Source organism: Chenopodium album, chromosome 7 (genome assembly GCF_948465745.1).
Source record: "Chenopodium album chromosome 7, dcCheAlbu1.1, whole genome shotgun sequence".
NCBI lineage: Eukaryota > Viridiplantae > Streptophyta > Magnoliopsida > Caryophyllales > Amaranthaceae > Chenopodium > Chenopodium album.
In genome coordinates this window covers 67053356-67197162 of record NC_137840.1, presented here as the reverse complement: position 1 = coordinate 67197162, position 143807 = coordinate 67053356, and the positions used below count along the sequence as shown (strand labels likewise).

Genomic DNA, 143807 nt, shown 5'->3' with positions numbered 1-143807 from the left:
CTGGAACATAATGAGACTTATTGTGGCTCGTGTTATGGTGCTGAAGCGGTATGGCTTTTTGTGTCAACTTTTAGGCTATAACACAGCCTCACACACACACGCGCTATTTATGTTTATTCTCTGTCATTTATGTTGGAAAATGTTACCTAAGATTACAAGAATGTTTGATTAGTTTGATGACAGGCTTCATTTCTCCTAAGCCATTAGACTTTAGAAGTTTGGATTTGGGATTAAAGGCCGGGGTTGGGTAGAATACCATGTAACTGTAGTTTTGCGGCATCATCAGCTTGTGTGAGTTATTAATTTATTGTAGTCTTATAATTGGAATCTTTTCAGGTGTTTTCTCAGCACATGTATTTTAGGCCCTTAGCAGCCATTGTGACTTATGAGTAGTGAGGCAGACAATTTTCTCACTCATAGTAGTCACATGACAATATATATCCATATTTTGTTATTGATAATACTTCTGCCGTTATTGCACAATTTGGGTTGGGCACAAAAATTAGGAAAGGAATTAAATAACAAAAATGCCCATGTGGCTACAACAAACAAAGGAAAGAGAGTAAAAGTGAGGGAATTTGGGTAAATATCATGTTTGATTGAGGGTGGGTGGGTATCTGGTATGTGAACACAAATGAAAAGTATATGAATGCATACCCAAAATAGAAATGGTGCAATTAATATGCAACTTCCTAAAATGGAAAAATGGAGCAATTTGGGGGGGGGGGGGGGGGGGGGAAGCATCAATTAGTGATAGACTTTGTTTGGATACACTGAAGTGCATATCTTATAAATAAACCACTTGTTTCTTCTTTTCTAAAAGCATTGAAACTTCTGGGTTGTGGGAACCCCACCATTTCCGTGCTAATGAAAACAGCTCAGGCTTGAGGTTTTCCCATTTCTAGAACTCGAGTCATTTCGTGCAACTTAGCTTTTCTTTGGGAGACTTTGTTGGAAGCTAGGTTTATCAAACTGAGTTATATTAGCTTCAAAGGATCATTTGAAAGGTGGCATTATTGAGTTCTCTGTTTATGCCAGGGTATTGGTTTGACTCATTATATCATTTGAAAGCCTCTTGGAAGTAGCCTAGGTTTTGTAGCTTTACATTGTGATCTACTATCTATTTTGTTGCATGGAAACTAACTCCAGAGGCCAATTATCCGATTCTGAAACAAACTCTTCCAAAACAAATGGCTTAAATGTTGTTCCAAAATGCTGTGAAATGTTTCTAGAGAGAAAAATATTTCATGATAATTTATGCTTCAGAAAATGCTAGAGAAATGGAAATCTTAGGTACGCACATGTTTCTTTTTCCCTGCACAAAAAGAAATTAATAATTACATACACGTTAATGATAGGCTGAAAGCTCCCAGATCTATGATACTGCTAATCAAGTTCCCATAGATTTCTCATGTCTGTGTCTTTGGAAGTAACATATGCTGAATTAAAAAAGACGGTGGAAGGCAATTGAAATTTGGCACAACTTACGAAATGTTTGATTCTGAAACTTGATTCTGTTGTTTTGTGTTGTATATAGTATAGCAAAAAAAAAAAAGGATGAACAGAGTCTAGTATCTCAGATTGGGGATTAGTGGAGAAAAGAAGTTAAGTGAGTGGAGGCCAAGTTCACAGATTTATTATTTGTTGGGTTTGACACGTGAAAGCTAGGAGAGAAGGAATGAAGAACACAGATTGAGATAATGATTTATAAAGGTTATAACAATTGGCTGTTTGAGGACATCAATTTGCTTAATTGTTTTGACATTGCATGTTGTCCATCAGTGTTATTCCTTTTTTGCATTTCCTATGTATCCTTTTTTTCATAAACATGTAGTTTCTCCATTTCCATGTTTTTATGCAATCCTATGCCCCTAGTCATATTGCAGGTGCAAACCATTTATAAGGCGGTTTTGGGTAAAGTAGATTTGTAATGGAGTTGATTGTCTTAAATTATAATCAGAACAAGCTAAGCTTTAAAATTAATAAAGCTCGAGCTTCCTCAAGCTTAACCAACCTTTTAGTTTGCTTGGTCAAACTTTGGATTTGTATAACATTGGGTTGTTCAAGCTATAGCCGAGCACAACTCAAATCAGACTATATTTGGAGTAATGAGCTTCATACGTGTTCTCCGTGGAATCCTTCTATTAAAAAAAATGAATTATATCCTCTAAAAGTGTACTCCATTTCACATCAAATAGCATAGAGAAAATGATCTTGGCCAAACTTTATTAACAGTCCGTTTTTATTTGTTACTCCGTAAAATGTAAGAAAAGCGGTCATGTGGGATCTTGATAGTTTGGTTTCAATGTATTCTTTGAATTATATGCTTTCAATAAATTATATAAATACTTGAGTATAGGTATCAATAGTCAAAGGTGTGCCGGTGCTAGGTCATTTTTCTGTAAAGAGGCGAAATTTCATTCTCAACCTGGTTGATAAAGTAAAATAGATCAATCTGTCCATTGAGTAAAGTAGCATTGGATTAGTGTACGTGATACTCTGACATTCAATATTATTTTTGAAGATTCGGTACTTATGAAAGATTTATCTGTCAGGGTTTATCTCTTTCTTAGTTGAAGGTTTAAGTATTTGATTATATCCTTGCAGTCTTTCTTTATGATATAATTGTCTTTTATCTCTGTGTGTGTTTATTTGGGGTGGAGGGAGGGGTTGAGAATGTGGTGTTGCCAGTTCTTTTGGCCACTCAGATCTCTTAACTAAATGGGTTGTGCGACTTTTGGCTATGAGGGGGTAGATGAATAGGTTGGTTTAAGTCTTTTTTAGATATGAACCGAGGTGGTTGGACTTGGACCTGTCTTTATGACCTACTATGCAAAAGTGGAAGGAAAGGTCCACTTGAACCATAAGTTGAAATTTAGTTAAATTTTGGCAACAATTGTAGCAAGCAAACCCTTCTGGTGCGCTATGTACTAGTGTAGCTTGTTTAATTAGCTTGTTTAATTGAAGTCTTTTCTGTAGTGAGGGTAAGAGAGGGGGAACCATTGTGGACATATCAGTATGTAATGCCTTGCCCTTAAACTTTTGAGGTTAGAGAAGTATGGAATTAAAAGTAGGTCATGTCATACATAAAGGCCATTCTTTATTGGATTTTGAACTTGCGGTTGAGAAAAGTTTGTTGGTGGATGAATGTGGGCGGCAATTGCAGAATTAATCCTGCCGAAAAAGGTATGTTGCAATAAACTAGGGACATCTGCTAAAGGCCATTGGCCAGGAGCATTATAATTATACTCTATAAAGAAAGGACAATCTTAAAGATTGCAGGGTACATCTTTTATACTTGAATTCTAAAAGGTAATGTGCGCTGCTAATGATGTCCCAATAAATATCAGAAATGCTAGCAGCTAGCTAGAAGCATTTGAGTAGAGTTGACTACAAGCCTGAGGTAGTGAAACTATAGGGCACTTCTATTATCCTTATTGTCTCTTCACTTAGCAAATGCAAGTTTCAGAATCAATGCCTGCAACAATGTATACTCTATTCTTTTTCTTTTTTAAAATTAATTCTTGTCCATTTCCTAGTTTGTGATGTTGGCCTCTTATATTACGTATGATTATTGATGTAAACTTGGAAGTATCGCATAATTGCTCTGCTTTCCAGTTTTTAGGGTTTTTAGCCCATCACTAACTATAAAAGTTTGTGAGAATATATATTTCTTGGGATGATATGTTTACTTTGTTCACTGTTTATGATAACATCTTTCTTTTCCTGAATGTGAGCAAATATTTTGTAATTTTGCAGGCAGATGATGATTGTTGCAATAATTGTGAAGAAGTTCGTGAAGCATATAGGAAGAAGGGCTGGGCAGTTTCAAACCCTGATCTAATTGACCAGGTTTGTTAGTTAAGTGTATTGTCATTTATAGCGTTGTATGTTTGAAATATTGTTGGAGGCCATTCTGCAATATAACTAGAACTTATTATGGAAGGTAAGGAGCGCTTTAACCACATTGATATCCACTGATGTTATACTGCTGAGTATACATCCATTAGTGGATGCAGTTGAAAGTTTTAATAGAAAGGACTGATGCCAATGTGTTTTTCAATGCGGGAGCAGCATTTGTCTTGGTTTTTTGGGGACTTGTATGAAATTATCCTTGTTAAATTATATTTATAACATGCTGTCAATTGAATTACATTAGTTATTTGCAATATATCCTAGGGAACGATGTTGAGTATACTGGAAATTTTTTGTATCATATTTCGCTTTTTAACTTTTTGTAAATGTCAACAGTTTAAACCAATATTATATTTCTTAGAATGCATTATTCTGTAAAATATTTGTGATTTTTGATACGGTGCCTGCCAATCTTCAATGTATGTCCTGTTAACATTATCTTCTTTTCCTGTGACATCCAGTGTAAAAGGGAAGGTTTTCTACAAAAAGTTAAGGATGAAGAAGGTGAAGGATGTAATATTTATGGATTTTTGGAAGTCAACAAGGTTGCCGGAAATTTTCATTTTGCACCTGGAAAAAGCTTTCAACAGTCAGGAGTTCATGTCCATGATTTATTGGCATTCCAAAAGGATAGTTTCAATGTAAGTCATATTGGTGCTGCTATCTTGTTTCTTTGAAACATTCTGTCGTTCCGTAATTGCTTTTCTGAAAACATATTGCTGTACTTTCATTCTTTTTGCTCTTATCATTTTGAGGATTTTTAATGGGCGGCAGATGTTTTCTTTTGCAGATAAGTCACAAAATCAATAGATTGACGTTTGGTGACTATTTTCCTGGTGTTGTAAACCCCCTTGATGGGTATGCCTCCACTTCCCTGTCTTTCTGTACTCAGTGTATTTGAGTATTTGAGTGAAATTAAAGCATTTTAATTAGTCCACAATCAATTAATTTGTTTGATTTTAATTTAGTGTGACCTGGACACACAACACACCAAATGGGATGTACCAATACTTTCTCAAGGTTAGTCTGCTGTCTTGTGTACTGTTCTTTCTCTTTTTTTACAGTTCAGCTCATTCATTGGGGTGGGGGGGGGGGGGTATATGTAGATATGTTTACACTTGTCTATAGGGCTTCTGAAATCCAGTTTTTAATTTTAATACTACCATTGTATAGCCAACAGACAATGGGTATTGTTACTCGGTGTTATTTTCATCTACAAGTTATAGCTTTTCCATTTCAGGAGTGGGCCTGTTGTTTGATGCTTAATCGAACTTCATTTGTTTTACAGGTAGTACCTACCGTATACACAGACGTAAATGGGCATGCTATTAATTCAAATCAGGTATAATTTGGTTTCAATTTATTAACATGAAGCTGTTCAGTTTAGCAATATGGTGACAGTAACTTACCTTGTTCCTTGTAGTTTTCTGTCACTGAGCACTTTAAGAGTGCTAGTGCTGGCCACTTTTCAACTCTGCCTGGAGTCTTCTTTTTTTATGATCTATCTCCAATTAAGGTGAGCTCATATTTACAGGCTGAAAGATATGTCCTGTTTTACTAGTAAACATTTGGAACTTATGTGGCAAATGTGTATCCTACGTTTCAATTTCGAAGAGATTGTTTGGTAACTAAATCTGATTCAGTGCATTATCTTCTGGATTTGTTGTTTGGATTTCAGAAAATTATCAAAGAAAACTAGCATAATTATTCTAATAATTCCGTGTTTTATGCTTAGGTGACTTTTAAAGAGGAACACATTTCCTTTTTACACTTCTTGACAAATGTTTGTGCAATAGTTGGAGGTAACATCCTTTCTCACAGTTGCATTTGCAGTTCAAAGCTCTCACCCCATTTCTACCCTAATCGCTTGACTATCTTTCCTCATTAGCAGTTTCCTTTGGCATTTTGACTCTCTTATGTAGTGTATGTAATTTTGGCTTGTTGATTCAGGTGTTTTCACTGTCTCGGGGATTCTAGACTCCTTTGTGTATCATGGGCAAAAGGCAATCAAGAAGAAGATGGAAATTGGCAAATTTAGTTAAGGGAAATTTAGCTAGCAGCACTAGGGGCAATTGTCGAAGTTTCACAAGCTTCCTGATTCATGTCTGTACGCAGAAGGGAAACAATATTCAGCTGCAATGCAGTCCCAGATAGTCTGATCATACAAGAACAATTTTGTCATAACTTAAGGATAGATTTTCTTTCAATATTTATTAAATTATTCAGGAATTCTAGATCTTTTCTTTTTTATGTATCTCTAATGCTTTCTTGCTGCACCACAATTGTAAATTTTATTCACAAATGAGAGCACATCATTTTCTCACTGTGGATGCCAATTCGTAGTTGTCCTAGACCTCTGGTACACAGATAACTTGAGACCAAAATAACATTCTAACACTCCCTCCGAGCTATCAGTCTTGCAAATCTATTCCTCTTTGGAAATCAGCTAACAATTAGAAAGTTTTGTCTGCTTTATCTTAGTGGTCATCGCGTAATTTCAAGGTTAATCTATAACTGTCAGTCTGTCACTAGGTTGTGCAAATTCTGCTGGGCGGCACAAGTTGATACTCGCAATTGTATCATGCACGAGCCACCTGGGCGTCTGTTGGGGCAATTATTGGTTGCGTTATAAAAGCTATTGTTCAGTTTGAGTACCAAATCTGAAGTGACTCATTTCAAAATGAAGTGGAAACATCAACATCTAGCAGTAACCCATCGTTACCTTGAGCTTTAAATTGAAGGTTCATATTCCTCGATATAGCACGTTTTTGTCGTACTTTATCTTTTCGCGATACCTACCTTCAAACAAACATTAAACAAATATCAGTACATAACACCTACCTTCTTTAAGACTGATATAAATCACATATCACCACCAAAAATAGTTGGAGTAAACAAAACGATACGATACGTTCCAATTTTAGTAGTTGTAGAATATTTTCCCGAGTTTTTAAAGAACCAGAATCAAGAATAATCTTGATAGCCTGCCTGCCTACCGATAAAATTTTCTGCAGTTTCCACTAGGTAACTTTTTATGTATGAACGTTAGAAGTCAAAACTCACTCACTCTCCAAAAAGAAGGGAGAATAAGAATCAAGAATAGTGATGATAAGGTGGCCTGCCCTCCACTACACTAGATAGATTGTGTGTGTTTGTATGTGAAAAGAGATGATTGTAATCTAATGTTAGTGGTGCTGAATTTAGTGGAGAAAATGACGTCGTTAAAAGCATGGTACGAGTTTATCGGAATATAATGTCTATATTCTAGTATTGTCCAATCCACATACTCTTATCGATTTTTATGTCTTTAAGTGTGGACGTTGTACCAATGGCCAAGCTTGCAAGGATTCTAGTCCATTTGTCTTGGCGCATTTTGTTTAGCAACAATATTTATGCGATAGCGTTATCTAATGCTCCCTTCGTCTTTAAAAGATTGTCCGATTTTTCTATTTGGTTCATCTATAAAATACAGTAATTAACGTAGTCCTTATAATTTCTCTCTACTTTATTAATGCCCTACATACTAAACAATAAAACTACCTACTCACTCAATACAACTCTTAATAAAGTAAAAACTGACGATGGACAAAACTTAACAGATAGGAAGAGTAACAACTATTCCCGTACTCCGTACTTCATTTGTATACTCTATTCGTCTCAAAATATTTATTACATTGCTCCATATATTGATTTTTTTTCCTCCATTGACAAAAGGTCTTCAACTTGGTTGTATTAGGTGTGTCCTGAGACTGAAAATTTTGATTATTGATTGACCATAGACTGAGAAGTAAGTAATTTATAATTAATAATTTAATACTCGTAATTTATTAGAGAAAAAGGCGATTCAAGCTTACAAGGTTGTCCCAAGCAACGACCTTGTTGAAGTCAAGATTGTTCTGTTATGCTGAATATTAGAGGCTACAAGTTTGAAATTGCAGGTAAAAATGGGGACCATATGATTTAATTCAATCCCTTAAAGATTGTGTTACTTGAGATTAAGGAAATTAAGGGCAGATTTTGACCAACTATTATATGCTACATTTGAAATTAAGGTGCACATTATGATTTTAATTACATATGAATATAATTTGTAAAGGTATATGTTAGATGTGTATGATAGATTGATAGTTCACGGGTTCAAATCTCTCTATCACATGTATAATTTCTGATACTTTTTTTTTTTTTTTTTGTGTTTAGAGAGCCACAAAAAGGGAGTGAGAATCGATCCTAAAATTTCAAAGCTCTAACCACTTAGAAATATCTCTTACTCTCTGTGATACTTTCATGAGTATTTACTCATTTAGACTAAAAAAAAATGTTCATATCCTTAAATACAACGTAAAGGCTACACATACAATTGTTGTATGTGGTCCCTACATACAATATTACTTTGTCATGTTTTTATTGGCTACAATAATGGGTCCATGTTCCATTAAAATTCAATTTATATTTAACTCCTAATTTTCTCCTTTTTATTGATGATGTGTCAAAATTCTAGTGGTATTGTATGTAGGGATAACATTAATTACCATTGCGTGAACATTAATGTCTCTCCAAGAACTCCAATCACATTAATCTCTTTCATTAGTTTAACCCAAAAAAACGCAATGTTCAATGACATTTTGTTTTGGCTTTCGTGGAGGCAACAATAATTTTCCAATTCAAGAAACTTTTTTCCTGAATTTTGCTTTCGATCGAGGAAGTCACGGAGACAAATTATTGAAGTGAACATGATGAAGCTTCTTGGAAAGAGGCCATTTATGATGTACGGTTTTTTTCATTTATTGATATCACTTGTTTTCAGGTAGATGATAGCCAGATACAGTGTATCCAACTAACTCTACTCCCAAGTCAATACCCTCTTATATGTGTAATTGTCTAATTGAGCAAAATTTGTAACTCAACTTCTTTATCTTATACTTTGTATGGTGTACGTAACTTAGTTTTGATTTTCGATTAAATTAGAATGAAAAAATCAGATGAATAAAACGTACTTTAAGACTGATATATATAAATTTTATTTGACAACAAAAAAAGTTGTTACTTGTTACAGAGTAGTTGTTTGTATGAGTTGGCTTAGAGTTTCTAGTTTTATATTCTTATTATAAGTTAGATCTATATTAGTTTTCGAATAAAAGAAAACTAATATTGATTTTTGTTCTGAATACTTGCACGCACTTATGCATGTGACTTAAGCGAAAATCTGGTTATTGCTTGATTGAGGGTGACACAATATCACATGCATGTTGAGCTGATTCACAAAAATGTTGTTTAGTAAGACATGAATCTCTTATATCGCATAACCTATAATTATTTTAAGAAAGGCGATGAACTTCATCACATGTGCTATGAGATCATCAATTCATCGCATAATAAAGGTTTTCCTTATTAACATAAAATTAAAAGCTTAGACAAAGTATATTATCTACAAACAAAACGTACATACTTGTAATTATCATAAATTATGAGAAACATGATTCACATAATTATAATTAAATTGTATGGATACCCTTCAATTTTCTTTATTTAATCCCAACCAAGACTCCAAGAGTAGTACTTGTATATAGTAACAAAATTTGTATTTAAGCTAGATTTTATAGTATAATTACATAAAGACAGTATTACATCGCTTTAAGAGTGACGTTAGAAAATTGTATGCATTAACGTTTCACAGCTAATATATGCCGTTTGATTCCAAAGTAAGCGTGAAAATGTACACTCTCTTGCCCCTTTTTTCCTCTATGGCTTTTCTTTTACTCAAAGGATATCCAATAATCCACATTTTCCAACCACCCAAAAATTCAATATTCTTTCCTACTTGTTTTTATTTCACATTTCACACATATTCATGATTATTGACCGCAATAACGGCTGCCCTTCATTGGCCTTTTCAGTTGAATTGGTTGTTACTAGTTTGAAATTCTTAGTGATCTTCATCTCTTCCACTTTTTGCAATCCATAATATTAATGGAGCGGTTATTTTGTGGTCCAAAATGTTATGTTATCAGTAGTCTCGATCAATAGTAAGATGGCAATCATGTCATGCTAGAGCTTCTAATAATCTTGTTAACTACGGAGTATAAAATTTTTTAGCGTAAAGACATAAATTTGGTTGAAGAAAAAAAATTGGATTTTCACTAAAAAAAAATTGTATCAACAAACAAGTGTAAAATAAACAATTGTTTGAACTCATTTATAACCTAGCTTAGATGTATTGACTAATACAATCTCCATGCTTTACTTATCATACGTTCATTTTTATTATGGACTCATCGATTAGACTTAGAGCGTTAGGCCATGTTCTGATACGATTATTTTCAATTCAGCTCTAATAAGTTCAGTTCAACTCCTAATTTTCTTCTCTTATAAAATATTCAGTTCAATTCAGCTCTAATCAGTTCAGTTCAGTTTAGTTAAGCTCTAATAAGTTCAGTTCAGTTTGTTTCAGCTCAGCTCAATTCAGTCAATGAGAACAGGCCCTTAATAAAGTACTTGTATAATGTGTGGTGCATACCTTCCATAAGAATATTAATTAGGGCATGTTTTCTTATCTTATTTTCAGTTCAGCTCCAATAAGTTCAGTTCTTATCTTAATTTCCTTCTCTCATAAAATATTCAGTTCAGCTCCAATAAATTCAGCTTAGTTCAGTTTAGCTAAGTTTAGTCAATGAGAACTCATTTATAACCTAGCTTAGATTTATTGACTAATACAACAATCTCCATGCTTTCCTTATCATACGTTCATTTTTGTTATGGACTCATCAACTAGACTTGATAATAAAGTACTTGTATAATGTGTGGTTGCATGTCTTCCATAAGAATATGAATTAGTGGTAAAGATGATAACAAGATTGAAAATTTTTACATGATCTATAAAAATCTATAATTCAAACATTAAATAAAAAAATAAAATAAAAACATTTGAATACAACCATTTTTTAGCATAGATAATTCAATTTCTTCATAATCAAGCTGATTCCCTTAGACAAGTACAAAATTTTACTAATGTATACTTCGTATTACATTATTACTGTACTAAATAGTTGCATACTTTTAAGAAAGACATTAATTTAAATAGTTTGTTAGCTACCCAAATTCCGACATTGAGATTTTGTAGTTAATCTTTACACTCAAGAATGAGAAGGTGACAAATTTAAAATAGCGAGAGCTGAACGTATAATTACAACTTAATTAATGATTAAAACAATAATTACCGTGTTTATAAAACACTCTAGAACTCTCTTATATCTTCACCATTAACAAAGTTGGAATTTTTCCCTGAACAAGTAGGCATACGTCCTCTTCACCAAAATAAAAGAGATGGGTTCAAATTCAATTTTTTTTTTTTTTTTCTTTTTTTTTTTTTTGTGAAACATGCTCAATCATACACTTGAATTAAATTGCTACGGTCTGTTTTCAAAAAAAAAAAAAAAATTTGCTACCGTCTACATAACTAACAAATGCTTAAATTTAAAAGGAAAAAAAAACTTGGTTTTGCCGTACATATGATATGAATGATGGTTAATGTTATATGTAGCCTTAAGGACTGCATATTAGCATTTAATATACTTCTTTTTTGGCAAAAGCTGACGAATATTTTGGGGGCGTTGGATAAGCTAGCTAAAAATAGAAAAATTAAATTAAAATTAACATTAATTACATCGATTGACGCTTAATTTTGTCATGCTTTTCCAAATTAATACCATTTTAAGTAATATTTTGAATGCTTATCCAACATACCGGGGGCATTCGTTAGCAAGATCCTTATCGACAATTGACTTTTTTAGTGTTAAAATGGGAATTTTTCGACGATTCACGAGTAAATCGGTGTAATAAATGTTTATTTATTTTCATTTTATCTTTTGCCATGAATTATACTCCGTAAATAATTAATCCAAATTAGATGTTCCGATATTAAAGGCCAAAATATAATCAGATTATGAGAGACTATGTCCTAATCAACATTCACCTACAATACAATGACTTGGACTAGATTTTATAACGTAGAGTCTAAGTACTGTTTGTTGACTATTGACTAAACATTGAACATACAACTATACAACTTAAATACTTAATACAAGTAGTTTGATACAAATGGTACTCCGTAATTTAAAACAAACTACTATGTAAGACTGTAACATACTAACATGTGGTTGTCTCTTAAATTCACATGAATATGTAAATGTACAATTTAATGTTAATATTCTTAAATCTTAACAATAAGGTGATGAACATGGCTAAAAAACTGTGCTTTTAATTCTTGAACATTACTTGTTGTAAAGTTGTAACTTGTAAGTACGTTATGAATTTATGATCTGAGCATTTTGTAAGCATAAACAGTTCACCAAACTTTGTGGTAAAATTCAATTCAGATTTCAGAGTTCAGACGGATATCAATCCAATTAAATTCCTTTCAACCCCACTCCATTATTTTACTTGACTATAACCTTATCAGTCCAGTGCATGCCAGCACCATTTGACAATAACTTCTCATTTCAAATACATCTACTATTTCTTCAATTATTTTTATCAAAATATCTCACTTTTATCATATTATTTTAATCAACATCTCACAATTTTTAGGCAAATAATAGAAATAATAATACAAAATTTGAATGATAAATACAATCACACAAAATTATAATAAAAATAATAATAATAATACTTCACTAAAAATGATCATCAAATTACAATCCTAATTTTCTACTATAAACATAAAAAAAAAACAATAAGAAAAAAAACTACCCTTCATTTGATCAAAGGCAAGATCAAAAAAACACTTGCCTCATCAAAGAAGATTGGAGTCTCTACAATTTCCAAAAACTTCATTGTAGAGATCACTCCTCCCCTGAAACTACCCACTAACAACCTACTAATTTAATTTAAGATAAAAAAAAGAAAAAAATTTACACAAAACATTACATGACTTTTTATGATGACACATTTTAACTCCTAACTTAATAATAACCCATACTTAGACAAATTTAATTCATTCTTAAGATGATGATGATAATATAGCATCCCAATCGATCTCATTAGATGGGTAAGACGCCAACAAGAAGTTTTCCGATCCCATGTCTTCATTATCTCCGAATGTCAAATCCGACAACGGCGATGATCCACCGGAACCCACCTCGCTATCGGAGGTGCTCTCGGCTTTAACATCACCGTGTTGCAACATCGATTGCTGTGAAGTTTGCTGCTGATGCTGTTGCGATGCTGCTTCGTTGGAAGCAGCAGCCGCGACTGTGGTACAGCAGCTCGACGATGATGAAGAGCATGAAGTAACAACATCTTTATCTTTCTTCTTCGACTTTCCAGATTTCCCCTGTTTCTCATTCCCCTGTTTAGCTAAACTCTCACAAATAGCCTCAAGTTTAGCGTTAACAGAGGAGTGAAGGGGTTTGTACTCGCCGAATTCGCCACCGATGTGGGACCCTTCATGGCGGAGGTTAGGAAAATTGAGCCTAGCAAAGTCCCCTCTTAGCTTATAAGCCGCCTTGTCGTAAGCCAAGGCGGCTTCTTCAGCCGTATCAAAGGTACCCAACCAAAGCCGGGTCCGGTTCTTAGGCAAACGGATCTCAGCGACCCATTTACCCCAGTGACGCTGCCTCACGCCCCGGTAAAGCTTAGTCGGCTTCGAGGCAACACCGTTAGATTTCATGGTAACGGGTTTAGGAGACAGAAAATTATTGATATTACTAGATTGGTAAGAAGGAAGTGGTGGTGGAAATGAATAGCTCATTTGTTGGGGTTGGGCTTGTGGATAACTAAATTGGGCCTGGGAGAAATGGGTTAGCCCATAAGTAGTTGATGGATCTGGATGGGTAAGCCCATAAAAGGGGGCCTGCTCTGAATAGCAACCATCCTGAAACAAAGAGGTGGTGGTGGAAGCGGAGGTGGTGGTGGTGGTGGGATCTAGACTGTAAGAAGAAGGTGAGGCTAGACAAAATGAAGACGCCGAAGCCGGCGCCGGAAAAGAATAACATGAGGTGGTTGAGGCGGAAGAAGGTGGAAGAGTTGTCGATTTCATGAAAGGTGAGAGTGCTTCCATTAGTTCATTCCCAAATGGGTCTGAACTAATTTGTGCATTACTATTACTAAACATCATATCCATTGCTGTTGCTGCCATTTATAACCTGCAAAATGAGAATTTTTTTTTTTTTTTTTTTTGGAGATTTAAACAAGATAAGATAAAGTAAAATAAAAATAATCAACCTGTTACTTAGTAAAATTCAAGAACAGGTTAGTCCAAAAATATTAACACTAAATCAAAATAAAAATAAAAATTTGAGAAGTAGAAACAAATAGAATTCTCTTCTCTTTTCTTCTAATTTAATAAAAAAAAAAAAACCAACTTTCGAGGGAGTAAAAATTTACCCTCGTAGCTGAAAACCCAAAAGATTTCGATTCGATTCGATTTTAAACAAAAATTAAAAAAATCGGAATCACGATTCTGTAAAAATAAACACCTATCCTTCCTTTAAAATCAAAAGCTTGATATCTTGGTTTCGAAATAAATTCTATAAAAACTCACTTTTATAAGATATAATTAACCTTCCAAAACATCAAACCATTAAATTTTTCCAAAAAAGACAGATGAATTATCAACAGAAAGGGAATCCAAGAAGCGGGGAATTACAGAAATTAGGGGGAAAATTAAGAGAATTATCAGATCTGAAGAACTCTGAAGGCTCACTCAATTTTTGTGAAAATGGGTTGAAGAAAAAAAAGGGGAAAGAAAAACTCTCAGCCTTACTTTTTTTTGAGCAAATTGTTGTGTTTTTGGGTTGCCTCACTGCAATGGTGAGAGGCCAATTATATAAGCAGCCAAATTACCCTCACATTTCATTTTTTAATTTAGTATTTTTTATAATTGGGTTTATTTTGAGGATACTTTCGTCTTTTTAGTGTAATACTGCTTTTTTTTCTTCATCCTTCCGAACTCCCGGTAAACGGTTTTTTAATGATGTAAGTGTATCTAATCAGGGGTTTTTTGTCCAATTGAGAGTTGACACGTAGGTATGTTATCGCCAGGTGTCAGTTATTTTGCCACGTGTCAGTTTTGAAAGTTTGGGTCTAGTTTGTTTTTCGGTGTTGACCGGGTTGCAGCGTTCACACGCCCACAGCCCACAGTTGTAATACAGCTTTCTAAAAAAATTATTTATTATTTAATTTTTTTTTTTTTTTTTTTTTTTGTAAAAATTTATTATTTAATTTATATGTCATTTCAACGTATTTTAATGTTTTTTTTTTATTATTATTATAAAATTAAAATATTTTCTTTCTTGAAATGTCAGAAATAAGATTCGAAAAAAGAACAAAAAGATAAAAGACAATTTGAGCTAATAAGACGAGCTAAGACATTGATTGTTGCCAAAACTTAAGTAATTTGATCCTAATCAATTCACGGAATATGAACCCCATTATACCAAGAAAAGTTGTGGATTGGAAAAAAGGCCAAAAATTATTCCATTATTTTTCCTTTTTATTCACGCAGGTTTTTTACTCCCCTAGTGCTTTGCTTCTTTTAGTTTTCTGAAATGTAAATGAAAAGATTCTTAAGAATCGCAATTAGTTTTCCGTGTGGATGTTAGCTTGCTTATTTAGCTACGTACTGCCTTGCAAGTGGTATATTAGAATCAAATTTCGTATACATTATTTATTTTCTTTTGTCTATATAATCTTGTCTGTAATAAAAATTTAAAACGATAATACCAATAATAATAGATCAATGTGAATCATAGGAGCTTAATTTTTTTTTAGCACAACATAGTTCCAATGTAATTTTGTGCAAATTAATTTTGTGCAAATTAAGTTTATATATAATCATGTTAAATATAAGAACCCTAGCTTAGATGACGACTTTAAGGGTCTGTTCCGATTTACTAAAACAACTGAACTTATTGGAGCTAAATTGAATTGTTTATGAGAAAAGAAAATTATAAACTGAACTTAATTGATTGGAGCGGAGCTAAACTGAACTTAACTAAAATTAAGTTGAACGGGACAGGTCCTAAATTAGCATCAGTTTAGAAAAGGTCACTCCATTTCATAGAGTTTAGAAATTCTTTTTATTTACTAATGATGTGATCGATTGTTTAACTTGACCGTCTTTAATAATTTTATGTTAGGGGAAAAGCATAATATTTGTGAAATCTTGATAGGTTTTTTTTATGGTGAATTTGCATATTACTTGTATCAAATAAGCCACTCCTTATTTTTCTAATTATTGCATAAAATGAACTACATATACTAGTAGTTAAATATATACATTCACAACCGCGGAGTTAAAATGGAAAATATTTCATTAAAAAATAAAGTACTCCAACAATTACTCCTTTATTTTATCTTGTTTCATATTACTTTTTACATAATTTCAATTATCATATTTTAATTTGAGTTGAAAAATGCAATACAAATATATTATATATAGAAAAATTTGTATATTAAAACTACGATAAGAATCCATTTGAATTTGTATTTTAACCCTTAATTTTATGGAAAATAATTTTAATATATATAGTCATTATGATCTACTTGATTTCACTAAAAAAATGATCTATTTGAAGCGAATATTTAACTAGGACAAATAAATAAAATGAAACAAGATGAATGATATGGAATTGAGTCATGCATCATGCAGTTTACTACTAGTACTATGCCATGCCGGTAAAAAATAATCATGATTTATCCCTTATAGTCAAACCAATTTGGTTTCTCTAAAGTCCAATAATCATTCATTCCACTCAATTATCAAGGAATAGCTAGCTTAATAGGGTGGGGGAGGTGAGTAATTTCTTAATACTCCGTATGTCATAACTATAATATTGACTTTTTAATATCACAAATTTGCTTGTAATTTGAAGTCTTTAAATCTAAAGATAAAGCAGAGAGGAAAAATGTCTAATCGTTGCACATAATATGTAACGGAGGTAGTATTAAACTTATAGTTTGTATTAATTCTGTATAATTAACTTTTATATGTGTTTATAATTAAAATTAATTTTGATTTAACTGACTAGTACTCCGTACTAAAGTATTTGTCAAACTATCCTTAACTTGAACTTGACATTGAAAAAAAAAATGATGTTATTTCATTGGCTGCAAGGTTATGTAGTGGTAGAGCATCAACCAAAAGAATGAAGACATACTATAATAACAAGATTACATAATAATAATACTCTAATTATGGTTGAAATTAAAGTGTTTTTGGAGTAGATTGATAAGGTTTATAACATAAACAAACTATGACTGCATTTTAATTAATGAATTTCAACTTAGTTAAGGCCTATGACATGCATTAACATCTTAAATAATTAGGTCATGATAATATAATCTTCTCTTGTGGCACATTATAGACCACTAAAAACAAAAATTAATTTTATACTTTAGGATGAGATATGATCAAAATAAACATCGCAAAAATTAAATTAATAAAAATGAAAATTAAGCATTTGTAATCATGCGAAAAAGACACCCACGAAAAGAACACTCTAGAAAGTAAAAAAAGATAATGTATAAAAACGTGTTGAAGTTGTTTAAAGTGGAATTATTTGATGAAAATTTAATTAAAATTTTCTCTCTCTTGGACTTTCAGAATTTGCTGCAACAATTAGGAAAAGGAGTGTTTTAATTGGACAGCATGATATTAATTGATGATTAGATTAAGACGTAAGGGTGTGACAACGTACAAATCACCGTTGGATTTTGGTAGTATAACAACGTCATTTATGAGTATTAGGTGAATTTCTAACTAATGTTGATCATATTATTGCAGCTTCCATCATTTTTTTACCCAATATAAAGTTTGGTTTTATGTTTTAACCTTGTAATTTACTCCAATTTTAATACGGTGTAATTATTTACTTTATTACGGAGTAGCTTTTACTTAGCTTAATTATCGCAAAACTATATTGGTTATTTAGTTTACAACTTTAAACAAGATAATTCATACTCTAAATAGCAACGAGAATAATGTCGATATATACGGAGTACAACTTATTAAAACACGTATACAAGTTGTGTGAAACTAGCTTATAGGTGATTGCACATTATATATATGATTGTTTTTATGTATGTTACGTGTGCTATATCATACTTGTACATGGCTAAAATTGAATGTAATATGTCAAATCAATTTTTATAACAAATTTTAACTACTAGAAGTATTTGGGATTTTTTGGTAACCATAGCTTCTCGACTTATCCTTTTTGCTTAGCGAGTTCTTACTTAACTATGTGTGGGTAATTAGTATGTATTAATGATTTTATTGAGATTGTTCTTACTTAATTAAAAAATTAGTTTGGCGAATTCTTACTTAATTGCAAATGTCAAATTGATTTCGTTGAAATTGCTCTCTTTTTACTCGTAGGATTTTCAATTTTGAAAGGTAACTTGTGCTTTTATAATTTGCAATTTGACAAATATTCATAATTATAAGCTATCTATAAATAAACAAATTTAAATTGTGGATTGCTAAATACCGCCAGCTTTTTTTATCAAACCGCCAACAAAAGTGAAGAATGGACAAAATTACCCTTACTCATCCTCACTTTGCTTTCTCTCTCCTAAGGCATCAATCAAGCCTCAAACTCAAACTCAACCACCACAAAAGCAACCACCATTGCCACCCACCACTCACGCCACCACGACCACCGCCCATACCACTACAACCACCGCCCATACCACTACAACCACTGCACCAAGGCACCAAATTGTTTTTGAGGCCGAAATCCCGAAAGAACCAACAACAATCATCAACCATCGGACCAACAACAATCATCAGCCATCGGATAAACAACCCACCACCTTCCCACGTCGGCGGGAGGGTGGTGATTTTCTTTTAAATCCGGCGACCAGCACAACCGACGCCCAAAACCGGTCACCCAGAACGGTAACCGGTTTCCAGCGTCGGTTGACCATGGTAACCGACGCTGGAAACCGGTTACCGTCCCGGGTGACCGGTTTTGGGTGCCGATTGACCACGGTAGACCGACATCTAAAACCAGTTACCGCCTCGGGTGACCGATTTTGCACGCCGATTGACCATGGTGAGCGCCGGAGATTATTAAAAACAAGAACTGAGCAAAGTGACGAACTGGTTTTTCAATTTTGACCACCGTGATGCCGGTTCATCACCTCCAATCCTCACCGTTGTTGTCCTTCCACGTCCGGCCACCACTTCTCTTCACCTCTGATGTACAACCTCTATTTGAGGTTGATGGTGGTTTGGATGTGGTATTGTGATGAGAGAGAAAAAAAATAAAAGAGGAAGATGGGGTGGGGGTATAGTAAGGGTATTGATGTCCATTCACCTTAAATGTTGGCGATTTTGATAAAAATTGTTGGCGGTATTTAACACCCCCTTTAAATTTAGCATAATTTTACATCTAAAATAAGCCATCCATTCTAAAGTATCTGTGGTTTTGAAATCTTACAAGATACGGAAAAAATGTCAAATTATAAAAAACATTTAAGAACAAAAGGAGTACATAAATTAGCAAAATATGGATCTCAATCCGTCATAATTATTAAATATTTCATATCTTAATTATAATAATAAAACTATAATGGAGTGTCACAGTTTGGTCGTATAGCATTGAGTAATTAATGATCAATCAAATAATCCTACGTGATATAATTAGTATAAAACTAATGTAAGCACTCTAAAAAAATTATTTATGTAGCAAGTTCTAACAGTCAACCTTTTATTCTCTCCCGTTTTTATAGCCCAGGCTATTCTTCTAGTCAACTTTAAGGCTGCTATTTTCTTATAATTTTCTTTTTTTTTTTCGTAAATTTGAGCAACTAATTTATTTTTTTAATTGAAAAAAAATACATATCATGAGCAACTCTTGAAGTGATCAAAAGTCACAAAACCCTTTCGATCTAAACATTAAAATAAATCACAATATCCTCGTCGAAAAAAAAAGTCGTTGATCATGGTTAGGTTCTTAGGTAGTCCAACTGTAGACTTGTTAAACTTAAAAATAAATAATTTAATTTTAGAAGAAAAAAAATTACTCCCTCATTGTGTATTGCTTCTTTTGTACTACGTATAAGATTATTTTTTAAAAATCATAGTCAATTAATTGACTGTGAATTTATATTACTAAGTAATACATATACTAATATGGTTAACTAATAAATTATTAGATTCGTTCTAATGTTTATGTTAAAAAAATAAATACTAACATGTATGAAGTACAATTATTTTTAAAATACCAATAGTTTATACTTTTGAATATTCTCTATGTTTCTTTTTTTTTTTTTTTTTTCTTTTATCTCATTAATTGCATACTTCTTAATGTACAATCTTAATGCATAGTAACATTTTATATTTGAAAACTATACGAGTACCTTGTAGTTTGTATATTGTACTTATCAAACGATATTTCATCGGACTATTTATTTTCTTATAGAATTTCTAATTATTCTTTTTTTTTTTTTTTTTTTTTTTTGACAATAGCAAAACATACATCAAAACTAAATTACTCATAATTCGAAAGGGTCATACGACACTTCCTAGCTATGAAATCCGCCCTTCTCACTTGGTCCCTTTGGACTTTAAGAATTGTACACCTTTGGAATGATGCACCCACTTTCTTAATTTCCTTTATCATCCAAGCAATTGAGACGTCCTTACCTACACCATCTTGTAGATTGTTGATAAGCACAATTGAGTCCGAAACAATGAGAATCCCTTGCTTACCTTCCTTCTTTGCCCATTTCATAGATTCTAAGCAAGCCCATGCTTCACAATGAAGGGCCGACGCCGCCACTCCAAATTTACCCCCTTCACTAGCTTCATTTCCTTGGTTACCCTTTATGACTGCCCAACCAATCCCAGCTTTTGTAGTTTTCTTGTCCCACGACCCATCCACACTTACGATGAAACTGTCATACCCACTCCTTTCCTTCCCCAACTGAACTGAGTGGAATCCTGGGGGTAGGCGAGGATCATATCTTGACTCAATTGTTGCATCATTAATATAACTCTCATTTTGGCAGAAAATTTGATGGTCTTGAATCGCCAAATTGATGTATTCGGTGGCAAGGCTAGTTCCCCCGTTTGCCTCATTGAAGCACCTTGCATTCCTTGCTTTCCATAGTCCCCACAAAGTAGCAATAAAAATAATGCTACGGGTACTATACTTACCATCCTCGCTATAAAACAGCAGGATATAGTGCTGAATCCACATTCGAAGTGAATTGAATCCAGTCAAGTCAGAGCAAATCGCCAGGGATCCATTTTCCCAGACCTCCTTTGCTAGAGTACACTGTCTAAACAGATGTTGGCTGTCCTCCTTATCCATTCCACAAAAATCACAAGACTCCTCAATTTGTAACCCCCTTCTTACCAGATTTCCTTTTACTGCAATACTATCATGAAAAAGCTTCCACAAAAAAATCTTCCATTTAGGTTGTATATGCATTCTCCAAATGAGCTTAAAAAATCTTTCCTCCTCACCTGAAAGAGCCATATGCCCCTCTCCTTGTTCCTTTGCCAGGAAGTAATAGCCAGTCTTAACCGTAAATCTTCCTGACGGGTGGTGTTTCCAGTATAGGAAGTCATCCTCCATGGCGCAGGGGAGCTCCATGGCCAAAATCGATCTCGCACTATCCCATTCAAAACATTCTCTAACTTTCCCCACTTTCCACGCAGCTGACTCCGTGTCAATGAAATCACTGACCTTCCATCCCAAGGACCTTTCTAGCGTTTGGCTTGAATTTGCAACTGGGATATCACCATTTACCCAAGGCATGCTAATAGCCTTAATTTTTTCCCCATTTCCAACTTTCCAGGCAAACCCCTTCTTGAATGACTCAGTCACTTTTTGCAAACTAGATCTTCCCATTGACGGGTAACCTCTTCTCTCATAAGAACTAGCCAAATTGCATATCCCACAAGGTTGAAACCCTCTGTGAACTCTAGAGAGGAGAAGCTGTGGGTGTAAATGCATTCTCGTTGCTTGTTTAAATAAGAGTGCGTTGTTAAGAGTTGAAGTACCTCGAATGCCAAGACCTCCCATGCTCTTAGGCAATTGAATAGTCGTTCTGTTCACCCAGTGCATACCCTTATCTCCATTGTTAGACCACCAGAACCTTGTGATAAGAGAGTCAATTTTGTCTGCCACACTTTGTGGGAATTTCATACATTTCATTACATGTGCTGAGATACTTACTAAGACTGTGTTGATTAAACTGAGTTTGGCAGGCTGGGAGATACGTAAGGAGGCCCAAGAAATAATCTTTTCTGACACCTTGTCCACCAAATATTGAAAGGACCTGCTTTTTTTCCCCTGAATATCAATTGGAGCTCCTAGGTGAGTCCCCATATTGCTGGTCTCGGCCATGGACAGAATCCTTTTTAAGGATTCCCGAGTGTTGACATCAAAACCTGGAGCAAACTTGACAAATGATTTTTGTAAATTCAATTGTTGACCAGAAGCACTACCAAACCTGTGAAGGATGTCCTTGATGTGATTGCAAGAATCCTCAGTTGCCTTAAAGAAAATCATGGCATCATCCGCAAAGAATAAATGTGAAATCGAAGGGGATCTTCTTGACACCTTTAACCCCTTAAATTGATTGATTTCCTCTGCCAAGTTCAGCATTCTTGAGAGGATATCCATACAGAAGATGAATAGATATGGAGATAACGGATCCCCTTGACGTAGCCCACAATTAGGGTGGAAATGATCCGTGGCCTTCCTATTAATGACAACCTTGAAACTTACCGTTGAGACACACTGAGAAATCATTCTGATCCAGTGGTTAGAGAACCCATATGCTTGCAGGACTTTGAGAAGGAAAGTCCAGTCAACCCTGTCATAAGCTTTTGACATGTCAATCTTGACTGCAGCGTAGTTCGAACCTTTTCTCGAGTTTATCAGATGCATAAGCTCGTGGCTTAGCAGAACATTATCCTCCATGTATCTCCCTGGAACAAAAGCATGCTGATTTTCAGTTATCAGTTTTGGAAGGATTACCTTAATCCTGTTGACCAGACATTTTGAGATACACTTATACACTGTGTTGCATAGACTGATTGGCCTGAATTGACTAGCTTCTTCTGGGACTTTAACTTTTGGAATTAGCACCAGAAGGGATTGATTCCACTCTTTCAGCATGTTCCCCGATTTCAGAAATTGGTGAACACTATCTATTACCAATTGCCCTACCTCTTTCCAGTATAAATGGAAAAACTCAGCTGTGAACCCGTCTGGCCCCGGAGACTTAGATTTATGCATGTTGAACATAACATTCTTGATTTCTATATCAGTGAAGGGCCTGTCAAGCCAAAGTCTGTCCTCCAAAGAAATCACCGGGATATCCATTTCCCTTAACAGGAGGTCAATTTCTTCCCCATGGTTATCTGTGATAACCGGATTATAAACCATCCTGATGGAAGAAAGGACTACATCCTCCACTTCTTTTTGCCCTTCAACCCAAATATCATTCCCATCTTTCAGAGTTAAAATTTTATTTTTCAGTTCCCTTTGCTTCACTCTCCTATACATTAGGGGAGTAGGGCAATCACCCAATTTAACCCAGCTTTCTTTCATTCTTTGTTTCCAAAAATCAAAGCTAAGTTGATTCTCTGAAATTCTTTGGTTTATCTGAAGTGTATAATCATCTCCTTCTTGGACCGAGTTGATGCTTAATCCCGTATTTCGAAGATCTCTAGTCGTTCTTCTCCAATTAATACCCCAAATTTTTTTATTTTCTAAGCACCAATATTGAAGTTTAGTTCTTACCATTCTTAGCTTCCTAGCAAGTTGATACATATTCGATCCATTAATTCCAATCTTCCAAGTTGCCTCCACCAACTCTCTAATTTCTGGAAATTTGAGACACCAACTTTCAATTTGATACGGCCTATTTGAAGTAGGAGCATCCAATTGAGAGTGATAAGTAATTGCTGCATGGTCTGAGCAAATTATTGGTTCATGAATTAATTTCCCATCCGGAGAGTGTTGGAACCATTCCTCCGTAATATAAGCCCTATCCAACCTCTCAAGGATTAGCCCATTTCCTTCCCTTTTATTGCTCCAAGTAAACCTCGGTCCGGCGAAAGGAACTTCCGTAGCATTGCTACTAAACCGCCAATCAAGGAATGCATCAATTCCTCTGATTATAGTAGAACCACCCAATTTATCGCTCCCACTTTCCACTTGGTTGAAGTCCCCTATTACTAGTACATTTTTTAACTCTTCCAAAAACCATTGGAGTTGTTCCCACACAATTCTTCTATGTTCTACTTGAGGCTCGCCATAAAAGAACAAAACATACTTAACACTTCCATTAGATTCATTGATCTTACAAAGGATAAAATTTTTTGAGGAGTACAAGCATTCTACTACATCACTTGACCAAACTAAAACTAAAAGCCCTCCACTACTTCCTTTCGAATTCCAACCAAAAATCGAAGTAGGGTGCAAATTATCTAACTTACATGCCGCATTAATAAAATTCATTTTAGTTTCCGAAAAGAACATAAACATAGGTAGTTTAGATCGAAAGAGCCACACTATATAGGGAATTGCAAGAGAGTGTGGGTCATTAAAGCCTCTACAATTCCACGCCACGACCTTCATGGCTCTTTAGGGGGTTGGCTTGAGCTAGCCATCTCACCCCCGGAAGAAATCCTCATCGAATCAAGCAACACCATTTGCAGATCAATATCCATATCATCCCTAATTTCACGAAAAGCCGATGTTACTTCTTCACTCTTTTGTCTCTTGAAAGATGACTCCGATGAAGAAGAGGAATTTTGTTGATGCCTTTTGTTTTTTCCCTTTTTCTTGAGATCATCATCTATCTCTACCCCAAACTCACGAGCCATGTCCGGATCCGAGATAGCCTTAGAAGCAAACTTCTTTTCCCCTTTCTTGCTCCTTATCAATATAGCAAAACCTCCTTTTTCCGACCATCTATGTAACCGCTTGAACCTTTTCCTTTCAAACCAATCATCATCGGACTCACTATAACGGATCGAATCACCACCACAAGAGTGTGGATAGTTGCCAATTGCCTCCCTTATCCTTTTCCTAGTATTAGCACTATCATCATAATTAAACAAGTCAGTGAAATTAAAAGAGCTAAAAGGCGATACCGGGGAACTAGGTGGATCAAATTCCGTCAAAGGGAGATTCGGCAAGCCTGCCAAATCCTCATTCGAAAGCTGTAAGAAAGGGCCCGAGTTACCCCTGGCAATTCGGTGTAATTCCCGAATTTCATCCCGCCTTGCTTCTCTAATTCCCAGAGTTAAAGTAGTGCTAGCCTCAATGATTCGAGCTGATGAGAATTTCTAATTATTCAATGTAATGAAATTTACAAAGATTTAAATTAATAAAATACTTGTTTATATATAAAAGTAGACCAATTAAGAGTTGTTTCACATGGTAAAAACTTACCATACCTTAAATCCTAAGGTCTAAGTTTCCAATCATACTCTATCCGTATGTAACTATTTGTCCCATAAAAATAAATATTCACTTTATTAAGTTTTGGTACTACGTATTTGGAGATAGGGATTCGCTTACCTTACCCTACTTCTAAATATCTATTCCGTAGCTCGTAAAAATTAAGAAAAAAAATAATAAAAAATCTTGAGGGTTCAAAGAAAAAAACCGCATAATATTACTCTGTAATTCTGTTTGTAGTAAATATTACTGTATCAGTATGCACTCAAATGTTTCTTAGAGTAATTGTAAAAAAAACTTGACAAAACGCAGAAGTTACGGCACAAAACGAGAAAATAGCACATTCAACAAAACAACATATCACGTGGTCAACCACGTGATTCTCCTCCATATTTGCGGCGCCACCTTGCTTACTCTTCCCAACTTCATGGGCTTAAGACCCGCGCGTGATCTCGCACATGACTTCATCTATCCACGTGGCATCAAATTAAAGCACGTGATCTCCACGCTTCAAAAGCTCACGTCATCTAAAATTTCAATTGCTTAAGATCCAAATTAACGGCTATTAATGATGTGAAGTTAAGTCAGGAGAAATATTTTTGAGGTTTCACATTATTAGTGCTTCAATTCTATTAGTTGACTATCACAAAATTATTGCTTAGCTAAGATTTTGAATCATTATTCTTTATTAAAGCTAAGATTTTGTTTCATTATTATTTTTTTAAATGCATGTTGAGGGTTTGATTAAGTTGATATTACACTTTGAGAACATTTGGTTGTTGAGTTTAATTAAAGGTCACTTTGAGACCATTGCTAGCACTATCCACTTATTTTAAGTGGGTCGTTGATAATAGATAACTTCAATTTTGTTAATGATGTGAGTAATTTGGTGTTTGTTTGTTATTTGCATCATAAAATTAGTTTATTACGATTTGGAGTTTGGAGTTTATAGGTTTAATAGTGCAAGAATAATACATTTTTAGATATTAGCACTTACCAAATAAAAACTTATTAGCATATGATTTTAACTAATATTTTTTGGGTAATGTTATATATAGCTCTTATTAGGGTTACAAAAAATTATTAAATATCTTTCCTTATTTGATATCGGTTTAGGAATGCATGACAAAATCCCGCAGTCAATGTAATTAATGAATATATTTCATAATACTTAGCTTTCCTCTTACTTTTAACTTCTTACACATAGCCCTGCAGGTTATGTATAACATTTTTCGATTTATTTTAACCATATAAATGTATATACTAAAGTTATTTAATCTATCTCCTTATCTCTCTCCTCCCTATAAAACCTTAACCTTCATCGTTAAATTTTGGAGGGGCTTTCATCATCAGATTTTTTGTTTGTGAAAACCTTAATAATCTTTGTTTCTTGTGTGATTCTTTATATGCTTTTGTTTAATTTGTTAATTTTTAGATATAATAACTCTTACTCATCCTCAAAAGACGGAGTCTTATTACTTTTCTTCTCTAGAAGGATATTTCTCATTCGAAAGACAAGATTTGATGAATCAGATGAAAATTAAATCATCCTCTCGTTTACAACTAATCATTAGCTAGATTGTCCCACACAAGAAGTTGTGCATTCCACCAATGTGAGCGGGAGGCGTTTTTTAAGTGCAAGATATACTCAATGTTAACGATCGATTATATGAAAATAAGTTCTTTATTTATTTCAATACGTAGTTTTTGTAAATGTCATATGACTTTTTATTAATAAATTGATTTTTCTATTGATTTTTTTTTTTTTTTTTTTTTTTTTTTTTTTTTTTTTTTTTTTTTGTAAAATTTAATATATTTATTTGAAATTTATAAATTGTACTGAGTAAATTGAACTTGAATAAACCCTTTAATATTTTTTTTAAAATATACTTGTTATTATTTACTCTATTTTTCTTGTACTAATTTGAACTAAAAGAACTTAGCTTGTTTTCATTAATTTATTTTAGTCAACATTGGCTTATTATTTTGGGATGAAGACATACTAGTTATGCTGAATTAATACTTTAACTATCATACTACTCCATATCATACATGGGATTATGTATATATTATTGCTTCATTATTGTGTTACAATAAATTAGAATTATGAATTAGAATTAATTATCTAATTATGATTAAAATGATGATTTTCATTTCATTGATTGGTTATTAATACTTCACTAAGTGCGTGCATGATGAGTTGTACAAACTTATATACTCCGTAGCTAAGTGGGAATGTAATTAATCCACATAATTTTTGTGCTTAATTATGTTGGTTGACTATTTCGAGATAATTGCTTAGGAGAGATTTGTTGAATGATCTTTGGAGCATGTTTGGTGGGAGTACATTGATTTCCATAACTATTTCTTCCCAATTGGCAATAAGAAATATGTACAATTAATAAAATTCAAGTGATATTAGTGCTTGATTATTGCTTGAACAAACATTAATTATTTGATATTCAATTTACAGTTGGCATCTCACTTTACCATTGACAAATTGTCCCTTGCATTTTGGATTACGCAGTCTAAATGTCCAATTAACAAGCTTAAGGAATGAGCATAGTGTTTCCTTCAAGAATGGTATTCGTGTTAGCTAGGTTGTTCTCCCCTTTTTTGAGCCAATCCTCCAATTTCCCATACAAATTTATTCTCAATACAATATACAATGGTCGAATGTTCGTGATAGTAAAATAAAAACACGCGGTCTTTTGAGACCTTTTTGACTAGCTTGCATATGAAGATACACTGGAGATGATTTTGATCAAAATTATTATGCTTTTTTCCCATTTATTTATAAAATTCGCTACTATCACTTATTTAAATACATGCCATGATTCGATTTTATGTACCATCCACAGGTTAAGGCCCCATTCTTTCGAGTTGAACTCTACTGAATTGAGTTGAACTAAATTATTAATTAATTAATTAATTAGTGATATAATAATAATAATAATAATTGTATGAGTAATGGTAATAATAACAATAATAATGATAATAATAATAGTAATAATTACTAATATTAATTTAAAATAATAAGTAATACAGAGTATAATACTTCATAATAATAATTAATTATATTAATTAATATTAAATTTTTAAATAATAATATAATATGATATGAACTAAACTAAACTAAATCGAGCATATCGAAAATAAACTACATAAAAGTTTAAAAGAACAAGGTCTTAGTTTTCATGCAAATATTAATATCTACTAATATAAAAATGTTATTATGTAAAATGTTTTCATATTAGTCTCAACTCTCAAGGACTTTCAATATATGTCCAACATATCCATTTTTTACAAAACTAATATATCCTTAGAGATATTGATGACCAAAGTTTAATACTAACAAGCATTAAAGGCAAATTGTTATATGTATTGTAAAATAGAAGAAATACACACCAATTTTTATTTTTATTTTTTTATTTTTTTTATTTATTATTATTTATATATATATATATTTTATTTTTGTGGTAAGGTTTTAGGGTAGGGATTTCGTCCTTACCATCCCATACTCCTAAGTGGTCCACTTCAAGATCAGACGGATTAGAATGTTGTACTTGCTTTGTGTTAGATTGAATTGGATTATTCATCTTAGCTACCTAAAAACTACGCTCAAAATCATTTGAACAGGTCTTGCTAGCTCAAGCAACACATCGATCTATAGCAACATATCATAGTGGAGATGAACATACCTTCTAGCCTCCTAGGTAGGGTTGAAATGGTCACACACAAATACAATTAATCTTATGTTATGACATTTAGTGGGAAGCTAAGCAAATCTTGGACCAAAGATTAAGGGTCAACCTCTTTGGTCTTTATTCTAAATTCAATTACTTCAACATCAATCCACAACCATTCATTTGCATACTTATGATAAGTTGATAACATATCTTTATACTGGCTTCATTTTAGAATAATTATAAATATGAGTAGGGACCGTAAGATAGTTTTTGAGTTTTTCTATACTCCTCTTGATGTTCTTTTTACTTTAACTAAATACATTTTTTTATGTAACAATTAAATCATAATATCTATAGTTGCATATTAGTAAAATAAAAAGATATAATAGTTAAATGCTACTCCGTATCACCGTATGTATTAATTAATTAAGTACCCATTGATATGAATCAAATACGCCTCAACATGATTATGTTATGTTTATATATTGTGAGAAATTTAGAAAATTCTCTCAACTACTTATTAATAGTTCCTAGATTCCAAATAGAATGTACAAAAAGAACAGGAGATGTTAGTAAGCCATGGTAGCTTAGGTGAGGTAAATACATTTTAATAACTGCGCCATCTCTTTCCAAATATACTAGTGTGTTCATTATTTTGAAATGGGTATAAGAGCTAGAAACGTGTCGTCAATTATTTCGAAATGGATGAAGTATCTCACCACAACCCAGAATAAGAAATAGTTATAGTGCATAAATAGTCAAACTTTTGATTTAATGACTTACTTAGGCCCTATTCTTTTGAGTTGTGTTGAACATAATTGAAGTAGAATAATGATTTAAAATGAGTTGATCTGAACAAAATTGAATTTAATTGATCTAGAAATCCATCTAATAAAAACAGGGCTTTACATTAAAGCAGTAAAACATTATCATTATATAAATATCACACCACATAATACACGGAGTATTAACTACTTTTAATTCTGGACAGTTTTTGACATATAATTTGGCTTCAACCAATTATACGAGTGACAAATTGCAAGGAAAAGTCCCCATCGAGTCATGGTCCCTGTAATGAATGAGTATTAAATAGGTAGTTTAAAAGCGAAAGTGGTGTAAAAAATATTAGATCAAGCTACACTAGCATAACTCTGCTTTATAAACCGACCCAAAAAAAATAGAAGTATACACTTGTGGATGATCTTTTGGCATAGTTAAACTTTAGTTTAGGTACAAACTACACTTCGGGATGATCTTTTGGGATAATTAAACATTTGTTTTGGTGCAAAATACACTTATGGATAATCTTTTTGGATAGTTAAAATTTTGGATTAGGTACAAAAATTGAATGTAAAACAAATAGCTAGGCAGTTGTAATGGCTTTTAGAAAGGAAGGTTAGAACTTAAATGACGGGCTAACCTAACCTAAATTTAGACTATGGTGGGGCACAAAGTCACTACAACATGGCCTACATCCTACAAATTAGTAAAATAAAGGGACCAAAAAACTAAAAGGAGTTTCATGTGCGAGTAGTCAAAAACGCGTTTTTGCAATGGCCCATACTCAACAAACCTTCACAATTTCTCATGCTCTTCCTTTGTCATCATAACTCCCTTTGCTCCGACACTTTTTCTCAATCCCTCTATACCCGTTGCTAATTGCTATGCGCTAAGAAACCGTTTCAATTACTTCCTTTTAAACTATTGAAAAAGAAACGGTTTCTAATTTTCTATTCCATGCTTACAACCTTATGATGATGAATATGGACTTGTGTGGTAGTTGTGGATGATGAATGTATGATCATTGTGTTGATTGTTGGGGATAATGTTCTAAACGGGGTTTAAGTTGCGCGGTCCAAAATATTTTATGGCGTCCTGTGATGATTATTAATATTAAGTTTTTAAAATTAAGAAGTACTTGGATTACCTTTGTCAAAGATAATTGCAATATAAGAACAAAATATTTACGAGAATTTAGGAATTTAAGGTGTTTAAGTAATAACAAGCCGAGAAATAAAGTAAACATGATAGTTAAATGGAGTATTGTTGCAATTGTATTGAAAACATGAATGTTGTAATTATTATAGAGCATGAAATCTTTTTCATACGAAACATTATATTTGTATATATAGACAAGAGGTTTCTTTTTAATTAAAGGAAAATGTTATACATAGCCCTTAGGACTACATATAAGCATTAAATTTATACTTGAAAATCGTAAAAAGTTAAAAAAAATCATTAAAATATAGACACTAATAAGGGCCTGTTTTCTTACGTTGAAATTCAGTTAAGTTCAGTTAAGTTAAGTTCAGTTCAGTTCAGTTAAGTTCAGTTTAGTTCAGTTCAGCTCCTAATTTTCTTCTCTTATAATATATTCATTTCAGTTCAGTTCAGTTCAGTTTAGCTTATTTCATTTCATTTCAGTTCAGTTCAGCTGAGTTCAGTCAAAGAGAACAGGTCCTTATTCCCTAACATTGATTTACGCGTGTTTTTATCATGAAATCCTAATTTTATACAGTTCCAAGAGTATATTTAATGCTTATAAGCCCTTAGGGCTACTTATAACATTACCCAATATAGGGAAGAAAATTTATGAAAAGTGGGTATGATTATTGGAATTTGGCCTTTGCTTTAATTTGTTGTAGTACAGGGCTAATAATATAGTTGAGGAATTTATTTTTCTTACAATAATTAATGGACTTAAATGAAGGAAAATAAATTACATAATAATATTCGGGCCTAGTGCTATGGGGATCTTGTACATGCCAATGGAAACAACCTTTATTGAACCTAAGAATTTGAACACTTGTAAGTTTTAAGTGAGCTAATATTCAACCTTCAACTTAAAATTGATTGATAATAGAAGTAACTTCTTAATAAGATGTACACAATGATGATCACTTTGATTTATGTCTTTAATACAAGTATATGAGAAAAACTAAGTTGCACATCATGTGTATGCCTTCATTCTCTTCCTAGCATTTATCAATGCTAACATTGACGGTTTCTCACATTTAAGATGCAATCTCAATAATTATGTAAATTAATTGTGTACTTTATATAATCAGGAGTATGCACAACTAATTAGAATTAGAATTTGGAACTTTATTTTACAGAATGGACTAGAATCAAACCAATTATTTATACAATCTTCAGCTCTATAAAATTATTGCTTTTAAGAAGGTTTCTGTTAGAAATATGAGATGTCATCGATATGGACAATATCGAAAAATATGTGTCATATCTTTAACAGTTTCGAATTTTCAATTATTGCTTCAAATCTTTATACTCGATCATCTGATTGTGTAATTTGAAATTTCATATTAAACATATCGCATGGTATATGTCACCCTTTGATTTTTTTTTTTTAAGAAATAGAAAAAATTAAAGTTTGAGATAATTATATATACTTGTACTTAGGCTTAGTTCAACTTAATTTTACTTATTTTTGAAAAAATAAGTTCAAATCAGTTCAGATAAGGAAAAAAAAGTTCAGATTAGGTCATCATTTTATACGTGATTTATCATCACTAGATATTTTTAATTTCGCAATGAAAAAAATTATGAAATTTACATTTTAATAAAAGACACATTATTACGTATCTAACAATACCACACTTGATATATTTTTTCTTTATAGATTATCATACACATAAAGTCAAAGTTTAGTCAAATCAGACAATCAAATCAGATAAAACTAGCTCATATCAGACTCGATCAGATCAGATTAGGTTAGACCAGATAAGATTAGATAAGCAAAAATAAGGTGAAATAAACGAGCTATTAATATTTTAAAGTACTTGGTAATCTTGTAGTCGGAAGAAACATTGTGTATAGTATAGTATCCAAAGTTTGAATTTTAAACATGCTAATTGCAGATTTGTTGTAATATGTGAATTTGATTTCATGATTTGGATTGTAGATTAGCTAGGGATTGGTGGGACTGGGACATAATGAAAGTGAGTTTTTTGTAATTAGGCCATGGATTTTGGAGAGCTAGCTGCGTTTTTCTTTAAAAATAATATTTCGTGTACAATTTTCCTTCTATTTCTATGTACTCTATAATAATTTAGAATGTTTTAGTTGCATGATTATAATTTCATAAGGGATTGAGGGGTTTAAACCCTCACGACTTTATTTTTATAAACATTTGTTATTATTAAAACGATCTTGCTAACAAGCGTCCCGAGTCGTTAGATAAGGATAATTATATTGGTTGAAATGGTATTAAGTTAGGAATTTATGACAAAATCACGCGTCGTTCGGTGTAATTAATGTTAATATTACTCTAATATTTGCACTTTAATTCTCTTATCTAACGCCCCCGGGGCGCTCATTAGCTTTTGCCTTATTAAAAGATTGCAATACGACTATTCTAACAGATTTTGAAAGCGGATGAATATCGTCAATTCGTCACTTATATAACATATATGGATTCCATAATTGTAGTTGTAGGTTTTGCGGCTTAAACATGCGAATCTAAACTGAAAGAGATGCTTTGAACCTGGCATTAAAGCCACAAAATTAGACTCTGCAGCCATCAAATCCTCGTATCTAGCAAAGTTTAATAGATTAACTCAAATATTAACACAGGACATATTTCTGCTTAATGCAGTACTTGGCATCTAATCTAATCTAATGTAAAGTTGTAAACTATTTAATTTAATTTGTGTCATAATAAAAACTCCTGCCACTTTTCCCTTTCCCTTTGTTTTCTTCCTTTGTTGTACTCTTTGTATATGCATATTACTTTATCTTGTAGCCAGTTTAGTACTCTTTCCTGTTATGTACAACTATACAAGTATACTTCATATTGTGTTACTCCGTTGTCCGTACCTTTTCTGTATTAAAATAAGGGTTACTAGATCAAATATACACGGAGTGTTTTCATGTTAATGAGAAATGGTACAGCTACTCTTAGGAATGAAATGGTCCACTTTATTTTTTGCTTCATTAAAATCAGAGTGATTATTGACTTTATTTTCCGGCATTGACTAAAGACAAGTAGGTCAAGTATTATTGTTAATCCATAACCTTTTATCAAGTATTGCTAGAGGACTAGAGGGAAGGTTTTAGTGAACTTGTGTATGTGTTGATTCTTGCAAATTGCAATTAATACTTGCTAATGAAATTCACTTAAGTTCGAGAACTAAACTATCTTAAAAACTTATTCATGAATGATCACGAGACTTTGACTAAGGTTATAACATGACAAATTTGTTCGCAAGTAATTCCTAAATTGTATTTTTTTTTTGGTAAGATACGGGGGGTGCCCCTCCTGTGGATCAAATCCGGGTCACTCCTGAGGGGAGATGGAGGGATAAATCGTCCCTCAACTCCATGATCTTCATTCCTAAATAGTAAATACATCCACACAAAGTCTTATTTATAAATTGTCGGTAGAAAGTTCTTAAGAAAAAAAATCATAGCATAGTTACATACATTACATGAGTTTCAAATTAAGGTGGACTTGAAAGGTTAAACAACAATGTTCCCCTTTGACTCGCAAAGTGTAAGATACATAATTTAATGAAGTATTTAGAAGGCTAGCTAAGCTAGAAAAGTATAGAAGGAAGCTTGACAAATTATTGTTCAAAATGAAATCGAGTAGAGGGGCCTAGAGTTTTGACGAAAAGTGTTGGTCGTTTCCTTATCACTATACCTCAAGATTTGTTTGCTTGATTTGGTAGGCCATGTCTCTCTAATAAGGCAAATCTTTATATTTCAAGCCATGAGCAATGCTTTTCATACATACCAATACGAATTGGCTTTTGTGTAAAGGAGAACTCATACTTGAATTGAGGTGTGACTAGTTAATGTATATGAATGCAACTTGAAATGATACTCCTAATCTTTGAAAAGAATTAACTTGAAATGTCACTTAAGAATGATATTATTGATTTTATATACAATTGTTTTGTATATGAAGTTTTATTTATGATATAGATAGGATAAATAAAGAATTTTTTTTTTATAATTATGTATACCGATAAAAATTTTGCTCTATGATGAAGCACCTCTTATTTTTCTAAACCAGAAACCTTGGGAAACTGCTACAATTAGAGATGAATGTGAGCTAGGTTGACACGACAGCCAATTAGGCACAACATGCCCGACTAGGCACGAGTTTGTCATAAGCCCAACATGGCACAAGTGCACGTTAATGAGCCATGTGCAGATTTTATAAAATTGTCGGGAGCCCAATACCAGCATGACATCATGCCAATATCCGGATGCCGATCTACTTATTGGCACAACATGACTAGGCATGGGACAATGTGTGAAACTCTGCATGGACTCTGTTTATGAAAGACTAGCATGAGTCCGACACAACACAACTATTTTTTGGCCCATTATAGGTACGACCCTCTTAAGCACGAGGCACATTGTCATGGCACATGAGCCTACTATTCAAGGTTCATGCCCATCTTTAGCTACAAAGCCTACAATCGACATTCTATTTGCATCAGCTACGGGTGCAACTCTAATGTTACAAATTGTTGGGGTGAAGTAGGAACATGTTCTTCTTTTCCCCACGAGGTTTAGATAAATTTGAGATTGTAAGGTTTCGGTTCACAATTTTTTATTTTATATAATTAAAATCTAATACTTTCAGGTCAATTACAAATTAGATTTTTAATCTGATCGATATTTCATAAGTCTAATTGTAGATAATGAATTTAAAGAAAAAAGGATACCAGGCTACCAGCTTAGACACTTCTCTAGTGTCTAAACTGAGATCCTTCACAAGCAATTGGCATTTGCCATTTTATTAAGTGTTACTTGTCAATAATTCTTATCTTAGTTTGGGCTTTCTCATAAATGCATTATTTTGGTCCGACATTGGAATTGGTTTTGTGGTAACAATAGCCTGCCAAGATTTTTACGTTAAGAAAAAGAGCATAAAGAAAATATTTCAAAACATTAAAGGAGGTTTATTTTGTGCAATGAGCAATCAAAAGATAACATGTTTACTCTGTAATGTTCTAAATAATCTATCAATTAAAACTAATAGAATATGCTGACATCACCACTTTCCACGTGTCGCTCTCTTAATAAAAATTTTCTCGTCTAAATGCAATGATGATGTCATCTTTTTCTTTTATATTTTTTTTACTATTATTTTTAGAGTTATCATATTTAACATTTTTGAAATTTAAATATTAGAAGGTTTCACATTACAATTAAGACCTATCAATTTATCGTAGGAAATTGAAACAATTTTAAATAGCAGTATAGCACACTAATAAATGACCTCCTACATTGAACTATGAATTAGACAATGTTGAACAATATACTATATCATAATTTTGATGAAAATGAAAAAAATTTACATTACTAAATGTATGTATTTCTTATTTATATTCATATATAATAGCGATTTATTTATAAAATATACAAACTAAAAATAGGTTTTATATAAACCGAGCATTGCACGGGTTCTAAGTTTCTAACCTAGTTTCTTATAATTTTTAAGTAAGTTCAAGTCAAGTTAAAATAAAGAAAACAAAGGCTTTTAGTCATATACAAAGTATAAAATAGTAGTTTGATTGGTTGAGAGCTAGAGCTTGAAGGCGGATGGACTCCTAGAGTCCTAATCTGGTATTTAGGACCGTTCACATTTATTGAATTGATTGGAGCTGAACTAAATTGAGCAGAATTGAACTGAATAAAGCTGAAATGAATATTTTATGAGAGAAGGAAATTAGGAGTTGAACTGAATAGAATTAAAATTAAGCTGAAGTGAATAGGCTCTTAGTGTTTAAAGCTTCCTAAATCCTAAGGACTTCAAAAAAAAAAAAAAAAAAAAAATCGTAAAAATCCTAAGGACTTGTTTGGGGTAATTGACATCCTTGGGTCTAGAGTAAGCCCAACAAATTGAAATTACACAGTACGCATTATGTAGCCCACAATTATAGCTAATCTTGTTTTCGTATATGATGACGGTATGTTCATATGTTGGCATTTTGGCAACTTGGCAATGTATTGGGCCTCTTGGCTCACTTGTCGTAATCAATTGTATGTCTAATGATAGCCAATAGAGGTTTGGAATTCAAATTGAGTCCGATGAAAGAACCAGAAAATATAGATTTTTTTAACACTTGTAAATGCCTAGCCCACAATACTAGATCAAAAAGATCGAATCGTCTCCATGGCTATCTCTCATTTAAAAAAAAAAAACAAGGAGAATGATGCTGAACTTGTATATATTTGATAAATTCAACATGGTAAATATAGTGATTTGAGTAGACGATAACTAACAGTCTAACTTGTAGGTTTGGTTGACTATTTCGAGATGATAACTAACATGTATGTTTGTTTTTTTGGTGTTTAGAGAGCCACAAGGGCAGGGGTGAGAATCGATCCCAGGAACTCCTAGGACCGGGAGGGAAGCTTCAACCACTTGAGCTATCCCTCTGTTTGTTATAGACTATATTGAGTAAATGACGTAAATGGTGAAATGTAAAAAGAAATTAAGTTCCTTATTTTCTTAAAGTAAATTGTGGAAAGATTTTCATTTGATTTGTTAGAATAATTGATTTATATGCCTATGAGCACACGTTAAAAAATTCTCTTAATTTATTATTATTGATTTTATATGAACTATGTGAGCAATTGTCTTTCGAGGTTTATATATATATACCATGTGGAGTCATGGATCAAGTGTATTTTATGTCCCCCTTAAAAAACGTTTTTATGGACATTCTAGACAAGAATGTAGGAAATTCAAAATAGTTGAGCTCAAATACGATGTGTCATGTATGAATTACTCAATTAACATTTTAAATTTTTCTGATAGCTAGTTCAATTCAGTCCAAACAATTTTTTAAGAGTAGTTTAATATATCAATCGCAAAACTGTTATTACGATTTACGACTATTAATTTTGGACGCGTAAGTAATCAAATTTAATTTTAATGTTGTGTACAAGATTGAACAATAGTGCAACCCAACTAAAATCGACCAACTACATTTTGAATTAGCCTTTGTCTCGACCTTTAGTGTTGATGACACTTGTTAAAATTAATCTTAGTAATTAAGGTTATGTTTTTAATTGCTGTCAAAATGTATAAAATTTCAAATCCAAATTAAATATGGAATAAATTTGGCCGGTTTGACAAACAAAATTAAAATTATGATAACTACATCAACACGCTGGTTGCTTAAATTGAAACATTTGATTATAGTTAGCTTTCTTGAACATTGTTAGCTTACATTTCTATATAAGACAAAGACAAATATAAACATTTCAATGTCACTTCCCAAATGAAAACATCTTATACATTTGAATGTAACACGTTAACATGATAAAGGTTAAAGATTATGATGTAACATATATATACTCTCTAAGTCTCTAGACATATATGTCATGAATTCACTTGCTTGACTAAGACACTCAAGACTATTTCCGAAAAGAAAAAAAAACACCCAAGAATTTGAGAAGGGACAAATTTGACAATCTTCAATCACGCAATAAATTCATAAAGATAATATTTCATGAAGGATAAATATAAATTGTTAACCACATACATTCTTAGTAGGATTTCACATGAAAATTAATTGGTGATTTGTGCAATAGTCCACCTATATATTAGTCAATGTTCCTCTTTTTTTAGCGTGTTATGGTCATTTTTCCAATATAAATAGACGTATACTTTGTTTGTTCTAAAAATACAAGTAATTGTTATATTTTTGACGTTATACAACTTGAACTATTAATATACTCATAGTCCAAAAAGAAAAAAAAAAATAACATAAAATAATATTCCTAATTAATGCCTAAAATATGTAATACTCCGTAACATATTTTGATTTATGGGGTCATATTTGTGATGATTTCATGAGAGTGATGAGACGATAAATTGAGAACGATAAGACTCATAGAGACCTCCTTTAACATTATCCAGATATATAAAATAGTTCAATGTTAGATTGCTTTGTTCAACTAGAAGCTTCATAATCCTATATTTAGCCCAAAAGTAAGCCATTTTATTCAATAAAGTTTACCATATACACCAAACTTATCTCATGCTCTCCAATTAAGATTAAGAGTGACGCATTTTACTTATATCCGAAAGTGTCGTAATGCCCTTCATTGGGCTGTTGCACTACAAGTCAGTATCCATATTATTGACTAGAAAATGCTCAAATGCGGACCAAAAATATAGTACGGATTACGGATTAATAGTAAATAAATACAGTATATAAAATTTACATGAAAATATATTAAGTACTTGGCCCTCAAAAAAAAAAGTACTTAGTAACACACAAGACGAAAAAAATATTTAAAAAACATCCCAAATGTAGAGTGTTCTTTACATTGACGCTAACTGGGAGAAAAAAGGCTCCCTAATTAGCAAAGTTGCTAGATGACTTCCGAGGCATCGGCATCAACCTCTAAAAATAATGCCTCCACAGTTCAAAATACACCGAAAAAGAAAAAGAGCTTTCAACTATTATGTCCAAATATTTGCATCTCACTCGTGGAAAAAACAAGTTCGTTTGCCATTTGCAAGAGCCACATTTCCTAAAATATGGCCTCCAAGTATTTATTATGACGTCTCCTGTTAAACTCTAGCACACTACCATAAGTGCGATCAGCAACTCCGACAAACAGTGATTCAGTGTCGGGGCTGAACGAAATCCCTGCAATCTCTCCAAACAGGTCAATTTCTTGTGCCTCCTCATATCCAGATTGTGTATCGAAGATATGGACAAAGTCAGCTGGCTCGGCCATGGCCATGAACCGGCCATCTGAAGTAAATTTCAATGCTCTTATGGCACCCATTCTTCCCTTAAGTACCTCAAGGGATTGTGACATGTTCCTGATATCCCAGAGTCTGCAAGTTGTGTCTTGGTTTCCGGTGGCCAAGATTCGCCCATCAGGGTGCCAAGCAGAAGCAAATGAATAATCCACGTGCCCTTTGAGTGTACCGACGACTTTCCCTGTATGAGATTCAGATACCAAACACTCTGCACTGTCACCAAGGACAGCCATTAACTTGCCATCAGGACTCATCGAGGTGTTCTACAAACAAAGCAAAAGATAAGAAATCAGCACATATCTCACAAATCATCAGCAATATTGAAAAGTTAGGCTGCTTTCCAACATAGAAGCCATGACCATGAGGTAGTTCGTACTCACATTCACAGACCAAGGAAAGCAGAAATGATTAATGCAAATGAAATTTGCAGCATCAAAAACTCTAACTTGAGCATCATTGTTGCCAGCTATAATCCATTTTGAACCACTAGGGCTTTGGCATATATCAACTGCATTAGTAATAGCATTCTCCTCTGTCGTTACTTTTGTACTGAATTCCACCTCCGGCTGATTTAAGTACTGCAACCAGAGAGCGACAACATGTAAGCCAAACAAGTTATAAACACTGGAGTGAACAGAACAAAAAATTAAAGTCACATACCTTGCAAATGAGCTCCCCATGGAAACCACCAGCCACCAAGAGATTATCCTTCACGCACATAGTGCTAATCTGCACTCTCGACAAGGGCTGAGGAAGAGATCGAGTGCATTTCTGTGAAGCATCATGAAACTAATACTGTCAGATAAGTGACATAACTATAAAAAAGATGCAGCCATGCAAAGCTTTCATACTTGCAACAGATGAGGACACTTATGACTCACCGTTATTGGCACAATTGGTTTAGCCACATTAATCACTTCTTCACTTTTCTTACGTAGAGCAGACCAGTGCATAACAGAGGAGTTCTGCATCAGATAAACGTCATGCTTTGATGTCGCCCACAACAAATTCCTCAGCTGCAACCACAAAACAGATTTTGGAGAGTTAGTAACAACCACCAAATTCTCACACCAACTTAATAAACGAATCATAAGTTTTTTACAAGTACCAGGAATGAGATCACTACACTCAAAAACTCAGATTGATGCACTCATCACTCTGTCTGGCATTTCTAACCTAGTAAATTCTGTTATGTAAGCACCTCTACAATCTCAGATCAAGTGGAATAGATAAGCCTATCTACACCAACCAGCTACATGATGATATGGGAAGCCAACTAAGAATGACATAAAATAAAATCCAGAATGGAGTAGACATTGGACTAGCTAGTTCTCCATCTTGCCAATTGACATGGCACAGGAAGTATGTTAGAACTATTGAGGTCTTTACTTAAACAAGGTGACAGAATCATGATGAACAGTCAGCATCCAACCATCGGCAGCTTAAATATGGACTGTGCAGAAGGGAGTGAAAAAATACGAAAAAAAAAACTACTAACATATGCAAAGACAGTCAGACAGAAGGGTGAACATAATGAGAAACTACAATCCACCACAAAGTATATAAGCAATAAGATTATTATAAAAATAAAAAATAAGAAAAAATCATCCAAGATATTGAACACGAAGTAATAGCATTAAAGAAATTACAGAATAAAAAAATTATCGTGTTGTCAACAATTATTGCAAGCTTCATTAATTTTCTAACATGTTCAGAATTATATTTATCCTCTCATACCATATTGAAACGTACCCTTTAAGCGCCAGCTGCTCAGATATAACTCCATCCTGTTACAGAGTTAAAATTCTAATGCCACAAGGCGGTTAAAGCAATATTATAATGCTAATTAAAACAATAGAGTTGTAAACACCACTTTAAATTGTATACATTATTAGAATTTAAGCATCAAATGACACCCAAAAGCAAAGTGGCCAAGGTCAACTAATAGTAAATCTAGTTCGAAGCAGTAATATATACAGTAGACAGACTTCAGATGTTCAGACTCTATTAATTTTTTTAATATCACAAGGATAATATGATCTGAGGTTTTGCTTAAATAACTCAAATGCAGATGTACAATACAATTATACAAATGAACATGTTCTGCAACTAAAGGGGCTTTATTCTGATGTCTAATGTAAAAGACACCAAACATAGCCTCCTGACTTTCAAAACTCCTCTTTCTGCCTTTAATTTTATTTTTTCTTTGTTCTATCTACAAGAGTGACATATTTTACAACCTCCAAACATGAACTTTCAAGATGCCACAACAGACACTTAAAGTATTGCATGCAACAATATGATGCTTTTTACCAGACTAACCAGAGTATTATACTAAGTAGACAAGATAACTTTATAAGCACTACTACAGAAAATAACATAATGCTTAACATAATACCTTGTATTACTACAAGTATAACAAATTACAGCACCACAAAGCAAAATCCACTCAAGATAGTACCTTACATGACCGAACTTTTATATTTAGAATATTTTGTGAGTATTAAGCATCAAATCAATAGTAATGATTACATCTTCAATAATCTGCACAAAAAGATGAAGTAAATACAACCCACATGGTTTTTGCCACCAGATACAACATGTAAAAATACATAGACATGGGAAGCAAAATGAAGCTAGTCAATTTGTGCCACATAACAATTTGTTTAAGCCAAGAAATTTAACATGTGATGAAAAATGAGGTTGGTCAAATTTGAGCCACATAACAATTCATCTAGGGCATAGTTAGGTTTGTTTGCTTAATGTCATAACCAAATGTCTTAACAAGCAAACTAGAGGCCAATTATACCATCTTAAGCCTAAAGCTGAAATTCTTGAGTGTATCCTTCTATAAGAAACACATGAAAGTTGGATCTAAGAGACCTCAAACACGCAGCAAACCCCCTATCTTAACATCTAATGTTTTCCTCAAATACCTATTTAGACACTCAGCACTCAGATATGGGTACGACAATTAGACACTTTATTTTGGACCAAAATCATGCAAAATTTTCATGAAATGGTTGTGTCTGACACATGGGTACAAACTCGCGTTAGACACTCTTTGCTAAGTAAGTTTCCTTGGGACCCTTAACTGAAAAGCCACATAAAGGACCTTGCAAATCAAAATGTAAACTGGTCAATTTTGATATATTAGCAGCAAAGAAAAGAGTAATTTTCACAATCATTACCATATTTGATGGAGAATATAGTTCAACTTATCATGTTTACTTTCAAGTTTCAACACTGAGTACTCTAGAGTAGCATATAAAGTAATTTAAGAAATGGTTTTAGGAAGGATAGAATTTAGTTTAGATATTCATATGACAAAAGATACCTTAAAGAATTGCTTGCTTCTTTCGAGAAAGATTGTATGTCAATTAAAGAACAAACTGATATAAATATTTTTTTAAAAAAATCAGATTTACATTCTCAATTCTTAGATCTGTTTGTTCTATAATTCGCCTATCAATCTCCCTTGATAAAAAGAAAATTAAAAAGGGTAATTTTAAAGTCAAATGAATTTTCAATTAAATTCTTCTCTTCACAATAAATATGTTTAATTTTTTAATTTGCAAATTGTTATAGAGTCCTCAAGTGCTAAACTAAACAAATTCGAAATCTAGTCTCCATCAACTATAGAAATGATCCCGAAATCCACATTTGTTCCTTGTGGCCAATATATAAAGATATGACAACCTTACACTTGAATCTCAAAGGTCCCTTTAAGTGATCTCTACATCAAAACTACTTATGTTTTTGCAACAATCTGAAAACAAGCATAAATTTTACCTGAAAATGCACAATTGTTGACTTGATAAGTCTTGTATTAAACTGAAAATCATAGAAGGTTTGGCTTCTCTTCACTTGCTTGCATTCCTGTTACATATTGCACATCAACAAACATGAATCATAACTCACAAAACAGGGCCTATTCAGTATCATTGTCATTTTCCATCTTACTTTTGAATTATTCAAAGTACAATTATACACGATATTAAAAAGAATTTAAATTAGTCATACTTGTATAAATCTGAAATATGACAACTAAAATCTGTATAATTTTATTTTTTTTAGTAATTTCCAGATTTTAATTTTTTTTTTTTGCTATTAATAACAAAAACTAAAAACTCAATAAATCAGCATCAATTAGAACGTCGTAAATCAAATTAAACTGTCAAATCAGTAAAACTAATCAGTTTCAATCCACAAAATCAAATAACTTCAAATTTTCTACAAAAAAAAAATAATAAAAAATAATAATTCTCAGAAATTAAACAAAATAAGAAAACTGACCTTTTCCAAATGTTCTCGAGAAGAAGGAAGACTTTCAAAATTCTTATACTGCTTCAACCGAGTCTCACGATATCTATCTCTCGTAAAATTAAGCCTATCCCAAGGTATTCCTTGTATATCTTTCCCGTTCTTCGCTTCTAACGCCGTCGTTTCGCCTTTTGACTTTCCTTCACACTATTTTTTCACCAGACAACCAATTTTTCAATCAATTATTCATACATAAACAAAACAAGCTTGTTCAATTCCGAACATCAAAATGAAACAAAAGGAGTAATGAAGGAACAAAAAGAGGAATAGAGAAAACGTACGACGTCAAAGCAATCCTCGACGTCGGAATCGAAAGGATCGTCGGTGTTGCAAAGGCTACTTGTCGGCGAAGAACTCTCGGAAAAGGCTAAAAGCTCGCCGTCAAAATTAGTGAAATCGTTGATATAATCAACCAACTCTAGCTCGTCGTTTTGGAATTGAAACTCCGCCATTTTAATCCTGCAAAATTCAATCCTATTTATATACACTCAAGCAAAAGAGTTGAGTACTAATTACACCGATCGACGCGTGATTTACCTGGAGATTGAAGAGAACTGAGAATAGTGTATGTGAAAAAAAAAAAAAGGAGAAGATTGAGAAATTGTGGGAAAATGGTGGGAAAGAAAGAAGAAGTAGTTATTTATAAAAGAATGGTGGACGAGTTTTGGTGATGGTGAGAGGGAGTGAAGAGGGGAGAGGAGGTCGAATAGGTAAATGGCAAGTGTGGGTCATTTTTAATTAATTAGATGGTGTTTATTTTTTTAAAATGGAATTTTGTGAGGTTTGGGTCCCATTAAAAGAAAGACGACCTGTCACCTGCCGTTAAGCATGGTTAACTGCTGTTATTGTGGCCTTTTGATTTGACTTGTTTGTTTATTTTGACTGTAAATGACAAAATGGAAACTTCTCCCCAAAGTTGGGTGTGGGTGTGGGTGTGGATGTGGATGTGGATGTGGATGTGGGTTTGGGCGACATGAAATGAAATTGGCCTGATTTGGCATAAGCCCGTCGTCGACATGGCAAGGACGCGAGCATGCTAGTGGGCAATGAGTTGTACGGAGTACATGAACATTATTTTTCAAATTTGGCACGAGCTCAACATGGGCATGACGACTTGACGAGTATGTCAATCTATCAACTTGTTTCGACCAATCTGACAAATATAAAAATTATTAAGAGAGTTTATTGGTATGATCTGACATTGGTCGAGCCTTTATAGGGGTCGCATTAATAAAAGATCAACATACGCCAACTTAAATCACAACTTTATCTTTCCCCATTTTAGGGGCTTGTACGACCTTGCGTCTAGATTTACTTCTCTCTTCTAAGTACTTTGGGGGCTTGGGGGCATATAAATCGATGGTGAGAGGTATTTTATATTATAAATTTGCAAAATTAATTAATATTGGCTTATTATAAGTTGGTCACAATGACATTGAGTATGATTTGGGTGCAATAAAGACCAAAAAATAGGCAAATGATTCTATATCACAATTTCTCACTTTTTTTAGGAATGATTCTCAAATCAATATGCACTATACAAACTGTTAGGAAATTAGGGTGTAATTGTGTTTGATTAATGCGAAACAAGTCAATGAAATTAAGAACGAGAAAAGCAATAAAGAAGATAAACAAATAACACAAGGATTTACGTGGTTCGGTCAAAATAGACCTACATCCACGGGTGGGGGATTCGAGAGCTTCTTCATTCACTATAATGGAGAAAGAACGAAGAGAATAATACAAGGAGTCCTAAATCTAATGGCTCAAAAGGTATGATCTAATTGATCAACTAAAGGTTCCTTTTATAACACAAGGAAACCCTAATAAAACCCTAAGCCCTAAGATTGTTCCCCAAGTATACTCAAATAGCCGTCATAGAAAAGATATAATTTTAGGAAATATTCCATCAATTATCCTAGAATAACCTAACTACCGAGCTATAGCTTGGCAGCTAGCTCATACCTGCCGCAAGTCCTCATAGGGCCGAGCTATAGCTCACTCGCATAGCTCACTCGCATAGAGCTATAGCTCGCAGCCTCGTTGCACCAGCTTCGTCAGGTTTTCGTAAAATGGTCATAACTTTCTCGTTTCTTATCGGAATTGGGCATATGACCTATTGTTGGAAAGCTCTTGAACCAAGCTATCACCTCCAACTTGAATCACCTCAAAATCAGTTGTAGTTTGAGAGATATAAGCGTTCAAAGTCAGCCCTACTAGATTTCGAGTCACAATTTAACACAAACTATCAACAAAAGATATAACTCGTATTTATTTTTTTTATTATTCTTTATGATCAATAAAACTTGTACTACGTATATATTTAGGTTACTTGTAGGCATAACTAATAAATTAAAAAGTATTAACTATTTTTTTTTTTTTCGGTTTTGGGCACTACGTATATAGTGTGAATTTTTTTTTTCCCCCTTGATCTTTCATCCTTAATTACTTGTGTCTTGTACAATATATTTTACGTGTGTATTTGTGTAAAGAAAAAATTGCATCGAAAAGGAAAAATTAGATAGAGTCGTATGCACATAAATAAAACAAAAAGTAGACATCATTCTCCTTTATTTTATGCAAGCTTTTTCCTTAAAAAAAAAAAAAAAAATCATATAGTTTAACAAAACAAAAAGGTACATGCTCCCCAAAAACGTACTCCGTATTTGTCATGAACTCATGATATAAATAATACACTTTTTAATATTTCGATTACCTCTTTTTTCTTTTTTTTTTTGTTTGTTTGTTTTGAGAGATATTTAGGGAGGTGGTGGTTAATGCTTTATCACTCTTAAAGTGGAAATTGATTTTGACATAAAGGGCCCATTTGATAAATTTTTAATGGAAAATTAGTTTTTAGGAAAACATATTTTCAAGGAAAAACACAATTGCAAATTAATTTTCCTTTGTTTTGTTGCATACAAAAAAGTTTAAGAAAAGTAAAAAAAATAGGATCGGAAATATAAGGATGAATGAGAGGGAAGTAAAAAAAAAAAAGAGATAAGAAGGAAAGAGGAAAATGTGACTTCTCTTGTTTTGTGAAGGAAAATGTTTTCCATCATTAAGGATGAAATTTTCCACCCTTGGAAAAATTGTTTTCCACCCCTTCCTAAACCAAACAAAGAAATGAGTAAAAATTGATAAATCATTTTCCATGAAAACATTTTACAACAAACCAAACGGGGCCAGATTGTATAAATTTATTATTATTGCTATAATCATAAAAAGAGTATTAAATAAAAAAAAAAAATGATAGTCATTTCTTAAGTTATAACGCTGATACAATGTTAAAAAACTAACTCAATTAAAGTTTATAATTAATTTATATATTCTATGTTACGACCTCTATTTCATATTATCTGTAACGATTAAATATTTTTTACTTATATTTTGTGTTAAATTGTTACAAATAAACAGAGATATTACCAAAATATTCTGCCCGATGGAACCCTCCGTATACCCCAAAAGCCTACCGTATTCGAAGTCGGCAACCATAGGAGGACAGCTGGAGAGGCCTTGGGGCGTCCACGTGTTCAACCAAAAACCAAGTTAAAAGATTCAGGAGCTCCCATGTCACGCCACGTGCACACAGTGATCTCGTTCTCCATTTTCCTGCTTCGCTGGCCTACGCATATCAATGTGGTCACTTGTATTTTACTACTGGGACACACTTAACGTTTTGGGGCCCTAACGCCGTTAGTTTAACCATAGTTAGTTACAACAACTACGATTAAGGGAGTAATTAAATTAATAAATGACGTGATTTGTGATGGTTTAAAGATAAGAAATATATCTCATAATCTCATCCTAATCTAATTCCACCGTCCTATCCTTGGGCAAAATGGTCAAAACAACTTATTACGTTGATAATTTTAAACGCTTTTTCATGATGCATGCATATATTTTAATTTATAGTAAGATGAAGGTTTAAAATTGTTACTCTGTATTTTTTAATTCTTTGTTTTTTTCTTTCATTATTAATACAAGTTGTGAGATACACGCACATTGCGTGTGTATATTATAAAAAATCTATATGGCTCATAGAAATTTTAAATTTGATGAAATCATGAAAGTAATAGAAGGATATAACTTTCCTATAAAAAAAAGTATTGTACCCTTATATTTTTTTAAATAGTACTGTACCCTTATATTTTTTTAAAATATAAAAAATAGGTAGCTTTTATTATTTTTTTAAATAAAGGATAGTAGTTTTTTTTTTGTTGTTGATGGTATTTATTTATTTATTTTTTAAAAAATGAAGGTAGTTTTTTTTTTTTAAATAAAATAAAAGATGAGAGGGGTATTTTGGGAAAGAAAAATTTATCACCCAAAACCCCTTTTCACTTTATAAACGTAGGACCTGTTCACATTTACTTAATTCCAGTTCATCTCTAATCAGTTCAGTTCAGCCCAGCTCCTAATTTCCCTCTCTCATAAAATATTCATTTAAGCTCTGCTCAATTCAGTTCAGTTCAGTAAATGTAAACAAGCCCGTAATATTACTCTAGATTATCCGTAGTTTCACAAAGTATAATTTTTATTACGAGACCAAAAAAAAAAAGGCAAAAATAAGAAAAATAGTACTAGAAAAGAGAGGTGAAAATAACCCCCTAATGTATAAATGTATAATAAACTAATTCTCTTGTTACTCTACTTTTTTTTTTGTTTTTTAATTTATAATTTCAAATAATTTACTATATCTCCTTTCATTTTCTAAATTACATAAGAAAAAACTTGACTATCTGTTTTTATTATTATTATTATTATTATTATTATTATTATTTTTTTTTTTTTTTTTTTTATTTACAAATTGTTGTTGTTGGTATCTAATTCTGGGCCAAGTGTTGGGCCAATAATAATAAAAAAGTGACATGGGCTAAGTAAGTAACTTTTGCTTGCGCTCATTTAATGAGCTATTTAATGAGCTATATACACTACAAGGTACTGAACTTTGCCAAATGTATCAATTAAGGTACTGAACTTTTATTTGTATCAAATAGAGTACTTTGACCTAGGCTGAAGGTAACCTTTCAGTTGGTAACCTATTGTAACAGGTTTATTTGATTTAAAAAAAAAAAATCATGGATAACAACTTTTTCTCTCTCTAGAATATTATATTTCTTTCATCCAACTTTCTCTATCTTATCTTCTCCTTCGTTTTACAACCCCAATTCAATTTGGATTATTTTATGGGGTTTTCTTATACAAGTATAAAATTTTCATTAATTTGCCTCTATTATAAATAATGTGGGAATTAATTTTCGATAACAATTCGATTACTTGTTAGGGTTATTCTTGTAGTTGCTGCTCTTGATAATTGCCCCTTTCTTCTTTTCGTCTGCAAATTATTTATGAGTAATTTTCCAATCAATAAAACTTAATAATTATATAAAATTCTTGAAGAATGAGCGTAACATTGTGGGAAAAAGCAGTAGAAAAAGGAGAAGAAAAAGAAGGTTGAAGATGGTGGCAAAAATGGAGGAGAGAGAATAGAAGATGATGATGTTTTAATTCCTCCTGTCAATTTTTGTATGGTGGAAGTCGGAAGATGGACTTTGAAGATGGACTTTGCAGATCTGGGTTTCAATAACCTTCAAATTTTGGCTTCCTCTAAACCCTAAGTCTCAAGTCTATCATGTAAGTTAATGATTTTTTTATGGTTAATTATTGTAATTTGGGGTTAATTAGTTTGTTATAATTAATGAGATTTTATTTGATTGTGTTATTATTAATTATTGTATTTAAATTTCAATGCAGAGATATTTGTGTACCGAGCTATACCCAGAATCGCATTTGAAGTTTATTGAATCGCATAATATTCGATTGTGGTTTAATTTTTTATATAGAGTATTAATTATGAAATTATTGGTAGCTCAAAGATGAAGGAAGGTTTTTGGAACAGACCTTCAATGGAGCTGCAACAGACATTTTTGGAAAAAATTGAAAGTTCGGTACCTTCCATAAATTTTGTCAGAATTTTATTTTTTCCTTTTTTTTTTGGTTGTTAACCGGTTGTTGTAGGTGAGAAAGTTTAGTACTCTCCCTTAAGTACCTTGCCTGATACAAATGAAAGTTCAGTACCTTGCCTGATACATTTTGCAAAGTTCAGTACCTAGTAGTGTATATAACTCCTCATTTAATTGGCTATGCTCTGTGAATGCAAGTTCGTTTACTGGGCTTTATATTTAAATAGCAACTCAGCAAGTTTGATGTGCGTGCGAGACTGCGAGAATCCTTAGCTATCATGAGGAAGTATATTTCAAGGGTTGTGAGACAAAATAAAATGTCTCACAACATAAAATAATATAGCAAATGTACTAGCAAGAGGGAGAAAGGAAGAGAGAGATAGAGAGAGTGAAAAAAAGGTGAGGTAGGGCCCACTTTTGGAGTGAAAAATGATTTCACGTGCAAAAACGACAAAAAAAATTGGGACCACATCTACTGAGAGTATATTTTGTACCACTGAGAATTTTTATAAGTACCACTAAAACCGTATTGAGTACCATTGGGAGTGTATTTTGTACCACTGAGATGTAATGGTATTATTTGACAACCTAATTAGACATTTAAACCTTTTTTTAAATACCACTAAAATTATATTTTGTACCACTGAGAGTGTATTTTGTACCACTGAATCTAAAATGACAAAATTTAAATCCCACATGAAATGACCAACCTACCCCTGCGAGACACTTCTAAATCTCTCTCAACCCTCCGTTTATATAACCTCAGCTAATGTGTGTGCCCTCCATTCTTGTTTTTAATAACAGTACAAAGCCACTTTAATGCAAAGTAACAGAAACATGCCTTTTTTATCAGTGACTTGTGAAGTTGTGAAAAATCAGACTTTTCCTCAAGCAAATTGTAATAAAACGTGACCATATCTCGTAATTCTTGATTTCTAGGTGCAAACTCCACTTTTAACCATTATAAACCCCCAATTTAGGAAGTCATCCACATGAGAATTGTGTCGAACAATTAATTAACCACCTTATACTTTTAGAGAATTTTAAGATCGATTCTCATCATTCAATTTGTTGCTTTTTAAACAACAAAAGACTTTAATAGTGCAACTACGGAGTATTTAAGTACGAAGATAGTAATTCTCTTGGAGACAAAGTTAATCAACGAAGTTAATACAAATAATAAAATGCCATTTAGGCAGGAAGCAGAAGGGTATCACTGTCTATTAACCTTTACACACCGAATGAACCAATCCAATACACTACAACTCCTTTATAACACTCCACTTAACGCTCCTTCCCACTCCCAACCAAAACTACCCAAAATGAAGCTTAACCTTCAAAACTCCGCCTCTTCGGCAACCGTCCTTACGACAGTCCTACTACTCATTCTAGCCAACATCGAGGCAGCGACAGCGGCATTGCCGCCATTCGCTTGCGATGCATCGAATCCAACCACTAAAAAATACGCATTTTGTAGACCAAACTTGCCTATTAGACAACGCGCCAAAAATTTAGTAGCGCATTTAACGTTAGACGAGAAAGCCTCTCAGTTAGTGAATACTGCCCCTGCTATAACTCGCCTCGGCATCCCGGCTTACGAGTGGTGGTCCGAGGCATTGCACGGGGTAGCCGATGCCGGTCCCGGTGTTTCTCTTAATGGTAGTATTCGTGGTGCTACTAGTTTTCCTCAAGTTATTCTTACTGCTGCTTCATTTGATGTTCAACTTTGGTACCGCATTGGTCAGGTAATTTTACCATTCCTTGAATTGCATATTTACTGTGATGATAGTTTTTTTTTTTTTTTTTTTTTTGTTCTTTTTCCAAATTAGGATAAGGTGGTATCAGAGAGATAGTAACATCTGTCAAATTATCAATGTGACTATTAATTCCAGCCGAACAGAGTTATAGACTTAAAGGATTAGTCGTACTCCCTCTGTTCTTTAATGTGACTATTAGATTTGGATGAACATATTGTATCATTGTCATGTTAAATGGTTAATTGCGGAGTAATATATACGAAGTATGTAAACACAGTAATAATATATTGATATTTGATATGATTAAAGTAGCATAATACGTGGAATAAAGAGTGATTAAGTAGATTAAGAATAGAAAATGGAGTACTGTATTAATCAATGGTCCATAATAGTGGTTGTGTTACTTTCTGCTTTAGTATGTCCTACTTGTATAGTTGTATTGATTATCCTATCTAATTACACTCTTTATTGGAAGTTGTTCTTTCTAAGGTGAAATCAATAGTCAAATTTTGTATACTTTAATTGTTAGGAATAAATGAAAATGCACATGGATTAAAGATGGCTCATGGTTCACCTCATTTCAGAAAAAATAAAATTAGATAAAAGTTAATTAGAGTTTAAATAAGTTTTGTTATGGCTAATAAGAGTTATTTAAGTTTTTAACTATTATACTAAGGGTCTGTTCTCATACGCTGAAATTCGGTTCAGTTCAGTTAGCTCAGCTCACTTCAGCTCTTAGTTTTCTTCTCTTATTTCAGTTCACTTCAGCTCAGCTCAGTTCAGTTCAGCTGAGTTCAATCAATGAAAACAGGCCCTAAGTTTTACTAAATTTAAATAAATTTCAGATAAATGAAATTTGAAAATAATGTACTTAAGGACCTAATAATGGTTAAGAGCAAGTTTGTACATTATGTGCCATTACTCATACAGAGTATGTTTTGTGTTATGTCATTTAATCCTTATCACCCCAATAATGCATAATGATACCACTAATAATAAGTACTTCACAATAGAATTGTTTTTAAGATATGATACATCATCATCACATAAAGTTAGTCATAGATGTAGAAAATTAAATAAAATGCCAATAATTTTCCAACAAAAGAAGGCCCGACAATTAATTATTGACAACATATTAATTGAATAATGTGAAAATGAAGGCAATAGGAAAAGAAGCAAGAGGAGTATACAACCAAGGACAAGCGCGAGGAATGACATTTTGGGCACCTAACATTAACATTTTTAGAGATCCAAGATGGGGTCGAGGTCAAGAGACTCCCGGGGAAGACCCTTTGATGACGGGCAAATATGCAATGTACTTTGTCAGAGGCTTGCAAGGTGACTCTTTTCGAGGCGGCCGGCCTCTCGGTCGCCTTCAGGCGTCTGCGTGCTGCAAACACTTTACAGCGTATGATTTGGACCGTTGGAATGGTAACACTCGCTATGTCTTTGATGCTCATGTAAGTCTCCTAACCAACCATGCTATGCAATTTTCACTTATTTCAGACTATTTTTTTGGACAAACACTATAACTAATTTACATAAATAATCAACTTAGAAATACTTAGGGTCTGTTTTTTTCAAATTATTTTTAGTTCAATTTAGTTCTTAATTTTCTTCTTCCATAAAATATTTAGTTCAGCTCGGCTCAATTCAGTCAATCAGAACAGGCCTTTACGTTACATTATACTTGTACCTAAAAAAACATTATTCCCTACTGTAATTAAAATTAGTTTAACCGTGTTATTTTCTCATTGGCCGAAAATGATGACGAGGTATAGCACCATGTTACTAATTTCCGCGTCACCCCACATCCTTTATTAAGTTTTGTATGGTTGTGACTAGTGGTACACCCCCCATAATCATCGGGAAAAGGGAGCATGAGATTTGATTTGGAACATTGTTCAAAGATTCTTCTTCTTTAACCCCAAACACCACCTTATGTGTTACTCTGTCTTATACCAGCATATCTAGGGACAAAAAGTTCAGGATTATACGACTCCACTACTTTTAAGTCGTCATAATAATATTAATAATAATACTACCTCCGTTAAATATTATGTATAACTTTAGAATATTTTATATCTTATAAATAATACCCTAAATTTGCACATACATTTAACGGAGGTAGTAAATGAAATATAATTAAGAGTTTAACCTTATTTTCTTAAAGATTTGAAGTTCGAATCTTACCAAATGAGAATCATTAAAGGTGGAGATCCATACAGATTTATCCCCTACACTTTAAAAGATCATTTATAACAAATTTTCCTTAATTTTATTATAGCATATTTCTAAAACTTTCAAAATATTCCCTTAACTAGACAGCACAAGGAAACAATATGTGCACTCAAATAATAGCACAATACAGGTACCATTTCTATGCAAATAGATAACTTATTCTATTTCATGGAAATATGCATGTGCAGGTGACTGCACAAGATATGGCAGATACATACCAGCCTCCATTTGAGAGCTGCATACACCAAGGAAGAGCCAGTGGCATAATGTGTGCCTACAATCGCGTCAATGGAGTTCCTAACTGTGCTGATTACAATCTCTTAACTAAAACCGCTCGAGGAAAATGGGCTTTTGACGGGTAATTTCCATCAAGTATATGCTTATAATCAAATGACAGACAATTACACTTATTTGAGACCAAGATAGGATGTAGATAGTACTTTTAATATAATGTTCGACATTTAGTAACCTCATAACTATAATCTACAAGACACTAATATCTATAGTAATGCATCAGGTATATTACATCAGACTGTGATGCAGTATCGATAATACATGATGCTCAAGGATATGCTAAAACACCTGAAGATGCAGTAGCAGATGTCCTAAAAGCTGGTAATTATGACTTTCCCTACACAAATAGCGCCATTCTCCACTTTCAAGTCTTACTAAAATCGAGAACTAACTAGTGTAACTACTAATTCCTAATATGCAGGAATGGATGTAAACTGTGGTTCCTACCTGAAAAACTACACAAAATCAGCAGTACAACAAAGAAAAGTGGCAGAAGCACAGGTAAACAGGGCACTTGAAAACTTGTTTGCAGTGAGAATGAGGTTGGGTTTGTTTGATGGCAACCCAAAAAAACTGATATTTGGGGGTATTGGCCCCGCTCAAGTGTGCACCCGGGAGAGTCGGGCCTTAGCACTCAAGGCTGCTCAATCTGGTATCGTCCTGTTAAAGAACAGTAACAAGCTACTCCCATTACCCAAGGGAAAACCCTCCTCCCTCGCTGTCATAGGTCCCAATGCCAACAAAGCTGAGACGCTTCTTGGCAATTATCATGGGCATCCTTGCACTTCTATTACCCCACTTCAAGCATTGCAGAGCTATGTCAAGAACACAAGGTACTACCTAAACTTCAAATCTGCTCTTGTCTGATGTTATCAAAAGATGCCCAATTAAGAACAACAAACTTCATTTCATTTGTTATTTGTGCAGATATCACCCAGGATGCAACAATGTGGCTTGTTCCGCCGCTTCCATCCAAGAAGCTGTGGCAATTGCAAAGGGAGCAGACTATGTTGTGCTGGTAATGGGACTGGATCAAACGCAAGAAAGAGAAGACTATGATCGCACAAGCTTGGTGCTCCCAGGTAAACAATACAACCTCATCACTCAGGTGGCTAGAGCTGCGAAGAGGCCAGTGGTATTGGTGATCCTCTCGGGTGGTCCAGTTGATATAAGTTTTGCCAAAGTAGATCCACACATTGGCAGTATCATCTGGGCAGGGTACCCTGGTGAAGCAGGCAGTGTTGCACTCGCACAAGTCATTTTTGGAGATCACAACCCAGGTGAGTTAATTTAAACACTAGTCTCAGATTTTGAAAAAAAAGGAGTTCGGCTAATTGATTGTGACAAGAGTTTCTCTTTAAAATTGATTGTGCTTATCTACTACGAAGTATTAGATTCTGAAAAAATGGTTTAAATGCTACTTGTCTCAGAGTGTTCATGGACAAGACTACATATAGAACTGAGTATGGCTCAACTTGCATATAGACTATTTTTCTTGGCCTAAACCAGCCTGACCTGATTTTTCAAATTAGGGCAGAAAATTTCCGGCCAAAGCCCTAGGCCAGAAATGGGTTGTATTATGTTCTATGGCTGAGCATGTACCATGATCTACTCTACCTATACACATGAGGATTTCCTCAGACCTTACCAACATCCAATGTTGACATAGGATCATTATTGTTAATGGTGTTTGTATTTTAATTCTCAAATTTAGGGTGACAGTAATAATAAGTTTTTGGATTTACAACTAATTAACTCTTGTGATCATTGCAGGTGGGAAATTACCAATGACTTGGTATCCACAGCAGTTTGTCAAAGTGCCAATGACAGACATGAGGATGAGAGCAGATCCTTCCAAAGGCTACCCTGGGCGCACTTATAGGTTCTACCGAGGCAGGAAAGTCTTTGAATTTGGACATGGTCTCAGCTATACAACCTACAAATACAAGTTCACGTCAGTTCCTCAAAAAAGTTTGAATTTGAATTCAGTGGGAAGTGCCAAGGTGGCTAAGAATTTTGATTCAATGAGGAATGTTGTTGTTGCTGATATGGAATCAGAATCTTGTAAGACAATGCAATTTTTAGCAACTGTTGGAGTGAAAAATGAAGGGGATATGGAAGGAAAACACCCAGTGTTGTTGTACACTAGGCAAGAAAACACAACCAATGGAAGTCCAATGAAAAAGCTAGTTGGTTTTGAGAGTGTTAACTTGAAAGCAGGGGAAAAAACAGAGGTCCTGTTTAATTTCAGCCCTTGTGAGCATCTGAGCAGAGCTGACGAAGATGGGCTTATGGTGGTAGAGGAAGGCACTCACTTTTTAGTCGTGGGTGATCAAGAGTTTCCAATCGCCGTTCAAATTGCTTGACTGATGATTTATGAAACTCCATGAACATCAACACCAACCCACCGGAAGTTGTTCATACAAAACTTCTCACACCAAAGGATTCAGCTACTCAGCTAGTGTGAAGGATCAGTGATGATCTATAAAATACTAGGTTGGGTTACTAAATTATAGTGGGACCCGTGAGTAAGATGAAATATGCTTCTCATTCTTCTACTACAACTTGGAAATCAGGATCCATTGAGAAAGCAAACTGTTCATTAATTTCTGTAATCTAAAACACAAATTATGCATCAGATGAAGTATGCTTTAAACAGTGTTCATGTTTACACAGTAAAGTATCTACAAGTGTCTTTGTAATAGATTGCTAATCTGACTTTGTATTTCTAATTAAATAAGGCAAATGAAAAAAGATGAAAGCTTGAAGTTGATTGAAAATGGCAAAATAATTACAAAAAGATAGGCTTAATAGCTTTAGGCTACTACTCTTAACAATGGCTTTAGTTCATAACTCTAAGGTTTTCCATTACAAATTTCTGCCTATCGTTTCCTTTCTTCTCTCTCAATTTATACTAAATATAAAGACTATAACCTCTCATAATACTAGACTGCCAATATTGCCCCTCCTTAGGCTAGTCTATTACATTCTTCAAGTCAAGTCAATGTCCACAAGGTGAGCAATAAAAGAAAGGTGAAACGTGACTCCCCCTCTCCCCCCAATAAGTGCATACACATATGTCTCAGACAAGAAGCCACAACACCCACATTCCCCTTTATATAAAACCACAGCCACCATAACCTGCAATGGTGTCTGCAAATCTCAACTACTTATAATCAGTTGAATGGAAACCTATTTTACGAAGTCCTACATTAGGAACTCGTGCAACCCATGTGACTAGAAATTTGCACTCAACAGCCAATGGGTAAATGGAAGTCATGGCAATATAGAGCTGTATCAAATATGTTTAATCTATATCTTTGTAAAACAAAAAAAGAAAAATCTAAACATCTTCCAATAAAAAAATCTTTTGATGGCAAAAAATCAATATGAACTAAAACATGGGAACGTCTATACAAACTTACTGAAGGGTATGAATATGTGAAGCCATAGGAATAAAACCAAGGGCAATGTATAATGAGGGAGAAGCAATAGGCACAAAAATTCGGACACCAAATGTGTGTGTGTGTGTGTAAATAATGATTAGGGACCCAAGATGTAGAGGCCAAGAGAAGACCCACTGCTTGCCAGCAAGGAAGCAAGTCTACAATGGTCTATAGAGTATAGAGTAACAGTTGTTTCACAATTTTTTTTCTTCTCTCAGGTGTCAGCTGATATGGTAAATACGTACCAATGGTTATTTGAAAAATGCACAAAGAAACAAAGAGCAAGAGGTTTAATATGTGCCACAACCATGACAATGACTCAAATCACTCAAAAGACCCTTTAGTTATGCTGACTGAGATCTCTTACTTAAAAGAGTTAAAAGTCTTTAAACTGCAAGTAAAGAGTGGGGGTTCTCAATGAGTTAAGCATAGATCTCATCTTAGGAAATAATGAAATTTTAAAAGTGTAATTTGATGCAGAAACTTTTTGTTTGCAGGTATATCATGTCAGATTGTGATGCTGTTTCAATCATCCATGATGAGACACCAATATTTTTAAGGTTGGTAATGAGAAATCTAGACAAGTCATTTGACTCATTTTTACTTGTTGCTTTCATTCAAAAGCCAATGAATCCTAAATCCAATACATCTCCACAAGCCAATCTATTGACTAATTCCCCAGAATAGCAATCTAAAATAAATAACCTTGTAAGGGGAGAGGAGGGAGGGTGGTAAGGCTCTAACTAGTCTCATGTTGAAAACTGTATCTTAAACACTTTTAAAAAAAAAAAATGATTAACTTTAAGAAATTAAAACAACAGTTTCCATGGTATCCAACCCTATTCACAGATATTATAACTAGTTGAATTATAGGCAGGGATATCAACTGGGATTCTTACCTGTGGAAGCAGACAAAGCAGCAATGCAACAGAACAAACTCTGAGAGGAGGAGGTTGACAGGACACTCCACAATCTGTTCTCAGTGAGGATGAGACTAGGCCATTTTGATGATTGTCCAAACTAGAAAATCTGGCACTTGAAAGTAGCTTGTTCTTCTGCAATACCAACAAGCATCTCCTTCTGTCAACAGCCAAAAGCGACACCCTTAGCAGCATAAAGTATCATTCTGGGTGCAGCACTGGAGAATGCATGTCAGCCCTCAAGCTCTCAACTCTCAATTGATGAAGTTGTCGTAAAAAAAATTCAGAATATTTGCAAATGAATCAAAGAAAAATTGCAAAATAGAGAGAAAGATTAGACCTTTGATTAATGAAATGACACAAAAACTGTCTAACAGTTGGCCACCATTCTCCAAATGCCCAAACTTACAAATTTCTGAATAGCTCTTCTACTCTCCCTTCTCTGATATCTATATCCTATACCCAATTCCCTAAGTTTCTACCTAGAACAATTGGTTTATTGCTGATGATTTTCCATATCCACGCTGACAAAACAGTTCATCCACTACTTGGTGTTGGCATGATTTCCTGCTTGACTAATCTTATGGGTTATCCAGGAGAAAACTACAGGGACTGCCCTTGCTAATAACATTTTCAGCAATCATATAATCCAGGCATTCAGGTAATACATGAGTTCACAAATGAAAGAAAAGTGATCTTCAACTCTCAGCATAACAAACACACAAGAACCACCACTAATGTTTTAATGTGCTAAGAAGTCCATCATTTGTTATAGGTAGGAAATTACCATTTACCGATGACATGGGATCCTAAGGTGCCAATGATTAACATGAGAACAAGGCCCAAATTCAGGTATCAGGTTATCCAAGAGTCCTGAACCATCTTACCAAATTTACAAAGGCCGAAAGGTTAATATAGTTGAATATGGTCTCAACCACTCAGAAAGACAAATTAATTTCACTCAGCACAAAGCAATCTCTACCAGAATCAATCATCAAGTTCCCAGAGCGCTCACATGGGCTCCACATGCTACGCATTGGTCTCAGAATTCAGGACTGATATAATTGAGCAGACCAAGATTGTGGATTGTCATTATCATTAGAGTGCTAAAACAGGGGGTAGATGCTGAATTAGGATCCTGTAATGCTATAAGCAAGACCTGAGGGCTCAAATGCACAGGTCCTTTGAAATAAGTGATAGGAATATAGGATTACAAAACATACGTCTAGATGCAAGAGAGTCAGCAGATATTGAAGTTGATGTCAGCCTCTGGGAGCACTAATAAAAAGCTAATGAGGATGGATTGGTAATAATTAAAGGCAGCGGCTATTTTCTGGTGCAGGGAGAAGAAAAATTACCATTTGAGAGTTGGGAGCACCAATAGTCAGCTGTGAGCTTAAATGAATTACAATTCATACAGAGTTTATGTAGTTGAAGTGATGTGCCAATAACAAGCTCCTAAATTAGTTTTGAGCGTTTCCTAGAGACTAGTGTTGATGTTAACTGATTTCTGCTAGAACAGATCACATGAAGGGAAGATTAAAAAACTGTAAAGCATAAAGCAGATGAACAAAATTCATAAGTAAAGAAGATTTTTTTTTTTCTTTTTCCAGGAAATAAAGCAAAAACGTGGAGGACAGATCACCCAACATATCTTACATTCAGTCGATGCAGTAAAATTGTTATGACAGCAGGCGATATTGATAGAACAAAAATGGCGATAAATGAAACCACAACATGAGATTCTCTAGGGAGGGAACAGTGCCTGACAACTACTGATTCATTCCTTCTGAAAGTAGCAACAATAAAACCGGGATCATCCTTTGCTGTCCAGGCCAAAGCTGGAACTGTTACCTCACGTGTCCCATCAGGGTGTATAATATCGCAAAATTTATGGCTGTGAGCACTGAAAATTATCCTGCAAAGCATAGAATAGAAAAATCTTTGTCACTCACTTGAAAGCAGTTTAAAAATATCTTACATGGATACTTCTTCCATGTCAGGTATCCCTTTTGAGCACTTTACACTTCAATTTACGAAAAAAAAAACGTATATGAGAGACTTTTGTTCTATGATGATGTACCAATATTAAATCCTTGAAGACGAGTCCATGTAACATAGGTCTTATGAAAGCATAAGAAACTCAAAGACAAACCCAAAATATATCATCCAAAGAGAGGAAAACTGACGGGGAAGGATAATAAGACTAATAACAAGGGTACTCAGCAGTGTTTCTGTATCCATTCATTAATCATACCAATAACTAGCAGCAATGTAATTGCACCAATTAAATCTAGGGTTCTAGACTATTATGGATTATTAAAAGAAGAGAGCAAACAGACAATTAAAAAAAAAAGGGAAGCAAGGAAGATGCTTTGAAGGTGCAAAACCATAGCAATACCTAGGTTTAAGTGCCTGAAAGATGTATTCAGATGCATTTGGTGGAATAGTGTGCAGCAAGTCATATGGTCCAGAATCGGTATCAGCCCTGAAAGCAGTTTAATGTCATATTAACTCAAAAACAACGAAATTCAATTGTTTGCAGAACTATATATCAAGAGCAAAAAAGTAGTGACAGGCAGCTGGCAACAAGAAGATACAACACAGATCCTCCTGATAAGCGCAACATTGTGATACAAAATACTCACAGCAAACTGCTGACAAAACAGCATAAACTCTGTGAGTATGCATATCTGAATTTCTTACAATTTAGTTTTAAATTTTTAATATAAGCCTATATGCCATCCCCAACAAAGCATTGAGCAAAACAAAACAATCATAATACAATTTACAGGTAAGGTTTCATTGTACCTTTTCAGAAAATTGGTTTATAAGCAGCATTCCAGTATCTCATCACATGTGACATGGAAGAACAGGAATATAGTAAATAAAAATGGTGATTTTAGACACCAAACATAGACCAAGATACACATGAACATGAATAATGAATCAAACTGATGGCAAATGCCGAGAATACAAGAGCTATATTATTTCCAAAAGATAAAAGGAAGACAGGTGATCCCTCCAACTTATATAAAACATCTGCAAGAAAACTCACCTCCATAGTATTTTCAGACTGTCTGGAAGAGAGTTCCAAATGGCACTGGAGCTGCTCTCTTGATTGCAGTAGCTATTTGATATTTGTTGCAAGGGGATATGAAGCAAAAGGACAGGGCCAGATTGTGGTGAAGCGGGATTATCTCTCCATCTGTGCTGATAGGAAGCTTCGCCAGCAGCATTCAATTTGACTGATTGTTCTTTATCTTCAGATTGTGTTTGTAAGTATGCACTTTCTGTTTCAATAACTGTCTCAACATCTGACAGAAGTTCATTGCTGCCACAAAGCAATGCCATGGCATTGATTGAGATGAAACTAACATTGCTGATCCCAAAGCTACCACAGCCTCCACGATTCAGCTCTGGGAAACTGCTAGCAACCCGCCGCACTAAGCTGGCCTTCAACTTACTACATTCTCCAATATCCCTGTCACCCAGAGTAACATGAAAAGGCAGGTGAAGATATGGACCTAGAATCCTTTCAAATTGCTCTACCACAGATGACCATTTTTTACTCGTCAACTCAAATCCTTTAGCGGAAACATCTCCAAGGACTAAAAGTATATCAGGCTTCAAAATATCAAAAGATTTCTGCTTCAATCATATGTACTGATGTTAAAGATGAGTTAGAGCTGAAACTAACATAAAGGGATCACACAACTTATACAGACAACTCAAAACGATACAAAATGTCTAGTAAAAGGTAGCTTTCGAAAGAAACCCCCTCATATGTCTTATCCCTATTGTATAGACAACTTATTTGCATATGTTTATCTTCTATGACATAACTGAATAGAATGTAGATCCTTCAAAGCTCTGAATAAAATTCTGTCACATAAAAAGTCAGGACACGAACCCTCAAGGAGCTTGAAGTACAAATTTGTCTACCATGAACTAACAAAGGTAAAATAAGTCCTCCCATGATCATAACCGAGCTATGATGATTTTCGACATACAATAGACATAGGATAGTCATTTAACTTAGGCACATTCAAATTCACAATGCAAGTCATTCAATAGAACAATCTTCTACGTCCCGTTTTTGATCAAAACCAATCCTTTTGCATAAAGATAAACTAAGTTGACATAAGGTCAGACAACTCTTAAACAAGAATTTGGGAACTGTTCATGATCAAGCAGCAATTTGTTGATTAATTTTAAAGAATTAAGCTTTATGTTTACCATATTTTACTCCTAAATTAAGCACTAATCTAATGGACTTGGCTAGCTATAACTTATAAGTATCTCATATCAGTATGTGGTACGTCTCCCAAAGTCACACAAAGCTACCAATTTTCTCCAACATTCGGGTTTTAAAAGAGGTTTCCGAACACATAAGAGTGTCAGGTATTCAACACGGGTACTTAAAGTAAAAAAAAATAAAAAAAATTGAGCACATAGAGTATCAAATATAAAAATTGCACTAGTATCACTTACAATAAAAAAAGGGATAAACCCAGTTCATCTTTCAGCAAATAAGGTTGAAGTTACCTATCATAACATACATTATCTAAGCACTTTACACAAAAATCCATAAATAGCAAACTTCAAGCAACAGATAACATTGAATATTGCAAAAACTAAACAACTGAAAAAAGGGCAAATTCAAAAGATTAAGAGAAGAAAATACCGAGAAGAATTGGGACAAAAAGTAGTCTCTGAAGAACAAATCGAAGAATGAAGAATCAGAACCGCGTAAGAGTAAATTGGAGACAAGAATGGCTGTTAAATCTTCATGATTATGGTCAAAATCATCAAAAAGTGTTTGAGTGGAATTAGCATTTGCAATTTTGCAAGAGGGAATGGTAATTTGATGTTGGTAAATGTCAAATAATGTAGCAAATAATGTAACTGATAATATGATTTTCCAACTATTTGACATGTTTGGAGAGTTGAGTGATCAATGAATCGTTAGTAGAAGAGGAGAGAGAAAGTGAGTGATTACAGGGTGATGGCTGAGATATAGGAGTTCAGCCTGAATTTTCTTTTGAAGTCGTTGACAAATGATAACTGAGCACAATCTCATTGCTAGACTGTTGGTTCCCCAAAGTAGGCCACACGGCCACACCTCGTACCAACACAATAAGATCAAGATGGTCCTGGGTCCTGCCAGACCCACGTGCTTTAGGGTTTGTTAGGCCCGGCACATGGCTCGGCCCACGAGTTTTGTGTCACGTTGAAGTTTTCAAAAGGTTGGCCTGTGCACGGCCCAGGCCCACGTGTCATCGTTCCAGATTTACGTGCCTAAGCAAAATTACATTGATTTAAGCATGTTTTGTCATGCAGTGCCTTTTCCTGCATCTCACAAAATAAAGGTGGCCCACACGTATAATACCGTGTTGTGTCGTGCTTTTTTCGTGTTGGGTCACGCGGTAGTGTCGGGCTTCGGGCCAGCTCATCTCAATGCCAACTTTGCAATAAGACCAACGGTTGGATGGGTAGGGAATCAGTTCATGTTATTTTCAAGTCGGGTTGTTTTTAATTATGCCTTATGGGTTTAGAAAATTTAGCTATGACCTTGAATGTTCGGTTGCTGACCAATTGGATGAGAGGCAAGGACAATGTAGAATTGTAGATATATAGTTATGACTTAGAAAATTACTCTATATGCTTAGCATAGCGTGTTAGATATTCAAGAATAAAGGGGTAAAACTATTTTGTTCTTTTTTAGTTGACATGTTTCTTTTATATACCTTTGTCAAAATATCTCTAATTCTAAGTGAGAAAATTATAAAAAGTTTGATATTATTATGAAAATAAACAATAAGATGGTTTTAAGTTGTTTACAAGATCCAAATGATAATCTAAAATAGAACAAAGTTAGCATTTAATATTTACCAAACACTTTTATACAGCCCATTATTTATAACAATTTAGTCAAATCAACTACTCGTATATCAATCAGCTACTAAGGGTCTGTTCTCTTCAGCTTAATTTCGTTCAATTCAGTTTAATTCGGTTCAGTTGAGCTCCAATCAGTTCGATTCAGTTCAGTTCAGTTCATAGTTTCCCTCTCTCATAAAGAATTCATTTCAGCTCTATTCAATTCAACTCAGCTCCAATTAGTTCAATAAATCAAAACAAGCTCTAAGCTAATGACTAAACATGACCAAAAGAACTAAAGAAGTGAGTTCATAAACGGAAGTTTTTGACATAATCCATTTGTGGGCATCAATTTTTTTTATTTCAAGTTAGATTTTGGGAAAAATTCACATTTACTACCAGCAAAAGCACCACGTATCAGATATACTACCTGTTAAAAAAAAATTATTTTATATTACTACCACCATAATTCCCTAACTATAGAAATAACTACCAGTGACTAACCCCGTTACTGTTTCTGTTTGAGGAGCCCACAACAACGGCTAGTTGGGTGTAACCACCTTGCAGCCACCGCTCCACTTCACTGCCACCCATCCCCTCAACTGCACCCCTCCCCCCTGCCGGCGCGACCCCACTCCCTTCCTTTCCCCCACCTACGCAGACAACCCCCCTCCTTTTTCCCGTTGTTGCTGCCCCGACCCCTACCCTGTACCGGAAGCCACTCCCTTTCCCTTTCCCACACCGGAAATCGCCCCCCTCCCTATTCCCCACACCGAAATCGACCCCATTCCCTTCCCTTTCGGCCATCCATAATTCTAAACCACCAGCCCCAAACCACCCTAAACGAATTTTAGGGTTTCGCTTGTGGTGGTTTTGGGGTGGTGGTTTAGGGTTTGGGATGGCCGAAAAGGGTAAGGGAAGGGGGGGTCGATTTCGATGGAGCAATTACGGGGAAGGGCCGATTCTGGTGGAGAGAGGGGAAAAAAGGTGGTTTTCGGTGGGGATCGGGGCAGGGGAAAAAGGTGGTTTCCGGTGGAGGTTGGCTGCGTAGGGTGGGGGAAAGGAGGGGGTAGGTTCGCGCCGGCGCCGACCGCCGATAGGGGGGAGGGGGCGGCAACCGAGGTGGATAGGGTGGCTGGGTTACTTTGTTTTATTTTATTTTTTAATTTTTTTAATAATTTTTTAAGTGGCAGTGAAATTATAATTATGTGATTTTAGGTGGTAGTAAAATAAAATATTTTTTTAAACGGGTAGCCAATGTGACATAGGGTGCTTTTGCTGGTAGTAAATGTGAATTTTTCCTTAGATTTTTGAAATTGTGGTGGTTTTAAAAATGTATATTTAATTAATACTTTTCGATATAAAATCTATCCCAATTCCCTATGAATATAACCAAAATCCATATAATACAAAGTTTAAGGGCATTCAGTTCAGCTCCTAATTTCTTTCTCTTATAAAATATTCATTTCAGTTCAGTTCAGTCAATGAGAACAGACCCTAAGTGGTACAAAGTGTAATTAACTAAATCGTTAAAACCTGCTCTAATTATCTCAAACTTTACCACCTAAACTAGCTAATGTCGACCATTTCGATTTTTCCTCTTTCTAGTAAAAATAAATGAAGGCATCCAAGATACGAACGTGTACGGTTGACTAAGAAAAAGGGCCACAACCCAAAACCAAAACAAAAATGGACAAATAGAAAAAAGTTAGAGAGACTAGTCCAACAACAAAATCACCAATAACTCTAATTCAAAATTCATGTGTCCTTAATTCTCAATATTACTACAATTTCTCAACATATCACATGAAACCCAGCCCTTCTTCTTCTCCCTCACACCATTTTTCTCCTTCTTTCTAGCTTTTACACTCAAGTCTCTGCCAACAACAAACGATTTTCATAAGGTTTACTTCTTATTCTTTGTTTTTAATTAATGCCCATTTTATGTTATTTTCTGTTTTTCTTTGTTTGGCTTGATTATGTTTATTTTACATGTTTTTACACCACCCACTTTGGATAATTGAATTATGATGATTATGTTAATCAGATTTTCTTGTTGGTCAAACCTTTGATTGTGGGGTTGTTGACTGTTTGTATGATTGCCTGTTTCATTGCTGATTTTGGATTGTGAAATTGATTTTGAATTTAAATTTGAATTTGATCAAAGGGTTATTGGATTAATCTGGGTTTATTTTATTATAATTTATTTTTTGATTTTTGGGTTATTGGTTGCCATTTTAACTTAAATTCAGTCAACCCTTCAAAAATGGAAGAAAATTATAATATTATAATTTGATCATATCAAATTTGATCAATAGGGATGTATTAGACTGTGATTTTGGCTTATATGAAATATAATCGGATAAAATCTGCAAGATACGTACCAAAGATTTTGAATGGTTTTTATTTCTTGTTTTATTAGGGTAATCAGCTCTCAGCTTTGCTTTGATCACTATCCATAAACATATAGTATCTTATTTTCATGAAATGACCAAAATTTAAATGGTTGTATTTCTACGTCATTAACATTATCCCAATACCTCTAATACGCTTTGAATTTACTCTAGTATGTCACAGATGTTGTATTTTTATAGTTTTCTTAAGTGGAATGATGATATTTATAACACATGTATACCTAATTTGTTGATTGTTTTTGTCCATTGAATAGTGATGAGTACAAATTTGAAGAAGACTGCTTCTAATGCCCATGAACAATCTTTGCCACATGAAGAACAGCTAAAGAAGGTATTTTCCAGCATCATAAGCTCGTAGACTCGTGTTAATTCAATTGATTTTGCCAGGGGAGCTAACACAACCCTTCTGACATTGTTATATATGGGTTTTAATCGCGTTGAGTATTTGCAGATTGGTGAGGTTAGGGCGGCAATAAGTCCAATCCCTGAAAAGCTGTCTAAGTTTTGCTCTGATGAATTAATTTCAAGATACTTGCGAGCACGGAATTGGAATGTTAAAAAGGCCACAAAGATGTTGAAAGATTCTTTGAAATGGAGATTAGAATACAAGCCTGAACATATTTGCTGGGTATGTGTGTGCTCTTCTGGTCTGTACTTGTTTTGTCCAAAAATATTAACAACTGGTTGTAACTTGTGACTAAACAAATTTGCTGGGTATTTGTGTTCTATGCTCTGTACTTTTAATGTTTATAAATGTTGAAAATTGATTGTAACTTGAAGCTTTATATGTTATTTTCATTGATTTAGGAAGATGTTGCTTGTGAAGCTGATTCGGGCAAAGTTTACAGATCAACTTCGGTTGATAAGGAAGGGAGACCTGTCCTGGTCATGCGTCCTAGTTGTCAGGTATCATTTTCTTGTTGATGAGAAATATGAGATGATATTTTTTTTATATGAATGTAGATCATGTAGGGTATGGTGGATGTGTGTATTATGTGTTTGGTGGTCCTTGTAAGGTCATAAATGGGCTTGTTTTCATGTTGGAGCTGTTGTTTTTTCTGCTTGTTTATTTCCTGCAGGCTCATCTGATGTTAGGTAATAAATTAAGGGATCATATTAAGCTTGCAGATGGAATATCCTTTGTGGATATGCATGCTAATATCCTAGTGGTAATGAAAAAGATAATGAATGGTTGTAATAAGGGGTAATGAAAATTATAAAAGAAGAATATCTATGGGCATTCGCTGAGCTTTGTTAAGACTGCTTGATTTTAGTGTTTTTGTTCTTTTGTGGCATGTAATCCATGTTCTTTCACTCTCTGTTTGAGAGGTATCATTTTGTTTTATATACTCGCCTCCTTGTTAACAACTCGTTGATTTGGGTGTTTTTGTTGCAGAACACAAAGTCTGTATCAGGACAAATAAAATACTTAGTATATTGCATGGAAAATGCCATCCTAAACTTACCACCTAATCAAGAGCAGATGGTTTGGCTGGTTGATTTTTGGAATTTCAATCTAACAAATATTTCTGTCAAATCAGCAAAAGAAACTGCTCATGTACTACAAAACCATTATCCAGAAAGATTGGGTGTTGCTGTTTTGTATAATCCTCCTAAGTTTTTCGAACAATTTTACAAGGTATTCCTTCCTTTCTGATAGCAGTAATCCTTCCTGGACAAATCTTGTTGCTTATTTCTGCATGTCATGTTTTCTGGAGTACTTCAAATGGCTCAAACCCCTGTAATTGCTTTTCCTTTCTTACTTTGATGAAGCCGACATTTTGTGCAAGAATATACATCTATACTTTTTAGACTTAAAGTCCAGCTTAGATGGAGATATTTTGAATAATGCAACCGTGCCTCTATTTCATTCCAGTTAGTCAAACCTTTTTTGGAGCCTAAGACTCGGAAGAAGGTGAAGTTTGTTTATGCTGATGACGAAAATTCCAAGAAGATCATGGAGGAACTTTTTGACATGGACCAGCTTGAATCTGCATTTGGGGGGAATAGTTCAGAAGGTTTTGATATTCAAAAGTACGCTCAAAGAATGAAAGAGGATGATGAAAAAAAGCGCTCTTACTGGGAGGAAGGAAATGATGCATCTGTTTCCCCCAGTCGTGATGGTCTTGTTCATGAGAGCTCAGAGTCACATAACAATGATCCAACCGAGGAGGAAGACTCGGAAAATGATGGTAGGTGTACTCCATCTTCATCAACCGCTGAGGATTCCCAATCGTCCACCCCAGATGCTGATTTGTCAGTGGCTAACATGAGCCTTGAAGATCCTGAACATATGAAAGCTTGATATGAAAGCTAAGAGGCTAAGACTGAGTCCAATTAATCTCTTGGTATGATGTACTAACAATGTAGACCAAATTCTTGCAAATAATCCTTTCTTCAGAATCATGTATGCAAATATGCAATTCAAGTTTTGCTGCCCTCATCAACAGAAAAACAGCTCTGATGGAATTCATGTTGATCCTTGACATGTTAATTTTTTTACAATGTGAAGCAGTATGCACCTCAATTTCAGAGATACAACTGGGGAAGAGAGGAAATGACCGTCGATTTCAGAACCGGGTGTTGCCACAACCATCTTGTCATACCACAAATGAAGAATGCAACTATTCTGATTTACTCTATATGCCAAACTTTTCTTATGGCTTTTACATGTAAAATAATCCTTTGAAACTGTATTCAAATAACAGTGATTTTTCCTCAGTCAATAAAGTTCAACATTGCTCATTTTAGTTCTCACAAAGATGTTTTAACATTCAATTAATAGTAAGTTTTCCTTTGTACCTCAACTCTAATTAGGACTTCGTAATCACCTGGACACATCTCGAATAGTTAAGTGGTCTCTCGTATAATCTCTATGAAAAAGTAGACGTTAGATTTTTTTTTTTTTTTTTTTTTGACGGGGACGTTAGATATTGACAAGTCATAGATACTTTGATAAAATTGGTTAACACTGTATTTTCTAATACAACGGTTGCATCATATGACTATGTAACCTTCTCACAACCCTATAGTATACTAGTATTGAGAATTCAATTAAATAAAAATAGCTTTAAAATTGTTTAATTGGTTAACAGGTAGTTAGTTGCTCAACGTAGAATAAACAAAGGTAGCACAGGATATATTCTATGCCAATTACAACGTTCAAAAACTTAATGTCATTACCATGTAACGTAGTCGGCATAAGCAGCACAAAAGCATAAGGAAGCAAGCTGTAAGCTTGAGAATGTAGCTATAACATGGTTGTCAAAGCATCACTAACAAATTTTACAATTACAAAACAATAAAAGTATACTACGTATGTTATAGTTCGTTGCAAACCATCACAAGCGCCATACTGGCATATAACCCTAAAACTGAAGCCTAACAAACTAAAAAAAGTAGCTGAAAAAACCAGCTATAAGATCTTCCAATCTAAGTTCCTGTCAATATATCCACTTTTTTGTTTCTGCACTTTCAATTTTTCTTCACGTCCAGCCAGTTGTGTGATTGATGATTACCAGATGCAAAGACCTACACGAAACATATGACACCAGAGCTAATCAGGACTGAGACCGCGAAACAGATCAGGACTGTGTTTAAAATAATTTTTCAGCAGAGAGCCAGGGGTTCAAGACTTGCCTAAAAATGAAATCTTTAATCAGAGCATTTCATCCAACTTCTGCCTGTAAACAGCTAATCTCTGCAGCAGAAAATCATATACGTTAGTCACAGAACAAGGCATATGATATGAAAGATTCAAATAATCACATTTCAAGCGCTTGCAAGTTGTAATCAAAGTGCGGCTGCATTTATTTGACTTAACACAACTTCATGTCAAGAAGAATGTAGCTGAAACCAGCCAAGAGAACCAAAATGCCAAACAAAGAAGAATAGCAATATAGCATACTTTTGTGTATGCATAGACTCCTGCCTCAGTGGGTCCTACAGGGCTTCCTCTTCTCATGAACTTTCCTTCTTTGAAAATGTAAAGCAGGGGAATTCCAGTAGATAGTTCAAGGCTGATAACCTGGACCAAATGGCTAAGTGATTAAAAGAGAAACACAAGAAACCATTAAAAACCTTTTGAGTAAAAAACACACGCACCTCTTGAGATGTTAGTGCGTCAAGGTACATGATAATAGATCTTAGTGAATTTCCATGAGCAGCAATCATTATATTTTTTCCAGCTTGGAGTTGGGGTTCTATCTGCAAGTTGCATTTCATGATCAGTTGATTGCTAAAATCATTTCCAGCAAAATAGTATCAAGGGAGAAACCAATACATTTTCTTTGAAATAAGCGACTGCTCTTTCAGCACACATTTCCAGACTCTCTCCATTTGGTGGAGGTATGTCATAACTACGACGCCACTCATGAACTTTCTCTTTCCCATATCTATCGGCAGTCTCTTGTTTATTGAGTCCTTGAAGCTCTCCATACCTGGAAAAGCACATACATTTTACATGTAACACATTGAAACAATTAATGAAGACAAGAGCCAAAAAGAACCAGAGGCTTTACATTCTTTCATTCAATTGCCATGCTGTGACAACTGAAATTGACTGGCTTATTGTCTCCTCGCTATAAACCTCACTCCACTGCTTAGCTTGTTCACTCTCATTATGCATGATGATGGGCACCTGAAGGAGAGAGTAGTTATGCATAAGGTGAAGGTGGGTATTGACATGAAAGCTTCACAGGCATAAAATAAAATCCAGAGAGTAGATATGGAGGCAGTCCCCAGAAGCTCTAGCAAGACTCAAAGGCCGCCTTTGGCCATAACAGTTCATAATCATATTCTATTTATTAAACAAAGGAAGTTTTGAGCCTTTTCATTTGGTCTTGAAAATGTTTTGGTCAAATTTACAAAAAATTTGAAGCTGTATTAACTACTTATTTCTCAGCTCTTCCACTCAAGGTTCTAAACCTAGCAATGGATTGTCTAGAATTCAAGAATCTCAATTACCCAAGTAAGTTAAGCTTCCAGCACTCCAAGAGGTTCATGAAAAATTTGGGGCTCACCTCAATCATTTAAATGATCATGAGATCTAACAATAAAAAGTAAAAAATCCCAATGTATCCACAACACAACAACCATATAAAATCAAATCACACAGGACATTACCTTCCTGCGTCGATGCTGTGTCATGGCAAGCATGGCGGTCATCTGAGCACGAATCAGAGCAGATGTAAAAATCATATCGACAGGTATATTGCTGATCCTCTTGCCAGCCTCAATTGCTTCCTCAACACCTTTCGTCGTTAATGGCACATCAACACAGCCAGTGAAAAGATTTTTCTCATTCCACATAGATTCACCGTGTCTTATCAGTATAAGAGATGCCTCACCTGTCAGTGAAATTCAAAAACAACTTAGAAGCTACTACAGATACAAATCATTCTCCAAAAACAAACAAAAAGGAAAGTATCACACAACAATGAAAGTCAATGTATTCAGCCATCTGATCATGTATGCAGCAGAACTAACGAATTTTTCAGAATGTTACCAACCATAACTTCCTAAGGCAAAACCGACAAAAAACTAAACAGCTTACTTGGTTTCTTGGATTTGTCATTGGTGAGGTCATCTGATGGTGATGAAATGGTATCCATAGCCGAGACTTGAGATGTTGAGGCCTGAATTACACCTGAACGCTTCTGAATGGAGCTGAAGCTGTCGATTGCTGAATGTCCAAGACTAAACTTGTTAACCTTTGGTAGAAACTTCACTGATGCATAGTGGGAATCATGATGGCAGCTAGAAGGCCCATAACTACAGCTAGGACCAGCAGATTGGACGATGCCAATAGTTTGTCTTAACACCATAGAAGCCATTCTGTATATTTTACATAAAACACTTCATATTATTGCCCATTTTGAACGCAAATTGTAGCAAGTAAGCTATTCAAGAATAGCACATTGCACAATCAATAACATTCAGCCATACAACAACGCGAACATTTGATTACGCACATATGATTTAGACACAAACAATTAATCTAACAAAGTAAAAAGCACACATAATGTTCATAACAAAAATCAAAAGCAGAGCAGCATAACAGGATAAAACAATTGCATACTTGCACTGTTGCACATCACATTAGTTCATTCTACTCCAAGATTTTCGAATTCAGTCAGTCCACAATGAAATTACATCTATTTTCAGCATTATTACTCAAGATTTCAATATAACAAGATTATGCATATCACATCCGTTCATTCTACTCCAAGATTAACATATTCAGTAAATTACAACATATTAATACAGCAAATTTACGAAAGATTTCCACATAACAAGATTTCAACGCAAAAAATAATGTTTACAACATTCATACTTATACTTCAAATAAAATCAAATTGCAAGCAACAATTATTACAAGAATGATCAAGATTAGTCACAATGTCACATTTCAAAACAAACACTCAAATATAATTTATGGGCATAATACGTCACCAACCAAAAACATGTCATAACTTACATTTCAGATAAAACACAAATACCAAGAACTATACCCTCTGTCTGAAATTAATCGTCACGCTGATATCGTAATTTGAACTAGTAATGCGACAACTAAATCAAACAAATGGCAGTACATCTACTTCAACATTTTGCAACCCAGAAATCAAAACTTAAAAACCCAACAACCCAATTAATCAAACTTACAAATTAAAGTTCAAAGATCGATTTCTTGTAAACAAGATAGAAATGGGTAGTATCCCAGAAATTTAAATGAATAATAAAATAAAATAAAGCAAAAATGATGAAAAAAATCGAGAAAAAAAGAGTGAAAAAGAGAGAGATCTTACGAAAATGAAGGAAAGTAGCTCGAATATTCGATGAAACCGAGAGAAAAATGAGGGATTAAAATTGGTTGAGTTGTGAAGGTTGGTAGGAGAGAGAACGTTGACGAAGAGAAGTGAAATCGCGGGGTTTCGAATTTGGCAGACTGAAAGAAAAAAATGTGTTAATTTTGATTATTATGGGAAATAAAATGATAGCAACTGGGAGTTTATACTTTATATATATAGTCACCTGAAATTTACAAGGTTGTTGTAGATTTTGACAAGTTTTTTTGGGTTTATTTGTCTTAGACTATTGGAGTGGACGGAAGAAGGTGAAAGTGGGCTAATTGGCACGAGTATATGCTCTATTACCCTTTGTAATATGCCTATGATGGCTCGACTTTACAAGGCTTACGCGATTATATTTCTTGTATATTGTACTCGTATGTATTGCTATATTTGACTTTTTTATGAAAATTGTGTTATGAAAATTAATTTATAAGATGAGATTGGTAATGAGTAATTGATAGTATTAATGGTGAAAACTGTGCGTTAATAGACCTGTATAGTTTGTAGATAAAGTAACTTTTTGAAATTAAAAGTGTATTCAGGTTAATAATTGTCAATATTATTTTTTAAAGGCATATTGGCCAATATTATATACACAAGAAAATGCATCATGCATGTAATGAAAAATGACTAGATTATGTCCAAAATTTAATTTTTCTCCCTCGTGTAGTCGTGTTCAATTGAGCATTGTTAATCATGTGAATTTTGTTGTTCTAATCATATACAAGTACATTATTTTAATTTAATTTATTTAAGCATTTCTTTGTTGAATTAAACTTATCTAAACTCATTACAAAATACTCACAAAACTTATTTTGGTTATACATTGAACTTGTAAGTTGTAAGTCTTGTAACCCCTTAATTTTCACGATTTAAACTTATTTGACCAAGGGCTAGGTAAAAGTTTTATTCAATCAATTGGATCCATTATCCCATTTGATAAGAAAAACGAAAAAATCTAACCCTTGTTTTCTACATACGAATGTTCAAATTCGAATCGCTTTTTCAAATCTCTAGCTATTATAATCATTCAATAGAATCAATCAATAATGAATACCACATGTTGGCCAACCTACCTCGGGCTGGCAATGGAGGAGGGAAGAGTTGCAAATTACAATACTTGTTAGGTGTGACACTTGGTAGCAAACTTGAGAAACTACAATCTAGTGCGCAGCTTAAAAATTTGGTTGAATGAACTTAGCCTTTCTCAAATAGAAAGAGACCAAAAGTTGTGCTTGTGCATTTTCAAAGGGACTAATCAATTAATTAGTGCTTACCAAACTTAGCAACCCTTCGTAGTTACCAAACAACATCTAGTCGTCTATGTTCTACCTACCTACCTAACCCTTTAACACATGCATAATAGATAATCTTGAGGGAGTATGGACCTAATTTTACGTGTATATTTTCTTCTGAAAAGCTACGAGTAGAACACAAATAATGTTTACCTATTAAATTATTTTTTTTTTTTTTAAAAAAAATTAAAAAAAACTTCCACCATTTCCTTAAAATATTACTCCGCAATAATTTAACATTACTCCGTAGCACACAAGTTATTCAAAGTAAAAGTAACACTTTTTTTATTCGAAAATAGCAATACAATTATACAAATTACCAGTGGCGGAGCCACTATAGGAACATGGGGGAACAACTGTCATATACAAATGAGGGTTGGGAAAGATTTAAACTTATAACCTATCATATACAAATCTTCAGTCTATCAGTAAAAGTATTGTAATTTTAAATGCAACATGGGATAATTTCGTTTACATCACTGATGTTTAGTGAATGAGCCAAAGAATATGCTCTATTGTTTCGTGTGAATCGTGATCTTCCTGGTAAACAAGATTATACGAGTATCACTACTTGCGGGCATGTTTTTGACTTCTTTCCTTCTCTAATTTTAGCTGGTCAACAATCTCTCTTAAGCTCCTCCACGAAAAAGAGATTAGTTGGTGGATCAATGATTATGTGAGTATCATGAACTGATGAACATTTATGGAAATTGTGGTTGAAGCAATTTTCTTTAACCTATCCAAATTGTTCAAAACGGGCTTACTTTCTACTAAATGGTCTAAACTAAACTCCTTATTGTTTTTAAAAAATAAATACTAAGAAGAAAGAAAAAGAAGTGCCAAAAAGTGTTTTAACCCGAAATTCTTAGGATGGTTTGATCTAAGAAGGCCCTGTTCTTCAGAGTTGCTATGTTCCGTAGTGTGTGGAAACCTAGCCTTGCTCTGCTCTGTTCTGCTGTGCTCTGCTTTGTCCTGTCCTGTTCTGCTATGTTCCGTAGTGTGTGAAAACCTAGCCTTGCTCTGCTCTGTCATATCCTGCTCTGCTTTGTCCTGCTCTGCTTTGCCCAGAAGCTCAAAAGAACAGGGCCTAAGGGATTTTATATTTATTTTCTGAAATTTTCTTCGTGGAAGCTTATGTATCAAGCATTATACATCCGGCCTTTATAAAGCACTTGTTTTGTAAAGAACATATGGATGTTTTTATAAATAATACTTCATCTGTTCTTTTTTACTTGACCTGTTTCTTTTATCACGCTTGCCAACGCAGAACTTTAACGATGAATAACTTTAATTCTTGATAAGTAAAAATTATAAAAGTTGTATATTATGATAATACTTATTGAAGCGAATTCAAAAAGATATCATATGAATATATTTTTCCTTACATATCATTTACAAAAGACGTTCAAAGGAGAGGTGGCGAATAGTGTAAAAGTCAAAGCGGGTCAAGTAAAAAAAGAACGGATGAAGTATTTAGCTTTATGTACTTTTTGTATACATAAAAAACATTCATAATATTATCAAATAACATGATAATATTACATTCATTAATTTTTAAAAGTTTGTTCTTTTCATTTTAAAAAGGAAAAAGATATATGCAGCCCTAAGGGCTGCATATAAGAACCTAAAAGTGGAAAGAATTGACAATAAATATACAATTATTACACCGATTTACTCGTAAATTGTTGATAAATTCCCAATTTAATTCTAAAAAAGGAAAGATATTAAATGCTATATGCAGCCCTTTACCCTTTTAAAAATACCTTTTTTTTTTTTTTTAATTTATTTTTATGTTCTTTTCCCGTATGTACCATGTTTGTTGCATTCAATTTTACAAACCAAACACTTAGGATCTGTTCTCTTCGGCTTATTTTCAATTCAGCTCTAATAAGTTAAGTTCAGTTTTTTTAATTTCCCTCTCTCATAAAATATTCATTTCATTTTAATCCAGCTCCAATAAGTTAAGTTAAGTTCAGTCAATCAGAATATGCCCTTATAGAAGACGAATCAAGATAATACCACCACATTAAGAATGCCCGTCAACTGAGATGTTGATGGTTCTTTCTTATTTATAATATTTGTGCCTTCTTTATATCAGATAAAAGAACAAAGATTTAATAAATACTGTTGATGATTCTACTTACTGATACAATATAGTTCCAGATAATTGAAATCGCGAACATTCATACCACTAAAACCAATCACAAAGAATACAAATGTGGCTCATCTTAGGTATTTAGGTAGAATGGTAGATAATTAACTAAGCGATGAGCATAATAAGGCATTACATATTTAGATACTACCGAGCCAACATGCTCTCACAAGACGAATCTAAAATCTATACTTCATCTTCGGTGAGCTCATATTGCTGCATCAGCTGGGAACAGAAACTCAAGGGTTCCTCCACGGTGAAGCCCAAGTTATTGGCAAATCGTTCGTTAGAAACCTCACCACTGTTGCTGGTGAGGGAAACACGGGAACGATCACGTCCTGGGTCAGCCAATTTGCAGTTTGCGTGGGGGCTGCTCACTAGCATGGTGTCACAAACATTGTCCTTCTGGTCATTTGCAACGAAGATCTTGTATGAACCTGAGGCATCGGTAGTTGCTTCAGCCTTGTAGAGGACTTCCTGTGTGTGTCTGTGGCGGCATTCCAACTTCACCTTCACATCTGAAATCGCAAATCAACATTCCATATTAGTAATCATGCATTGCTCTTGATCACTGATCCCTGGTAACTGACCTAGTCTTAAAGTCGGCAACAAATGGAGTCTAGACTACTTTTAAGACGATGTTAAATTCATTAAGCTCCAAAGAATGTATCAAAGCCAATAGTAAAATCAATTCGTATAATCATTCGTTCTACGCCTTGATCACATGAATGATCAACCTGACAATTAGTTCAAGACAGAATGATTCCGGGACTTCTGAAACAAATTGTAACACCTTTCCTTAATACGCCGAACGCCCTAATCCCTATATATGGTTCAATTGGGTAATGGGATGTTGAATCACCTCTAACTACATTGATTTTAGTAAAAACATGTGACGTCCTTATAACGAATGAATCGGGATAGTAAGATCATGTCACATCTTTGATAATGAGCAAATCGGGATAATAAAATCATGTCATATCGTTAATTATCGTTAATTATCGATATAACAAAATGCCATATCTCTATCTACGAGCGGATCGGGACAACAGAAGCATTCGTTGCAATACAGAGAGTGCATCATTAACAAACAATTGTTACTCGTAGTAATTCAATTACATCAAATGAAAATGAAAATGAAAAGTGAAGTAACCGTATCAATAAATAAATCCACAATCTCAATCAATTTAGTCCATTATCAAAAGAATTTAATTAATCAGTAATTAGTCAAACACAAGTCAATTCCAGTAAAATAAATACAACTTTTTAAACATACTCAAGATCGTGACAGTACTACACTTGCTTCAATTACTTATATAATACATTTTAAACATAAACAAATACAAATATCACATCACATTCACATTCACATCAAATCCAACTCAAAACACAACAAATCTAAGCAAATAACAGTAATATAAAGTAGATCTAACACAAAAACATGAACAAAAGTAGTAGATCTGGAGTAAGAGAGAGAAGAGAAAGAGACGAACCTTGAAGATAAGTAGAAGCGGGAGTTTCAAACCCAGCCTTACAAGGGTCACAATAAACACGACCACGAACACAGAAAGGAGATTTCTCAGGCCTAGCAGCAAAAGCAATGGCAGGAAGAACACAAAGTAGAGCAATTACTGAAACAATCTTAGCCATTGTTGTGTTTTGGTTGAATGAATTTGTATGTTTGGTTACTTTGGGTTTGGTTTTATGGAGGAGAGAGAATTAATGTGGTGTTGTTTGGGAAAGGAAGTCTTACAGTCACACTGTAAAGTGGAGAAAACGAGTAAAGTGGAGGGACATGGTGTGATAGGGTGTATGGTAGGAGTGAGGGTGGGGTTGAGTTGAGCCGTTGATTTATTGGATTCGGTGATGGGCGGTTGAGATGAGAGAAGGTGTAAAGGAGTGTGTCACGGAGAGATGGTCTGGCAAGTGGGGTTGTGTCGGTGGCGGTGGATCACATGGGGTGCTGTAATCTACTGTGATACCATTCACTTTAATTATTGTGCTTTCTATTTAAGTTTGATTTTTGTTTTTTCAATAATCCAAATAAATAATTTTTGTTATCGTGATTGTGAAGTAATTTTTCAAATTTAATTTCATAGATTACTTTGGCCGCTTTGTTAACCGTGATTAATGGGGGATTAAAGTTCACACGAACCATAAACATTACTCCCTCCGTCTCTAAATTACATTCCTACTTCTCTCACATAATAGAGAGAAATAGGAATGTACTTTAGGGACGGAGGGAGTATTTATACAGTTTTCTAAGATTTGGACATAAAATCGTCTTATCACCAACATTAACCGATTACGGGTGTGCCAAAAAGGACCAAGACCGAAAACCGGTCCGTTGGATTCCGGCCTTTTTGGATTAAGAACAGCAGTTTGGTATGATTTGGGCCTAATGCAACGATTCAGCATGATGACTAACTAGGCCAAACATTCACCAGGCAGCAGTTGGGCGATGTGCCCATTGCCCAGCTTGATACAATTTGGGCCAAGCCCATTGATTTATAATGACCGACCTTGTTGAGCTAGCGCTAATTTTTTTTTTTTTTTTTTTTTTTTTTTGACAACGGTTGAAAAATATATAAAAGTAATACGAGCTATATTAGCTCTTCTATTACAACGAGAAATTATCAAAATAAAATACTTCCATGTTTGCTCTTGCCCATTTGAGTAATTTGTCACTTGCCTTTGAGCATGCGACGAGGAACACACCATTTTATTTTTGTATTCCACTTTCCATTGAACCCGGAGAATGCATTGGAGGACGACGACGACGAACAAACAAATTCTGGCATACATATTAACGAGCAGAAAAAGACACCAAGTGCCTATTATATTAAGTAAATGGGGCAGAAAAACAAAGCGGTCAGAGCTTAACAACACAAACTGAATCATCAATTCAAGTGATTCGATACCCTTAATTGTGGGTACCATTGATCTCTTCTCTAAGGAAGAGACCATTGACATACTATAAACCTCCAAAATTATCTTTCAGAACCACCCAAAATTTCATTATGAGGAGCAGTGTTAAAATAGGTATTTTTCAAAGTAATAGATTGAAAATCCACTACTAAACTCAAACAAAGGACATCAAGGGACATCCTTTCGAAACTCCTTCGACCGAAAAAATCGAAAGAGGAAACTACAAACAAACAACCAGCCAAGGTCAACCCTATCAATCGAACCATACCACAACGATGGAAAAATCCCCACAAACCAAAACTCGCATATCCAAAATTATTATAAAAGGGAGCATAACACACCCCTCTAAATCCCCCCAAAAAACTTAACAAACCCCAATTAGAACACAGAGAACTACATCCAAGACCATCAAAAATAGAGCAAAGAACCATAAAAGCATGGAAAGCTAAAATCAAAACGTAAAAAAACAAGTAAGGCCATGAACAAGCAAGAAAACAACCAACTTACACCAGCTCCGATTGCAGCCGCACCTTTATCGTGAAGGCCAAAACTTGTTGGAGTTTTGTAATGCAAACAGAGTGTTTATTTTTCCTCTCTCTCTCAGTCCTCCAAGTGTCCTCTTCCCATTCTTCCAGCTCCCTGAAAGAAGGAGGCTTTCCCCCCTCTCGGTCAACCCTCCTCCGCTGATGCCTGGTATGCGGGGGAGTTCGGGCACGAGGTGGGGGCATATTTTGTGCCCTCATTGCCTCCATGAGCACCGCGAGCGCTCTTGCCACTTCTTCCGAGCTGGGCCCCGTTAAGTGTGAGAGTGAGAGCGTATGGTCAAAGGTTGACTTTGAGGCACTGATTGAGTCCTACGATCGGACTGACTTCTGTTAGACCGAGGGGGACTCGGTCTATGATGAGAGTTGTGAATTACGGGAGAAAGGGAATCCTCCCGGTACGATCCTCCCCCCGAACTAGCACCCTTCGAAGAGTTCCGGTCCGGCGAAGGTGATGGTGTAGGAGTTTTAGGCCTTTCGCCCGCTCCTTGACTTGGTCTTTTGGTCTTGCGGTTCTTAGCCATTGTTACTAAGATTTTTGCAAGATGGTTTTGATTGGCTTAAAGATTTTTTGAAAGTCTTCCCCACAAACGGCGCCAAATTGTTTCGGATGAAAACAATAGGACCCTGCCGAAGGTCCAATGAAGTGGATGAAGACTTGTCCGGTCCAAAGGATGCTGGGCCGAAGGTTTCCTGCACAGCGAACACACGTAAACTGGCCTCGGGGGTGGATCCGAGGAAGACCCCTCCGATGCCGAAGTCAAACAGTGTTTAGAGAGAGAAAGCTATGCAAGAGATTTAATGCTTGAGGCTTTATGTGTACATGAATGACAAATGATGTAATTGAATGCTTTTATACATTTGCATACAAAGAGAGGAGAACAATTGGGCCTCAAATAATCATGGGCTGACCATAACAATTTGGATCAGTTGACTTATTGCTGACTTGGCTTGATTGGAGGCTTGAGCCTTGACCTTGGAGTATTGGATCATTTAATGACTAGGCCCAATTAGCTAAATTGGACCCAAACAACTTGCCCCCCAGACCCGATTTGGAAGGATAACGGGTCGGGTTTGAATCCAATAAAAATGGAGGGAAGTAAATGATCTAATTAAATCAAAAGATTTGAATTTTAAACAGTCATTAACTAAATAACTGTAATTTGGATAATTAATGGGAAGTTGAGTGGATAATGGGCGGTTAATTAAGGGAGAGAAGGTTTAACGGTTACTTAAGGAGGCGTTTTAAGAGAGATTTAAATTTTTCGACCCTTGAAATTCCATTTTCTAGAATCATAAGGCCTGACTTGCATTCTTGCCTCATTTCTTCACCAATTTACACTCGAATTCTCGCAAAACGCCATTTTCGCTTTGAAACTTTAGCGCGGTATCTCCGAATCCAAGTTCGACACTCAAATCCGCTACTCCAACTGACTTGACCGGCGCATTTCGACCCATTTGAAGGTAAATTTCTTCGAGTTTCTCTTGATTTTCTTGCCTTTTTGAGGGAATTCCTCTTTTTCCTACTTTTCTTCTTCGAATTTGGTTATGGCTCGGGGGAGAGGGCGTCAACCCGGTCGACGGGGTCGGGCTGGGGACCCCCGTGACCGCGCTGATGTTTGGAATGGGGAACGAGTCGGTGAAGACCCGGAGAGGGGAATTCCGGCCGTTCCTTTGAACGTCGCGCCGCCCCAGCAGGACGCCGGGGCCGGCGAGGCAGAGCAGCCTGAGCAGAGAGAGCGGACTGGGCAAGCCGAGGATTTGCCTGCTGTGCTTTGGGACTTGCTCCCTGGACATGCTGAATGGCAGGATGCCGACGATCAGCGCGCCATGGAGAGAAATACCCCTTACTCTTGGTGGGTTCGGCATGCCGAAGCCTACCGGTTTGCCGAGCAAATAGAGTTGCACTACGGCATCTTTGAGGAGGATGGGTATTGGTGCCGAATGCCCTCGCCGACTGATAGGATTCACCGTCCCCCTCCTGGGTACATAGGGGTCGACACTCGACAATTACAATATGGGCTTCGGTTCCCTCTGGATCCCTTCGTCAGGGATATTTTAATAAAGTACAGGATCTCCCTGTGCCAATTAACACCTGTCAGCATTCGGCGGGTGATGACTTATCTCTAGGTGTGCCGGTTTCTAGCTAGTGCAGAACATCCAGAGCGTTTACGGCCAGCACGGGTCTTCGGGCTGGTGGCGGATAGAGAGTCGCCCCCAATATTTGACTATGTGGCCGAACGATTCTTCGGATAAGGATTGGAAAGGTCAGTGGGTCTGGGTAAGAGTTCCCGCTGATCCGGAGCACCCTTATTTTTTTGGGGCTCCCCGATACCTCTCCCGGCCCGATCCGAACATGCAGGATCTAGGCCCCGAAGACCCTGATGCCGCTCGTCACCCCAGCTACGAGCAAATGAGCTTCTTCGGGAAGCAGGATAACCCTGGGGGAATTAGCCGAATGAGATTCATCCCGGCCAGATGGCTTCCAGATAACCATTACGTCTTCCAAGAGAAGATGTTGGCGGTTGTCGGCCTCAGCCGAAAGTACAGGGATGGTAAGTATCTTCGGCTGGGGCCGAGGACTTTGCCTTATTTAAATTTTTGCTTATTTTTAATGTCTACTCCCTCAGTCTAACCTTCGTCTTGCCTTTTCAGAGCTGAGCGAAGCTACCTCGGGTATTGACTACAATCGGCTTGGGGTGAACGCTGAACGAGTCATTTTAGACCGGGCTCCAGCGATCACAGCTCCGATGAACAGTCTGTTGCATCTGCACGAAACGGACCTTCAGATCGAGGCTGCCGCCGATTACACCAAGCAGAAGCCTTGGTGGGAGAAGCGAGATCCCCTCAGGCCCTTATTGCACGAGGAAGCACAGGCTGCTCAGACAGCCGAGGACGTGTCCCGAGCAATTGACTCCTTGGAAGGAGGTGTAGGGACGTCTGGTGCTGCCGAGCAGGGTACCTCTGCATCTGGAGCACAGCCGAGGGTTTCGGCTAGTTCCTCGCCTCTTGACTTGTTTGTTTGTTCTTTTTCTTCTTTTTTTTTTTTTTTAACACCTTGCTGCCCCCCCCTTTTCTGCAGTCTGAGGAAGGGAGCGGAAGGAGAGAAGGGAAAGCACCTGCTCGTCCTGAGGATCCATCTTCGTCTGAATCTGAAGAAATGGACGAACAACCCTTGGCAAAGAGGAGGAGGAGGATAGCCGTGTTGGGGCCTCGTCAGTTTCAGACGGGGATGAGGCCTACCGGGGGCATCCATATAAGGGAGCCTGACGAAGGTAGACGCTCGCCGAGGGCTCCCCCTCCACCGGAAGTTCCGCGTCCTCAAACCCCCCCCTCCACCTCCCGAAACTCAAGAGATGGAGGTGGACCAAAGAACTCCTGATCCGAAAGGGGGGGTTCAGGGACACTCCGCTGAAGATGCTGAGAAACCGATCGCTGAAGGTTTCTCAGATGATATTGATAGGGAGGTTGACGCTTTACTTCGTCAACCTAATCTGGGGGAGGAAGAAAAGGTAATTGTTGCTGACCCTGAGAAAGACCAGCTGGGCTCCGCCGAAAGGGAAGAAAATGCTGAGCCCGAGAAGGTTCAAGAGGTTCCTTCTTCTTCCTTCCCGTCCTTCCAGACGCCGAACTCTGGAGATCTGGGTTTCTCGGCCCCCCGAATCACAATCCCGGAATCTGTTTGGGAACGAATTTGGGGCCAGAACCGCGAAGGGGCTGCGGGTTACTTCGGCGACCTCACTGACATGTCAGAGGTGGACCGAGCTAGGGTGTGGTCGTTGAAGGCCACTGCTGGAATGGGAGAGTCCAGCCGAAGAGTCCCTGACCCTGCTAGAGACAACCAGCGCTTGCTGATTCAGGTACTTAGCCGTTTAGGTTCCCCCCCCTCCCCCTTTTTTTTTTTTTTTTTTTTTAAAAAATTCAGCTCTTCTTCTTCTCCCTTTTTTAACTGATGTGCCCCTGCAACCAGGTTGTGCACAATCAGACTCTTACTGTAGAGCTGATTGACACCCTCCAAGACAAGCTGGAGCAAGCTTGGGAGGATGCTAAGATTGCCCAGGAGGAGGCGAAGTTGGCAGAGCTAAAGCAGCAGGCTGCTGAGGAGAAGCAGGCGGCGGCCGAGAAATATGAGAAGTAGGCTGCTGAGGCCCTTCGGACCTTCTGCCACGCCATGGAAACTGAAGTTTTCCCTACTTTGATGGTCGGGGAGAGTGTCATCAATGAGTTGGGGGCTTTTGACATCCCCAGTTTCAGGGCGGCTATCTCTCGCCGAATCGCTGCCGAGGCTGCTGGTCAAATCCAGGAGATGGAGCAGAGGCTGGAAGGTCTTGAGTCCAGTAGGATGGCCGCTGAAGAGGCTCAACAGGCCAGGGATGCCCACCTCTCTGCTGCCCAAGCTGCTGCTGAGGGCCAAGACCAGAAGCTGAAAGAACTGAAAGATCAGCTGAAGGTTAAGGAAGACGAGCTGACCCAGGCCAGGGCCGAGACTTCCAATGTCCAGCTGGAGCTTAACGAGCAAAAGAATTCTTCATCCAAACACTCAGAAGAATTGGAAAAATCTAAAAAAGATTTGGAGGAGAGTCGAAAGAAGCTGGCTGATGCTAAAGCCTTACTCCAAGTCCGCCTCTACACCCAAGAAGAATATGAAATGGGTTACACAAATGGGTTTAGGGTGGCTCGGAGATTGGCTCTTCATGTTGAGCCTTCGCTGGATTGGGCTAAGTGCGCGCTTTGGGTTCAGGATCTTGAGGATCCACACATGATGTATCCTACTCCTGCTGAGTATGAAATCCTTCAGGCTGAAAAAGCCGAGGAGGAAGCTGAGCGGCAGGAGTTGGAGGCTAAACAACTAGCCGCTGATGCCCAGGCAAGAGCCCAACCTGCTTCCTATGCTGCTGGAACCGAGACTGCTCCGGGGCCAGGCACTACTGACCAGCCTGATCCTCTGGCTGAAGCATAGGAAATCGGGCAATCGTCTTCAGAGTCTTGCGGATCAACGTGTGCTTAACTTCAGACTTGCCGCTTTCTGAATCTCTTTTTGCCTTATTTTTTGCTTCAGCTTGCCTTGATGTACAAACAGTTTATTTTTGTTTCTGTACGTATTTCGGCAGCTGTTATTTTCCGCTTGTGGGCGGCTGCCGATATAATCTTTTAGTTTGTTTGAACACTTGAACTTCGTAGCTCGTGATACGAGCATAATTTCGTATTTTATGCATTTGACATTTCTCTCATACTGCTTCACTTTGAACTCGCATTTTTTTTTTTTTGTTTTTTTGTTTTTTTGCTAAGTACAAAGCTTCAGCTTAGAGGTGTCAGCTGAGGCAGTCTGCACTTGTTGTGCCTCTTGCCCTCCCAGACATCTGAAGACTTGTTCTTCGGATTTATGAGATTATTCTCATTTTCCTTGTCTATTTTCTGCCGGTTTATGCTTTTGCTCTTGATTTTTCGTCTATCTTAAAAATGGATATCTCAAACACAGGGCCAGCTGAAGGCAATATTTCAGATAATGGCTATCTGGGATGCAGAGCTCAGTTTAGGCAACATCCCAGATTTGTCCATGGATTCATTGCCTTGCAGAACAAGTCCTACTGAGGTTTTCACCCCCAGCTGGAAGACCAGAGTTCCTTAAAAAGGCGAGTTTATCGGCAATCCGAAACCTGGTGCTCTGAGGGCGAAGGTTTCGGACAGGGTCGAAGGAAACCCTTGAAGAGTAGATAGTATAAAGAAAAAACAGGAGAGAATATTGCGAATGTTTGTAGAAAATAGCGGCTCTGAGGCCTTTCATTAATAATTCAAAATGTACTTACAAATATTGTTCTGCCTCGAAGGGTTTACACATGGTATTTTTTAAGTACATCATCATTCCAGTGATTTTTCAATTCAGTCCCATCCAACTGCTGAAGTCGGTATGTTCCTGGCTGAAGCTCATCGTAAAATTCATAGGGTCCCTCCCAGGCTGCTGAGAGTTTCTCATGAATTCGGCTTTTCTGCACTGCAGCAGCATTCCGAAGGACGAGGTCTCCAATTTTGAGAGGCCTCGCTTGGACTCTTCGGTTGTAAAATTTGCTGATTCTCTGTTTGTATGCAGCCTTTCTGACTCGGGCTGAATCTCTTACTTCATTGAGGAAATCGAGGGATTCCCTCATAAGATCCTCATTCTCGGCCGAGAAGTGGTGCACTCGCAGGCTTTCTGTACCGATCTCCACGGGGAGAACGGCTTCGGCGCCATATACCAATTCAAAGGGTGAGTGGCCCGTTGCCTCTTTTTCGGTTGTCCGAAGGGACCAGAGGGTTCCTGGGAGCTCCTCCAGCCACTTGGACTTTTGATCTTCCACCCTCTTTTTGAGGGCGTTCAGGATCTGCTTATTTGCAGCTTCGGCTTGTCCGTTACTTTGCGGGTGGCATACCGCTGAATATGCCAATTTGATGCCGAACTGATCTGTATACCGCTTCAGCGGCAGGTTATCGAACTGCCTCCCATGATCGAAGACAAATACTTTCGGGATGCCGAAACGAGTGATGATATTCTGCCAGATAAATTTTCTGACAGTCTGCTCTGTAATGTTTGAGGCTGCTTCGGCCTCAATCCATTTACTGAAATAGTCGACACCGACTATCAGCCATTTTTTCTGGTATGCGGCATCCGAAAATGGGCCCAGGATATCCAGTCCCCATTGGGCGAATGGAAGGGGATTCAGCACAGGCTGAAGCTCTTGGGCTGGCTGCTGGATGACTGGAGCGTATTTTTGGCATTTTTCGCATTTTCTGACCAGTTCCTTAGCGTCTGAGATCATGGTGGGCCAATAGTACCCCGCCCTTAATGCTTTGTGAGCCAAGGTCCTTCCCCCAATGTGGTTCCCACAGATGCCGAGATGGATTTCCCGAAGGATGTAATCTGCATCCGTCGGTCCCACGCATTTCAATAATGGGGCTGAGAAGGACTTCCTCAGCAGCTCCCCGTTGAAGACAATGAACCTTGAACCAGTTCGCTTCAACTTGGAGGCCAAAATTCTGTCTTCGGGAATTTCTCCCCGAAGCTTGAAAGCCAGGATGGGATCCATCCAGCTTGGTTCTTGATCAACGCAGCACACTTCAGATGCTTCGTCGACACTTCTCTCTCGGCGCACCTCCACATATACCGATCGGTTCAGCTCAGTGAGAGTTGAAATAGCAAGTTTGGAGAGTGCATCGGCTTGAGAATTCTGACCCCTTGGGATCATCTGAACCTCAAAAGTTCTCAGCTTTGCAATAACTGACTTGATCTTGGCAAGGTATGATATCATTGAGGGCTCTTTGGCCTCGTAGCTGCCACCAATCTGATATGCAACTAGCTGAGAGTCTGTCTTCAGACAAACATGCTCGGCTTCCAGCAAGATGCACAATTCTAGGCCAGCTATGGCCGCCTCATATTCGGCTTCGTTATTCGAAGCTTTGAATGAAAATTTCAGTGCGTACTCGAAGGTTTTGCCTTCAGGAGTGGTTATGACCACCCCTGCCCCTGAACCGTTCATGGTGGAGGATCCATCCGTGAACACGGTCCAGGTTTTCTTTTCGTCATCCAGCGTTTCCTGGTACGAGCATTCGGCCAGGAAATCCGCTAGAGCTTGAGCCTTTATGGCTGCTCTCGGCTGGTAGCCGATGCTGAATTCTGTGAGCTCGAAAGCCCATTTGGCCAGCCTACCAGATTTTTGGACCTTGCCGAGAACCTTTTCCAGCGGCTGATCGGTAAAAACCACTATCTGATGACAATCAAAATAGGGTCTTAACTTCCGAGCGGCTACCACCACTGCATAAGCAACTTTCTCAAGCAAGGGGTAGCGGGTCTCAGCATCCGTCAGAGTGTGACTGACGAAGTAGATCGGTTGTTGAACCTTATTTTCCTCCCTCAGCAGCACTGCACTGATGGTGGCTGGGCTGACAGCCACGTATAAGTACAGGGATTCTCCTTCCACCGGGCTAGCCAGCGTTGGGAGTTGAGCCAGGTGCTCCCGGAGCTGCTTGAAGGCTTCTTTTTGCTTATCTTCCCAGACGAGCTCTTTTGTTTTCGGGAGCTTCAAAGCTTTGAAGAAAGGTAACCCCTTATCCGAGGCCCTGGAGATGAACCTCGAGAGGGCTGTCATTCTTCCGGTGAGCCGCTGAACATCCCTCTTTGTTTTCGGCTCGGGAAGATCGAGCGCTGCCTGCACCTTGGCGGGATTGGCATCAATCCCTCTTTTGCTGACCATAAACCCAAGGAATTTCCCTAACTTCACGCCGAAGACACACTTCTTCGGATTCAGCTTCATCTGGTGCTTTCTTAAGGTGGCGAAAGTTTCTGCCAGGTCCTTAACATGGTCTTCATCTTTTTTGCTCTTGACGATTGAATCGTCAACGTAGACTTCCATGTTTCGGCCTTTTTGCTCGGCAAAAACTTGATCCACCAATATTTGGTATGTTGCCCCCGCATTTTTCAATCCGAAGGGCATCATTTTGTAATTATACACCCCGGCGTTCGTAACGAATGCCGTTTTTGCTCGGTCGTCGGGGTGCATGAAGATCTGATGATACCCAGAAAATGCGTTCATGAAACTAAGCAAGGCGTGGCCACTTGTCGAGTCGACTAGCTAATCGATCCTCGGCAAGGGATAAAAATCCTTCGGACACGCCTTATTTAGGTCCGTGAAGTAAACGCACATTCTCCAGGTGCCATTTGCCTTCTGAACCATCACAACATTAGCCAGCCATTCTGGATACTGACAGGGTTCGATGAAGCCTGCATCCAGTAACTTTTTGACCTCGGCTGCGATGTCTCGGTTCTTATTTGCGGAGTAGTTCCGCTTCTTTTGCTTAACTGGTCGACACGTGGGGTCAACATTAAGCTTATGGGAGATGAGGTCTGGACTTATCCCGGGCATGTCAGCTGCTGAGAAAGCAAACACATCTCGGTTGTCCCGAAGGAGTTGGATGAGTTCAACGCGGACTTTTGGATCAAGATCCAATCCGATTGTAACGCATTTTTCGGCGTCTCCTTCGGTCAACTCGATCGATTCGGTCTGATGGTCCAGCTCCATCGCCGTGAGGCTGGACTCCTCATTTTCTGGCCTGCTGTCTATGTCAGCAGGAGTCCCAGAATTTTTCTTTTTCGGCTGGCTCTCTGAGTCTTTTGGCTCAGATGATGAGCTAGCCTTTTCTTTTCCTGGCCCTTTTTCTTTGGCCAGGTCTCCTTGAGCCGAAGCACTTAGGCCTTTCGGCTGCTTCGCTTTCGGCTGATTATCTTTCTCCTCGTCCTCGTCGTCCTCTTTTGTACGACTGGCGGACGTCTTGAGGTAGTTGCACCTTCGAGCCTCCTTTTGGCTGCCCTTGATCCTTTCGGGGTAGCCGGCATCCGAGACATAAATCATCAGCTGATGGTATGTCGAGACTACCCCTTGGATCTCGTGAATAATGGGTCTCCCCATGATCACGTTGTACACGGAAGGAGCATCGATGACCAAGAACACGGTCATGACATTCCTGGCTGCCTCGTCGCAGCCGATGGTGACAGGAAGTGTTACCTTCCCATCTGGATAAGTTGAGGCCCCGTTGAATCCGGATACCGGGTAGGGTACCGGCGTCAGGTGCTTGGGCTTCAGCTTGATTTGATTGTAGGCCTTTCGGAACAAGATGTTTGCTCCGCTGCCGCCATCGACAAGAACCTTGCTGACGTCGTGGTTGACCACCGTGGCGGTAATCACCAACGGATCCTCATGAGGGAACGTCACCCCTCGGCAGTCGGCGGCCGTGAACGTCATGTTTGGCACCGGCGATTGAGGAGGCTGAATGCTGGCGTTGTTTACCTGATGGGTCAGAGCCCTAAGGTGACGCTTGTGTTCCCTCCGAGAACATATTCCTCCCGAGATGACATTAATTGGAGGGAATTTTCCCTCCGCATTTTTGTTGTTCTTCCGGGGGAAGTCGAGTTCTTGCCGAGAGTCCTTTTCGGATTTCTCAGCCTCTTTTTTCTCGCGGTGATCCGCGATGTATTTTTTCAAGTATCCCTTTCGGACCATATCTTCGATTTGGTCCTTCAGCTGGATACACTCTTCAGTGTTGTGTCCCGGTGACTCATGGAACTCACACCACTGATTTTTATTTTTGCGCTGATACCACTCGGGGAGTGATCTCGGCTTCCTATAACTCTGCTCTTCCTTCGTCACGCTGTAGATCTTAGCGCGCGGGAGGATCAGCGGAGTATAGGATTCATATCTGCCTGTGAAAGGAGCAGATTTTTCCTTCTTCGGCTCGTTGGCCGAGGATTGTTCTGAGGCTTTCGCCTTCCCTTTTGTCTTCTGGCCTTGGCCTTCAGACGTTTGTTTTTGCTTCCCACCCCCGGATTGGGGTGGGGATTTTGTTTTGTTCCACTCTTCGACTCGGATGAATTTATCCGAGGCGTTCAGAGCCTCTTCCAGGGTCTGCGGGGTATGCATGACCATGAAGTCTAGGAACTTTCCAGGCTGAAGGCCATTCTGCATTGACGGCTAGCCCTTGGTCCAGCTGAGAAACGCTGGATGACTCGTTGCTGAAACGAGTAAGGTAGTCTCGGAGACTCTCGGTCTCCCCTTGCTGCAGGCCCATGAGCTCTGCAGTGGTCTTCTCTCGGCAGTTTACCGTGGAGAATTTGCTCTTGAACTTGGTGGACAAGTCGTCCCACCCCGTTATAGAGCCTTCCTTTACTCCCTTGGAGATCCACGCTTGCGCGACCCCCTTGAGAGTGGTGGGAAAGTATTTGCACCAGGTAGCTTCGGACCTGGGGCAAAGATGCATGTGCCCCTCATAAGAGGCAATATGGTCCTTCGGGTCCGAAGTTCCATCGTATGTAATGTGCGACGGAATTTTAACCGTCGGCACATGCTCTTCCAGAATCCATTGCTCGAATGGAGAACTGGTGGGAAGCATCACGGCCTTGCCTTTGTTCCTGGCCGAAGGGACCGCGCTCCGCCCTCTTAGAGAGGTAGGAGTGGTTTTCGTCCCTGGCTGAGAAGTTCGGGCCTCGGCTGCAGGAAATGAGAGGCGACTATGCACACTCGGTTCCCTGCCGCCGAGTCGGTCGAGAACGCTTTGGCGAATAGTCTCAGGTTGCCCTCGGCGGTCAGTTTCCGGCCGAGAGGCTGAACTGCTGCTCTTGTGAGTTTCTGGCCGAGAGGTAGAGGATTCTTTAAAAAAGTGAGGGTTCTTTTTCCTCTCTCTCTCAGTCCTCCAAGTGTCCTCTTCCCATTCTTCCAGCTTCCTGAAAGAAGGAGGCTTTCCCCCCTCTCGATCAACCCTTCTCCGCTGATGCCTGGTATGCGGGGGAGTTCGGGCACGAGGTGGGGGCATATTTTGTGCCCTCATTGCCTCCATGAGCACCGCGAGCGCTCTTGCCACTTCTTCCGAGCTGGGCCCCGTTAAGTGTGAGAGTGAGAGCGTATGGTCAAAGGTTGACTTTGAGGCACTGATTGAGTCCTACGATCGGACTGACTTCTGTTAGACCGAGGGGGACTCGGTCTATGATGAGAGTTGTGAATTACGGGAGAAAGGGAATCCTCCCGGTACGATCCTCCCCCCGAACTAGCACCCTTCGAAGAGTTCCGGTCCGGCGAAGGTGATGGTGTAGGAGTTTTAGGCCTTTCGCCCGCTCCTTGACTTGGTCTTTTGGTCTTGCGGTTCTTAGCCATTGTTACTAAGATTTTTGCAAGATGGTTTTGATTGGCTTAAAGATTTTTTGAAAGTCTTCCCCACAAACGGCGCCAAATTGTTTCGGATGAAAACAATAGGACCCTGCCGAAGGTCCAATGAAGTGGATGAAGACTTGTCCGGTCCAAAGGATGCTGGGCCGAAGGTTTCCTGCACAGCGAACACACGTAAACTGGCCTTGGGGGTGGATTCGAGGAAGACCCCTCCGATGCCGAAGTCAAACAGTGTTTAGAGAGAGAAAGCAATGCAAGAGATTTAATGCTTGAGGCTTTATGTGTACATGAATGACAAAGTAATTGAAGGCTTTTATACATTTGCATACAAAGAGAGGAGAACAATTGGGCCTCAAATAATCATGGGCTGACCATAACAATTTGGACCAGTTGACTTATTGCTGACTTGGCTTGATTGGAGGCTTGGGCCTGGGCCTTGACCTTGGACCCAAACAGGAAGTACTATAATACTATATACTACGTATTTCATAAATTATCATCACCTCAAATTAAACTGCCTCTATAGTCTATCCATGATATTTGCAATTGCAACTTTGCAAATATGTGATTGTGAATTTTGATAGAGGTAAAGTGGTGATGCACTTACTTGTCCCCATCCATTTGGTTATGCATGCGTCAACTCTAAGCAACAACAAGAGTACCAACTTGCATGTATATATATTCGTAACGCGGAATTTCCTTAGAATTTTGTATTTCTGGATGGTCTTATTCATGAATTAGGCTGGTCAAATAATATGTCCTAATTATTATATCAGTATTTCACAATTATCTTCTAATCATCTAGACATCAAGCAATAACCTAATTATAAACTAGCATATTATATACAATTTCATAATGATCTTCTATTCATCTAGACATCAAGCACGTCTAGCATATACAATTCTAGACATCAAGCAATAATCTAATTAAATTCTAAACTAGCATTTTATATACAATTTAAGTACATCTGTTATCTTCCGTTTCCTTACAATTATAAAAGTTTATATTAATCATTTTTCACAAAGGAAGATTATTGCTTGATTATTATTTTCACTAATGTACCACTAAATCAAGTATAATAACTTGATTAATATCTTAATATATACTCGTATAAATTTTTTGATCCTTTATACATAGCCCTAGTGCATTTAAATTGCACATTGTCTTTCTTTACCATTTAATTCACTAAAATCATCACTAAAACAAAATTACTCTATACAATCCGTTTTTAAAGTTTCTCAATACGTAATTGAAAGGTGATTGTCTTATAAAACGATCAAAACAAAAAGATCGACTTTTTAGAGACAGTTGATAGTAAAGTCTCATACCTTGCAATATTCAAACTAACACCAAAGTTAAACCTTAAACGTCGGGATAGGAATGAAGTTTATACTTAATGCAGGCAGTCAAATGTCTATATGATTAGAAAAAGTCAACTATGATATACCAAATTATTTCAACACGACTGCGCGCGTTGGCAATTCATGTTCACCAGATATACCCTTCATTCTGATTCCTTCCTATAATCATACTTCATCCACAATATAAATAGAAATACTCCTTAAAATCATAATCAAATAACCAAAATCTTTCATTAAAAAAAAAATAAAAAAAATACAGGGGAAATAAATAATGAAGACTGGTGCTAAATTCGCTTTGTTATGTTCATTGTTAGTAGGAATTTGTTGTATACAAAGCTTGATTATAGGGTGCCAAGCTGGTAGGGTTGATTTAAAACTTTCAATAAACCCGGTTTTTAAAGTTAAGGCAGTTAATCTTGGAGGATGGCTTCTTACTGAAGGATGGATTAAACCTTCACTTTTTGATGGCATTCCTAACAAAGACTTACTGGTTTGTTTCTCTTTCGCTCTTTTTATAACTTATATTTTGTCCGAGATTAGTAGTCACATATTCTATTTTAGAATGTCTGGGAAATAAACAATGCTATTTTTGTATTGGATTTTTAGCCAATTTTTCATATTTTTTCTACGACTACATTTAATTTATTTAGTACTTGTAAATATATATAGGATGGAACACAAATTCAGTTAAAATCAGTGACAGTTGGAAAGTATGTATGCGCTGAGAATGGTGGAGGGAACATTTTAGTTGCTAACAGAGTTTCTGCATCAGGTTGGGAAACCTTTAAGGTAAGCTACACTGTCTAAAAATTCGCTTAGTTTAATTTGTTTCGAACTGAATGTGCTAATCAGAAGTTTGCCTACTTACTATTGTAAGCTAGCTGTAACAATTTTTATTTTTTTTTGTATGTAGTTATGGAGAATCGACGAAAATACGTTCAATTTCCGGGTGTTCAGCAATCAGTTTGCAGGAGTGCAGGCTGGTGGAGGCAGTCCTACAGTAGTTACAGTAGCTACCACCCCTGGAGCTTCTGAAACATTTAAGATTGTCAGGAATTCTAATGATAAAAATCGTGTTCGAATTCAAGCCCCTAATGGCCTATTTTTGCAGGTTTAACTCTTACCTTTTCTGGCTAGAACAACATTTGCAAGTTTCATTACGAGTAAATTCACTGAATTTGGTAGTTTGCTGAGATTGAACCGTTTTTAATTTGAATGAACTCTTGCAGGCAAAGACACAGGATCAGGTCACTGCAGATTATGCAGGGGATGGTGGATGGGGAGATGATAACCCATCTGTTTTTGTGATGAATATAGTAGGAACCTTACAAGGCGAATTTCAAGTTACTAATGGTTATGGCCCCGTAAAAGCCCCAGAGGTTATGAAGGTAAGAAGCATATACTTAACCACTTGTAATATCTTGCTTTATATATAACCAGCTTCTCTAGCTGAAAATTTGAACATTCTGACTGAAATAAGAAAATGTTCATTATATCAGGACCACTGGAACACATTCATTGTTGAGGACGATTTCAGGTTCATTTCTCAAAATGGACTCAATGCTGTCAGAATTCCTGTAGGATGGTGGATAGCCAGTGACCCGACACCCCCTAAGCCTTTTGTGGGAGGGTCGTTGCAGGCCTTGGACAACGCCTTCACTTGGGCACAGTATGTTCTTTTTTCCCCTTCTATGTTCTGATCCAAGGACTTACTAATTTGTCAATTAGGGACTTATCGTGTTATTTGTGTGTGTCAAACCTGCAGAAAATATGGTATCCAGGTTATAATTGACCTGCATGCAGCACCCGGTTCACAAAATGGAAATGAACACAGTGGGACTAGAGATGGATCTCTTGAATGGGGAAAAACTGATGCTACTGTACAGCAGAGTGTTGCTGTTATCGACTTCTTAGCTTCCAGGTACTTGATCAGAACTAGAAGCTTCAGATCCTTACATTATAATTTCCACTTTTGAAATTCTGTTTACATATACATATAGCCATTGTCTGACTGCACAATCTCATTTGAATTCAGATACGCAAAAAAGTCTAACCTGCTGGCAATTGAGCTGATCAATGAGCCTGTAGCGCCTGCTGTGACTTTGGACACATTGAAGAGCTACTATCAGCAAGGATATGATACAGTGCGCAAGTACTCTTCAAGCGCGTATGTTATAATGTCCAATCGTTTAGGACCTATAGATGCAAGGGAGTTGTTTCCCGTTGCCAGTGGAAAGCAATTAACAGTAGTCGATGTCCATTATTACAACCTCTTCTCCAGCATATTCGATAACATGAGTGTCCAACAGAACATAGACTTCATCAACAACAACAGGTCTTCAGATTTGAGTTACATTACAACCTCTGATGGCCCCCTTACTTTTGTTGGTAAGTACTTATTACCTAATACATTTTCCGAAATTTGACACTAATAATTAATTTAAGTTTTGTTTAAATACAACAGGAGAATGGGTTGCTGAGTGGCAAGTGAACGGAGCAACAAAGGAGGATTTACAAAACTTTGGAAAAGCACAACTTCAAGTGTACGGCCGTGCCACCTTTGGATGGGCTTACTGGACTTACAAGAATGTAAACAATCATTGGAGTCTTCAATGGATGATTCAAAATGGTTACATCACACTAACCAATTAGTAGTATCATCGGCTATCCTTGGATACGAATGAAGATCATCCGTTACCTCAGCTTTATAGAATTAAGACTTTGGTAATATTATTGTAACAATATGATATGATGTAAACTTAAGCCCTTTTATTTTTCAATATATATAACAATCAAAATACTACTCGTATCAAGTATACGAATTTAAGCACGTGATTGAAGTGGACAGTTTTATAAATCAACAAGAGAAGATAAATGAATAATTCTATAATTCCAAGTTGGGCATTTTTAATCTTCAGAATCCATCTTCCAACAACCCTATATCAATCTTGTATTCTAAGGAACTAAACAATTGAGAACAAATTATCCTTTTGCAAGTATCAACTATATGATGCATTGGATGGATCCTTTATATATATGCTCTATTCAGTACAATATCAACTACCAATTAATTTTATTGTTATGTTGGCAATTGAGCTGATCAATGAGCCACTAGCGCCTGCTATGACTTTGGACACCTTGAAGAACTACCATCAGCAAGGATATGATACAATGCGCAAGTACTCTAGCCTTTAAGCCCGTATGTTATATAAGAAGTTGCTTGCACGCTAATACACAATGCAGAGATACGTGTATTGTGGTACGTATCACACACGCCAATTAATTATCATCAATAGCAAGTAACGTATGTAGTTCAGTAACACCTAATAAATTTGGGTAAATTTTACACTAATCATCTGATCATGTTCATTTAAATGCAGGAGAATGGGGTGCTGAGTGGGAGGTGAATGGAGCAACAAAAGAGGATTATATAAACTCCACAAATGCACAACTTCAAGTGAATGGTCATGCAACCTTTGAATGGAATTACAAGAATGTGAACAACTAACCATTAGAATGTGATGGAAGTATAGTTGGCTGAAGAATAAAAAAAAAATCTAAAAAAGCAAAAGTGAGTAGAGTGGGCAATGGAGAATATAAAAAAAAATATTAAAATATGATATGAGGGGATTACCAGTGAAGAGGAACGAGTAAAATAATACTAAACGTTTCCAAAAAAAGATTATGGAGCAAGCAATAAATACGGCCACAAAATAAAAGCGGATCAAGAAATAAAATACAGCCACAAAAAAGGAATTATATACTTTTTTTTTTTTTTTTTTTTTTTTTTTTTTTTTTTTTTTTTGTAAATTTTGACCTCAAATCGGATTCAAAGAGCCCCTAACACCTCTAAAATATGTTTTTGACAAGAAAATCGAAGAAATTTTTTTTAAACATTTGATTTAACGGTATTTTTAACTGAAATTGTTAAATGGTGATGAAATCTAACATTTTGTTTTTTTAATGGTATTTAAAAATATAAAGTGAGTTATTTGTGGTTGGTAAAATACAAAATTTCCTTACTAATATTTCATTGAAATGTTTATAACAAACCTTAATGCGGGCAATCAAATGATGATTAGAAAAAGTTCAACTTCACAATACCATATTATTTCTTGGCTAATTGCGTGTTGTCAATTAATTCCTTCTAATTGTCTTACTTCATACGGAGTACTCCGTATACTCTTACAGTATAAATGTGCATACGGCATACCCTTTGAAATCATAATCAAATACAACTAGAATATTTCATCTGTAAAAATAAATACAGGCTAAGGATTTAATGAAGATTATTGGTGCTAAATCTGACTTTTTATGTTCATTGTTAGTAGGAATATGTTGCATACAAAGCTTGATAATAGGGTGTGAAGGTGGGAGGGCTAACAGAAGTCTTGCCGTAAACCCGGGTTTTAAAGTAAAGGCAGTTAATCTTGGAGGATGGCTTGTTACTGAAGGATGGATTAAACCTTCTCTTTTTGATGGCATTCCTAACAATGACTTGCTGGTTTGTATTTCTCTCACTCTCTTTTTTATGGCATTCCTAGCAAAGATAGCTTTTATTTTGGGCGGGATTTGTAGTTAGGGATTAGTAATTAAAAATTGATAGTGGAATTAGAAATTGATAGTGGGAATTAATTAGAGAATGTCGAATCAAGAAATAGAAATTGTGTTTAGAAATTAGAATTTAGAATGTAGGAATTGATAGTGGGAATTAGATAAAAAAAAAATTAGAGATGTAGGATTTAGAGTGATTTTGGCTCCGATACCATGTCACGAAATAATTTTCCGTAGTTTTCATTGGAGTATAGCGACCAAATATATATACAACCTAACAAAGAGATTAGGGCTCATGAGATAGACCCGATAATTATACACTATACACAATAATAGGCCCTAACAGTAATCGAGCATTGCATTTTAGCTTAATACTTTTGCCAACTATACTAAAATCCCGTCAAAAAAAAAAAAAAAAATAATAAAAAATAAAAAATTCTATGCCGGAGTTACTCAACAAATTTATTAGGCATTTAAACTTAAAACATTTTATGCTCATTCTATATTGGATTCCATTTGTGAGGCCTTATGTTATTGGGCTTTTTTGCATACCTTAATAGCCGGCCCTAGTTATATTTTTTTTGGGCTTTCATAATTTTATTAAGTTTTTTTCCTTTGGAAAATTCGGAACATGTAGAATGTGTTACATTTGGTCCTTTATGAATACGATAAACCCATTATATTAGCACTTTACTTGTTTGGTTAAAGTTTAACTTGGGGCTTATTTTTGTAGCTTGCTAAATAAGCCATGATTGGGCAATTCTTGAACGGAAAAATAAGGCATCAAGTGAGAATGAATCAAAAATATTCAGTAGGATACTCAAAACTAGAGGTGTGTTAAAAGCACACCCGATTCGACCTGATCCGAAAAATATCCGATTCAGATTTGAACTCGCGTGGACATAGTAATTTAGGGCCTGTTTTAATAGACTGAAATCAAATGAACTGAACTGAGCTGAACTGAACTGAACTGAACTGGACTGAAATAAATATTTTATAAGAGAAGGAAATTAGGAGCTGAACTGAACTGAACTGAACTGAGCTGAGCTGAGCTGAGCTGAACTGAACTGAACTGAAAATAAACGTATGAGATCAGACCCTTAGTATGACTTAATTTTAAAAATTGACCCGACCCGACCATATCAAACCCGATCCAATCATCCGAATTGACACCGCTACTCAAAATAAAAAGTTATTAGTTTGTTTTTATGCCAAGCTATTGAATAATAAATAGAAGTATATTATTTATTAACTAAAGACAATTAATTTGTTAAGTAGTTAAAATTATACAGGATGGTTCACAAATTCAGCTAAAATCAGTGACAATTGGCAAGTATGTATGTGCTGAGAATGGTGGAGGGAGCATCTTAGTTGCTAACAGAACCTCTGCATCAGGTTGGGAAACCTTTAAGGTAAGCTAAACCATCCAAACATTAGCTTAGTTTAATTTCTTGCAAAATCTTAATATAATACTATTGTAAGGTGTAACAATTTTTTTGTTTGTAGATATGGAGAATTGACGAAAATACCTTCAATTTCCGGGTGTTCAGCAATCAGTTCGCAGGACTGCAGGCTGGTGGAAGAAGAGGCTCTGCAGTAGTTACAAAAGCTAGTACCCCTGGAGACTCTGAAACATTTAAGATTGTTAGAAATTCTAATGACAAAAACCGTATTCGAATTCAAGCTCCTAATGGTCGATTTCTTCAGGTTCGACTCTTACAACAGTAGTCGTTTGAAAAATAACTACCACATTACTTTAGTGATATACAATATGATTGGTTTATTTTTTCACCTTATAAAATGGTCACAATTAATACTTTTATTTTTTCTCAAAAAAAATTAATACTCTTATTTTATCTACAATGCAAATATATTTTTTGAAATTTTCAATCCAACATAAAATAATTGTTTTTCTAGAACCTATAAAATAAGAATAAAAATTACATAAATGAAACTAAAAAATTGATAAATAAAAAAAAGTTGATAAAACTATGCAGATTATGCAGGGGATGGTGGATGGGGAGATGATAACCCATCTGTTTTTGTGATGACTATAATTGGAACCTTAGGAGGCGAATTCCAAATCACTAATGGTTATGGCCCTGAAAAAGCCCCGGAGGTTATGAGGGTAAGCAACATATATATTCACGAAAACAAAGAATTAAATTTGTAACTGATAAATTTTGAGAGAATATAAAATGTGGCCTATAGACAACCAAAACAAGGAGTAGAGTTCGGTTCACAAATAAAGTTAAAAGGAGGTTCCATACTAAAGCCAATTGATGATAATAGAATTATAGGAGTACGTAACTCCTCTATCTTATAAAGTGGAATCGTCTTTCCTCTTTATCTAATTTGGGACACTTATAAGTGGGTTTTAATTGATTTTATCAATAACTTTTTGATATAAATATGAAAATATTCATTGTAACAGAATCACTGCAACACGTACATTGTTGAGGATGATTTTAGGTTCATGTCTCAGAATGGACTCAACGCCGTCAGAATTCCCGTGGGATGGTGGATAGCCAGTGACCCGACCCCCCCTAAGCCTTTCGTGGGAGGATCGTTGCAAGCCTTGGACAATGCCTTCACTTGGGCACAGTATGTTTTTCATTATTATTATTATTATTATTATTATTATTAAATAGTGCTGATTACAAGGACTTTTGTATGTTTTTGAATTAAGGGACTTGTTATTGTTTTGTGTGTATGTTATATTTGCAGAAAATATGGTATTCAAGTTATAGTTAACCTACACGCAGCACCCGGGTCACAAAATGGGAATGACCACAGCGGAACTAGAGATGGATCTCTTGAATGGGGAAAAACTGATGCGACTGTACAACAGAGTGTTGCTGTCATTGACTTCTTAGCTTCCAGGTGCTTGATAAGAATTAATAATGACAACTCTTATCTTTCTGAAATTGAGCCATTTAGAACAAGCACAAGAGCAAAATAACACTCCTCTTGGCTTGCTCATGAGCATTTTCGGTGATCATATTTTTATCCTACCAATGATCAAATAAATCTTTGCACCATTCTCTCTCCTACTTTTTCAATGCCCCACTAACATTTCTCTTTCTATACGTACATCAACATATTCATATTTAATTATCTTTTGTTTAATGGAGTTATACTACTACTTCCTCCGTTCTTTATTACTTGACCCAGGGCCGTCTTAATCATTTTGGGGGCCCTGTTCTAAACTTAGAAATTGGGCCCTAAAATTTTTTTTTAACGAAATTATCATATAACAACATATTAAAAAGAAGCCAAAAAACACAAAGTACTTTATTTAAATTGTAAATAATATGATTAATATCAAAATACAATCTTAATTATTAAAAGATCAAACTATTTAAATAGAGCTATTCTTCTAGCATTTCTTGAAGCAAATTCATCAACCATATCTTCATATTCCACCTTCTCCAAAAGATCATTTTCAATTGCTAACAACGCCAATCCATTAAGCCTTTCTTGTAACATGGTAGACCGCAAATAAGATTTCAACAACTTCAATTTTGAAAAACTTCTTTCTGCAGAAGCAACTGTCACAGGAATAGTCAATAAGATCCTATAAGCAATACTAGCATTCGGAAAACAATCTACATCATTCAAAAAAGATAATATATCAATAGCTCCCATCTTTTTTGTTGGCATTGATGGAAAAATATCTCTTAATAGCTTAAACTCCACATAGAGTTCATTTCCATCAATATCAGATTGCCCATTATGTCTTAATGCTTGCTCAAAATGACTACAACATGACTTCAAAGATGCATCATCTAATGATTCTAACTTTTCAGAAGTAAACATGAAACCAAATATACTTTCATACTCTTGATATTGCTCAAATCTTTTATTAAGAGAAACAATAGCCTGATCAACAAGGATAAGAAAATAGTTTACTCTAAAAGATTCTTCCCCTGATAACTCAACAGAAGGGGTATCTAAATTCTCATCAAATTGTTTTTTTCTTTTAATAACACGCCTTTGAGGAAATATTGGATCGATATTCAATTCGATAGCAATTTCTTTAGCATCATTCAAGGCACTATAAAATCCAGCATCTCTATACTTTTCAAAATATGAAATCAACTCCTTTATTTTTTCCATAGCAACATCAATAACCATATCATTTGATTGCAAAAGCTTGCTAACCATATTAATTGCAGACAATATCTCAAACCATATAATAATTGACATTAAAAACTGAAAATCACCTAGCTCATTTGTTGCCAAAGATTTAGCTTCACTACTTAGTTTAGAATCAAGGGGATCATTCTCTGACACTTCAAGTAAAGCTTCTCTAAAATCTGACATTTGACATTTTATAGCTCTGACACTATCTATACGACTCTCCCAACGAGTGGATGACAATGATTTCGGAGTTAACACTTTTACATTATCTTTCAAAATTTGCCATCTCTTAGTAGAATTAGCAAAAATGGTATATATGCGTTGTATAACTCCAAAAAAATCCTTAGCTTTATTGCAAGAGTAAGCCATATCACACAATGTTAAATTAAGACTATGACAACCACAAGGAGTATAAAAGGCTCTTGGATTTATATCTAAAAGTTTCTTTTGTACACCTTGATGTTTTCCTTTCATATTTGATCCATTGTCATATCCTTGTCCCCGTACATCAAATATGTCAAGACCAAGATTTTTCAATTCTTTTTGTATAACATCAAAAAGCCCCTGACCAGTTGTATCATTCACATTTAAGAATCCTAAAAAAGATTCTTCAACAGTAACTGAATATCTAGAGACATCCACATATCTTATTATTAAAGACATTTGCTCTTGGTGACTAATATCAGGAGTACAATCAAGTATCACTGAGAAATACTTTGCTCGCTTGATTTTTTTTAAGATTTCATTTTTAATTGCAGAAGCAAGCAAAATTATTAACTCGTTTTGGATGTTATGCCCAAGGTAATGAAAGTGTAAATTATCATTTGTGATACGTCTAACATGCTCTTGGATAATTGGATCAAACTCTGCTAACATTTCAATCAAGCCCAAAAAATTGCCATTGCTATTTTGATATAATTTCTCGTTAGAACCACGAAAGGCCAAACTATGTTTAGCAAGGAATTTCACAATTGAAACAATTCTTTTTAAAACATTTTTCCAGTGATCCTTTTCCTTCTCAATTAGTCTTTGAGTCGTTTTATCAATAGTTTCATTCTTTTTGAGCCTTAGACGCAACTCATACCAAGTTGTCATATTCTTAACATGTTCAATACCGGTTTCATGCTCTTTAAGTCTCTCACCAATATGTGACCAATCACTAAAACCATCATTAGTTAATTGACCTCTACCAATTCCTTTTTTGAAAATTTTACAACAAAAACAAAATACTCTATCAAGTTCTTTTGAATAAACAAGCCAATCTCGATCACATTTCTCTCCATTAGATAAAACTCTAGTATATAAATTAGCCATAAAGCGTCTAGAAAATTTATCTTTAGGACCCTTTACAATAGAATGGTCTCTTTTAGGGCCTTTCGTCACTACTAAATCAATCATTTTCGATTCAAGAGCATCCCAATTTCTTGGATCAAATATATCAAAAGAGTAATCAAATTGGGTTGGTTGCTCTTCATTATTATTTCCATTTTCATCAGTATCATGCTCTTCATCATCATCCAAATTATTCAAATTATCATTTTCAGTGGGCACATCAAAATCAACACTATTAACATTCTCAGTAAGAACATTTTCAGGAATTTCAGCATTAACATCATCAACATTCTCAGGAATTTCAGTATTAACATCATCAACATCATCAACATTCTCAGGAATTTCAGCATTAACATCATCAACATCTTGATTTTCAACAGAAATTTGTGGTTCTTTTATTAGAAATTTGTGAAGGGATCCTCTTAGAGATTGAGTTAACTCTTCATTTTTTTTCTTTTTCATACGTTTATCATGACCACAGACATACTTTCTTTTGGGAGGCATAATTAAAATATAAAAATAAAATTTTAACAGTACTTTTTTTTGAAGACAAAAAAAAAAAAAAAAAATTGCAAAAAACAAACAATCTGATAATCGAACAAACAATACTAATTATACAATCAAAATTAATAGTACTTACTAAATACTAAATACTAACAATCAAACAATACAATTAATCTAATAAATACTAATTAAACAAACAATCAAACAACTCACCCAAAAAACAATAAATTATACAATTAATCTAATAATTAAAATTGCAAAAGGATAGAAACAACCTGATAATTGATCCACTTGCCATTGATATATGATAATTTAGTAATTTTTGTGCTACTGTGGATACACAACCGCAAGGACAGCAACGAACTCGCACAACCGATTGCCGATTCACGATTTGCCGCAACCCCCTTGGCTTTGAATCTCTGATCTTCTTGTTAACCAATTTCTTAATTGTTTTTTTATTTGTTAAATGTAATTTGAGTACGAAGAACACAAGTAATTGAAAAAGATTGAAGATTGAAATGGAATTTATAAGGGGTAAAAAATTTTACCGTTTGATAAACGAAAATTAAGGGGTTTAATTGTGGAATACACGAAATTAATATCTCCATTGAAAGCAATTCGAGATTTGAGGAAAAATTCTTCATACCCGTTGTAATTTTTTTGAAACCAAAATGTCAAATTTGGAAAATTAAAAATTTGGGGGTAAAACAATAAAATTAATTGACAAAATAGGAAGGATTCAAAGAATCAAAGAAAGGAAATTAAAGAAAATTTCAGAAATTTTGGGAAGTTGGGGCTATTTTGATGGAGCTAATTACCAAGGAAGGAGATGAAGAATCTAGAGAAGTGGGGAGTAAATGGAGGAAGTGAGGAACAGCTGTATTCACGTGAGGAGTATGAGTTGCTGACTTTTTTTTTTTTTTTTTTTTTTTTTTTTTTTTTTTTTTTTTTTAACTTAAAGCTTGGACTCCAAAATTTTGGGCCCTCCCAATTTGGGGGCCCTGTGCTAAGGGCCTGTTTGCACAGGTCCTTAGCCGGGCCTGACTTGACCCGTTTTGACTTTTATACTATTCACCACCCGACCACCCTTCCTTTGACCGTCTTTTGTGAATAATATATAAAAAAAATATATATTCATGTATGATCTTTTTGGATCCGTCTCAATAAGTATTATCATAATATATAACTTTTATAATTTTTACTTGTGGAGAATTTAAGTTATTAATCGTTAAAGTTTTGCATTGACAAGCGTGATAAAATAAACAGGTCAAGTAAAAAAGAACTGTGGAAGTATAACTTACATTTTTGAAACACTTAAAATGTAATTATATTGAAACAATTATGTAAATAATATATAGCAAAATTATGTAACGAAAAATTAACCGATCAATCAGCCACTTAAGAAAAACTCATTTATTATATTATTGGTTTTGCTCATGACCATATTTGGAAATGCTCATTGATGTACGTAGTAGCTTATTTTTGGTTTTTGCCCATAATTTTTTTCTCACAAGCATTTTTTTTGTTTTTTTTTTTTTTTTTTGCTCATTGTAGTCAATGCTCTTAAATCCTTTTTTTAAAATATAACTTTTGTAGTCTTTGTTTGTGTAAGTACAGGGAAACATGCATCTAATATAAAACACCACCATTGTATATGTTGATGTAATTTTGCACATTTACAATCAATCTTTATTTTAGAAAAATCCCCTCAGTTGTCAATAAACATTTCTCAGACCTGATAATATATACTAACTAGATTAAACCCCGTGCAATACACGGTTGTTAAATAATTCTAATGACAATAAATTTTACCAAAAATAATGGATATAAATATTATAAATAGACTTAGTAGTAAAAAGTATGAAGTATTTAAGGACATTTATTTTAGATTTTATACAAACTAAAAGTCATAATTTAATTACAATAAGCTTTTTTTAGTAAGTGTTTTGGAGGGAAAACTTTTTATAATATTTTGCCAAGTGTTTTCTAAGTTTCGCCTTTAGTATAATGTAATTGATTGATGATTGATTGATGTTATTTTGAGTGCAGATATGCAAAACGGTCTAACCTATTAGCAATAGAGCTAATCAACGAGCCTATAGCGCCTGCTGTAACTTTGGAGACCTTGAAGAACTACTATAAGCAAGGATATGATACAGTCCGAAAGTACTCTTCAAACGCGTACGTTATAATGTCCAATCGATTAGGACCTATAGATCCAAGGGAGTTGTTTCCACTTACTAGAGGATTGCAGTTAACTGTAATTGATGTCCATTATTACAACCTCTACTCTAGCATGTTCGATAACATGAGTGTCCAACAAAACATCGACTACATCTACAACAACAGGGCTTCAGATTTGGGTTATGTTACAACCTCTGATGGCCCCCTTACTTTTGTTGGTAAGTACTTACCAGTATAATACTATAATAGCCAACTTATTGTTAGTCGGGACCAATATGATTTTATTCACTTTTTACTCTTTTATTTTCTATAAACATTGTCAAAAATAAATTGACCTTCATAAGATATATATTTTCCCAAAATGAGTTATAACTTGTTGGTTTTAGATTCAAATTAACCGGTTGTTTAGGTTAAGTATGTCACGATGTGTCATAATATGATTGATTCATTTTAAAATTTTAATTAAAAGTATTTTTATTTAAAAAAAAAAATCCGCCTCCCCCACCATAGAACATCCCCCGTGTCATAATAAGGGCTTGTTCACATTTACTGAACCGAGCTGAAATAAATTGAACTGAACTAATTGAAGCTGAACAGAAATAAATAGAAATGAACTGAACTAAATTGAGCTGAAATTAAGTTAAAGTGAACAAGCCTTTACTTTGAGGAAATCCAAGTTAATATCTGATAGAAACAAGGGATGTTTATATCAGGGTAAATTTGTCTTTTCGCGTGTAAAAGTAAGGGTAATGTTGTCAACATTTATTGGACGGTCTTATGCTGTTACATGGGCGTTAAGAGGAGAAAGGTAACCATGGTTAGTTGTTGTCTCAGCCTCTCCTACATACCCAGTTGATTTCTTTCAGCGACAGTGCGACACGTAGCGTCTTCTTCTTCAATTTGACTGTACTTTCTTCAATTCAGGGTAAATTTTTGTTTTTCAATTTTAATAATATTTTTCATAAAATCATCTACAAATAATAATTCATCACAACCTCTAAAATCACTTTTTTCTCTCTCCTTGCGGCTGCCATAGTACTCCATTGAAGCAGCCTTGAGTTTTCTCTCTCTCTCCTCGCCATAGTACCCCATTGAAGCATCTTTTGAGTTTCCTCCCCACCATCGAATTTTGTCAAATACCCAGTTAATTATCGAATTTCAGTTTCACAATTTAGTATTAGTCGTTGATCATAGAATTTCAATTTCTCAATCTAACAACTTCAATGGAGGAGGGAAATCACAAGAAAACGAAAAACGCCTATCCTTTAGGGTAAACCATACCCTTAATTTCTCCCGTATTCTTAGGGTTTTCGTTAAATATAGCGTCAAAGCCGGGAATTGGCCGTCGGAAAAGACGGGTTAAGGTTGGTGTTAGTTGTGGTTATGGACCTTTAGCTTGGAATTTCAATGACGAATTACTTGCTTCTGGCCTTCCTTCCCTTTTCAAAGGAGGTGCTGGTTGTGGTGCTTGCTTTAAGGTTTGCCTCCTTGTTAAAGTTGCTCGTGTTTCATGGTGCAATGGTGGGTACTTGTGAGGGAGGAGAGAGAAATTCAATGGAAAGTTAAAGAAGAAGACACAACTCACCCTCAGTTACCTTGGATTAAGCTTGGTTAATGTAGACGGAAGGTACACTAACGGAGTGAAGTGCACTTTTTGAATCAAAAGTGCTGGACGTCAGAACTTTTGTGGGACAAAATAATATTTTATTGCTCAGCGCGAAAATCAACACCATTTATTTACAAATCTGCCACGGAGATAAACAATTGTTGTTTCTAACGGATATCAACCTGGGCCTGCTCCTTTACTTTAAGATAAATGGGTAAATACCCAAATTAAATGAATGAAAAGTTGTTGATGGATCGGATTTTATGTGGATAGTGCTCTATTCCACATGTTGACCATCTACTACCGGCTTAACATATATAAAGATATTTATCAAATAATTTTAATAAAAAATATGAAACATGCAAGAAGAATACTTTTATATATATATATATATATATACTATGAATTATTCTTTAAACAATATGTGGTCATATTATCCTTTTTATTAAAAATTATTTTAAGCACGTATTTGAACTATTTTAAGAAAATACTCTTTAAAAGACAACTTAATTTTATTTAATCAGAATGTTAACTTATTTTGAGCTAATTACATAAAAAATTGGCTTATTCTTGACACAAATTTTCCTTTTTTTTATTTTATTTTATTTTATAATACTACTTACTATAATAAATTTTTCCCTCCAAAAAAAAAAAGACGTATACAACAAGTTAATTGCACGCTGGTAAGTAGTTTAGTACTCCGTAATACTTAATTAATTTTCGTAAATTTGATACTACTAGGAATTCCACACAATGTGATGAGTCCTTTGGAAAGAGTGTTTTCAACTCATCATAATGTCCTATGCCTATTTGCATAACATTTTATTTTAAATATTTACATATAAGCAATATATGTGTTGGATCTTGTATAAAGAACCTGTTGAAATATGTCTTGAATTTGGGTTTAGCGAGCTATAGCTCGAGAGGTAGCTCGGTAGTTTCGGAAGCATATGGAGTTGCAACGAAATTGGAGCTATAGCTCCTATGCGAGTGAGCTATAGCTCACAAAGACATATTGGTTCGACTAGGCCGAGCGATAGCTCGCTCGGTAGCTCGCGAAGGTCGAAGGTGAGATAGGGGCCGAGCGATAGCTCGCTCGACCATGAGCGATAGCTCGACTGGGGTCCGAGCGATAGCTCGCTCGATGGTGAGCGAGAGCTCTCCGTTTGTGCACGGTGGAACCCACACGATTTATTAGGGTTTCATGGGTCGTTTTTATGCACTTATCTATCTTATTTGGGGAAGCTATATATATTCCTAGTTAGGGTTTATTCATAGCTTAGTCTATTATTGATAATTGACATTATCAATCTGTAATTTCCTCGAGATCAATAAAGCTTTTCTCTCGCCTGCCCGTGGACGTAGCCAACACATTGTTGGTGAACCACGTAAATCTGTGTGTGCTATTTATTTGTTTTGCATTAATTAATTTGTTCTTTCTCCCATCCGTTATAACAATTGGTATCAAGAGCTTAATTAGGTTCGATTTGAGTGGGAGAGATGTCTGGTATGAATGTGAAAATTGATAAATTCGCGGGGAGGAATAGTTTTAGTTTATGGTAGATCAAGATGCGGGCGTTGTTGAAACAACAAGGGTTATGGGCACCATTGGCAAAGAAGTCATCGGATGGCGCTGAGACACCATCGACAAAGAAGTCACCGGGTCCGGATACCGCTGAGATGGCCATTCTGGAGGAGAAGGCACATTCAACGATCATGTTGTGTCTTGCAGACGATATCATTACCGAGGTTGCGGAGGAGGAAACTGCATCAGGTCTGTGGTTGAAATTGGAGAGTTTGTACATGACAAAGTCTCTAACAAACAAGTTGCTATTGAAGCAACGTCTGTTCATTCTGCGAATGAATGAAGGTACACCTCTTAGAGATCGCCTAGATCAATTAAATACGATTTTGCTAGATTTACGTAATATTGATGTTAAGGTTGATGATGAGGATGCTGCTTTAATTCTGTTAGTTTCTTTACCTTTGTCGTATGAGAATTTTGTGCAATCTTTTATTGTTGGTAAAGATATTGTGTCCCTAGAAGAGGTTAGATCATCTCTTCATACTATGAATTACGCCATAAGGCATCTGGTAGTACAGGTACAAACAATCAAGCCTCTGGATTAATGGCCAGTGGTGGAAAAGGACATGGAAATTCCGGGAAGAAGAAGGCTAAGAAACCCGGAAATTCCAAAGGGGGTACTAAGCAAACTGATGTCTGTAATTACTGTAAAGAGAAGGGGCATTGGAAGAGAGAATGTCCCAAGAAGAAACAGCAGGATAAATCTGTATCTGCTGCTTTAGCAGAAGAGGATTCGAATTCTGAGTATGACATTGCTTTAGTTGCGGGTGAACATACATATCACAATGATGTGTGGGTTCTTGATTCTGGGGCATCGTATCATATATGTCCACGTAGGGAGTGGTTTACTACCTATGAGCAGGTAGATGGAGGAAATGACTAATAGTGCAGTGTGCAAGGCAATTGGGATTGGCTCTATCAAGATCCGGACACATGATGGTACGTTTCACATATTGAACGATGTCAGACATGTTCCACAAATGACTAAGAATCTGATTTCACTTAGTGCACTAGACAATAAGGGTTTCAGTTTCAGGGGTAAAGGTGGAGTTCTGAATGTCTGCAAGGGTTCGGATGTGATTCTAAAGGGTGTCAAGCGTGGTACTTTGTATTTCCTATAGGGCTCCACTTTATCACGTTCGGTTGATGTTGCTTCATCTGAGGTTCAGAAGGATGATATGACCAAGTTATGGCACATAAGGCTTGGGCATATGAGTGAGAGAGGAATGCAAATCCTCTCCAAGGCTGATCTTCTAGATGGCCACAAGGTCACAAACCTTGATTTTTGTGAGCATTGTGTCTTTGGGAAACTACATCGCAGTAAGTTCCCCAAAGGCATTCATAGAACTAAAGGTATTCTTGATTATATCCACTCCGATTGTTGGGGTCCACTACTAGAAAAAGGGTCAATTCCGACGGAATGGTTCCGACGGACATGAAAATCCGTCGGAAAACACTTAATTTCCGACGGATCTGGAATTTCCGTCGGAAATTTACGATGGAAATTAAAATCCGTCGGAAATTAAGTGTTTTCCGACGGATTTTTTTCCGTAGGAAACTTCTGACGGATTTTTCGGTCGGAAATTAAAGTTTCCGACGGAATTTTGTTTTTTTTTTAAAAAAAAAAAAAAAAAACAAAACAAAAAAACTGAAACCCTAATTTAAACCGCCCCTTTACCCTTACCCCTTCATTTCTCTCTCCTCCCTCATTCCCTGTTCTCCTTCTCTCTCCTTCTCCGCCCCTTTTTTCTTCCTCCTTCTTCCTCCGCCCCTTCTTCTTCCTTCCTGTTCTTCCTCCTTCCTCCTCTTCTTCGCCCCTTTTTCTTCTCCCTTTCCCCTTTCTTTTTTCTTTGTTCTAATTAATTTTTCGGTTTTTCGCCCCCTTTTCTTCTCCCTAATTAATTTTTGGCAACAAAAACCCAAAATTTACACTAATTCGTGAAGCCCTAATTAATTTTTTGAACAAAAGTAAGGTTTTTCATGTCAAATTCGACCATGAAAACTCTAGATCTAGAGTTTTCATGGTCGAATTTGACCTTTAAAACCCAAATTCGAGCCATTTTCGTGGTTTTGTTGGTGAAATTCAAGGTTTGTACTTTTTTTATTTATTTTTGGTTGATTGGGGTGGCGGTAGTTTATTTATTTATTTATTTATTATTTTTTTACGGTTGTTGGGTGTTCGGTGTGGTTGTGGTGGCTTGGTGCCATGGTGGTTTGGTTTTTGGTCAGATCTGGGTCGGTTAGCAGGGTACGTGGGTCGGTTTTAGGGTGAGGTGGGTTGGGATTTTTTCGGGTTTCTGGGTGTTGTACGTGTTGGGATTTTAATTTTTTTTTTTTTTTTTGTTTAATTTTTGGGTTGTGACAGTTTGTTTTGGTGGTGTTGGCGGCAGTGGTGGTTTTAGGTGGGTGGTGAGGTGGTTTTCTTAGCTAATTTGTGTGGGTAGGGGTTTTGATGGTGTGGGTCGTGTAACGGGACAGGTTAGGGGTTGGTGGTGGGGAGTTATTTGGTGGTTGGTGGTTATTTATACGCCGTGCCGTACTGGTGGCGCGGCTTTTTTTTTTTTTTTTAATTTCTTAAAACCAGTTTCCGACGGAATTTCCATCGGAAATTTCCGACCGAATTATAAATTTCGTCGGAAATTTTCGACGGATTTTCCTGGTGCTGAAAAACCTCTTTCGACGGAAAATTCCGTCGGAAATTCTGTCGGAAAAGTGTTTCCGACGGAATTTCCGTCGGAAGAAGACAAATTTCCTACAACAGCTTTTCTGACAACCGGTTACGATGGAATTCCGTCGGAAACAGGTTTTCCGACGGATTTTGGGGTGGTTCCGACAGAAATTTTCCGTCGGAAATGACCCTTTTTCTAGTAGTGGTCCTTCACGTGTTGAGTCATTGGGAGGTCACAGGTATTTTGTATCATTCATTGATGATTTTTCAAGGATGACTTGGGTGATCATATATAATGAGGTTTAAAAGTGAAGCTTTCAAGAAATTCAAGCAGTGGAAGGCGTTGGTGGAAAATCACACTGGGAAGAAGATCAAGAAGCTACGAACTGATAATGGTCTAGAATTTTGTTGGTCTGAGTTCAATGAGTTCTGCAAGAATGAGGGGATCGCTAGGCATCGTATCGTCAGAGATACACCACAGCAAAATGGTGTAGCAGAACGAATGAATCAGACACTTTTGGAGAGAGTTCGATGCATGCTCTCTAATGCTGGATTGACCAGAAAGTTTTGGGCAGAAGCCGTTAGTACGGCATGTTATCTGATCAAGCGTGGACCGCACTCTGGAATTAACCTCAAAACACCCTATGAGGTGTGGTCTGGTAAGCCTGCAGATTACTAAAAAATGAGAGCTTTTGGTTGCAATGTTTATTATCATGTTAATGAGGGTAAATTAGAGCCAAGGGCCAAAAAGGGAGTATTTATAGGGTATGGCGATGGGGTTAAAGGTTATAGGATTTGGTCTCCATCGGAAAGTAGAGTTATACTTAGTAGAAATGTAGTCTTTGATGAAAATTCTATGTTTAACTCTAATGTTCAGTCCATAGTTGTATCAGATAGTGGTAGTGTTGACAAACAGGTGGAGCAGCAAGTCACTCATGATGAGAGTGATCAGGTACAAGAAAAAGATGTTCAACACGAAAATACTGAAGCACCAGAATATCAACGCCAAAATTGAACAAGCCTAGTCTAGCGCTGGAACGTTCTAAAAGGGCGAATTTTGGAAAACCTCCTGACAGATTTGGTTTTGAAGATATGGTGGTTTATGCACTACAGGTTGCCGAAGAGGTGGATGTATATGAGCCATCTACCTACAAGGAAGCAGTTACATGTACAGAATCTACCCATTGGCTTGCTGCAATGGGAGATGAGATGGAGTCACTTCATAAGAATAAGACTTGGGATCTTGTTCCTAGGCCTTCAGGGAGAAAAATTGTTACTTGTAAATATATTTTCAAGAAAAAGCAGGGGATGACACCTGCGGAGGGGATAAAGTATAAGGCTCGAGTAGTTGCAAGAGGGTTCACACAAAGAGAGGGGATAGACTTCAATGAGATCGATCTTCTCACCTGTGGTCAGACACACTTCCATCAGGGTGCTACTAGCAATAGTTGCACATCAGGATTTGGAGCTTGAGCAACTAGATGTGAAAACAGCTTTTCTACATGGAGAGTTGGAAGAGGATATATACATGACCCAACCGGATGGTTTCCAAGTTCTAGAAAAAGAAGACCATGTTTGCAAGTTGAAGAAGTCCTTGTATGGGCTAAAGCAGTCTCCTAGACAATGGTACAAGAGGTTTGATAGCTACATGATGGAGCTAGGCTACAACAGGAATCCATATGATTGTTGTGTATACCATAACAAGTTGACAGATGGGTCTTACATCTACTTAGTTCTATATGTAGATGATATGTTGATAGCAGCGAAGAACAAGTCTGATATTCAGAAATTGAAGGGTCTTCTCAGTGCCGAGTTTGAAATGAAGGATTTGGGCACGGCTCGAAAGATATTGGGAATGGAGATTTATAGGGATAGGGCTCAAAAGAAACTTTTCTTATCGCAGAAAGGCTACATTGAGAAGATATTGTCGAAGTTTGGCATGTCAACAGCGAAGCCTATAGATACTCCAAGCGCGGCCAATTGTCACTTGTCGGTTGCTTTTGCACCAAAGTCTGCTGTAGGGAATAATTTCAAGCCTTTAAAATCCCACTAGCTTGAACCCCACTGTGATCATACACTAAAGTACGGTGGCGTCCAAAAGGGAAGAAGATAGAGCAAAAGAGTCGCCAACAAGTTTTTAAGGAACTTGTAAACCATCACGAGGTGAAGGTTACACCCCTTAACGATCCAAGAGATCGTCAACTCCATAAGGTCATGAACCAAATAAGGGTTCGGGGATGATGGTACAAATCCAACCTAAAAGAGATTGAACCTGCCCTAATAATAGGCCTCTACTTAATTCTGCTCGTATTCATGTGCGCTTTCTGACTAACATGCAATCAATAGATTTACCCTAAACCTGTTTAATCTATGTTGGTTGAATTTAATGCACAAATAAACTATTATTGGCGATCACTTGAATTATAATCACAATTAACCCTAACAAGATTATTAATTATCTTATTAAGCGTGATTACAAGTACCAAATTCCCTTTAAGCATGCAATAAAAGGTGTGATCAAACAATAAAGAATATAAAATATGATACATATCAAGCAACATAATAAATAATCAATATCATGAATAATAATTATAATAATAATAATATCAATCATAATCATGTTAAAGCATAGCAAGATCCTAGGCATGATACTAACAAGATTAATAACAAACCCTAGCATGTCACTAAACAATAAAAAATCAAATCATTAACCCTAACATGATACTAACATGAACAAATATTAGGAAGAATATAGGAAGCATCGTACTTTTAATCATACTTGATATTAAAGTTACCCTAGACATAATACTAGGAATTTATTGTTGTCACCCTAAACATCAAATTAAGGAAAACATCCTAACATGATACTAGGAATCAAAATAACAATCTAAGCATGATTTCTACATCATAATATCAATTAAACCATTAAAGTACTTACTTGGATGCCTCGTACCTCTTTCTAATAACAAAATACACGCGTTAGTAACTTCAAGGAAAATAATAATCAAACAATTAAATTAAATAATTGAAAGAGAGATTTGGGACCAAACCCTCAGAAATTAAAACCTTTCACGTCTAGGGCGAAGGCAACTTCGAATATGGCTAGATGTTTCTAAATCTAATGAATGCGGAATTTTGTATTAAAAAGCAAGAAAGAATATTTATTCTAACGAATGAATGAAAAGAATTGATGAATGAAAGAGAATTAAAAGAATTGATGAAGAATTGATGAACCTTCTTGATGAATGAATATTGATAATTGGTGAATGAAAACGGAGTTTATTAAAACTTAAGAATAAAGAGAATTGGTGAATGAAGAAGAGAACTGATGATTCTTGGTGATTGGTTTTTTCTGAAAACGGAGTTTTTGATACGATATTTATAGAGAAAATCATCTAAAAAAAGATAATTTAACAAAACAGAGTCTGAAGATCGAAAAACTACCTTGGCGCCAGCCCTGGCTAATTGGCGCCAGGACCAGTGGCTAGCGCCAGGCGCCAATGCTGGCGTCTGGCGCCAATCCCGATTCCAGGCGCCAAGGCCTGGGGTTGGACGCCAAACTGACTTTTAACACGTTTTCGAAAATCTGATAAATTTCCGTACTGGAAGATAAAATAATATAATTCCAATCGAAAATGCTTATTTGATCTTGATTAAAACTCTGAAGAGTCCTAATTGAATTAGGAATGAAAAGACCCTTCTAGAATGTTCTAGAAGACTAAAACCATTCCTAATTGCATTAGGAATGATAAATTATATTAGGCCCTCCCCTAGATCATAGGGCCGTACTTAAAGCTCAAACCAGGCCCAGTTTAGTAAATTAGCCATAATTTCCTCAATATTCATCGGAATTGGGCTTATAATATATCGTTGGAAAGGTCTTTGCAAACCCCATCCAACTACACCACTATTGGACCCATATCATGGACCAACCAAACTGGATTGGCTGTTTTTTTAAAAATAAAGTTTTCAAAAACAGGAAGAAGAGAAAAAGAAATAAAACTTTCCGCAACACTAGACCTTTCCACACTTTCGTTTCATTCGATTATGATTCGACGTGAAAGGCACTCATCACTGGGTTTGGTTTTGGGGAGACACAAATGGGTGTCTACATCTGCTGAGGAGAAGGAGTACATGTCTCGTGTTCCCTATGCTAGTGCAGTAGGGAGTTTGATGTATGCTATGGTTTGCACTAGGCCGGATCTTGCACAAGCAGTCAGTGTTGTTAGTAGGTTCATGATTGATCCTGGTAAGGAGCATTGGCAAGCAGTCAAGAGGATTTTTCGTTACCTAAGGGGTACATCTGATGTTGGTTTCATTTATGGTAATGATGTGGCATGTTTAGTTACAGGCTATTCGGATTCTGATTATGCGGGGGATGTTGATGGTAGAAGGTCTATGACTGGTTATGTGTTCACTCTTGGTGGTTCGGTTGTTAGTTGGAAAGCTACTTTGCAGCCTTCAGTGACTTTGTCTACTACTGAAGCAGAGTACATGGCCTTAACAGAAGCATCCAAAGAGGGAATCTGGTTAAAGGGACTAGTTAGTGATCTTGGTCTACATCATGATCAAGCTATAGTATATTGTGACAGTTTGAGTGCAATATGTTTGGCTAAGGATCAAGTGCATCATGAGAGAACTAAACACATTGATGTCGGGTATCATTTTCTACGAACTGAGACAAGAATTAAGGTGAAGAAGGTAGGTACTGCCGATAATCCTGCTGATATGTTCACCAAGCCGGTTTCGCGGAGTAAGTTTGAACACTGTTTGAACTTGCTCAATATTCGAGATTGTTAGTAGCCCTTAGGGGCTAATCTGGAGCTCTACGCGGCTAATCTGGAGTCCTACGGGGCTAATCTGGTCTAGTTGTCTTTCGGGACAAGTCTGGTTGCAGGGAGAGTCTGGGCATTGTGATCAATGCGTCTGGTTATCTAGTTTTGTGAGAGGATTCAAGTCAAGGTGGAGATTGGTATCAATTGTTGAAATATGCCTTGAATTTGGGTTTAGGAGCAGCGATCTATAGCTCGAGAGGTAGCTCGGTAGTTTCGGAAGCATATGGAGTTGCGATGAAATTGGAGCTATAGCTCCTATGCGAGTGAGCTATAGCTCACGAAGACATATTGGTTCGACTAGGCCGAGCGATAACTCGCTCGGTAGCTCGCGAAGGTCGAAGGTGAGATAGGGGCCGAGCGATAGCTCGCTCGACCATGAGCGATAGCTTGACTGGGGTCCGAGCGATAGCTCGCTCGATGGTGAGCGAGAGCTCTCCGTTTGTGCATGGTGGAACCCACACAATTTATTAGGGTTTCATGGGCCGTTTTTATGTACTTATCTATCTTATTTGGGGAAGCTATATATATTCCTAGTTAGGGTTGATTCATAGCTTAGTCTATTATTGATAATTGACATTATCAATTTGTAATCTGGAATTTCCTCAAGATCAATAAAGCTTTTCTCTCGCCTACCCGTGGACGTAGCCAACACATTGTTGGTGAACCACGTAAATCTGTGTGTGTGTTATTTATTTGTTTTGCATTAATTAATTTGTTCTTTCTCCCATCTGTTATAACAGAACCATACTAGATAATCAACTAATCATCTATTATGTTCATATTTGTTCATGTTGATGCAGGAGAATGGGCCGCCGAGTGGAGAGTGAATGGAGCAACAAAGGAGGATTATCAAAGATTTGCAAACACACAACTTCAAGTGTATGATCGTGCAACCTTCGGATGGGCTTACTGGACTTACAAGAATGTGAACCTTCATTGGAGTCTCAAGAGGATGATTGAAAATGGTTACATCACAATTACTAATAATTAGTATCGATTGACCTGGCCGTTCTTTTAAGCTCAATGCTTTGGTGGTGTTGTACGTACGCATCCGTGGAATTAAGACTTTAATTTGGTGATGTTGTAACAATAAATAAATTAAATAAATAAAATAATGAAACCTATGACCATTTTAATTTCCAAGTCATTAACCAATGAAAATAAGATACTAAGGGAAAATTAAGTGAATAACTTTGCTACTATTAGTTCCTATGGGATCTATCATTTATGTGGGTGTTGTACCACCTTATTTTGACCCTTATTGATGGTGCTAAACTTTGTATGTACTTTTGGCTGTCATGTTAAATAGTTTACTTACACTGTGATTGGATAAAAAAGGAGGAAGGAAAAGAAGGGGAGGGAGGTGAAGAGGAGGGGAGGGAAGAATGTTGAATTTTCCTTCCAAATCTCTCCATTGTTGGAGGGATCAATTTCCAACAATTTAATTTCTCCATTTCTCTCCCCTCCAATTCCCTTCCTTCCTCATCTGTTATCCAAATGGAAAATATTTTATCTCTCCATTTCCTTTCCTCGATCTCCTTTCTCTCCATTTCCTTCAATCCAAACAGTACACACCGTAATCTATTCAACATCTCCCTCTAACAAAATGAAAAAACAAATTTTTTTCTTCTAATTGTTAGTTTAAATTAGAAATCTCACTCTCTCTCTCTCTCTCTCTCTCTCACACACACACACACACACACACACAAAAAAAAAAAAAAAATAAAAAAAATAAAAAAAAATAAAAACATCATTTGCAACTAGTTCATTGGAAAAATTTGTATATTTTGGGTTAATTTTTTCCAAAATGCTAAGATAGATAGAATGACAGAGAAAGTGAGTAGAATAATGACTAATGTAGGGATATTAGCTAATTTTAAATTTTTTTAAAGAAATAATAGCTAGATATTATTAATTGAGGTTCATTTTCGCCAAAGTTGTTATACTTTGGGAGAAGGTATCCAAACAAATCATTTAAGAATTACAACCAGACAACCAATGTCCCATCGTGCCACTAAATTGACTAATTTTATCATTGTTGATTGAGATTACTCCTATTTCTCTTTTTTTTTTTGTTATTTAGGGAAACTATCACTCATAAATTTATCTACTACGTATATTAGTTGATCATGTTGTGTTAATTTAACATTACTACAGTAGGTGCAATAAATGCATGTCACAAGTTTTAAATTAAACTATTATTATTACGAGTACTAAAACAAATTTAGGGTCTGTTCTCATTGACTGAACTCAGCTGAACTGAACTGAACTTAACTAACTGAACTAAAATGAACTAACTAAACTGAAATGAATATTTTGTAAGAAAAGGAAATTAGGAGCTGAACTGAACTGAATTGAACTGAAATGAGCTGAACTGAACAAATTGAACTAAAAATAAACGTATGACAACAGGCCCTATCCATGTTCCTCTATGTAAAAACGATTAATATAATAAGACTTTTAAGAGAAAGACTTAATAAAGTATTAAAGTCTCATACCTTGCAATATTCAACTAGGTAAAAGTCAAAGTCTTAAACAACATCAGATAAGCTTCGATACATATAATTATTCTAGACGACAGCGCACGTTATTTCTGGACTACTAGCACGTTGACATTCATGTCCACCACCTAATCATATTTCATACACAATATAAATATACAATTACTACAAAACGCTTTAAAATATACTTCGTAATTAAATAACCAGAACATTTCAACTGAAATTTCACTAAAAAAAAAAAATACATGGGATTTATATATATAATGAAGATTGCTAAATTCACTTCCTTATGTTCATTGTTAGAAGGAATTTGTTGTATACAAAGTTTGACAGTAGGAATTCGCTAAAATGAAGGCTGTTAAAAGTGTTAATCTTGGAGGATGGCTTGTTACTGAAGGATGGATCATACCTTCTCTTTTTGATGGCATTCCTAACAATGACTTGCTGGTTTGTATTTCTCTTTTGGTCTTTATCCATCTTTTATTTTGCTGAGATTATTAATCATGTATTCTATATTAGGACACATTAGGAATTCCCCCGGTAAAATGGTGTTTTTTTTTTTTTCAATTGGTGAAATGGGTTTCTTAATGTTTGTTTATTATTACCTTTATAAAAAATAAAAAAAAAAAAAAATTCTATTTTGGGATGTTTAGGTAATTAGAATCAATCTCAAAATTTTTTGAAATCTAAAGGAGAGATCTAACTACTTGAGTCATCCCTCACTCTCTTCAAGATCTCTAAATAATACAGAGTACTAATTTTTAAATTGCCTAAAGTGTTGTAGATTTATTATGGCTAATTGAAAATTTGTTAACACCAAGCCAAGACCATACTTTGATTTTTGGTACATATCTAAAATATATTGGAAAAATCGTAAATAATAATCCCAACTTTGCCTGATTTTCTTTTAACAATCACAACTTTTTATTATTATGGAATAATTCCAACTTTTGGGGTTGTTTTCTTTCTTCAATCCCAATTACCGGTGACCGGTTGAATGAGTTATTTTTTGTTATTAATTTTTTCAATTGACACATGTCGCTTGTTTATTGGTTAAAAATAATTTTAAAACAAAAACAAATTTTTTTAAAAAAAAAATAACCAGCCAAACCCCAAACAATCTGGCCACCACTCAACCTAGCTTCCTTAGTTCCTCCATCGCCGGCCAGTGGGCCCTCCTCCACCCCTGCCGCTTCCCCCCTAAACCACCATCCCCCCTAAACCACCATCCCCCCTCCCTAAAATCCCCACCTACCCACCAAGCTAAGAAAACCCCCACCACCTCAATACACTAGCGGCTAGGGTTTTCGATGGTGGGAAAGGGGCGATTGAGGGTTTCGTCTGTGAGGGAGCAGTTTTCATGGTGTTTCGAATGGATGGAGGGGTTAAAGGGAGTTCGGTTGGGTTTTTTTTTTATGGAGACAGAGAACCGAATTGAAAAAGAAAGGTATTGTGGGTGTGGATGGGTCGCAACCTCTACCGCGAGGGGTTGGGGGAAAACCGGCGGACATCGGGGCATGGGAAGGGAGGGGGTTGGGGCGGTCGGTTGGCGTTAGGAGGTGGGGATCACAGTGATCCGGGAAGGATAAGGGGTTTTTTGATTATTTTTTGAACTTTAATTTTTTTAGACCAATTACAACTCGACATGTTGCACATGACCTATTATAACAGGTCATTGACTTTCGTTGACCGGTTTGGGATTGAAGAAAGTAAACACCCCCCAAAAGTTGGGATTATTCCAGAATAATCTAAAGTTAGGATTATTAAAAGAAAATAAAGCAAAGTTGAGAATATTATTTACAATATTTCCAAATATCTTTTTATTTTACTACTATCAAATTCTAAAATATAGCTTTTTATACAACTTAACGGTTTCCGTTTGTGGTTAGCTAATTAATTTTTTTTTTTCTCATTTTACAGGACAAAAAATGTTCTGATAAAATTTTGGGGGGTCATTTTAATGCTAAAGGAACCAAATTAAGTTCAAAATTGAAACTAAAATACTCCTTAAGACCTAGACCTGATCAATGGGTGGGCCGAGGCTTAAAAATCTGCCAATTTCTCGTGTCAAGCCTAGCTTCTAGTCGAAAATCATAGAGGTGATCAACATTGGCCCGACCTGATTCGGCCCAAAATAGGGCGGGTTTGGGCAAGTATAAAAACGAATTTTTAGTTAAAAAAACCCAAATCTGTCCTGAAAAGGCCAAAATCCCGCTTTAGCCTGACTAGCCCGTTACTTTTTTGCGGGTTTAGGCATGAATAATTGCGTTACGGCCTAGCCCGGCCTGATTTTAATCACCTCTAGAAAATCCTGCGTCCAAGCCCGCCCAAAATGGTCGGGCCTGCGGACTTTTTAGGCCATTTTCGGACCGGGCCAAATAAACTGCCTTAATTCAGCCCAAATTCAGATTGAGTCAATGATAAGCTCTCAAAAACCTCTACCAAACCTTTCGGTACGCAAAATGAAAAATACATTAATTAATTAGCTGACGACTAATGAAAACTGCTTAGTACGTGGTACCAAATTAAATCTATACTTTTAGAATTTAATAAGTAGTAAAATAAAAATAAGGGATTTTTCATTTAGTACCATTGTAGTTTTGGTTTTTCTGTTTGGTGTATGTATTTTCATACCCATCAAATGAGTGAGTGAAATAAAAATATTTAAGGGATTTGATTAGGTAAATTATTTATTTGTGGATGAGTGATTGATTAATGGATGAAATAATTTTATTGTAATTAATTAGGGAATTTGTGATTTGATTGACATGAGAGATTGATTTGGTAAAAAAATCACTAATTGAGGGGATTAATGAAACTAGTTAGTTTGGAAAGTTATTTGATGTCGTAATAAAAGATGATACATTAGATCATGACATTGATTGATGAACAAATTAAATACATATTTGATTGATAATTGGTGATGTGAATATGTGAATGCTTTTTAATTGATCAATTAAATGTGATTAAAGATAAAGTTGCAACTTACTAAAATCGAGGTAATATATAATAATTTGTTTTTAAGTTAAGAGGAGCCTAAAGTCTTTTCAGGATGACATCACATTGGTTTATATAATAGAGATAATAAAGATATTTGATTTTGGTGAGTGTTAGTGAGCCGCTTAAGATGATGGTTGAAGCTCTTGTTTAATATTCCATTTTGAAAGAAGGTGGTGGATGAGATTCGAACTTGTGATTTTTGTGTCGCTGGCTCTTAATACCATGTTAAGATTATTTCAACCAAAAGCTTAAGCTAATGGTTGAAGCCTAAGATCGTTTTATATACTCTCTACTAGATTAGACCCGTGCGATGCACAGATTGAAAAAGTTATTAGAATGAAATAATTTGTTTCTATTTATTATTTCCCGGTACATACTTATAAATTAGATCATAAAAACATACGGAGTATCTTTCATCATAAATTACTTATTAACAAAATATAAAAATGAAAGTCAATCTGAACTAATCAAACCATATGCTTACGAATTTATATATGAGTTCGAAATACAAATTAAAAATACATATAACTTAAATAAGTTGAAGCGATGTAATAAAAAATAATACTACCTCCGTTAACTTTTATTTGCAACTTTGGAATATTTTATATCTCACAAATAATACCCCAAAGTTGCAAATAAAAGTTAACAGAGATAGTAATAAATAAATTGAAGCACCTTAAAAATACGCGAAACAATGGTAACATTTAACGACAACATTAGTTTATTTTTGTATAACAAACATCCATATTATTATTACGTGACTTCATAGCTAGGTTGCTTGCACAATCCTTATTTTATAGACACATAAATAATAGGTAAACCTTACAAGAAAAAATTATAAAATGTCGTAGTTACCTAAAATATTATAGCTCAATATCAATTTTATTTATTCCAACCAAAAAAATTATTTATATATTTATTGACACGATTGAAATAAAAATGATTAAAAATAACCAATTCCTTTTAAAAAATCAAAAATATATATGACATCATAAGTGTATTAGGCGGGAAATTTTTTTATGAGAGAGCGACACGTATACAATTTGAAGAGAGGATGATGTCAGCAATTTTCTATTTTAGTAATAGTTAATAGATTAGTGAGAGACTGTATATACTCTATCAGAAACAAAGTTCCTTTTTGATTTTTATGTCAAGTTATTTATTAGAAATAGAAGCATATCATTCCCTCATTTAAGACATTTGATTAAATTGTTAATTAAGTACTTAAAAGTGTACAGGATGGAACACAAATTCAACTAAAATCAGTGACAAATAATGGAAAGTATGTATGTGCTGAGAATGGTGGAGGGAGCATCTTAGTTGCTAATAGAACTTCTGCTTCTGCTTGGGAAACCTTCAAGGTAAAGCTTCACTACCATCTAAACACTATCTTAGTTAAATTGTTGCAAATTAAACTCGACCTTAATGTGATAATCAGACATTTTTCTATGGTACTGTTGTAAGCTGTAACAATATTTTTTCTGTATATAGTTATGGAGAATCGACGAAAACACATTCAATTTCCGGGTGTTCAACAATAAGTTTGCAGGAGTACAGGCCGGAGGAGACAACCCTTCAGTGGTTACAGAGGCTAGCACCCCTGGAGATTCTGAAATATTTAAGATTGTCAGAAACTCTGATGACCAAAACCGTATTCGAATTCAGGCTCCTAGTGGTCTTTTTCTGCAGGCAAAGACACAAGATCTAGTCACTGCAGATTATGCAGGGGATGGTGGATGGGGAGATGATAACCCATCCGTTTTTGTGATGTCTATAGTAAGAACCTTTCACGGCGAATTCCAAGTTACTAATGGTTATGGCCCTGAAAAAGCCCCGGAGGTTATGAGGGTAAACAGCACATATACAATATACTATATCTCTTTTAATATATTGATTTATAGACCAACTTCTCTATAGTTTAAATTTAAAATTTTTTGACAAAAATATGCACATGTTCATTGTCTCAGGAACATTGGAACACATTCATTGTTGAGGAGGATTTCAAGTTCATTTCTCAGAATGGACTCGATGCTGTTAGAATTCCTGTAGGATGGTGGATTGCTAGTGACCCGACACCCCCTACGCCTTTCGTGGGAGGATCATTGCAGGCCTTGGACAATGCCTTCACTTGGGCAGAGTACGTCTTTTTTTTTTTTTTTAGTATGTGCTGATTACAAATTTACAAGAACTTCATAATTTGTTGATAAGGGACTCATATTGTTATGTGTTTATGTTGAACCTGTAGAAAATATGATATCAAGGTTATAATAGACCTGCACGCAGTACCCGGGTCACAAAATGGGAACGAACACAGTGGAACTAGAGATGGATCTATTGAATGGGGAAAAACTGATGATTCTGTACAACAGAGTGTTGCTGCAATCGACTTCTTAGCTTCCAGGTACTTGATCAGCACTAGAAGCTTCAAATCCTGTAATTTTAATTTCAAGGAAAATTTCATTTTTCCAATTGAAATTATATATACTGAATGCATTAAGCACACATGTCATTTGAATGCAGATATGCAAAACAATCTAGCTTGTTAGCAATTGAGCTGCTCAACGAGCCTGGAGCGCCTGAAGTATCTTTGGACACTTTAAAGAACTATTATCAGCAAGGGTATGATACAGTTCGCAAGTACTCTTCAAGCGCGTATGTTATAATGTCCAATCGCTTAGGACCTATAGATGTAATGGATCCAAGAGAGCTGTTTCCCCTTGCTAGTGGATTGCAGTTAACTGTAATTGATGTCCATTATTACAACCTCTTCTCCAGCATATTCGATAACATGAGTGTCCAACAGAACATAGACCACATCAACAACAACATGTCTTCGGAATTGAGTCACATTACAACCTCTGATGGCCCCCTTACTTTTGTTGGTATGGTATATAGTTATGTAGCACCTGATACATTTTTTAAAATTTGAAACTGATGGATAATCAATCATCTATTTTTTTTTTTTTTCAATTTTTTTCATTTAAATGCAGGAGAATGGGTTGCTGAGTGGCAGGTGAAAGGGGCAACAAAGGAGGATTATCAAAACTTTGCAAAAGCACAACTTCAAGTGTATGGGCGTGCAACCTTTGGATGGGCTTACTGGACTTACAAGAATGTGAATAACTATTGGAGTCTTAAGTGGATGATTCAAAATGGCTACATCACACTAACCAGTAGGGATGACAATAGGTCGAATCGGATCACATTATGCCGCAAACCCCGACCCAACAAGATGTCGGATTTTTAATCTCCCTCCGCCTCCGACCCCCGACATCCGACATTTGACTCTGAGAATAATTCGACTTAAATTTCTAACCTCAACTTTATGGGATTATGACTTTTTTTTTTTTTTTTAAGAACAAATAATCCGACTTTTGTTAGTCTAAGACTTTAATGTGTTTATCAATATACCAATCAAAATATATACTATGAAGTGTATGAATTAAAGCGTGTGATTGAAATGAACATATTTATAAAAGCATGTGAAAAGTTAAATTTTTTGGTTTTAAGTTGGGCATTTAAGATCTTCAATCTTCAACATGATTACTTGAGCAGTTGAACGGTATTGCAGTTTGCAGATGTAAATTTGCCTTTATAAGATTGCGATATTTTGAGGTTAGGGAAGCTAAGTTTTAATAGAAAATTAAACCAAAAATTATGCCTTGCACGTCAAATACGTAGTATTAAATTTGATTCAATGAATGACAACAATATATACAAAATTGTTATGTATATGATGAATACGAAGTATGTGATTGAAACAAAGTGGTTATTTTTAAATTTTTAATGAGCAAATCATATTTATTAGCAAAAAAACTAGTACATCTAAGTTTTCAGCTAATTAATGGTAAGAATCTTCATCTTATTTGTTCTTAAAAAAAAAAAAAAAAATTCTTCATTTTATTTATATTTCCCTAACATCTTAAACTTCGTGTCTTACAAAGGAATAAACAAGGAAGTCATTCTTCACACACACACACACACCAAAAAATAAAAAAAAATAAAAAATAAAAAAAAAAAAAATAAATAAAGGGGGTGCAATTTCATTGACAAACTAACCTGGCCTATCTTAAAATACTAAGAATGTTTAATTTGATTATTGACAAGTTCACCAAGGTTTAGCATTTTGGCCTATCTTAAAATACTAAGAATGTTTAATTTGATTATTGACAAGTTCACCAAGGTTTAGCATTTTGGTAATAATAACTTTTTCTTAAAAAAACAATAGAAATAACTTTAAACCGTTTTAAAAGGCTGGTAAATAAACAAGAGTTAGCTCAAGTGATAAGCAGCTTGATGTCGCTTAAGGGAGGTATTAAGTTCTAGCCTCACCGAATGCAGGAAACTCTTGTTGGAAGACTCGCCCACCATAAGTTAGGTGTGCAACTCAGTCGAATTTGAATGTAGTCAAGCTAAGCTTCGTTAAACCGGGTGGGGCAAACTCAAAAACTTGTAAGGGATGGTAAGGAGAAGTGAAAGGATTAATGAATGTGCTAGCTTAGCTAGTTTGTGATTAACGACAATCAACAACAACGAATATGTAAAACAAGTAATAAACGAAACAAGGAGCCCCGTGGGGAACCCGAGAACCGAGTAATACTTTGATGAAGAACAATGTATATTACAAGCTTTCAAACACCATGGATAGCTCCCACTTCAAACTCACCTTCTCAAACACTCAAACCCTAAATGTTTGGATTTTACATTGAGGCTCTCATTCTCTCTCTACATTTTCTCCCCCACTATAACACGACGGCTATGAGCATGTATACCCCCGAGCATAAATGAGACATCAATGGCTAATAATATAGTGTGTGGCAGAAATCGAGCTACAACAGCACCTTGTGTGGACGCTATGCTTTTTTTTGCGCAGACGGGCAAAGTCTTCTGACTCCTATCAAAATGCGCATTTCCAGCCCCCTTTGCGCACGGACGCAGACTCATACATATCTTGTGCGGACGTGCGAACTTGGCAGGCTTGACATCACTTCGTAAAACGATAATAACCTTCTTGTTTCTTCTCCAAAACGAGCTTATGACTAGTCGTTGGAAAGATATTGAGACAAGCTATCACCTCAAACTTGAATCACCTCAAAATCATCTCTTGATTTTGAGATATCTTCATTCGAAGTCAGCTCTTTGCCGCCCACCATTTCTTAACACCAAGCAATAGTCCATAGCTTAAACTCCTAAGCTATGCATCATTATGCCTTGAACCGTTCTCCACATTTTGACAAACCCAATAGGAAGATGTGTCACATAAAATGTCATTAATAACCTAGCTAGCTAGAGTTTTCAGTTTTTATTACATAGTTAGAAAATGTTGCAAGTATTATTAGTTTTGCAAGTACATAAAACTAGCAATAAAATTTTTAAAATATTTGCATGTATCTCGTGCGTTCATTAAACATTGATTATATAACTAGACGTAGTAGTGCTTTCGTTGCCAAATTATGTCCACCAAATAGTTGCATCGTTGTGATTCCTCCCCATAATCTCTAATTTACAACATTGTATAAATACCCCCTTAAATTCACAATTTTATTAGCAACTGAAAATTCATCAAAATATAATGAAGGTTGGTGCTAAATTCACCTTCTTATGCTCATTGCTAGTGGGAGTTTTTATACAAAGTTTGATAATAGGGTGCCAAGCCGGGAGGGCTCACAAAAGTCATCGCGTAAACCCGGGTTTTCAAGTTAAGGCAGTTAATCTTGGAGGATGGCTTGTTACTGAAGGATGGATTAAACCTTCTCTTTTTGATGGCATTCCTAACAAAGACTTGCTGGTTTGTATTTCTAAATTTCATCTTTGTCCGAGATTAGTTGTCACGTGGTATTACTAATTCTTGTAACATCATAGTCATGTTAATACATATGTATATATGACTACTAACTTACAAAGTTTGTACATGGTCAAATGAAGAGTAACTTTCAATATGTGATACCTTGTTAAATTTGACGTTGCATTTTCTACTAATGTGTCTATATGTACAATTCTAATGAGTAAATTAAAGAGTTCTATAAAAGTACATTATTTCTATATTAAGGACACTGAATTTGTGTAGTACTATTTCATTTTGTACAGGATGGAACAAAGATTCGGCTAAAATCAGTGACTATTGGCAAGTATGTATGCGCTGAGAACGGCGGAGGGACAATCTTAGTAGCTAACAGAACTTCTGCATCAGGTTGGGAAACCTTCAAGGTGAGCTACATCATCTAAACACATCAGCTTAATTTAACTGTTCAACAATTTTCATGTATTAACAAAATTTTGGAGTGTAGCTTTGGAGAATCAACGAAAACACGTTCAATTTCCGGGTGTCCAACAATCAGTTTGCAGGAGTGCAAGCCAGCAGAGGCATCCCTGCAGTAGTTGCAGTAGCAAATGCCCCAAAATCTTCTGAAATATTTCGGATTGTCAGAAAGTCTGATGACAAAAATCGTGTTCGAATACAAGCTCCTAATGGTCTATTTCTACAGGTTTTATTTAACTCTTACTGTCCTCCTCACTTCCCCTGCTAGAATCATATGTGCAAGTTTTTCTACAAGTAATTCAGTATACATTAGGTGGCTTAAGCGAGATGATTAATTCTTAATTTTTTTTTCCTGCAGGCAAAGACACAGGATCAGGTCACTGCAGATTATGCAGGGGATGGTGGCTGGGGGGATGATAACCCATCGGTTTTCGTGATGAAAATTGTTGAAACCTTACAAGGCGAATTTCAGGTTACTAATGGTTATGGCCCCGAAAAAGCCCCACAGGTTATGAGGGTAAGCAGCACAAACTTAAATTCTAATTTCTTGCTTAAAATTTGAAAGTCAATACTTTGTCACAGAACATAAATTTGTTTATTGTATCAGGAACATTGGAGCACTTTTATAGTAGAAGATGATTTCAGGTTTATTTCTCAAAATGGACTCAATGCTGTTAGAATTCCTGTAGGATGGTGGATAGCCAGTGACCCGACACCTCCTAAGCCTTTCGTGGGAGGATCGTTGCAGTCTTTGGACAACGCCTTCACTTGGGCACAGTACGTTTTTTTTGTTATACTCACTGTCCTTTTAATTCAATTGCTCCTGATCAAATGATTTGTAACTAATATTGCCAAGTGCATATTGTTAACCTGTAGAAAATATGGAGTCCAGGTTATAATAGACCTACACGCAGCACCCGGGGCACAAAATGGATATGAACACAGTGGAACTAGAGATGGAACTATTAATTGGGGAAAATCCAATAATACTATATATATACAACAGACTGTTACTGTTATCGACTTTTTAACATCCAGGTACTAAGCACTACTCCCTCCGTCCCTTTATCAGATGCCTGTTTCTAGTATTTATAACTCATATAATAAAGAAAAGTAGACATCTAATTAAGGGACGGAGGGAGTACCTTGTATATGTAGCTGACATTTCATACTGAAAGTTGTAAGCATACTGTCATTTGAATGCAGATACGCGAAATTCCCTAACCTTCTAGCAGTAGAGCTGCTCAACGAGCCTTTAGCGCCTGTTGTGACAGTGGATACCTTAAAAAAGTACTACAAGGCAGGATATGATGCAGTGCGCAAGCACTCTTCAAGCGCGTATGTTATGATGAACAATCGCTTAAAGCAGCCTATGGATCCAAGGGAGTTGTTTCCCCTTGCTAGTGCATTGCAGTTAACTGTAATTGATGTCCATTACTACAGCATTTATGATGTTAACAGCATTAGTGTCAAACACAACCTCGACTTCATCTACCACAACAGATCCTCGGAATTGGGTTATGTCACCACCTCCAACGGCCCCCTTACATTTGTTGGTAAGTAATCAAATTAAAGGAAAGCCAGCTTATACTGTACTAGGTTGCATACACAACCTCTAACATATACATCTAATCTAATTAAGAATATAATAGGACAGTTGAGAATAATAAAAAAGATAATCAATATTTAGACAATGAAAGTAGCCCCTTGATTGGATTAGTACATGGCCATTAACCTTAACTTGGAAACTTAACCAAACTCTATCAAGGTGCTAAAATATGATAGCCTTGCCAAATTGTTGGGCAAAAGTGTATCACACGTGGCAAATGAACATTGATGTGAAGTGGCGATTTAGTATTGGTTAGGACCACATAGAACTTACTTATACGGTATCTCTTTTCACATTAAACTACTTTTTTTTTTTTCTTTAAATATAGTGTATATTTTTTTTCTCACGAAAACTCATATATTACGGGCCTGTTTCGATTGACTGAACTCAGCTGAACTGAACTGAACTTATTAATTAGTGATTTTTAACTACGGATTAGTGATTTTTGGTTATTTATTGATTATTTATTACTATACATATGTGTATATACAAATGTACATATTAAAATATTAACGAAAAATATACTATATAATTATAAAATTTATGGAAAATATATTAAAAACTTGAAACCTCTAAACATTATAAACACATATACTATTTAATTTAAAAATTAAATAGTATTATGACAAAAGAACACAAAACACTTACATGTATCTAACCCATTTGAACAATGAATTGTATTAATATTATTATTATTATTATTATTATTATTATTATTATTATTATTAATTATTGATTATTATTATTATTATTATTTATTGATTATTATTATTATTAGTATTATTATTATTATTATTGTTATTATTATTATTATTTATTGATGATTATTATTATTATTTATTGATTATTATTATTAGTATTATTATTATTATTGTTATTGTTATTATTATTATTATTATTATTATTGTTATTGTTATTATTATTATTATTATTATTATTATTATTATTATTTATTGATGATTATTATTATTTATTGATTATTATTATTAGTATTATTATTTCAATTATTATTATTATTATTATTATTATTATTATTTATTGATTATTATTATTATTATTATTATTATTTATTATTTATTGATTATTATTATTATTGTTATTATTATTATTATTAATATTATTATTATTGTTGTTGTTGTTGTTGTTGTCGTTGTAATAAGAGCTTAAAAGAATGAAATTTGGCTTTATATCATTAGCAATATCATTAGACATAAGTTAAGAGCTGAACTGAACCGAACTGAACTGAACTGAACTGAATTTCAACGGAAGAGAACAGGCCCTACCTCTGTTTCTTATTATTTGTAACAAATAAATTTATTATGTCTTATAAATAATACTCCCTCCATTTCATAATGTTAGTCCCACATACTATTTTGGGTGTTTCAAAAAGATCTACCCATATTCAATATATTTCATTTATAACTTGATTTTTTTAGGAATTAATTGATTGTGGATTGATGACATGACTCTAAGTAAGGAAATTTTTACCTTATATAGCAATTATGACTTGTGCTTTCCTAATAAAAAATCAAAAAAGTTAAATAAGGTAAATTAATTATGAATTATGTTGTACTTTAATGTTAGATTCCAAATATATTTCTTTTCTTCTTTTATGTCATTGATTTCATATGAGACTAACATTATGAAATGGAGGGAGTATCATTTTATTACAAAAACCAACCTTATTTAGGGCACTAGTATTTAAATAAAACAAACGTCCTTTTAAAGGTTTTTTTTTTTTTTTTTTTTTTTTTTTTTTTTTTTTTGTTTTTTAAAAAAAAAAAATTTAATCTAACGTAGTAACTATTACTGACATATGTAATTTGAAGCTTATAAATTACCAAATTAAATTCTTTGGCACTGAACATAGGAATATTTTATTATTTTAATGTTGATGTAGGAGAATGGGTTGCTGAGTGGAAAGTGAATGGAACAAAGGAGGAATATCAAAAATTTGCAAATGCACAGCTTCAAGTGTTTGATCGCGCAACCTTTGGATGGGCTTATTGGACTTACAAGAATGTCAACAATCATTGGAGTCTTAAGTGGATGATTCAAAATGGTTACATCAAACTTAACGGTAGATAATATCGATTCGTCATTTAAGGTTTAAGGCTTATATGTTATATCAATATGTTGAATTATTTGTATAATTGTATAAATATAAACCTAAGAAGTTTTTGTATTCAGTCAATCTATAATCAAAATTATATACAAATGAAGTAAAATAATAAAAAAAAAAACATGTGATTTATGTGATTGCATTCTTTAAACACAAAGTTTCATATGTGGCTGGCCACACCGTACGGCCAGCCGCAATATAATTTTTTTTTTTCTCTCTCTCTTCTTTATCTCTCATTCTCTTTCTTGTTTTCTTCTTCCCACCTAAACACACTCCTTTCATGAACTCTCTTTTATCTCTCCTCTCTCCTCTTTCTCTCTCCTATTTTCATCTTCTCTAATTAGCCCACTCAAATTAAACAAGTTAAATGGAGCAGCGGTGGTAGGGGGTAAGGAAGCTCCTCGTACTCCGTCGCCGAAAAACAAGCTAGAGGTTTATAGGCCAAATTCAGCCAAAAAAACTCTAGATCTAGAGTTTTTATGGTTGAATTTGGCCTTTTTAGCCATATTTCAAGTGAAATTCGAAGCCAATATTTATTTTGAGGTATTTGTTCGATTTAATTTTATTTTTTTTTAACAATTTTAATGGTTGTTAGTGGTACGGGAGTTGGTGGTGGTGTGGTGGAGTTTAAGGTTTTGAGGACGCCGGTTGAGAAAGGTTGGTGTTGGTGGTGGTTACGGTGGGTTTGGGTGTGGGTTAATGGTTACTTAGTCGGGGGCTACTAGGGGTTACTACGTCGGTTAGGGGTTACTAGGTCAGTTATGGGTTAATATGTTAGGGGTTACTTGGGGTCATTAGTAGTAACTAGGTTAGGGGTTACTTGGGGTTACTAGGTTAGAGGTTACTTGGGGTTACTAGGTTAGGGGTTACTAGGTTAGTCGGGGGTTACTAGGGGTTACCAGTCAGTCAGGGGTTACTTTGTGTAGAGGGCTACTAGAGGGGTTACTTAAGTGAATTGCTAAATACCGCCAACGTTTTTTATCAAACCGCCAACAAAAGTAATGAAGAGACAAGATTACCCTTATTATCCCAATTTGGCTCTCTCTCTCTCCTAAGTCCATCAAGATTCAACACTCAAATTCAACCATCAACCACCATCAAAATTAGAGCAACCACCACTGCCACAACCCACACCACCGCCACCTCCCACACTACCACAAGTCCACGACCACCAGTCCACCACCAGCACCCACCATCAAGGTCCACAACCACAAAGAGGTATTGTCTTATATTTTTTATATTGCCCAACAGAAGTAGTCAACATCCATCAATAAAACGATGATCCACCACCTTCCTTCGTCGGCAGGAAGGTGGTGTTTTTTTTTAAATCCGGCGACCAACACAACCGACGCGCAAAACCGATCAACCGGCATGGTAATCGGCGTTCAAAACCGGTTACCGTACCGGTTGACTAGTTTTGGACGCCGTTTACCGTGGTCAACCGGAGGCCAAAACCGGTCAACCTACACGGTAACCGGTTTTGGACGCCGGTTACCGGCGATGTCCACCAGTTTTGACTGCCGATTGATGACGCCGGAATAGTTAAAAAAAGTATCCCCTTTCCCACCATCACGTCAATACATTCACCATCGTATTGGCGGTCGTCGCTGTCTTGTACTCGCCAACCCCTTCAATGTCACAAAACTTTATCCACCGCCGCCGCCTCCCTACATTGTTGTGCTGTCGCTGTCCTTCACCTCTGCCCAATGTGGTTGTGTGGGTAGTTGGTGACAGTAATGTTGGTGGTGGATGGTCAAAGTGAGGGAAAAAAAAAGAAAAGAAATAGTAAGGGTACTATTGTCTCTTTACATCAAATGTTGGCGGTTTTGATAAATAATGTTGGCGGTATTTAACATCCCCTGTGGGGTTACTTGAGGGGTTGCTAGAAGGTTACTGATATGGCACCTTGCCGCACCAGAAACGCGTTGTTCTTTAAAGATGGTACTCTCTCTGTTTAGTTATTGTTTTTTTTTAAAGAAAGTGTTCCATCTTTGACATTTATTTGTACAAAGTACTATTTACATAATTCACTTAATTTAGTGTTTTTAACAGCATAATCATGTAAATACTTTTGTTAGAATTGTATTATTAATGTATATTTTTTGAATTTTATCTTTTTATAAATTATATTTAATGATATATATATCTATATCGAGATTCGTGCTTGACAATCAAATTACGGTATGTTCAATTCATCTTATTTTTAATTATTTCAGGTTTAATATGTTCAGATAAGTTGTTCAATTCAGGAAAAATAAATTCTAATAAGGATTACTCAAGTTCAAGTTAAAACTAAAATAATTTATTTGTCAAATATATATATATATATAACTAAAATAATTTATAATGTCTAATAATTCAGTTAAAATCAAATACGTAAATATCAAGTGAATAGAACATTATAACCCTTTAAAAACAAAAAAAAAGGAAATACGGAGTATATAATACTCCCTCCGTTTTTAAATACTTGCTCCATTTCTATTTTTTGCACTATTCATTAATCCTACTTTGACTAATGTTTGTGATTTATATATAAGAAAAAATTTAGTCTTGTGGGTACTTGTTAGAATCATCTCAATGAATAGATTATTAATTTTCAATAGTTAGAATTTATACTTATTGATAATTAAAGATATTAGTGATCAAAGATTAGCATTGGCATACGTGTCTTAAAGAAATGAAGCAAGTATTAAAAAACGGAAGGAGTATTCTTCTTAATACATGCCTAGAAAAAAAAAAAAAAAAAAACTAGCTAGCGGAATGCGTCCATTCCATTGACAAAAGCGTAGGCATTGGGTAATGCTCCATTGAATTTCATTTTTCACATGCATTTAAAATTAAAGTTCCAGATCTTCATGCTTTAATTTTAGGGGATTACCGGGTATTATTTGATGATATTTTTGGTCTATATTTGATATATTTATGAGATTGTGATACAATGTAAAGCAGTTTAAGGAAAAAAAATACAATGTAATACTAAGGGTTCGTTTTTATGAAGGAAAATTCTATTTGATTCAATATCTTATGTATTTGTTAACGTCGAATCTCTATTATAGATGTCGTATGACTTTTAATTAATGAAATATTTTTGCTATTCAAAAAAAAAAAAAAAAAAAAAAAAAAAAAAAAACTAAGGGTTCGTTTGGCATCACTGTGGTTTTCTTTTTTTTGTTTTTCAAAATCATATGATATATGTCCTATAATGAATAAAAAAATTAGTCAAACTTACTCCGTATTAAGATAATGATATTTTAGAAAACTGCCAACAAAAAAGAGAAAACAAGAAAAAAAGTGTTTCCAATTTTTGGTCTTTTGTTTTTAAAAAAAAAATTTGAAAACGATGTCAAACAAAACAAGCCCTAAATTATTAATAATCAAAGATGCCCGACACATATAGGGCAAATCTTGCGGGTCGTTTGGATTTATATAAATTTATTTAAAGTTGATAAATGAATGATAAGAACATAAAAATTGCAGAACATACAAGTATAATATATATATATATATATATATATATATATATATATATATATATATATATATAGCTCTAGCCTTTAGGGTTATGTATAAGTATTAAATATATTTTTTAAAATAGAATTAAGTTGGGAACTCGTTGAACCTCTCTCCTCTATCTTCACCTTTCTCTCTCAAAAACCCTAGCCTCCATTGTTGAATTTTGAAGGGGCTTCCATCGATTTTAATCGGTGGAAAGCCCCAATCCTGGTTTCTTTATTGTTTTTTTTAGGTTTATAATAATACTTCCTCCTTTTGGGAGGAATTTTTCTCCCTCGAAAGAAAGGGTTTCCGATCTCCTTCGAAAGACAAGGTTTATCTCCTCGATCTTTTCGAGGGAGAAATTTCTTAGTTTTGAATCCATGGTAGCAGATCTAATGGATTGTCGTGAAATTATTTCGTTGGTGAAAAAGTTATCAAGTTTTTGAAAACGAACAGATGAATCAGAAGGAAAACATCCTCACGGCTACAAAGGATCGTTAGATTGTCTCTCCAACAAGGCTGTAATTTTCAGCGATATAAGAGGGAGATGCTCCGCAGTGCAAGATCTACTCGACGGTCGTAGTTTATATGAAGGAATATTCTATTTGATTCAATATCTTTGATAAGTGTTTTATTTGTCCACTTATCATGGCTTTCTAAACACAATTTTGTACTCTTTCCCCTACTTTAATCCCTTTTTCTAACTCCTCCCGTGCTAATTTGCATCTCTTGGCTTCCCCGTTTCTTTTTATGTGTGTGCTCGTGCTTGTAGGTACAATGAAAAATGGGCTAAATAGCATAAGCATGAAGAAATACTCTTTGGAAGCAAAGGAAAGCAGGAGCGGGCGTGCACCTAATAAGGAGCGGGCGCTCCTACCTGAACTGCCACATTTTGCCTCCCCCTGCACATATAGGAGCGAGCGTGCAGCCTTCAAGGAGCGGGCGCTCCTCCCTGTTTTCCTACATTCTGCCCCAAACTGTTGCAAGAGGAGAGGGCATGCAGAGAGCCCAGGAGCGGGCGCTCCACACAGAGGAGCGGGCGCTCCTACTTACTGGAGCGGGCGCTCCTCCTGTTCTGAAGCCCGATTTTGACGGATTTTACGATGTAATTTTTGGGCATATAAATAGAACGTTTGACTTCAGATGAGCGGATCTTCTTTCCCTTTTAGTTTTCTTAGGCCCTTAGTTTCTCTCAACCCTCATTAATTAGCTTAGATCTTCTCAAACTCAATCATTGTAGTAGATTAATTGAAGATTGTTCTCTTGAATTCAACAATTTCTCAACTTTGAAGCATTTTAAGTAATCTCTTTCCTCTATCTCTTACTCTTTAATTTAAGTTTTTATTTACTTTGAATTGTTAATTCCTCTCTTAATCTTGCTTAATTGTTGTTGCATGTCCAATCTACCTTATTCCTACTACTCCTCTCAACTTGTTAATTTAATGTTTGAATTGGAACTTGTTATTTTGATGTCCTTCACCATGTTTAGTGAGTAGTTAATTAGCTAGGGGTTGGGTGAAGACCCAACCAAGCCATGGGTTGATTGATGTATGTGCTTGCATGTTCATTTTGGGTTGATGATTGATTGTTAAAGAATTGGTTAATTGCATGTGTAATTGGATGGCCACTTATCGCTCATGTATTCACTTCTATGCTTACATTGAGAGATGGAGTCTAGTTGTGAGCCTTTTCTTATACGATTACGCTAAATTCCTCTTGATTATGGTTCCTTGTTTGAATGACGTAGTAGTATTAGTTGCAACAATTAGGTGAGAAATCTCAATTGTTTGTGCCTCAATGCTTTCTTGGACCGATCGAAAGACAAACCCGAGTTAGTAGTCTACTTCTCATCGTTAAGACTTGGTTGGCCTATCTTGTTAGTTGAGTTTGGTTTAGGAATGCTTAGTGTTGTCGCTTCGAAAGAAGGCAATGTTGAGTGCCCTCTCTATCACCCAATTTGTGTTCATGCTTGCCTATTGTTTTGATCCATTGGTTTGGTTGGAGTCAATCCCTATTTCCCCCTAGTGTTTGTCTCCATAGTAGTTACCTAATCAAAACCCCCAATTTGTGACTGAACTAGATTGCAACCGTTTCATACTCTCGGTGTACTTACCCATTCCCTGTGGATAGGATCCTCTACTTACCCTAGACTTGTCTTAGGTTGGTTTAGGTAGAATTATTGTTTGGTTTTAGGGTGATTGTCCAACGACCGATTTCATCCTCTACCAATCTTATGTATTTGTTAACGTCGAATCTTTATTGTAGATGTCGTATGCCTTTTAATTAATGAAATATTTTTGCTTTTCAAAAAAAAAAAAAAGTTGGGAACTCATGACAAATCACATGCAAATCGGTGTGATTAATATTAATCTATCCTTAATTAATATTTCCTTTTTCAGCTCCTTATAAATAGCCGTTTATTATTTTCCATATAAATATGAGGTATGTGAATAATGTGATATTGGCAAAGTGGTTATGCTCGCTCTTAATTATCTCCATCCCTTTTTAATAATGCATGTGGGTTTTAGAGCACAACGTGGGTTTTCACTACCTTCTATTATGATAACCAATTAACGATCAATATTAGAGAAAGAAATTAAAGTAGACCCTTAATGAGATTACTACATGCATGGTGCATCCAAAGCCACCACACCATTTGTGATATAGGCCAATAATAGATTTGTTTAATTTGTTTTCAAGTTGAATATTTAACCAAATTATAACGTAAGAGTACTCATAGTTAGAAAAAGATAGCCCTACCTAAAACATACATTGTATCTTGGGGAAAAATCGATGTATTACACATGGAAAATCATTATTGATGGAAAATGATGTTGGAATATTATTACTTAGGACCACATATATTTATATGAATAATATTTTTCTAATATGTATTGAAATTTTTCATTAAGTAAGATATAAATACCTTTGTTTCAAATTTGCAACGTTAGGCCAATAATAAATTTGTCTTAACAAAACGTGGCTACATGATATGGTTAGTCGCACACAAAATGTGCTATACACACAAATAATCTACTTAATATTGGTTAGACTAATTTTTCAAATCATATTTATTTGTGTTTATCCAAAATCCAAGCTATAAAATTAAACGACTTTTATAATTAAAAAAAAAATGAATTGTAACCCATAAATATTCATGCATGTCTCTCTCTCAATTTTTCTTTCTTTTTTGCTACACAATTGAATTGATTGAGGTTTTTTTTTTTTTTTTTTTTAAGAAAAAAATAATAAAAATTCATTCACTTGATATTATTTATAGCTATTGATTGTGGTATAGGGATACATTTATACATACCCCTCAGTTAGGGTATATTCTCATATGTGTCAAAAAAAAAAGGGTATATTCTCATAACAAAATTAATTGGATAGTCAATATATAGCTTATCATGCTTTATAATAAACCGTGCACGCATATAACCTATTTAATGATTGTAGTTTGATGAAGAAAACCTTTATTTGATTCTATTTTATGTAATTGTTAATTTAGATTTCATTTGTAGATATTAATGACTTTTTAATGAATTGATTAGTGGAGTGATTAAGTTTTTTAAAAAAAAAAAAAAAAAAAAAAAAAAAGTAAGAGCATCTCCAATGGCAAGCTACAACATATTGTAGCAGCTTGTCTTGCCACATCATATTTTTAAACTACAAAGGTTTCAAGCTACAAAGTTCCTCATTGGTTGGCTACAACATCTTATAGCTTGCCTCATCAAATAATTGTTTAATTTTTTATTTTTTTGTGTTTGATATTTTATTAAAATTATTAGATAATATAATGACTTTTTATTACTACTATATCATAGAATATTGTAGATTTTTTTTTATATAATATGTTTACCTTTTTAGTCTACAAATAATACCACACAAAAAAAAAAAAAAAAAAAAAAAAAAAAAAAAAAAAATCAAAAAAATAAAAATATTTAAAAGAGTGTGATTAAGATAATATTAAAAAAAAAACAAAAAAAAAATAACCAAACAAACTTAAACATATCATATATAAGTACGGTATATTTTATCTACATGACAAACAATTTAACACACATAATATTCCAACTGCATTATTTTTTAAATTAAAAAAAAAATTATATTTTCTTCAAATTTTTAAGCAGTGTTGCTTAAGTGAGCAGTATTGCTCATTGAAGCAGGTCTTCCAGTGTTGCTCAAATTTTTTATGTTTGATATTTTATTAAAATTATTAGATAATATAATGACAATTTGTGTTGGGACTTTTTTTTTATGGAGAAAGAAGAGTAGGACCATAATAAATTAATAATATCAGTTAACTTGTAGTTGTAACAAAAAAAAAAAAAAAAAAAAAAAAAAAAAAAAAAAGTAAAAAAAGTACTAAAAATACTTGTAAAAAGAAAAACAGGATATTATGGCAAGTGTAAACACTTGGGAAAAAAAAAAGTATACATGGAAAAAAAAAGTGTACATAAAATTACACAGTAATTTAACCTAGCTCTCCTTTCTGATACATGAAAATAGAAAAAGTAATCCAGTAATTACCAAACAAGCTTGGTTAATTACTGCACCAACAAAAAAAAAAATGGTGCACAGTTATAATTGTCAAAATCTAATGTACAAGTCAAGTATTATATTGTGTACATAACATCACTCAGAAAAAGAAACAACAGAAATGAAAAAAACAACATAAGATGATCATTATTCAATCATCAAATGTAACAAAAAATCTCTTATGTTTCCTCCTCTGACACTTAGATTTTATTTTAATAATGAGTTGAAATCCTGTTGAAGAACTCAAAGGTAAAGTTCTAACAGAAGATTCAACTCCTCTTTTACCCTTTAACAACTGATCAATAAGCACAACACCTTGTTCTCTTTGTGTTATATTGTTAGCAACAATTATAGCACCTCTTGGATTCATGTGCAACCTCTCGGATAATGTTCTCAGGCGACTCGGGTCGAAACCGGTGCAGTCAATGACTGCGAAATCAACGTTTCGAATGTTGTTTATTAGTTCACATGGATCACCAACTCGTAGTTCGGTCACGCCACTAGCGTCACAGTTGTCGTGGTCGCGATCGACGTAGTGTTCTAGTCCGAAGAGGGATTGAAGAGTGGGACGAATGCATATGAGTTTGCCTTCAGTTTGTTTAGCAGCAACTGCTAGTGCAAGTGTTAAGGGTGTAACGCCTTTTTGGTGGGATGTTATGTCTAGTATTATTCTTACTTTGTTTCCTGCTGCTAAAGCTGATAGTAATTCTGTTCCTTGTGGTTCGATTACTTTGCTTCCATCTACTCCATACCTTTCTTCTTCATTTTGTATGTTATTCTCTTTACACTGAAAAATATAACAAAAAAAAAATCATGAGTAAAAAAGAACCAACTTCATAATTAATATGCGGCAAATACAAATTTATCTGTCAGATTAACGAATTTTTGTTAATATGGCGGCAAATCTGTAAATATATTGAAAAAAACGTGATCACTTATTCAACACTTTTAGTAAGTTGTTCAATTACTGTTTGCAACTTGTATTTAGGAAATTACACATTTACCCCCTCAAGTAGTACTAGAGGCATGTACTCCTCTACTGCTACTTGAAAAGACGATTATACTCCTACATAAAACAACTCATTGATATAATCAATGAGAACACAAGTGTCAAACTCGGCTAATTTTTTTTATTTTTTTTAAAAAAGTAATTAAAAAAAAACGTGTTATGAATCCAATCCTAGCTAATGGAACCATATATATTTAAGTGTCAGACTCGGTTATTTTATGAAAAAAAATATATATCATGATTTATAGCAGCATAGATTGTATAATGTCAAGAATATATTAGAGATTGAGATAAAAAGTGATGAATACTTACCAAATGAAGAGTTTGCAAGAAAGCTTTCATTGCATGTTGAGGAGACCACTCCATTGTTGCCATATTAGCTAGTTAGTTTACTATCAAGTTGTTTGTTGTTTATGTGTTACTATAAAACGTATGAGAGCTTCTTAAGTTTGATGATGTATGTTTTTATGTTTTATATGACTACTACTATTCAACACCCCACCTCTCTTTCTTTATATAGTAGGCTCTTACCATTTATTTCATATTTTTAAAATAAAAAAATCAACAAAAAAGGTGAATCTTACCCAATGACTAAGCAACACATGGCAAACGAAATGGGCATTTTTGCATGGCTCGCAAATTCGTGGCAAGAATAGAGCTATTTCATGTGAGAGTTTACAGTCTGTATAGTAATTCCACCCCTTCTTTTTCTCATTTATTACCTTTTTTTTCAATTTATTTTAAAAAAATATATAAAAATATCTATATACGTATCAACTACGTATGGGACACATGGCGTCGTATAATAGTTTGTTGTAGGACACGTGGAGGGCTTTGATTCTTTGGTTAAGTGACTATGTCATTGCTAATTATTGGTTCATGTATGTAACTTGATATTGCTAATTATAGTATTTTAGCCACCAAAATTTTACATTGACACGGAAAACTAGGGTGAATGTTTCATGTTTGCTTGCTGTCCTTGTTACGTATTTGAATAATGATCGTATAATTCTTTATTAAATACTTAATGATAAGTACTCCAATCATGTATATAGTCACTATGTTACTCAGATACGTGTATAAGGATCAAATGTGAGTATAAATTTAAGAGGTAGACTCGATAAGATTTTAGGACACAGAGACATTGTTTTAAAATTGGACACAATATTCATCATACATATTTTAAATTTGTAGTTTTTATGTGGTAAGTAGGTATATACATACTTTGTAGGACACGTGGAGGGAGTTAATTCGTTATTTACAAAGAATTGTTCGACTATGTCATTGCTAATTATTGGTTCAAAATCTTCAAATAGCTAGCTAATTACAAGTATAAATTTGTGGCCACCAACATTTTACATTCGACACGGATAATTAAGGTGACCTTGCTTGATATCTTTGTTTTTTTATTTTTTATTTTTGATGGGTGATATCTTTATTATTTGATGACATTCTATATTAATTAACTAATCATGAAAATGATCGAAATAAAACAAAATAAGATAAAAATTCATATTAAGGGATTTTTAAAGATAGAGACATTGTTTTAAACAGTTGGAGTCCTAGCTAGGAGATAAGCCACTCGGCATTCATGTTATTACATACATATACTTGATTTAAATGTTCATAAGGTATATGGATATATACGTAAACACATATTATAAACAGACTTAAGTCCAAATCTTATTACGTAATAAATCAAAACCCATAATTTTCTCCTTACTACTCTATCCATCTCTACCTTTGTTTTATTTAAATATGTGGTATAACATATTTGAAGGATGTTTAAATAATATAATTAGAAGTTTCATGTAAGATTATCATATCTTTGTTGGAATGTCAATTGGTTCGAGTACAAAATACAAACAAAAAAAGTGAAGTAACATAATAATGTATAGATGCATTGTTAGACGTGCATTATATGAAATAATGAAGTAGAAAAAAGGAATTATTCAAGAAAGATAAGATAAGATATGATCATGATTCATGAAGTAATTGTTAGATCAT

General features: G+C 35.4%; 12 protein-coding genes, 1 long non-coding RNA gene and 1 pseudogene across 15 annotated transcripts in view; 8 read left to right on the top strand and 6 right to left on the bottom strand.

Annotated features, from left to right (window-relative positions):
- The window catches only part of LOC145638144 (uncharacterized), a 12912-nt gene extending 6674 nt beyond the window's left edge, over positions 1–6238 (top strand). The window contains exons 5-13 of the mRNA XM_081689105.1: positions 1–48; positions 3760–3852; positions 4377–4556; positions 4706–4773; positions 4884–4935; positions 5204–5257; positions 5339–5431; positions 5651–5717; positions 5866–6238. The exon at positions 1–48 is cut by the window's left edge and continues 33 nt beyond it. Of these exons, the coding sequence (XP_081545231.1) occupies positions 1–48; positions 3760–3852; positions 4377–4556; positions 4706–4773; positions 4884–4935; positions 5204–5257; positions 5339–5431; positions 5651–5717; positions 5866–5957 (747 nt within the window). The 3' untranslated portion in view covers positions 5958–6238. The remainder of the gene's footprint in view (positions 49–3759; positions 3853–4376; positions 4557–4705; positions 4774–4883; positions 4936–5203; positions 5258–5338; positions 5432–5650; positions 5718–5865) is intronic.
- Positions 6239–12553: 6315 nt separating this feature from the next.
- Positions 12554–14710, bottom strand: LOC145639245 (ethylene-responsive transcription factor RAP2-4-like). The gene has a single exon (XM_081690428.1). It carries the CDS (start codon positions 14045–14047, stop codon positions 12911–12913), a length of 1137 nt encoding a protein of 378 aa, XP_081546554.1. The 5' UTR covers positions 14048–14710; the 3' UTR covers positions 12554–12910.
- Positions 14711–39296: 24586 nt separating this feature from the next.
- On the bottom strand, positions 39297–44831 carry LOC145639244 (putative WD repeat-containing protein C2A9.03). The gene is made up of 8 exons (XM_081690427.1): positions 44661–44831; positions 44405–44582; positions 44097–44270; positions 43593–43679; positions 40682–40816; positions 40461–40571; positions 40181–40378; positions 39297–40063 (listed from the first exon to the last, which is right to left on the bottom strand). Exons 2-8 carry the CDS (start codon positions 44573–44575, stop codon positions 39563–39565), a joined length of 1377 nt encoding a protein of 458 aa, XP_081546553.1. The 5' UTR covers positions 44576–44582; positions 44661–44831; the 3' UTR covers positions 39297–39562.
- Positions 44832–49133: 4302 nt separating this feature from the next.
- LOC145638143 (uncharacterized) lies at positions 49134–50210 on the top strand. The gene is made up of 2 exons (XR_014114623.1): positions 49134–49760; positions 49881–50210. It is a non-coding gene; the product is annotated as an uncharacterized LOC145638143 (long non-coding RNA).
- A 1052-nt stretch (positions 50211–51262) lies between these two features.
- On the top strand, positions 51263–57201 carry LOC145639242 (putative beta-D-xylosidase 7). Its single transcript, XM_081690424.1, has 7 exons — positions 51263–51834; positions 53007–53306; positions 54276–54445; positions 54605–54702; positions 54803–55214; positions 55309–55661; positions 56155–57201. Exons 1-7 carry the CDS (start codon positions 51274–51276, stop codon positions 56745–56747), a joined length of 2487 nt encoding a protein of 828 aa, XP_081546550.1. The 5' UTR covers positions 51263–51273; the 3' UTR covers positions 56748–57201.
- A 1544-nt stretch (positions 57202–58745) lies between these two features.
- LOC145639243 (uncharacterized) lies at positions 58746–63765 on the bottom strand. 2 transcript variants are annotated; one of them, XM_081690425.1, is made up of 5 exons: positions 63435–63765; positions 61806–62395; positions 61149–61235; positions 60407–60665; positions 58746–58907 (listed from the first exon to the last, which is right to left on the bottom strand). In XM_081690425.1, the coding sequence occupies exons 1-5, from the start codon at positions 63684–63686 to the stop codon at positions 58848–58850; spliced, it is 1248 nt and encodes a 415-aa protein (XP_081546551.1). In that variant the 5' UTR covers positions 63687–63765; the 3' UTR covers positions 58746–58847. The 2 variants fall into 2 exon arrangements, with proteins under 2 accessions (XP_081546551.1, XP_081546552.1); XM_081690426.1 differs by lacking the exon at positions 58746–58907 and having other exon boundaries at positions 59825–60665.
- A 2538-nt stretch (positions 63766–66303) lies between these two features.
- Positions 66304–69786, top strand: LOC145639241 (uncharacterized). 2 transcript variants are annotated; one of them, XM_081690423.1, is made up of 7 exons: positions 66304–66531; positions 67296–67372; positions 67493–67669; positions 67849–67947; positions 68438–68680; positions 68918–69389; positions 69557–69786. In XM_081690423.1, the coding sequence occupies exons 2-6, from the start codon at positions 67298–67300 to the stop codon at positions 69344–69346; spliced, it is 1023 nt and encodes a 340-aa protein (XP_081546549.1). In that variant the 5' UTR covers positions 66304–66531; positions 67296–67297; the 3' UTR covers positions 69347–69389; positions 69557–69786. The 2 variants fall into 2 exon arrangements, with proteins under 2 accessions (XP_081546549.1, XP_081546548.1); XM_081690422.1 differs by having other exon boundaries at positions 69554–69786.
- Positions 69787–70154: 368 nt separating this feature from the next.
- Positions 70155–74049, bottom strand: LOC145638142 (2,3-bisphosphoglycerate-dependent phosphoglycerate mutase 1-like). Its single transcript, XM_081689104.1, has 9 exons — positions 73848–74049; positions 72596–72876; positions 72166–72389; positions 71562–71680; positions 71324–71480; positions 71146–71247; positions 70949–71068; positions 70681–70741; positions 70155–70572 (listed from the first exon to the last, which is right to left on the bottom strand). The coding sequence occupies exons 2-8, from the start codon at positions 72873–72875 to the stop codon at positions 70700–70702; spliced, it is 1044 nt and encodes a 347-aa protein (XP_081545230.1). The 5' UTR covers position 72876; positions 73848–74049; the 3' UTR covers positions 70155–70572; positions 70681–70699.
- Positions 74050–77286: 3237 nt separating this feature from the next.
- LOC145639240 (major pollen allergen Lol p 11-like) lies at positions 77287–79086 on the bottom strand. Its single transcript, XM_081690421.1, has 2 exons — positions 78833–79086; positions 77287–77857 (listed from the first exon to the last, which is right to left on the bottom strand). The coding sequence occupies exons 1-2, from the start codon at positions 78987–78989 to the stop codon at positions 77526–77528; spliced, it is 489 nt and encodes a 162-aa protein (XP_081546547.1). The 5' UTR covers positions 78990–79086; the 3' UTR covers positions 77287–77525.
- A 14943-nt stretch (positions 79087–94029) lies between these two features.
- On the top strand, positions 94030–96685 carry LOC145638141 (putative glucan 1,3-beta-glucosidase A). Its single transcript, XM_081689103.1, has 8 exons — positions 94030–94345; positions 94525–94644; positions 94769–94966; positions 95085–95243; positions 95355–95524; positions 95621–95776; positions 95891–96243; positions 96320–96685. Exons 1-8 carry the CDS (start codon positions 94127–94129, stop codon positions 96505–96507), a joined length of 1563 nt encoding a protein of 520 aa, XP_081545229.1. The 5' UTR covers positions 94030–94126; the 3' UTR covers positions 96508–96685.
- Positions 96686–97092: 407 nt separating this feature from the next.
- On the top strand, positions 97093–118257 carry LOC145640550 (putative glucan 1,3-beta-glucosidase A; annotated as a pseudogene).
- Positions 118258–124215: 5958 nt separating this feature from the next.
- Positions 124216–126014, top strand: LOC145640549 (putative glucan 1,3-beta-glucosidase A). Its single transcript, XM_081691803.1, has 6 exons — positions 124216–124223; positions 124267–124615; positions 124735–124904; positions 125013–125168; positions 125288–125649; positions 125758–126014. Exons 1-6 carry the CDS (start codon positions 124216–124218, stop codon positions 126012–126014), a joined length of 1302 nt encoding a protein of 433 aa, XP_081547929.1.
- Positions 126015–128240: 2226 nt separating this feature from the next.
- On the top strand, positions 128241–132852 carry LOC145638140 (putative glucan 1,3-beta-glucosidase A). Its single transcript, XM_081689102.1, has 8 exons — positions 128241–128555; positions 128855–128974; positions 129055–129252; positions 129385–129543; positions 129634–129803; positions 129903–130064; positions 130233–130582; positions 132536–132852. Exons 1-8 carry the CDS (start codon positions 128340–128342, stop codon positions 132721–132723), a joined length of 1563 nt encoding a protein of 520 aa, XP_081545228.1. The 5' UTR covers positions 128241–128339; the 3' UTR covers positions 132724–132852.
- Positions 132853–140833: 7981 nt separating this feature from the next.
- On the bottom strand, positions 140834–142295 carry LOC145638139 (uncharacterized). Its single transcript, XM_081689101.1, has 2 exons — positions 142113–142295; positions 140834–141578 (listed from the first exon to the last, which is right to left on the bottom strand). Exons 1-2 carry the CDS (start codon positions 142173–142175, stop codon positions 140943–140945), a joined length of 699 nt encoding a protein of 232 aa, XP_081545227.1. The 5' UTR covers positions 142176–142295; the 3' UTR covers positions 140834–140942.
- Between the last annotated feature and the right edge of the window lie 1512 nt (positions 142296–143807).

Bases quoted from the DNA above. Each gene is read 5' to 3' on its own strand.
- LOC145638142 (XM_081689104.1), bottom strand. From the start codon at position 72,875: ATGGCTTCTATGGTGTTAAGACAAACTATTGGCATCGTCCAATCTGCT. The intron at 72,390-72,595 runs GTAAGCTGTTTA...TTTCACTGACAG, and splicing joins TGACAAATCCAAGAAACCAA to GTGAGGCATCTCTTATACTG. The intron at 71,681-72,165 runs GTAATGTCCTGT...TCTCTCCTTCAG, and splicing joins CACAGCATCGACGCAGGAAG to GTGCCCATCATCATGCATAA.
- LOC145638140 (XM_081689102.1), top strand. From the start codon at position 128,340: ATGAAGGTTGGTGCTAAATTCACCTTCTTATGCTCATTGCTAGTGGGA. The intron at 129,253-129,384 runs GTTTTATTTAAC...TTTTTCCTGCAG, and splicing joins CTAATGGTCTATTTCTACAG to GCAAAGACACAGGATCAGGT. The intron at 129,544-129,633 runs GTAAGCAGCACA...TTATTGTATCAG, and splicing joins AAGCCCCACAGGTTATGAGG to GAACATTGGAGCACTTTTAT.
- LOC145638141 (XM_081689103.1), top strand. From the start codon at position 94,127: ATGAAGACTGGTGCTAAATTCGCTTTGTTATGTTCATTGTTAGTAGGA. The intron at 94,346-94,524 runs GTTTGTTTCTCT...AAATATATATAG, and splicing joins TTCCTAACAAAGACTTACTG to GATGGAACACAAATTCAGTT. The intron at 96,244-96,319 runs GTAAGTACTTAT...TAAATACAACAG, and splicing joins TGGCCCCCTTACTTTTGTTG to GAGAATGGGTTGCTGAGTGG.
- LOC145639240 (XM_081690421.1), bottom strand. From the start codon at position 78,989: ATGGCTAAGATTGTTTCAGTAATTGCTCTACTTTGTGTTCTTCCTGCC. The intron at 77,858-78,832 runs GTTCGTCTCTTT...TTGCGATTTCAG, and splicing joins CGCTTCTACTTATCTTCAAG to ATGTGAAGGTGAAGTTGGAA.
- LOC145639245 (XM_081690428.1), bottom strand. From the start codon at position 14,047: ATGGCAGCAACAGCAATGGATATGATGTTTAGTAATAGTAATGCACAA.
- LOC145639243 (XM_081690425.1), bottom strand. From the start codon at position 63,686: ATGTCAAATAGTTGGAAAATCATATTATCAGTTACATTATTTGCTACA. The intron at 62,396-63,434 runs GTATTTTCTTCT...TGATTGAAGCAG, and splicing joins TTTTGTCCCAATTCTTCTCG to AAATCTTTTGATATTTTGAA. The intron at 60,666-61,148 runs GTATTGCTATGG...TATGCTTTGCAG, and splicing joins TTTCAGGCACTTAAACCTAG to GATAATTTTCAGTGCTCACA.
- LOC145639244 (XM_081690427.1), bottom strand. From the start codon at position 44,575: ATGGCGGAGTTTCAATTCCAAAACGACGAGCTAGAGTTGGTTGATTAT. The intron at 40,817-43,592 runs GTAAAATTTATG...TTGTGGTTGCAG, and splicing joins CAACAATTGTGCATTTTCAG to CTGAGGAATTTGTTGTGGGC. The intron at 40,064-40,180 runs GTGAGTACGAAC...CTTTGTTTGTAG, and splicing joins GCTTTCCTTGGTCTGTGAAT to AACACCTCGATGAGTCCTGA.
- LOC145640549 (XM_081691803.1), top strand. The intron at 124,616-124,734 runs GTAAACAGCACA...TCATTGTCTCAG, and splicing joins AAGCCCCGGAGGTTATGAGG to GAACATTGGAACACATTCAT. The intron at 125,650-125,757 runs GTATGGTATATA...ATTTAAATGCAG, and splicing joins TGGCCCCCTTACTTTTGTTG to GAGAATGGGTTGCTGAGTGG.
- LOC145639242 (XM_081690424.1), top strand. From the start codon at position 51,274: ATGCCATTTAGGCAGGAAGCAGAAGGGTATCACTGTCTATTAACCTTT. The intron at 54,703-54,802 runs GTAATTATGACT...CCTAATATGCAG, and splicing joins AGCAGATGTCCTAAAAGCTG to GAATGGATGTAAACTGTGGT. The intron at 55,215-55,308 runs GTACTACCTAAA...TTATTTGTGCAG, and splicing joins AGCTATGTCAAGAACACAAG to ATATCACCCAGGATGCAACA.
- LOC145638139 (XM_081689101.1), bottom strand. From the start codon at position 142,175: ATGGCAACAATGGAGTGGTCTCCTCAACATGCAATGAAAGCTTTCTTG. The intron at 141,579-142,112 runs GTAAGTATTCAT...TATATTTTTCAG, and splicing joins TCTTGCAAACTCTTCATTTG to TGTAAAGAGAATAACATACA.
- LOC145639241 (XM_081690423.1), top strand. From the start codon at position 67,298: ATGAGTACAAATTTGAAGAAGACTGCTTCTAATGCCCATGAACAATCT. The intron at 67,373-67,492 runs GTATTTTCCAGC...GAGTATTTGCAG, and splicing joins ATGAAGAACAGCTAAAGAAG to ATTGGTGAGGTTAGGGCGGC. The intron at 67,670-67,848 runs GTATGTGTGTGC...TCATTGATTTAG, and splicing joins AGCCTGAACATATTTGCTGG to GAAGATGTTGCTTGTGAAGC.